General features: G+C 37.4%; 1 protein-coding gene and 1 pseudogene across 1 annotated transcript; both read right to left on the bottom strand.

The window, feature by feature from the left end:
* Window positions 1-33344: 33344 nt before the first annotated feature.
* On the bottom strand, window positions 33345-142403 carry Arsj (arylsulfatase family member J). Its single transcript, XM_046459228.2, has 3 exons — window positions 142165-142403; window positions 140347-141973; window positions 33345-35784 (listed from the first exon to the last, which is right to left on the bottom strand). Exons 2-3 carry the CDS (start codon window positions 140757-140759, stop codon window positions 34386-34388), a joined length of 1812 nt encoding a protein of 603 aa, XP_046315184.1. The 5' UTR covers window positions 140760-141973; window positions 142165-142403; the 3' UTR covers window positions 33345-34385.
* On the bottom strand, window positions 62767-64676 carry LOC124102762 (ATP synthase subunit beta, mitochondrial-like; annotated as a pseudogene).
* Window positions 142404-144179: the final 1776 nt, after the last annotated feature.

The following is a 144179-nucleotide window of genomic DNA, read 5'->3' as shown; positions in this document are numbered from 1 at the left end:
ACAAGACATAGCAATCATAAATATTTATGCCCCAAACAATGGTGCAGCTATGTTCCTCAAACAAACTCTTCTCAAGTTCAAGAGTCTAATAGACCATCATACCATAATCATGGGAGACTTCAACACACCTCTCTCGCCACTGGACAGATCTTCCAAACAAAAGTTGAATAAGGAAACTATAGAACTCAATAACACAATTAATAACCTAGACCTAATTGACATATATAGAGTATACCACCCAACATCAAGCAGTTACACTTTTTTCTCAGCAGCACATGGATCCTTCTCAAAAATAGATCATATATTATGTCACAGGGCAACTCTTAGACAATATAAAGGAGTAGAGATAATACCATGCATCTTATCTGATCTTAATGGAATGAAACTAAAAATCAAGGATAAAAGAAGGAAGGAAAAATCATGCATCACTTGGAGAATGAACAATAGGTTACTGAATGATCAATGGGTTATAGAAGACATCAAGGAGGAAATTAAAAAATTCTTAGAGATAAATGAAAACACAGACACAACATATGGGAATCTATGGGACACATTGAAAGCAGTTCTAAGAGGAAAATTCATTGCTTGGAGTTCATTCCTTAAAAAAAGAAAAAACCAACAAATAAATGATCTCATACTTCATCTCAAAATCCTAGAAATAGAAGAGCAAAACAACAGCAAAAGAAGTAGAAGGCAAGAAATAATTAAAATCAGAGCTGAAATTAATGAAATCGAAACAAAAGAAACAATTGAAAAAATTGACAAAACTAAAAGTTGGTTCTTTGAAAAAATAAACAAAATCAACAGACCCTTAGCCATGCTAGCGAAGAGAAGAAGAGAGAGAACTCAAATTACTAGCATACGGGATGAAAAAGGCAATATCACAACAGACACTTCAGAAATACAGAAGATAATCAAAAACTATTTTGAATCCTTATACTCCAATAAATTAGAAGATAGTGAAGGCATAGATAAATTTCTTAAGTCATATGATCTGCCCAGATTGAGTCAGGAGGATATAGAAAACCTAAACAGACCAATATCATTTGAGGAAATAGAAGAAACCATCAAAAGACTACCAACTAAGAAAAGCCCAGGACCGGATGGGTATACAGCAGAATTTTACAAAACCTTTAAAGAAGAACTAATACCAATACTTTTCAAGCTACTTCAGGAAATAGAAAAAGAGGGAGAACTTCCAAATTCATTCTACGAGGCCAACATCACCCTGATTCCTAAACCAGACAAAGACACTTCAAAGAAAGAAAACTACAGACCAATATCTCTAATGAACCTAGATGCAAAAATCCTCAATAAAATTCTGGCGAATCGGATACAAAAACATATCAAAAAAATTGTGCACCATGATCAAGTAGGATTCATCCCTGGGATGCAAGGCTGGTTCAATATACGGAAATCAATAAATGTTATTCACCACATCAATAGACTTAAAAATAAGAACCATATGATCATCTCAATAGATGCAGAAAAAGCATTCGACAAAGTACAGCATCCCTTTATGTTCAAAACTCTAGAAAAACTAGGGATAACAGGAACATACCTCAATATTGTAAAAGCAATCTATGCTAAGCCTCAGGCTAGCATCATTCTGAGTGGAGAAAAATTGAAGGCATTCCCTCTAAAATCTGGAACAAGACAGGGATGCCCTCTCTCACCACTTCTGTTCAACATAGTTCTTGAACACTGGCCAGAGCAATTAGACAGACGAAAGAAATTAAAGGCAAAAAATAGGAAAAGAAGAACTTAAATTATCACTATTTGCAGGAGACATGATTCTATACCTAGCAGACCCAAAAGGCTCTACAAAGAAACTATTAGAGCTAATAAATGAATTCAGCAAAGTGGCAGGATATAAAATCAACACGCATAAATCAAAGGCATTCCTGTATATCAGCGACAAATCCTCTGAAATGGAAATGAGGACAACCACTCCATTCACAATATCCTCAAAAAAAAATAAAATACTTGGGAATCAACCTAACAAAAGAGGTGAAAGACTTATACAATGAAAACTACAGAACCCTAAAGAGAGAAATAGAAGAAGATCTTAGAAGATGGAAAAATATACCCTGTTCATGGATAGGCAGAACTAACATCATCAAAATGGCGATATTACCAAAAGTTCTCTATAGGTTTAATGCAATGCCAATCAAAGTCCCAATGGCATTTCTTGTAGAAATAGAGAAAGCAATCATGAAATTCATATGGAAAAATAAAAGACCCAGAATAGCAAAAACAATGCTAAGCAGGAAGTGTGCATCAGGCGGTATAGCGATACCAGACTTCAAACTATACTACAGAGCAATAGTAACAAAAACAGCATGGTACTGGTACCAAAACAGGTGGGTGGACCAATGGTACAGAATAGAGGACACAGAAACCAATCCACAAAACTACAACTATCTTATATTTGATAAAGGGGCTAAAAGCATGCAATGGAGGAAGGATAGCATCTTCAACAAATGGTGCTGGGAAAACTGGAAATCCATATGCAACAAAATGAAACTGAATCCCTTTCTCTTGCCATGTACAAAAGTTAACTCAAAATGGATCAAGGAGCTTGATATCAAATCAGAGACACGGCGTCTGATAGAAGAAAAAGTTGGCTACTGCTGGGAGCCATTAGCCAAGTAGGTATGACAATTTCCTTGCCAGCGTACCCCATGTTGCTGACATGTTGCAGTGACATTGAATGTAAGTGACCTTGCTCAAGGACCAAGGCAGATTAGGGTGTTCCCGGTTTTAAGATAATCTTGTTTAGGGCGTTCCCAGTTTAGGTTCCAGGTTTAAGGTTTAAGATTATTCCTGCTGGGAATAGGGCGTATCCTGCTGCCTGAGTTCCCCTTGAGTTCTCACGGGATTCAGACAGTATATTTTGGAGATAGAAGCCCAGTGGAAGTGGATTTGGGCAGAGAACGTGGATTTGGGCAGAGAACGTGGATTTCCCCAGAACGTGATTGTAGACGGCTGGTGTGAGTTCGGGAATAAAGAGTTGCTGTTTGAATCTACAAGCTGTGTGGTGGCTCGTGATTGTGTGCCCAGCCAGACTGCGGCATTTGTGCCCAGCCAGACTGTGGCATTTGGTGGCCCCTGCGGGGAACTTCTGAAGCTTGGAGGTAAGTGAAATTGCTTGCCCCTGAGGAAGAGCGAAAGAATGGGTGACCAATTCAAAAAACAATGTGTTATTGTTTTGATTTATCTTGTTTTTGTTTCAAGCTGCCTATCCCTAGAAATTTCTCAGGCAAACTGGAAAAAATGGTTGACTAAAGGTTTGAAGTTTGTCGGCCCTGAGGAAGAGAAAATTGATACAACGATTTTTTATTCCGTTTTTGTTTCATTCAGTTTCGGTTTTGTTTTGTGCTATCTTATTGGGTTGCGTTATCTTTATAGTAGATTAGAAATTAGTAAAAAACAAACCGAAAAGATGTTAAGTAAATTGTTAGAGGTTCAGACCATGGAGAAAGACATTTTAGATCAAACAAAAGAGAAGGTCTCTCGAGCTAGTCAGACAGAGGAAGAAAATTTAAAGGAAAAGGGGTTGTTAGGAAAAAGGCCACAACAGGAGGCTGTTACTAACTCCATTTTATCACAAGAGGGCGTAATTCAACCAACAGCCCCACCGATGGAGACAGCTGAGTGGCCCTCAAACCCCGTAGTTGATAAATGGGATCCTGAGACAGGACCTCAAAGATTAGCATGCCCTGTACTTGAACAGGCAGGAGGGCAGCGAATTCACCGTGCTTTAGATTTTAAAACAGTGAAGCAGTTAAAGGAGGCTGTAACAACCTACGGGCCACAAGCTCCCTTCACGGTAAGCATGGTCGAGTCCATTACTAACTTGGACATGACGCCAGCAGATTGGGCTAGCATGTGTAAATCTGTACTAAATGGAGGACAATATTTGTTATGGAAGGTTGCCAATGAGGAATTTTGCACGGAGACAGCTAGGCGAAATGCAGCAGCCGGTTATCCTCAAAGAAATCTAGATATGTTGTTAGGAAAAGGACCTTATGAGGGTCAACGGCAACAAATTGAATATGATCCTGCTATATATGCACAAATTGCTGCAGACGCAGTTAGGGCATGGAAGACTTTACAAGGACATGGAGATTTACAAGGTCAGCTATCTAAGGTAATACAGAGAGCTAATGAACCTTACGCTGACTTTGTAGATAGGCTAATTCAAACGGCTGCCAAAATTTTTGGGGATACAGAACAAGCAATGCCATTAATAAAACAACTGGCTTATGACCAAGCAAATCGTTGCTGCAGAGAGGTTATTAGACCATGGAGACATGAAGATTTAAACACATATATTAAATTATGTAGAGATATTAATGAACAAGGGCAAGTCTTGGCAGCTGCAGTACAACAGGCTTTAGATGCCAGGCCAAAAACATGCTATGATTGTGAACAAACAGGACATTTTAAAAGGAATTGCCCCATAGGAGGAGGGTTTAACAAAATTAGGTATCAAAGGAATAGAATACCAGGTATTTGCCCACGATGCCGTAGAGGGAGACATTGGGCTAATGAATGCCGTTCTCAAACCACCATAGAAGGTACTCCCTTATCAAAAAACGGACAAAGACCAGGTATTTATCCAAGATATCGTGGAGAAAGGCATCAGGCTCCATTGCCAAAAAACGGACAGGGGGGCCCAATGCTCCGGGGCCCACAACCACAAATATACGGGGCAGTGGAGGATCCCAGCAACACCATCAGGGTAGTGCCCAGGACACATTGTCCATTAAATCCCTCATCAGACAAACCCGAGGGAGCGCAGGGTTGGACATCTGTGCCTCTGCCAGAGCAGTATTAACTCCAGAGATGGGAGTTCAAATCATTCCCACAGGAGTAAAAGGACCTCTTCCCCAAGGAACAGTAGGCTTATTATTGGGACGTAGTTCATCTACATTAAAAGGACTTATGATAAGTCCTGGGGTAATTGATCCTGATTATGTAGGTGAAATAAAAATTATAGCTAGTTCTCCAAGAGGTATATCAGTAATTTCACCTGGAGATAGAATAGCACAGTTGTTAATAATACCCAGCCTACATAATAAATTTCCTAGTCATAGTGTAGAAAGAGGTTCCAGGGGATTAGGCTCCACAGGTGTAGATTGGGCTATGTTGTCTTTAAATTTAGATTCTCGCCCAATGCTAAAACTAAATATTCAAGGTCATGAGTTCAATGGGCTACTGGACACAGGAGCTGACCTTAGCATCATATCTCGTCAAGAATGGCCAAAACATTGGCCATTACAACAAGCCACTCAAACGCTTCGAGGCCTAGGAGTGGCGACTAATCCCCATAGAAGTGCAATGGTATTAGATTGGAAGGATCCTGAAGGATGTGAAGGAACTATACAGCCATATGTATTGGATCATCTTCCTATAAATTTGTGGGGACGAGATGTCCTAGATCAATTAGGTTTGACGTTAACAAATAATATCAATCCTAATGTGCCCACTACTAGAGCTAGACAAGGCTTTAGGAAAGAAAAAAGATTAGGAAAACAAGGGCAAGGTATAACAGCACCAGTACAAATAGATCAAGGAACAGACAGACATGGGTTGGATTTTCAGAAAGGGCCACTGAGACAATCAAAATTACTTGGAAATCAGAAAGACCAGTGTGGGTTCCTCAGTGGCCCCTGACTAAAGAAAAGATACAAGTAGCCCATGATCTGGTCAAACAACAATTAACGGAAGGACATATACAACCTTCCATATCTCCCCATAATACTCCCATTTTTGTCATCAAAAAGAAATCTGGTAAATGGAGATTATTGCAAGATTTAAGAGCCATTAATAATGAGATGGTTGTTATGGGACCTGCTCAATCAGGGATTCCTCAATTGTCTGCTTTGCCAAAAACCTGGCATGTTTTAGCTATAGATATTAAAGATTGTTTTTTTTCAATTCCAATTCATCCCGAGGATAGTCCACGTTTTGCATTTACTATCCCTGCATTAAATCATGAAGGTCCTGATCAGAGATATGAATGGAAAGTACTCCCTCAAGGGATGGCTAACAGTCCAACTATGTGTCAAATATATGTTAACAAAGCAATCCAGCCACTTAGAAATCAAAATCCTGAACTACAAATATTTCACTATATGGATGATGTATTATTGGCACATAAAGATAAAAACATATTGCTGGAATGTTATGCCACACTTACAAACTTATTAAAAAATTATAATCTAGAGATAGCAATAGATAAAGTACAATTAAATTTTCCAATTAATTATTTAGGAGTTCTACTATCCTCAACCATGGTCCGTCCACCAAAAATTCAAATACGAGTAGATCAACTCAAATCACTTAACGACTTTCAAAAGTTATTGGGAGACATAAATTGGATAAGGCCTTATCTAGGTATACCAACAGGAGAATTGGGACCTTTATTTGATATTCTAAAAGGTCCATCAGATCCAAATTCACCCCGCATGTTAACTCCTAAAGCAAGAAAGGCATTAAAAATTATTGAAACATATATGGAAAACATACATTTGGATAGAATTGATATAAGTTTGCCTTTATTATTTATTGTACTACCAACAAAAAATATTCCTACAGGAGTATTTTGGCAAGAAGGTCCATTATTGTGGATACATTTATCTTATTCTCCTAACACTATTCTTACTAGGTATCCTGAGGCTGTAGGACAATTAATACTCAAAGGAATAAAAGCAGCGAAGGGAGTGTTTGGAATTTCTCCCAATAAAATTATTACTCCATATACTATGGATCAAATTGATGAGTTAGCTAATGAGTTAAATACTTGGGCAATAATCATGTGTAAATCTAATGTTTCATTTGATAATCATTTACCATCTAATCCTTTGTTGTCTTTTTGGTCTAAGCATCCTGTAGTTTTTCCTAAAATGACAAGAAAAACACCTATCATGAATGCTCCAAATATATTCACTGATGGGTCAAATAATGGTACAGCAGCAGTAGTTACCCCTGATCAAACTTTTACATTTTTAGTACCCAAACAATCAGCTCAAAAGGTAGAGCTTAATGCAGTTTTACAAGCTTTTGTGATGTTTAAAGATTCTGTATTTAATTTATTTTCTGATAGTCAGTATGTAGTTAATGCTATAGTATCTCTTGAAGATGCTGGTAGGATTTCCCCTTCTTCTACTGTTTTCTCTTTGTTTTCCACTATACAAAGTCTAATCTGGGACAGAAAAGATCCATTCTTTATAGGACATATTAGGGCACATACAGGATTGCCTGGAGCCCTTAGTTTAGGCAATGATTTAGCAGATAAAACTACACATGACATACATATTTTCTCTACATTTGAAGAAGCTACAAATTTTCATAAAAGGTTTCATGTTAATGCTAATACTTTACAAAAGCGTTTTAAAATAACTAAGGAACAAGCCAGACATATAATAAAACAATGTCAAAATTGTGTGACATTTTTACCACAAGTTAATCTTGGAGTCAATCCTAGAGGACTGATACCTAACCATATTTGGCAGATGGACGTCACACACTTGCCAGAATTTGGAAAATTAAAATATTTACATGTTACAGTCGATACTTCTTCTGGATTTTTGATGGGCTCCCTTCATGCCGGAGAAAAAACTAAAGATGTTATAGCTCATTGCTTACAAAATTTTGCCACTGTGGGCGTTCCTAAACAGTTAAAAACCGATAATGGTCCTGGCTATACCTCTACCTCTTTTAAACAATTTTGCTCATCATTTGGTATTACTCATATAACAGGAATCCCATACAATCCACAGGGACAAGGCATAGTTGAAAGAGCTCATCAAACTATTAAAACATACTTATTAAAGCAAAAAGAGGGAATTGGAAAGGGGTATATATTCCCCAAAGATAAACTTAAAATAACGCTTTTTACTCTAAACTTTTTAAATTTGGATTCATCAGGACTTAGTGCTGCGGAAAGACATATGTATCCAAAAAATATACATAAGCCTAAGGTACTTTGGAAAGATATTCTAACAGGACAATGGAAAGGTCCTGACCCAGTGATTGTCTGGAGTCGGGGTTTTGTTTGTGTGTTTCCACAGGGAGAACAGCAGCCGATTTGGATTCCAGAGAGATTAACTAAACAATTTCTACAGATCGAAAAGAAGATGATTTGACTCAAATCCATAACAGTTGATATCCAGAACTCCAGCTTGGCCATTCTTACATCTGCGACAGTGATTAACCAGGATGCTTTTTTCAATAGCTATTTTATTATTGCATTTTTCCACAGCATAAGGTTCTATTTTTATTTTTTGAGCTCATACAAACCTAGGTTAATGTTTTTCTGATCAGTTTTATTTTTTGACTGTGGAGTTTTTAAACATTGCAATGGAGATTTCACCTAGGTAAAGCTACAAGGCCTTTACTATTTTCTTATGTGTTGTACGTTTGTGTACACTCTTGTGTTTTGTGTTGTATGTCTGTATGTGTGTATGTCCATATTTCTTATATGAGGAGCGCTCATGAAAAAATGGATCCGAATTATTATTATTTTTTTTATTCACGTGATTTAAATGGTTTAATTTAAATTATGTAAACAGCTGTTAAGGATTGTTTTTAAAGGTGGTTAACAGATCTGTTTGTTTACTAATTTAAATTAGGTAAAAAGCTGTTAAGGATTGTTTTTAAAGTAGGTTAACAGATCTGTTTGTTTACTTTCACCTTTCCTTTTCATTATATTTAATAATTATTTTCAGGATAATGTCTCTTTAGCATCATTGCCAGAATTCCTATCTCCATCCCAGTGCCGGTGAAGAACTCAACAAGTAATGCTCAATCAAAGAGTCAACTTACTTTGGGAGGAAACGGATTTTGGGAGGAAATGGACATATTGATAGATTCCTCTGCTTTGAACTGCTTGCAGAACTTGCCTGGACTATGTAACTATCGTTTGGTGCAGCGAATTGTGGTAATGCTGGCATATCTTTGCTGATGGTGTCACTAGTGATGCAATTTTTATTTCCTTGCCAGCGCACCCCATGTTAATTGTGGTAGTGCTGACATATCTTTGCTGATGGTGTCACCAGTGATGCAATTTTTCCCAAGGAGCCGTCAATTGGCTTGGTGTCGTGGCATTTCTGTATCCTCCTCCCTTCTGCTAGTGATGGTCTAAAATTTGGGGGCCAATGGCTTATGCTGGACCGGTAGTCAGTGACGGGTATGATCCAATTGCAGTGGTATCAACCTAAGACAGGAGGCTGACGCCTAAAGGTCAGTTTTCCGATGACGGGTAAGAACCATATGTTGAATTGGACAACCTACCAGGCACGGTCCATAAGCCACATTAACCTCACTCCCCCACTGGCACCAAGGCCAAATTTGGGGGCCAACAGAGGTGAGGCAAAGAACCTCACCCCCCCACTGGTGCATAGACCTATCCACAAGTATGGCTGTATGCTGGACCGGTAGTCAGTGACGGGTATGATTCAATTGCAGTGGTATCAACCTAAGACAGGAGGCTGACGCCTAAAGGTCAGTTTTCCGATGACGGGTAAGAACCATATGTTGAATTGGACAACCTACCAGGCACGGTCCTTAAGCCACATTGCTTGTTGTTTAATTAATCAGAAGGGGGGAGATGCTGGGAGCCATTAGCCAAGTAGGTATGACAATTTCCTTGCCAGCGTACCCCATGTTGCTGACATGTTGCAGTGACATTGAATGTAAGTGACCTTGCTCAAGGACCAAGGCAGATTAGGGTGTTCCCGGTTTTAAGATAATCTTGTTTAGGGCGTTCCCAGTTTAGGTTCCAGGTTTAAGGTTTAAGATTATTCCTGCTGGGAATAGGGCGTATCCTGCTGCCTGAGTTCCCCTTGAGTTCTCACGGGATTCAGACAGTATATTTTGGAGATAGAAGCCCAGTGGAAGTGGATTTGGGCAGAGAACGTGGATTTGGGCAGAGAACGTGGATTTCCCCAGAACGTGATTGTAGACGGCTGGTGTGAGTTCGGGAATAAAGAGTTGCTGTTTGAATCTACAAGCTGTGTGGTGGCTCGTGATTGTGTGCCCAGCCAGACTGCGGCATTTGTGCCCAGCCAGACTTCGGCAGGCTACGATCTACATACTGTGGGGTCGGGCTCCAAATTCCTCAATAGGACACCCATAGCACAAGAGTTAATAACTAGAATCAACAAATGGGACTTACTCAAACTAAAAAGTTTTTTCTCAGCAAAAGAAACAATAAGAGAGGTAAATAGGGAGCCTACATCCTGGGAACAAATCTTTACTCCTCACACTTCAGATAGAGCCCTAATATCCAGAGTATACAAAGAACTCCAAAAATTAGACAATAAGATAACAAATAACCCAATCAACAAATGGGCCAAGGACATGAACAGACACTTCTCAGAGGAGGACATACAATCAATCAACAAGTACATGAAAAAATTCTCACCATCTCTAGCAGTCAGAGAAATGCAAATCAAAACCACCCTAAGATACCATCTCACTCCAGTAAGATTGGCAGCCATTATGAAGTCAAACAACAACAAGTGCTGGCGAGGATGTGGGAAAAAGGGTACACTTGTACATTGCTGGTGGGACTGCAGATTGGTGCAGCCAATTTGGAAAGCAGTATGGAGATTTCTTGGAAAGCTGGGAATGGAGCCACCATTTGACCCAGCTATTCCCCTTCTCGGTCTATTCCCTAAAGACCTAAAAAGAGCATGCTACAGGGACACTGCTACATCCATGTTCACAGCAGTACAATTCACAATAGCAAGACTGTGGAACCAACCTAGATGCCCTTCAATAGACGAATGGATTAAAAAAATGTGGCATTTATACACAATGTAGTATTACTCTGCATTAAAAAATGATAAAATCATAGAATTTGTAGGGAAATGGATGGCATTGGAGCAGATTATGCTAAATGAAGCTAGCCAAGCCCTAAAAAACAAATGCCAAATATCCTCTTTGATATAAGGAGAGTAACTAAGAACAGAGTAGGGATGAAGAGCATGAGAAGAAGATTAACATTAAAATGGGATGAGAGGTGGGAGGGAAAGGGAGAGAGAAGGGAAATTGCATGGAAATGGAAGGAGACCCTCAGGATTATACAAATTACATACAAGAGGAAGTGAGGGGAAAGGGAAAAATAATACAAGGGGGAGAAATGAATGACAGTAGAGGGGGTAGAGAGAGAAGAGGGGAGGGGAGGGGAGGGGAGGGGGGATAGTAGAGGATAGGAAAGGCAGCAGAATACAACAGACACCAGTATGGCAATATGTAAATCAATGGATGTTTAACTGTGTGATTCTGCAATCTGTATATGGGGTAAAAATGGGAGTTCATAACCCACTTGAATCAAAGTGTGTAATATCAAGAACTATGTAATGTTTTGAACAACCAACAATAAAAATTAAAAAAAAAAAGAATACTCATATAGGGTCTGGGGTTGTGGCTCAATGGTGGAGCGCTTGCCAAGCATGTGTTCAAGTCTCAGCACCACATAAAAATAAATAAAATAAAGGCCCATTGACAACTAAAAAATATTTAAAAAAAAGGAAAGAATTCTCTAATAGACTTAAATTATTTTTATTAAAATGTAAGAATAAATATTTTAGTTAAAGGAAAGTAAGAAAGAGGTAGAAAACTTAAAATATAAAAAATAAGATAATGAAATTAGAGTGTAACTATGAGTAGCATCTTACAAATTAATAATCAATGTTAATAATCAATGTTGAGGTGAGAAAACCTAGAAAAGGTAAAACACCCAACCACACTGTAGGCACGCAAGCAGAAGGACAGGTTTTGCTGGGAGGTGACTTGAAGGCATGTATTTCTTCTTTAAAGAGCAGAGCCATGCAAATTCCTTAGCTCATGTTTAGAGTGAAAGGCCTCACTTGTGTTAAAATGTTTCACCATTAAAAACAAAATTGTGATAAACACTTATATACCTACATATTTTCATACACTTTTTAGAAAAAAAAATTTCTGAAAGTTTAGTTGGTTAAAGTGAATACATTTTTTGAAAATGTATAATGTCAATGTGGCTGGTAGCAGCGTACTTTTCAACCAACAGAGCAAGAATGTGTCGCTTTTTCTTCCCCCTTGTCCAACCTGAGTATTATATTATTTTCATTGCTACTGAGGGTTAAAAATATCTTGTTTTGGCCTGCCACAGTGGCACATGTCTGTATTCTCAGTGGCTTGAGAGGCTGAGGCAAAAAGATTGAAAGTTTGAGGCCAGCCTCAGCAACTTGGTGAGGCCTTAAGTAATTTGGAGAGAACTTACTTCAAAACAAAAAATTAAAAAAAGAGATGAGTTGAGGATGTGGCTCAGTGGTTAAATGCTCCTGCTCCTGGGTTCAATCCCTAGTACAAAAACAAAAACAAAAAAATCTTGTTTTAAATTGTGTTTGATTGCTATTGCTAATTAGAACCAATTGGTAGTAAAGGAAGGCTTGCTTCTTCAAAACACTTCCTTTGTTCTTCCCTGTGTCTGCTGCTCTTGATATAAACAGTCTAGAATACTTCAATTCTCAGGGGCAGATAGCTTAATTGGCAAATGACTTTGGTGTCGTCATTGCATACAAAACATGTTTATTCAGATCGCTTTTGCTAAGCAGGCTTTTCCCAAGCTTCCTGCTTACTAGTTAGATCTCAAACCTGGCTTCAGTCCTAAGAAAATGGAACTCATGATCAATTAAGGACAAAAGTTGTTTAAATTCCCAACATTATTTGGTGACACACAATATTCTAAAATGACTTTATGAACTTCCAGTTTGTTTAAAGTTAAAAATGAAACAATAAATTAGACCAAAACTTCTCTATTACACAATTCAGAATAGTTATCTGCATCTCAATGGCTGTTTTATGATAACAAAAGCATATTATCAAAATGTTTGTATATTTTTTGTGCTATCAGATCTCAAAAATGAAAGCAAAGTGAGTTAAAATTAATATGCCCTTTAAATTGCATGTAATATCCAATGCAATTAAAATTGTATTCCCTGATACAATTTTTGAACTCTGCATCTGTATTCTTGTCTAATGTGCCTAGGTCTTCTTTAGTTGGTTTTAAAATGTTTTCTTATTCCCATTTAAAGGATATTGCATATTCAGAATGAGATGGGGTAAAGAACAGGTAGCTGATTATAAGAGAAAAGGAAATGGGTAGATAGCACTTCCCCTTCAACCAGTTGCTACCACCTCCAGGGGAGGGGAAGTGAAGGCAGAATTAGGCAGGCAGATAGGCAAGGGTCCAGAGAGTGGAGGAATTGAAATGTTAATTCCTTCAGAGCCCTTCCTCCACCCTTATCAAGATAACCTGCTTCTGCTCCAACTAGTTGCTAAAGTAATCTGTCCCAAGGATTGTCCCTTCCTATAGGGAGTTGTTCATTATGCCCTCTTCCTGCTTAGATTACTCCTTCCCGCCCCTCCAGGCCACCTGGTTCCCAGCTTTTGGCCATTGCACTGGGCATTTCCTGGACCCAGTCACGTACACAGGAAAGAGAGAGATAAGGGGAAGAGAGCAGAGGAAGCCTAGGACATATCAAAAAGGAAGAGCGCCCTCACTTCTGGGGATACCAGGATACCAGCTATGAACCCCTTCTCCCTCCCAGGAGAAGTCTATGTTACCCCTTTTAAAAATAAATCCTGCTTTATATGCTTGTCCTGGTGTGCTTCTCTAATGTTATACTTCAACATGTGATACCAGCAGTATCAGAAGGACAGCGCTTCCAACACAGGCAATTAACCCCTGTGGCTCTCTTCCTGCCTTTTGGTCACCTTTTGGTCAAATAGGCAAGATAAAAGGGGGAGGGTACATGAGAAAAATATAAAAGGGGCAAGACACCCCCACTCCCTGGAGCACCAGTTCTGAACTCCTTCTTATTTTGGAGGAGTCTCTTTCTCCTGTTTCTTAAAAAAATTTACTTTTTGTTCTTGCCTCAGTGTTTCTTTCTTTTTTTTTAAATTAATATTTAATTAATATTAATATATTTTTTATTTGTTCTAATTAGTGCTTCAGTGTTTCTTGGGTGTTATCTTTAACACTGGTGGAATGAAGACCCGACCCTGAGTTTCAAGAAGATGGGGTCAACAACTTCTATATTACAAAGTTAGCAAATCAGAAAATAGAAAACATGAAGAAATATTTGCATCCTCACAAAAATAGTTTCCATATTGAAAAGGTAACATAGATGTTCTCACATTTTATAGCTAGATTTCAGATTGCAGCATAGAAAGGTTTAAAATTTCACAGAGAAAATTAAAGTTACAGAATATTTAGCTAAAAATCTTAATAACTTACACTTTTATGACAATTATTCTCAATGGGTGTAACTGTTTGAAAGATCTGGAAAACCCAAGATAGATTGTATTAAGTACTCTTTTTTATATTTTCCCCCCTTATTTTTAATTGAGTTAAGTGAGAAAATTTTTCAACAGGAGAAGAGTCATTAAAAATGTAAATCTAAGACTTTTAGCTAGACAGTTCACTAGCTGAGCAGAGAAATTACTCCCAGGATCTGTCTGAAGGAATGGATTAATTATAAAAACTTTTTTAAAAATCATGGCTACTGTGGCAGTAAATTAGGAAAAACCACAACCAAGTTTTCAAAGGACAAACTGACAAGAAAATACAAGTGCAGATGAATGAGTGAGGTTGGAGTCTGTGTTTGCCTGGGCAGCAACAGGCAGGCTTTGTTAGGCTTGAGCTTCCCTTTTTTAGGTTCTATGCACCCCTGCAGGCTGGAGGCAAAGCAGGGCCTTTGCATTCCATAGCAGACTGGACCAGAGATGTCAAGAATCTGACACTCCTGCTTCCAGAAGACATCTTAAGCCCCAAAAGAGACTTGAAGGGAATTCCCTTGTTGAGAACACTTGCCTGTCTGTTTTACATATTAATTAATCTTTTAAAATATTTTATAAGGCTTTGACATCTTGAATTGTCAAGAATCTGCTCCAAGAGAAGCAGATTCCTACAGAGAGCAAACATCTTGTCTATGAGTATACCCCTCTTATGCAAGACAAAGGATCCTGAGTCTTTGCCCACAATAACTTCTAACTAATGCAAGGTTCCAATACTGCCCCTATAACCTGGAGGTTGCCAAAAGTTTTAAAACTTTTTAATCCTAAACCTGCTCAGTTTACCATCTTACCTCTTTCATCTCTTCCTTCCAACACACACAAAAAAAGACTCTGGGTCCCGCCTTCCTCTTTCTCTTCTCCTGTTTCCTGACTGACCCTGGTTCTTCCCTGTTTGACTCTGCCTGCTCTGTCTTCAACAAACTCTTCTTTCAAGGCAGGTGTCTCCATTTCTGTCATCTGACCACATTTTTTTTGCAACAATCTTGGGTACATATTAAAACATCTTGGTGTTAATGGAACAGAATGTAAAATTAAAAACAAACAAATAACAAACAAAAATTACAAAAACAGCTACAAAAATAATCCAAAATTCTTTGCATTCTTAACCAGAAGATGTTACACACATTGATTTAAGGCAAGGATTACATTACTTCATGACTTCAAATACCCAAACCAACAATTAGGTTGAAGTGATTTAGGATTGGTGGTGACCCCAAGAGCCTGGCAAAAGGAAACTCAAATGTCCTATGGGGAATGAACAATTTCCAGAGTTCCAATGAATGTTATCAAAAGTAGAACGTAATTAAAAGAATGACAAAATAAGCCATAAACAAGGTTAGCAGAAACAACACTTTATGGGCCAAATGCACAAAGACTATAGATATTGTAATAGAAAAAAAAATGAGTGGTTGTGAAATCTCTCAGGAAAGAAAAGAGGGAATCAAAAACATAAACTAAAACCAAGGTACTATTGATAAAGAGCCAAACAATAGTTCTAAAAATTAAAGTATAAAATTAAGTTTAAAAACTTGATTGATGAATAAAATAGTATATTACACAGCTACAGTTATTTTATAGAAGATGGATGTAAAGAAACTGCCCAGGATTCAGTGAAGAGAGAAGGAACTGAAAATGTTAAAGTCAGAACAGAGGGAAGAGTTCCCATACACATCTAATGAGAGCTCCAAAATAACAAAGTAGAAGACATGGTGATGGTGGTTGAGCATGTGTCCCTGATAACTTCCTTTTTTTTTTTTTTTACGTTGGCCCTGTTATTAAAAAAAAAAAATGAAAAGGAAATGCTTCAGAAGGAAATTGCCATTTCAGATTTTATGAAAGTATAAATGCCAAATTTGGAAACTCAGTGAATTCCAAGGAGTTAAAGGAAGACAAATATACACCTAAACAAGGAAAGGAGAGAATTAAGATTTTTAAAAGAAGGAGAGAGAGATGTTTAAAGCATAAGAGAATAAAAATAGATTAATCTCTAAGGAAGGAAAATTAGATTAACAGTTGATTTTTCAACAGCACCAACTGAAGGCAGAAAACAGTAGCAAAATATATTTCAAGCACTGACAGGAAATAATTATACCCTAGAATTACAAATTGAATAGAACTTTCTTTCAAAAATGAAGTATGAATAAGCATTTGACATAAAGAGAAACCATACAAGTTACTGGTTATTAGTATTTAGTCCTGTCTATTTCAGAACCTAAATCCTGAAATCACACAAAGATCTCCTTTCGCCTATGTCTAGTGGCTTGGAATGTGTGCTTACGGTGAGGATGGAAAAAAATCACAACCAAGTGTCTTTTAAGCACTTCATCCTCTGGTATTGGGGTAGGAGTAAAGCAATTCAAAAAGTCATTTCTATAAGCAACTGTCCATGGTTCACTGGTTAATGTTTATTTTGTTAGTTGAAACAGCTCTTTCATTACTTAAATAAACCCAACATGAGGTGGGGTTACTCTTCCTATTACTTCCAGCTATTTCTCTATGATAGACATCCAAATACTAGTTTTCTAGTGAGTAGATGGTTCTTTGAAGGGAAGGGCGGTAAGTGATTCTTTCCCTTTATAATTTCATGGTTTGGGAGAGTCAGATGAGGCTTAACCACTTAATATTCCCCATTTCTGCCATGGAAGGTAAATTATATTACCTCTGCGGTCAGAGATTTATTGTCTTAGTAGCTGTCTTTGGAAGTATTAGCAACTAACATCATTTAATTAGTTAGTTAATAACTAACATCATTGAATCTCTGAACTATATTAAAAACCAGTGTTTACAATGAAACAATCCAAGTTTTTAAATATAGAAAACTGGTTGTTGGAGGTAATATTAAAATATAAGAAACATTAGAAATAAGCCATGAAGAGAAAGTGGATACAGTTTAATATGGATGGCAGAGTGTTCTGGTTTGCAGAATTATTCTAAATGAATAAAAAAATAGAGCCACTCAATCTGAGAAATTCTAGGGTGCTATTTCCTTTACAAATTCTGTTTTATGCTTTCTAGACTTAACTTTTCCTGAACTACAATGAACTTGGAAGAAAAAAATTTATTCTTCTAGTCTCCTTTCCATTGTTCCTATTTCTTAGTGAGATTGGTACAGTAATAATATAAATTTTGGATGACTGTGCAAAATATATTCTTTCTACATATAAGTACAAGAAAATGATAAGTTCTTTCCACACAGAATATTGAGTCCAAAGTATAATTAAGTGAAAAATAAATTCAATACTTTGCTCTCTCTTCTGATGCCTTTGTTATGCTCGAATTCGGGACCCCCAAAGACCACCAGAGACCCAAGATCAATGTAAGCAGCAAAGAGGTGTTTATTGCGAGCTAGCTCGGTCCTCCGCGTGCACACACAGCAACTGGTGACACTGAGAGGCCCCGAGCCCAGGGTTTGCAGCAGTTTTATACATTCTTTGGAGAAGGCAGGGACTTCACGTACATCATAGCAAATCATCACACACCGCGGGGAAATCAAATAACAACTCTAAAACATGATTAGCATATCCACTGGTGGGAACAAGTTGGGTAGGGGTGATTGGTCAGTACAAAAGGGGTATTCGTTTGAACTGATTGGTTTGAGCCAAGAGGGGTGTACGTGCTGAACTACATGGTTTCCCAACTTGTTATCAACCACCATAAACCACTGGCATCCCAGGTATTTCCCTGTCTCATGCTGATTGGTGGCTGCTAGGGGGCTGCTATGGATCCCCACCTAGCCTGACTGAGTCAGGGACACCTGGCACAGCAGATCTCTCCTGTTATTTGTAGATAAACAACTCAGCAGGGTGGGAATGTGCTTAGGAGTGCTCTGTGGGTCTTTCCAAGGACTAAGGTCATGTCCCTTCCTTGGACAGGCTTTGTTCTGAGATAGAGGCTGGTTTTTCACCTTAAGTTTGTAAAGTTTGTTTTGATTATTTATTAATGAATAAATAAATAAATAAAATTACTGGTTTCATACTGATAGTTAATTTCAAGTTTGTGTGCCTCAAGATTGATATATTAGCTGAGTTCAGTGGCACACATGGAATACCAGAGGCTCAGGAGTCTGAGGCAGGAGAAACACAAGTTCAAAGCCAGGCTCAGCAACTTAGTAAAGTCCTAAGCAACTTCGTGAGACCCTGTCTTCAAACAAAATACAAAAAAGGGCTGGGGATGTGGCTCAGTGGTTGAGTGCCTCTGAGTTCAATCCCCAGTACCCTCTGCCCACCCCCCCCCAAAAAAAAATTGATATATTGGTGAACTATTCAAATATATCTATGAATGAATTTAGCAAATTGTAGTTGGTGTAACTAGGAGGAACAACAGCTCTTGTAAACACAACTAAGATTTATGAATGTCTCTGGTCTGATGCAACACCTTAACAAGCTCTCTGGGGAGGGTGTATCATAAGCATTTGTGTCATATGAATGGTTGCTAGTGAGACTAACAATAATTGACCTGTCTCTAAAAAAATCTTTAAAGTTTTATTTTGTTGAAAGAATGTATCTCCAAAATACATTTCCAGAATTTCATTTTGAAGTTCTTCTTCAAAAGATCACATATATGTAAATATATCCAAACTACTTTGACCCTTTACTTTTTCACTGCATATTTGGCTACAAAATTGAGTTGATGGAAGCTTAGATTTAACCCTTAGGGTTTGATCAAAACACAAGTGTTAATTTATCCTTCTTGTGGGGTATGAAATTTGTTGGAATGCTCATATAGGCTTTCAATGTTTATGTACAAATGCATTGTATTGAGCAACCTAAATTATTTAAGACACAGTGAAGTTTTGATCAATTCATTTTTTAAAAGAGGATAAACATTTTAAGGCAGATATATGTAAAAGATATGAAAAGTATCTTGCTTTCAAGGTGGAGAGATGTATTTGAATTGGTTAATAAAAACAAAATGCCAGAAAATCAAAAGCAAAAACACCTTGTTAAGGTGGGAGGGGGGCAGGCAAAATAAGAAAAGAGAAACTGTAAAATTCGAACATTTAAAAACATAAAAGTGAAGCCAACTAAGAATACAAAACACATTTGATGAGGTAGGGTTAGGATTTAAGGAAACAAATTGTAATTTGGGTTGCCCTGGCAACAGGGTTATCTTCTTCTGCTAACATATTATAATTAGTGAAAGCACATGAAAGTAATCATAATTAGAGGTGGCCCTATCTCTCTTGACAACAGGGTTGAAAAGACTATAGGAGAGGCTTATGCTATCCACTAAAATTAGGTCATCAGAGGGAAAATTTTAGTTGTATTTGGAAGATTTACGTGGACCTTATTCTCACATGCTTCTGAGTATGGCACAAATCTATTGTTTTTTCTACTGATTTCAGTCGAAGTTGGGGGAAAATAAGCAGAGCGTATATTAGATGTACATTTGCATTATAATATAATAAGTTAGAATCTCTTCTGGATAGGAAACTTAGACTGATAAACTGAGAACCCACTTTCTTGTGAAAGCTATTTAGTGTAGCTCAGATCTTAAATGTGTCTTAGAAGTTCATGTGCTGAGGGCTTAGCCCCATCTGATGGGACTGTTGGGAGATGTTAGACAATTTAGGAAGTAGGGCCTAATTGAAGGAATTTGGGTCCTTGAGGGTTTACCCCTGAAGGGGACATTGGGACCCTGAACCATTCTCTGTCTCTGCTTCCCAGTCATCATGGGTCATTGCTCTGTTCTACCAGGCACTCCCTGCCACAGGCCCAAAAGACAGGGCCAAGTGTCATGGGTTGAAACCTCTTGAAACTGTGAGCCAAAGCAAATTTTTCTCCTTTTAAATTGTTTATCTTGTATTTTGTGACATCGACGCAAAGCTGACTAACATCATTACAGCAGCTTGAGCTAAGCTTGATTCTTCTGCCCTTGTTAACACAGATTCTAGATGTTTTGTGCATACAGTGATTCCCCTTCTGGATTTCATTCAGTAATAGGACATATGATGTTTTAGAGTCTACCATGTTCTGCTGAAAGCAAAATTACTATGTATATTGAGCTGAAATTTGTCTTTTAGTAATTTCAATTGATTAGTTCTAAGTTGACTTTAGAGAGTCACCTCTGGCAGTTTTTAAAAACATTTGAATCTATTCTTGAGCTCTAATTACTTTAAGCTAATGCCTTTTATAATGAGTTTGCCAATGATAAATGTTTAAATATGCCTCTTAGTAGTTGTACTTTTATTATTAACCATGATAGATAATAATAATATATACTCTAGTGCCACATAATGAAGTTTTGATCAATGATGGCACACATATACAATGGTGGTCCAACAAATTGTATGTCTAGTGACATCGTAGCCATTGTAGTTTGTGTAAATATACTCTATGATATTCTCATGATGACAAAATTGTCTAACCATTTCCCAGAATTTATCCCTGCTATTAAGGGACACGTGGTGGTACTTCTACTATTATTTGTAGTAGTTATGTACATATCACTTTATATATTTTTAAAATTTAATTTTATTTATTTATATTCTGTGCTGAGAACCGTACTCAGTGCTCACATATGCCAGGCAAATGCACTACCGCTGAGCCACAGCCCCAACTCACTTTATGTTTTTAACCACAAAGAGGTACAGCGACTCTCTTTTTGAGTCTCTGTCGGCTGGAGAACAAGTGAGAGGTCCTGACAGAGAAGAGGAAAGGTTGAGCTCCTCATTTGACTGATTTTAGAATTTTGCTTGGTTGTTGCTCTACTAACCACCAGGATAAAAGATAAGGTGAGATTCAGGTGAGACTCACGAGACATGTTTCCGGCTCAAGGGGATTAGTGACATGTGTTTTTAAACATTATGACTTGTGAAAAATCAATTTTATCTTTTGTTCTCTGACTTAATTAAATCCAACCTCTTCTTTTTCTAGAAAACTGATCCCCTGAACAAAGGGCTTGCTAAGACCATGCAGTTTCCCTACAAAGTTCTCATTTTTCTCATCTTTAAAAAACCAAAACACTACAAAAATCTGACCCAACCAATAAACCTTTTGTGTGCTTTGTTTTTCTTTGTAGAAGACACACACTAGCAACATAAAACCTCTAGCTACCTATTTTTCTCTTTCGGTGTTATCAACAATTGTTGTCTGACCTAGAGAAAGGGAGCAAAATAAATGAAATAAAGTTATTGACATCTTTATGTAATTGGCATTCCCCCTTTTTGCACACAATTATATGAAGTCCATTCAATGATACTGGTTTAATTTTTGACTACTGTAGGATTTAAAAGATAACATGTGAGGTGAGAACTGGCTGAATGATTTTGGATGGCAAATTTGAACCTGTGGCTCATTATTTATAAAGCTACAGTAGACTCGTTACCTTGAAGGATCTTTTAGGTTCTCAAAATAAATATTAAATAATAACAGTGACTCTTTATTATATATTTTATGAAATAAAGGATGTTAGACCCTTGGAGCAATAATTGAAATTTATGTGTTAAAATCTCTCACTTTATAAAATTGAGATGGACTTTACGAGTCAGATTTTAGAAGTGTATATTTTGCATGAAAATGCATACAATACTTTTTTAGTGTAAGAGAAAGCCAGGCAACTATAGTGAATTTTTCTTTTTTAGTTGTCAATGGACCTTTATCTTATTTATTGATATGTGGTACTGAGAATTGAACCCAGTACCTCACACATGCTAGGCAAGTGCTCTGTCACAGAGCCACAACCCCAGTCCAATATAGTGAAAATTTTCAAGGATTTACTTGAGTAAGTTCAGCATCCAAAACAGTTAATGAAATGCTTCAGTTCAATAACCAGCTGCTTAAAGGGGATAAGTGTCAAAAGAGAAAGATGTTTCAAAGGGCAAATAAATTATGGAGTAAATTAGCACTGATAACAAGTTATAAGGAGATAGAAAATTTTCATATTGAGAAAAAAAGATTTATTTACGATCTATAGAGAAAGCAGAATATGGTGGGAAAATAGTTGAAAGGTGCTTAGAGAGAAAAGGAGGTTTATGTACATCAATAACCAGAAGTTTATAAAAATTATAACTTTGTTTTTAATTAAAATCATTAGGTGAAATTTGGAGGTAAAATCAGATAACTCATAAAATAGCTATTGTTTTTCAATTTAATCAGTCCATTTAGTTACAATGAATAATTTAAGCTATATAGCACAAATATTCTTCCACAACACAACACAAATGATGTTCTATGACAAATGTACCAATGTATTAAGGTGGGTAGAATATAATTTAATTAACAACTTCTTGCTTTAAAGTATTAATATAGTTTAATTGAAAAAAAGATTTATCTTTTTATTCACAAGTATTAAAATGAAATCTTATGCCATAATTTTACTTACAAAATGATTATATCTCAATAAAATAAAATATCAATTGCATGGAGTGAGGGAATTTGAAAACACAGATTTCAACTATTCCTTAAAGGATCTAACCTACCTTTATTTTGATATAATCAAAATAGGGATAATTCATGAAACAAAATAATATTTGTAAATGTTAAAAATTCACAATCCATAATGTAGAGTCTTGTTTTTTTTATTGTGCATGGCAATAACATGAATTCACTTAAAATTAATTAACATTCTGTTGGTATATACTTTCTTCTAGGAAATATAACAAGACAAATTTTGAGTTGTAAACAAACTTCTTATTTAATAGCCACTAATATTTATAATTAGTTCTGAAAGCCATAATTTATACAAGTATATTTATAATTAAACATGCAAATATATGCACAAAGATAATTATTTATTTTTTGGTAATGGTAAATGAAGTTTTCTTTTATAGAAATATGATCAATATTTTGACTATAAGTGAAAATATTAATCTCTGAAGAGTCCTATTCACTCATAAATTAAGTTAGAACATAAGTGGCTAGTAGGAAAACTATCTTAGTATGAAAGTTTGCTTGAGGACTAAAATTTATTTTTTTTAATTAGCATATAAAATAAGTATTAGGGTTCTCTAAAGGAGTAGAGCCCATTGAATGTATACTATAATTATGAGAGGGGATTTATTAGGTTAGTTTACATGGTCAGAGGCCGGATAGACCCACAATGGCCATCTGTAGGCTGGAAAGCTGAAGAAACCAGTAATTGCTCTGTTCAAGAAGCTGGAAGCTTCAGCAAGAGGGACTGGTGATGTAACCCCTGTTCAAGGCTGAAGGCCTGGAGAATCATTGGTGTATTTTTGTTCAAAGGCTGAAGAATCTGGAGTCTCAAGTCTGTAATGGCGGAAGCAAAAATGTACTGGCTCAGAACAGTTGAGCACTTTGTCTCCTGCTTTTTGTTCCATCTGGGCCCTCAGGCTATTGGATGGTGCCACCTAAGTTCATGTTGGGCCTTTCCTCCTCATTTGGGAACCCATATTCCAATCATCTCTGGAATTACCCTCACAAGTATGTCTGGCTATTTGTTTGCTAGGCACCTCTTAATCTATTCAAGTTGACAAACAATATTAACCATCACAGTATGTTAATTGTACATATTGATGGGGTTTATCATATTTCCAAACATGCAAGTACAAATCAATTCCAACCTCCCGTTTTTCACTCCCACCCACTGCTCAAAGAATTTTTTTTAAACATAGGTGCACAGATGCTAATGTGTTGGATTTGAACAAACTAGTTAGCTTCTAGTGATATTAAACACATTATAGTTACTGAAAAAGTGGGAAGACAAAATAAGGATCAAAAAGAGAAAAGAGCCAGAATGAGCTAGAGATGAAGAGGCAGAAGAGATAGTGATGAGGTAGAATAAGGTAATGCAAAGAAATATAATGATAGTCACTGAAAAAAATAAGAGCAACAGAGAGGAATAGAGGGGGAGTTTTATTTTCTCAGCAGATTTTTATATATTCAGAATATCATATATATAGGGACCATCATTTTTTATTTTAAATTATATTGTCAGGACAAGACTCAATTATGAATTAAATGCACATGCAGATTTTATTTCACTTATTAATATAATTATTCATGTAACTTTACTTTCATGATTTAATTGTAAATGAATTGATTTGAACTATTAGAAATTACAAAATTAATTATATTCAGCTTTAACTAGTTGAAACAAATTGGCAGTCATCTATAATATGTGTTGAAGGCAGATGTTTAGGCCCCACTAATTTCTGTATGCTGGCTACATGGTAAAAAAAAAAAAAAGAGAGAGAGAGAGAGATTGAAATATTATCTTAGGCCTTTTGTTGTTGTTCTTCTATGTTCCATCTTAATTGAATATTACTGTGTGCAAGACACTCTGCTAGGTACATAATAATTTTCTCCCTATATTTGGGTAAATATTTGAAAGTGAAATTGCTATGTCATAAGCACAGAATAGACACGCTTTACAACATGTATAGTGGACTCTGGTATTGGTGGGGTGGGTGAGAAGTATAACACAAATGCAGAAAAGTAGCCCAACCACAGTTATACAGCTCAATGAGTTTTTAAAAGTGAATATACTTAATCTCATAGAGGCACACATAAAATTATTAACAGAACCCCAGAAATCTCTATATATAATATGTTTATATGTAAAATATATATATATATATATACATACACACACACACATATATGTATATATATATATGTTTCTCTTGGATATATACCTAGGAGTAAAATTTCTGGGTCATAGTTATACATATACATGTTTGTATGTATACATTGTACACATACACATGTACATATGCATACATATATATGTATATACATACATACATACATATACATATGTTTAATTTTCACCGATAAAACCAAAATTTTTTCTAATGCAGTTATATCAATACATATTAATACATACATACATATATATGTTTAACTTTCACTGATATAACCAAATTTTTTTTCAAATGCAGTTATATCAATGTACACTCTCATTAACCATCTCTCTCAGTGGCTTCACATAGTCATCAATACTTAGTGTCTTTTTTTAAAATTTTAAACTTTCTAATAGTTATATAGTGGTATATATACCACTATGATTTTAATTTATATTTCTCTAATGCCTAATGATTTCTAAGCAAAATTTTATATATTTATTGTCCATTATGTAACATCTTTTGTGAAGGACTTTTAGGATCATTTTCTTTTATTGATTTGAAAGAGTTTATTATGTATTCTAGAAACTGATCTTTTGTTAAGTTATATTTATTATAAGTAATTCTCCTTAAACAGTGGTTTGCATTTGATAGCTTTATTGAATAATAATTGACATAACATATAATTTGCCCTTTGTAAGTGTACAATTCAGTGTTTTTTAGTACATTATATGGATGTGAATTATTCCTATGTTTCAGTTATAAAATACTTCCTTTAAAAGGTTCCCTCATACTTGTTTGCAGTCAATTTTAGCTCCAACCTCCATTTGCAAACAACCACTAACCTGTTAGGAAGTGAGTATAATGAATATTTTCATGTTTCTGTGCAGCTAGGATTTTCTGGGCAAATTTCACTGGCACCTGGGCTAAAGGACAAATCTTGAGAGTTCAAGGGTGTTAGATGGATCTGGAATCTTGTGCTTTCATTCAAAGGGTAAAAAATTACTTTCCCCAGAGCCAAATTCTTATATTCTGGGGACTTCCTCCATTTACCTTCTAGAGAGATTTCATTTATATTCCAAAGGATTGCAAAAGAATAGGGAGCAAAAATTTTTTTCTATCAAGAATGGAAGAGGAGAACATAGCTGTCCTGTTCCTAAATAGAATTCCAGCTACATAATTTCAGATTTTTATCTCCTGCGGAACAAGCCCTGCCCTGGAAATCCTACACATGTGGCTCTCATAGCGTCACCTGTGGTAAGGCACTGTGCTTATTGCTATAAAGACTCTAATCTGTGCTCTAGGAATTCCATTGCTTCAGGATAACGATGAATAAATAACAGATAGTAAAAACTTATCCATTTTGCTGACAAGGATGATATCCTGTTTTAACATGGTTTTCTGGAAGAGATATAGGAAAGTCCCACATGTCGACTAACAGGATTTGAGGGATGTCAACAGGAACCCAGAGCAGACACACTGAAAGGATTGGGAGCCAATTGTTGACTGATGGCAGGGATACAGAGCTGGAACAAGAGTCTCTGGATGGTGCTTTTGGTTTTTGCTTTCTCTTCCAGGAAAAAGGAAGGAAGGATCCAGGAATTTCCCAAACTTGAGCTTTTAGTGGCCAAAGAATCTTAGAAATCTCTGTTTTTCTGTTATTGTTGTACAGGAGGAAAAAGAGCAGGAATTCCTAAAGATGTGATTTGGGTATGTCCCAAAGAGGAAAAATTATATTATTCACTGCATTCTTTTCTGGGCAGGAAAAGAAAGCATTCATTAGTTCCCCAAACTGAAGCAGGCTCTGGGCATTCCAGTGGCTACACCCACTGGCACCTTTAAGGAGATGAATTTCACTGCAGTGGGGGACACCCCCGCCCCCCAGCGCTACTCCTCACTCTTCTTTCTCCTAATCTCTGCTCTTTTAAAGTTTAGGGGCTGGGCCTCAGATCTTCTTGTCACCAGAGAATAGAAATAATGCTACACACCTCTCCTATACACCTCTCCTTTTATGTTGGATAGCTCCAGGAGGGGACAGATTTGAATGCTGATACTTTTGTTGGACACAGGCATCTATGTCCCTAGTTCTGTGGCAGAAAGGCATGAGCCATGGTTGCATGCGACAGGAGAGAGAGAAACAGTCTGAGCACAGCACCACGTGGATGCTGGCAAGTGTAGAGTGTGTGTCTAAGTCAAAATAAGGGGAAAACCTTTACCTGTTGTCCCCTCACCTGCCTGCCCCCCTGCCCTGAAGTCACTGCTTCCACTGGGAGAGAAGGGGTACCCTGCACCTGTGACCTTAATCTCCGAAATACTAAGTTAACTGTTGCTTTGAGCAAAACCTGAAAAAAAAAAAAACAGTTTAATGAAAACACTTTTTTGTTTCTATTAATTCTGTACAGTATAAATAATTATAGGGTTTTTTTTTATGCTTATCATTCCCAGCCTCTTAGGTGGTCAAGGGGATTATTGCAATCAGGAAATGCCAACAACAGAGAAGTATTAGTGGAATCTGCATTGGAGAGAATGAGTCTCCATGACTGAGGAGTTATGTTTTAGGTTTTATAGGAAGGAAGGCTATGGAAGTCTGGTGCTAGTGAAATAAAAACATAGCAGTTTCAGACAATAAGTGAAATTAAGGTTGTTTTTGTGTGTAGTTTAATGTTGTGAAGAATTCCAGGGATTGTTGTTTCCAAATATGGTGCTCTGATATTATATTCAGATGAAAGAAATTTAGACAGCAGAAGATGCTGGAAGAGGTTTTACTCTGACACCTCCTTGTCTGCTAAAGTCTGGACCCACTGATGAAGAAAACAATCACTCAGTCCCTTCCCTGAGTTTTCATTAACTGAACTCATATTGCAAGAAGAAAGACTTAAGTCAGCCCACATTCCTGGACAGTCTCTTGTCTATTATGGTCCATCCAATCCAGTCATTTAAAATCCATTTTCTGCTCCTTCTGGGGCCCAGTGGACTTTGTCCCTGGCCATTACATGTTTCTCCAAGTTAACTGCCTTCTCTTCTGACTCCTCAGAATTGTCTACATTCTAGATTCTCTTCCTCTCCTACAGAAAAGCGGTATGTAACCTTCTGAGTCATGTCAGGCTAGTGGGTAATTACACTCTGTGGTCCCCTCCCTACAGATAACAAATTTGTGTATCCTTTCTCCTATTCCAGCAAAACTTCAGAGGGCAAAGGGAAGACTTTCCTTTTGACCATATACTTGGTTATATATATATATTTTTTTCTTTTTTACAGTTGCTCAGGATTTAGAAGGTCAGTTGAAAGCCTTCCTCATTCACTATTCTCAAGGCTGAAATAACTTTACTTCTTAAAGCATTGTTTCTGGAGGATCTGATATTATGTAAATAACACTGAGAATTAATTTTTTATTCCAAAAGAAAATTTAATTTTACTTGCTTTATGAGAAATGGTGCTCCCCAGTTAATAATTATCTGCTGAAGGAAAATTCTGAATTAGAAACATGAAATAAAAACTTAGGTATCTTCAAGTCTGTCTGATTCTCTAAGGCAATATTTTGTTATGCTTTAAATAACAGCATATCCAACCAACAGTCCATCAATTTCATATCAAGGCTACAACCAATAAAATGTTCAAGAAAATAAACCTTTTAAAAAAGAAAATTTCCCGATCTACCAAATTGTATAGAGCTTTGTAATAAAACATAAAGGATGTGAGGCATAGTTCATTTGGCTTCATAATTCTATGAAGACTTTGATGTTCATTTGATAATATAATTATATTTTTCCTTTCTCAACTTAGTTTTGAAGACATTAATAACCATTTCAGCCCCTATCTTTCTTTCTTGGAAATTTTCATTTAAGTCCATGTATTCTGTAATACTCACAGTAGTGTTAGGATAAACACGTTCTACCCTGCTAGGTAATAAAGATGATATAGATACAATTTAGTCTCAATTTTGTGTAATTTTTACTTGGCTTTTGCTGTAACACTCTGTTCCTACAATAACTATGTTATTAGAGTTAGTTTTAAAGTGCTAGAAATTTCTGCCTTTTATATTATTGTTGTTATTATGAGGAATGGCATTAAAGATGACTCATTCTATTTTCAACAGTGAAATTCCTATATAAGAAATAATAAGGGAAAATCTAAGCTAATGTAGTGGATATGTGATTTTCTTTATTCAGTCAAACATGCATATATTAATATACGTTGAGTGCTATCAGCAGTCATTGGTTTATATATATTAGAAATACAGATGTAAATGTAACAGATGTTAATCACTTTTCTTAAGAAGCTTGTACTATAGTAGGATGAGGCAGACAAAGAAAAGATTAAAATATGAAATACAGTAAACAGTGGGAAGGGCTACGAATAAAGACAAAGCAGGGAAGGGGCGAGTGGCCATGGAAGGATATGGAGAGGGCGTGTTTGGTTTTTTGATTGATGGTCTTATCTTTTAGGAAAATGTACACTACCTGAAGAAAGAGATCCTGCCTGATGCAGCTTGTCCTCACACCCTTGTATATATCATCACATCAGTACTTACAAATACTAAACCAATGGATGAACTTGGTGTGCAGTGAACCCTCCTTTTACCTGATATATTCTTTTTTTTCCCCATCATACTTTCTAGTATATAATTTAACTCATTTCTTGTTTATTAGTGGTCATCTTCCCCGCTTAGCTACAAAGTAACCTGCACAAGCTTAAGAAATTTTTATCTATTTGGTTCACTGAGGTATCCCAAGTACCTATAACATTGATTGCCAGACAGATAGTAAAGATTTAGTAGTTTTTGAATGAATAAATGAATGAATTTTATGACATACTTTTCCTTGAGGGGGAACAATGTAGCTATTAGCTTATGACATATGAATTTTGCTTTCTGATTTGGGCAAGTCATTTTTTTTTTCTGCCAACAACATACATTCTGACTGCTAACGACAAATTCACAATTTGTGTGCTTAATAATGCTATGAATAAAATGCTTAATAAGCAAATTTTGATGCCACATTCTGGTATACTGGGAAATCAACTGTTAAAATATATTAATATATTGATATTCAACTATCAATGACACAGTTTCCCCTAAATTTTTATTTTTATTTTTTTTTTAATTTTTTATTTTTATTTATTTATTTATTTATTTTATTTTTCATTATGTCTATGGGTTCTTTTTTTTATTGTTGGTTGTTCAAAACATTACATCGTTCTTGATATATCATCTTTCACACTTTGCTTCAAGTGGGTTATGAACTCCCATTTTTAGCCCATATACAGATTGCAGAATCACATCAATTACACATCCATTGATTTACATATTGCCATACGAGTGACTGTCGTGTTCTGCTACCTTTCCTATCCTCCCTCCCCTCCCCTCCCCTCCCCTCTTCTCTCTCTACCCCCTCTACTGACCTTCATTTCTCCCCCTTGTATTATTTTTCCCTTTCCCCTCATTTCCTCTTGTATGTTCTTTTGTATAACCCTGAGGGTCTCCTTCCATTTCCACGCAATTTCCCTTCTCTCTCCCTTTCCCTCCCACCTCTCATCTCTGTTTAATGTTAATCTTCTTCTCATGCTCTTCGTCCCTACTCTGTTCTTAGTTACTCTCCTTATATCAAAGAAGACATTTGGCATTTGTTTTTTAGGGATTTGCTAGCTTCACTTAGCATAATCTGCTCTAGTGCCATCCATTTCCCTGCAAATTCTATGATTTTGTCATTTTTTAATGCAGAGTAATACTCCATTGTGTATAAATGCCACATTTTTTTAATCCATTCGTCTGTATAGTTGATCCTTTTTTCCTGGATTTGTTTGTGTAATTCCTTGTCGAAGTGATCTTTCATTGTCTGATTTTGCTGTCTAATGTCTTCCTTGATACTCCAGATCATCTGAAGCGTATATATCCTGAATTCTTTATCTGACATTCCATCTGCTGCAGCTGTTACCTCTTCTAAAGTTGAGTCGACCTGCATTGCTTGTAGTCCTTTCTTTCCTTGTCTTTTCATACTGCTTGCGTTTCTTTCTTCTTGGTGAAACTGTTGTGTTTTTGAAAATTTCCCCCCCCTATATATTTATATTGCTCTTGTATAGTTGAAAAGTCTCCCTTGCAGGTGCGGTCGGGGGTTCTGCTCTGCCCCTCCTCCAATTGGTGTGAGGTGTCTACCACGCCCGCGGACCCCTGGGCCTGATCCGCCGTTTTGTCGCAGGTCTGCCTACCTTGCAGGTGGGGGCGAAGGCTCTGCCCTGCCCCTCCTACCACGCCCAGGGACCGCTAGGCCTGATCTGCAGGTTGGTCGCCGGTCTGCCCACCTTGCGGGCACAGGTGGCAGTTCCGCTCTGCCCCCACTCCAATTGGGGTCACTTGACCACCACACAGGCGGGCCGCTGGGCCTGATCTGCAGGTTGGTCGCAGGTCTGCCTACCTTGCGGGCGCGGGCGGCAGCCCCGCTCCTCCCCTCTGGCTCGACGACAAAGCGAGAGAGACTCTCCCCTAAATTTTTAAATTTAAAAATTTTTAATTTTAAAACAGTCCTGATTAACACAACTATGATAGTCATCAATTTTTGAATAAGAAGAAAAGAGTAAGTAAAGATAAATGAAACACATCTGTAGGTAGACTTGACAGTAAATGTTTTCACTGGGTGAAAGGCACCTCCTTGTTTGTTTTTTTGTTAATTTTTAAAAATTCGTTATTTTTAGTTATACATGACAGTATTATGTATTTTGACATATCATACGTACATGGAGTATAACTTCCCATTTTTGTGGTTGTACATGATGTGGAGTTGCACTGGTGGTGTATGCATATGTAAACACAGGAAAGTTATGTCTGATTCACTCTACTTTCCTTGTTTGTTTTTATTTGAGTTGTACCTACAAGGAATTTTCTGGGAAAAACAGTGGGATTATCTTTGTTATCCTAAGAAAAGGATTCAAGGTGTAAAATAGGTACAGACAGCCTAGAAATGCCTCTTGAAGATCCATTTCAGAAGGACATAAGACAATGAAGACCCAATAGTAACATGGCATTTGGTGATTACGGCGTAAAAGTCAAATGCATGGTGCTTTCCTTCCTGGCCTTCTTGAAATAACTAGCAACTTGTTGACAGCAATTTGGAAACATTTTTGTTCATGATTTATATATGATTATTATATTAGATTTTGTTTTCTTAGGGACAAGACACAGACTTTTAAATCACAGTCCATGTGCAGGGGGCAGGTACTCTCTTTAAAACAGTGATCAATATCCCTAAAGCCATTTCAGTGTAGGTTAACTTAGTTTCATTTAGAAAATTATGGTCATTTATAAAGAACTTAAAATCACATCATAATAGGTAAAGCCTATGGGGACACCAAATTAAATTAATTTTCATATTTCTAATTTACTTCTTTGCTCCTTTTCCTTGTTTTGCTAGGCACATTGGAAATTTTCACAGTTTGTTCCTTAGAACCCTAGTTCAATGTTACTAATGCATCATAGAGAAGATTTTTAAGATGAAATAAATTAGAAAATATTGTATATAATTTTTCTTCTGTTAGAGAGTTCCAGTGCCAACTACGATTTAAAAAAACTCTAAGAAAGTCTGCAGTAAATTAATATCTTTAACTTTCTTTCAGATATTTTAATAGAAAATATCTGAAAGTTATTTCTCTTCAGTAGTTTTTTTAATGTAATAACTATTTTTTAAAAATGTATATCATCTATTATAAGTCATAGCATCAACAAAGGAAAACATTGACAATATTCTTTTAGACTAAACTTTGGGAAATACTGCTTAATATTATACAATAAAATGAAGCTAAATAGTATAAAAATATAAAAATTTTTAAAAATTTAATTAATTTGCCCATGAAGATAGTAATTTCAGTACTTGTTTACAGATTTGTTTTATAGATTCCCAGAAACTATAGTGGTCAATCACTTAAGTTCTAACATACAGGTACTTACTAGCACACTGCTATTCTACCACATATGTCCTCTTACCATAGTCATAACTCACAAATCACAGTTCTTCCTGTGATTCATGAGGTGTGGCTCAGAGGCCTATGCATTAAGAAAGGACACTTCAAAGAAAACTCCAGGCTCCTCAGGAACCACACACACATCTAAGCTTATCCATGGTCCATGATAAACATCATTATGGATAATTCTCTTGATCTTCCTCATAGTGTTTACTTGTATGAGTTCCAAACTAGATTTTTAACTACTACCAAGGTCCATATCTTTCATATTTCCATTTCTCTCCTGTCTACTTCGCATAAAGCTAGTGTCATTTTGAATGTTACTTATAAATAAGTGAACATCTTTCTCAATGCAATAGCCAGGTGGAAACATCTCTTATTTGCAAAATCTTTATATTATTATGTTACCAAATCATACCTTCAGTTGCCTATTTGTAAAGAATTTTACTTGTTGAGATGAATAATATTACCTAGAATTCTAGAGGTTAGATCAGAGAAGCCACACTAAATATGCCAATGTCATAAAATAAATCATTTTAATAATTAATATACATAAATAGTTTATGGTAGAAACAATAAAGATGTATCAGCTCTGTACATTGACTTTCCAAATAATTTGTAAGACTATACTCATCTTATTACATTCAAAATAATGATTGAACATAATGATTATAATTTTTTTCTGAAAATTTTCTTTTTATATTCTATGTATTTACACAAGTACTACAGTAATTTGTTGTATTAACAGTGCTTGGTAATCTTGAAGAAATGAAATAAAATTATTCTAATGGTATGCAGAAAATAAAAATAAAATAATTAAAACCATTTGCATATCTTTTATGAAAACAAAATATTTTTACTTTAAAAATAAATTATGCACTTTATATTGAAGTGTTATTCTATTAAAGTGTTTATAAAATAGTTACATTCATTTTTGGCAGTGTGCTCAAACATTCTTATTTGCCATTTCCTCATGCATGATAAAATGAGGTGCAAGCTGTTCACATGTAAGAAAAACAGCTTATTTTCACAGGCAAGGAAATGATAGATGAAATAGAATTAATTTCAAAACTCAAGTGTCATATGATAGAGATACAAAAATTCACTATGAAAATATCTTTTCGAGGCCTTTGAGGTGACACAATCTTTGACTATATCAAAAGTAGTTTTAAAATCATGCTACCCTGTCATTTCCATCAAATCAGCATGCTCCTCAATTGTTGATCATTGTCCCCACTTATAATGTAAAGCATTGTGTTTGGTCAACTGAAGGAAGCACAGCAGTTAAACTCACGACTGACCACCTTTTATAAAGGATCCAGAGAAATAAACATCTCCATGGCCTCCAAGTGTGACTTGCAGAAGCAGTACCTTTGGTATGGAGCTGGACAATTTTCCATGTGGCAGCCAGGTGGCAGAAGTCTCTGGACTGGTACAACATGAAAATGAGCCCTGTGTTTATGGCAGTGATATTTCTGAGCCAAATTTGCTGGTTTACCTAGCAAACAGGTGAAAGACTAAGAATTTTTAAGTTTAACCAAACTGGAACTATTTGTAGTTATTCAGGAATAACACCTGAATAGCAATTTGGAGATGAACGTGTTTTGGGCCGTTTCTTCTTTGTCTTACTTTTCTTTTTCTTTTTCTCAGCTTTATTTTTGCTTGTCTTCTTTTTCTTGCTGTCCTCTTTATACCATGGTCCCCAGACTCCTCCATTGAGCCGTGGGTTACTCCTGGGATCTTTGGGGGGGTATCTGACAGGAACTGCAGTCTTGTTGAACTGTGACAGCCTCCGTAGGAGCTTCTTCACAATCCCTGGATACCTGCTGGATAGGTCCACCCTTTCATATGGGTCAGCTGTGATGTTGAAAAGCCATATACTTTTGCCAGTTGACAAGGTAATCCGTTCATTGTGCCACCGGTTTGGCCCCAGGTTGCTGAAAGACTGAGGGGGAACCCAGTCACTGTAGCCAGGATTTCCTGTGAGCAGTTTCCAGTGCTGCACCCTGATGGCTGATTGGATGGCTGTATTCCAGATCCCATAACCTGCTGCCAAGGAGCCATTTTTTGCTTTTGTGTAAATAGGGTCAATGTTGTGTAAAATATCAACTCGGGGTGAGCGAAGGCCTTCACTTATGGTCTCCCAGACATCATAACCATCTAGTTGGATGTCTTCATCAATCTGTCCCTCAGCCAGGGAAATCAGAGTGGGATACCAGTCAGTGATGTGCACAAGTTCTTTACATACTGTTCCCTTGTTTTTCAGAAGTGGGCTATGCACAAATCCAACAGCCCGGATTCCCCCTTCCCAGTATGTTCCTTTGCTACCTCTGAGAGGCCAGTTACTTCCTCCCGCCATTGGCTGGCCGCCATTATCTGAAGAGTAAATGATAATGCTGTTGTTATAGAAACCATATGTCTTTAGGGCCAGAGTCACATTGTTGATTGCTTCATCTAAGCAAGAAAGCATGGCAGCATACCTCCGTCTGTTTATGTTGATAATGGATCGGTAGTGCTCAAAATACCTGCCAGGGGCTTGCAGTGGTGAGTGAACAGCTTGGTAGGCAATATATAAAAATATAGGCTTTGCAGGGTTATGGGAAGCTAAGATGTGTTGCACTCTCTGTGTGTACATCTGTGTGGAGTATATGCCGTTGTCATAGTCCCAGGCAGCATTGTCATTTTCATACAAGTCATAGCCACACATCCCAGGGCTGTCACATTTGTAGTGTGTATAGTAATCACCACTTCCCAAAAGAGAACCAAAAAAGGTATCAAATCCTCTCTTGGTGGGCATGCATTCTTTTTTGTAAAAACCCAAGTGCCATTTTCCAACCATATGTGTTGAATATCCAACCTCCTTCAACTTTTGAGGTAAGGTTGCATTGTCCAGAGGTAAACAGTTGGGTTGGGTAGGTCTTATGATAGAATGTTGAAGTCCTGTGTGTATCTGATACCTTGAGAAGAAAAAAAAAAAGAGTAAAAATTTTGTTAGGGCAGAATAAAAGAGATAGTCTACATAAATCAAATAATGATTCCTAAATTAAATAATGTTTCTATGAAGATATAAGCTTTAATACAAACTATATATGACCAATTCCACATTTCTACTCTTGACTCCAAAGTTTTATTCTGATTAGCTTCAGATTTAACATTTGAAATGCATAAGTCTAAATAAATGTTTTCAAAGCAATGATTTCACCACTTATTTCACAGTCTTATTATAAAAGTCTTTACAACATAATTAATTCAAATAAACTTCATTCTACTAATTACAGAGTTAATTAAAGTAAAATTTAGTCATAATTATATGAAAATTAACAAGAGAAAGGATACACAGAATTGGAGTATTATTATCATTGTTTTCAATTTAGGGACCTCACATTAGCTTCTAAGTGATTTCCTGAGATTATTTATTTCAAACTAGATTTTAAGTACTAAAGACATAGGCAAAAATCAGACAAAAATCTCTGAGTGATAGTCGAACAATAATTCATACTTAGATCTCTGAAAAGAGAGGTTTCTGACTACACAGGACTTTATTTTTGCAAAGCCATTTTAGAGTAGATGTTTTAGCTAGTGCTAGGAGTTATGTTTCTCCACTAGTAGTTGGAAATGAGTAAGTTTGTTTATCAGTGGCAATACTTATAATATAGTTTAAGAAAATATGGAACAGTCCTATATGGTAAAATTAAATGAATTTTAATTTCTATCATTTTTTTCCTTACAGACATTTTTCTGAGGGCTTTTGGGTAGAAGTGGACCATAAGTGGGTTCAGATGTGTTTGTTAGTTCATGACATTTTCAAAGCGACTTATTTAGTAGGTTCAAAAAAGCACTTTTGTATTTGTCAATATAGAAATTATAAAAGAATAATGATTGTGGAAAATTACTAGGGTAAATATTAAAGTATTCTTAGAATCAGATTACTAAGCGTAACATTGAGGTAAAAATATAAAACTTTTTTCACAGTGGTTATCCTGAATTATCAGCATGTTATATATACAATGGGTAAATGATTCAATTTATTTTTAAGTTGCTCCAATGACTGTGTAATGCAATCATGAGTTATTTTGGTGTGTTATTTATAGACATACTAAAATGTTTTGTGAGAGCTAAAGTGATAGCTGGTCACTACTGCTGAGGCACATTCATGTTCTCTTTGTCCACTCCACAGATCATTATCCATAAAAGTTTCACAATAACCGTAGTTGTAGTAATTTAAAATGTAATAAACTCCCAAAGATACAGACATTTCATAAGCATTATTAGAAGGCATTCAGAAGCCATTGTTACTATCACTTGTGAAACCACTGATTTTGCACATGACAAATTGGTATCACCTATTAAGGGAAACTTGGAGAAAATTAAAAAGGGAGGTAAAAATTATGGAAAGGATTTATGGGGATGGGTTATATAATTAAATAACTATCATATGCAGAAAGTATACTTGGACATAATGGCTATTCAATTCCTTGAAAAGATAATTGGTTCAGGTTTTTCTAGGTTTTGTTTTTTCCCCCCTCACCTAGTGGTAAAGGCAAAAGGAATTTAGGCTTATGAAAACACTTGAAATAAAGAATGTTTGCAGGAGAAAAGTTTGCTGTTTTCGAAAGATGGTATAGTGTTAGGTGATAAATGAGAGTTCAGAGCTATTAATCAACTACATGGTTTCTGTCTCCTCCAGAAAGTGGAATAGTTTTCATATTGGAAAATTTAGGACCAACAACATAAAAGTTTGGCAGGAGCTCTTAAAAGGTATAAAATTTTCAGGGCAGCTTCTGTTTAAATGCTGAACTCCTAGGCCTCACAAGGGGGAGTTAGGAGTGCCATTCGGGGTGTAGATAAGTATATAGCTTTTGGAAGCAGTCAGAGTTGGGTTTGAATTTCCTCCACAGCTTTTTATGTGTGTGACTTCGAGCATTACTTAATCCTTCTGATCCTCAGTTTCCTTGGGTTACTGTGGGTCCTGGAAGGGACTACTGACCTCAGTGAGGAGAGTACATGTAATAAATTGTAGCTTTTATTATAATTAGCCTGGAGTATAGAATTGTTTGTTACATAAAGTTTTATAATTTACAGACTTTCCTTCACATGCATGATTGTATTTGATCTGCAGTGTGAACATAATAAGAGTCTAATTTATTCTTTATGTTCATTTTATTAGGTGGGAAAATAGAGAGGTAGAGAAATTGTGGTATATTTTCCTTATGTCCCTCAACCTGATCCACCAACCTATAACACTGATTCTCGAACAGCAGAGCTAAGTGTAACACTTATTTTTTTAAAGAGTTAATATTAGAACTTTCTAAAAAATCAAGGAGCAGAGGAAAGATGCCAGAAAACTTGAAAAGCAAATCTGTTCTAATTTTCCAATAAAAAAGGAGGAAGAATTTGCAAACTGGACTGTGAGGCTTGTGTTGATCACAGAAAAATGTGAGAATGATTTTTTAAGTAGATGATTTATGAGCATTTCAAAAAGAACAAATTAGACAAGAGTCAAGAGAAAAGTCCTGCAGGGAGAGCTTCATTTCCTTCTTTTCCTTTTTTTCTTTTCTTTTCTTTTAAAGGATCAACATTAGGTAAATGGCTTAGGAGTGATGTAGCATTTGGAAAATGTTCACAGGAAACTTGTCTTATAAAATGATGTAAAATCATCTAGATTGGAGGCAAGAATGATAATTTTACACTTTAATACCAGTTAATGAAGCACAGAAAATTTTATTTTACATGATCTTCTTTAGGCTGCACAATTCTATGAAGTAGGTAGTGATGTTCCATTGAACCAAAAACAAGACAAACAAACAAACAAAAATCTCCCAAAATACTCATAATAATAATTTAGTGGATTGCCCGAGTTCCACAGCTTGAATCCTTAGGGTTCACATTGGACTCAAGTTTTTGACTTTGTAGATTCTTCCACAGTACACAAATAGCTAGTTAAACAGCGAGATCCATTTAAAGTTTGAATTAATTTATTTGCATTAATCTGAAGTATTTGCTAATTTGCTCAGTTGAGCAACATTACTGAATGCATAATGTGTGGCAGGGACTAATTTGGTTATTCCTCCCTCTACAAAGCTTCATTATTACCATGTGGGCTGAAAGTAAAGGCCTATTAAGTACAAATTATCTGGGCCCTGAGATCAGGTGGGGATGGACACAGTGCTGTCAATCATGTGGAAAACAAACTACTGGTTCTGTTTCTCTCTTTTTTCCATTAAGAATGCTAACAAGTCATTTTATTTCCAAAAAGAGACAGTTAAAATCTAGAGAAGACCTGGCTGGAGTGATGAGCTTGTTAGGGCCTGTCACTTAGCAGTAACAATTATTGAGGACCCTCTCTTAGGCCCATACTCATTGATACTTATTATCTATGACTTAAATATCTCAATGAGAAATGCTTAATTTCTGGGAGGAATAGTTTATATTGGAAGTGACAGAATCATGATTCAAGTAATCTAAATGACCTAAAATGTTGCTGAAGCAAAGGAAATTAAATATAGATGGAAAATAAGGAGAAGTTCAAGAATTGATGAGAGTATGTTAAAAGGATGCAGAAACCTGATTGAAGGGGCTCTCAGTGGTCAAATTTGGGTCAATTTGAGCACCAAAATAAATAGTGGTAATTAAAAAAAATGTATTCTCTAAGTAAAATAGGATCCCCTGAGTCCATACTGATATAAATAAGTAATAAAAATTTGATATGAAAGGGGATATTGACATAGTCTCAAAGTACCTCCTCAAACTCCTCAAACATTACATAGGGAAAAGAGAAAGTTTACAGGGAGATGCTAATAGACACCATCTTAATCAAGTGATTAAAGTTTCCATCGTCAGTTATGGGACAAACCAAAATTTTGTAGGATGTTATTGTAACAAATATGATGCACAGAGAAAGCACAACATTATTTCTGTGATGTCAAAACCAAAGATGTGTAACCTGAATTCAATCCCAAGCTTATGTAGTTCAAAGGACAAGGAGTTCTTCCAGTTTGAAAGAGACTAGGAGACATTATAATTAAATGCAATAGGTGATTCTGAGTTCAAATGGATGTTCTTAAAGAACTGATAACACTTAGATGAAGTCTCAGGTTGAAAAGGGAATAACAATGTTAATTTCCTGACTTTGATGGTTGTTTTGTGGCTACCTTTAGGAGACTATCCTTACTTGTAGGAAATACGGAGTAAAGTATTGGGGATACGAGTGTCCCTGTTGGTAATTAACTTTCAAAATCATTCAGGGAAAAAAAAATGTCATTTGTGTTTTACTTGCAATTTTTCTATAAAGATGATATTGTTTTAAAATATAAAAATGTATAAGACAAATATAACTAAGACAAATGGAAGGCCTTTCAATTGAAAAACATAAATTATTTACCTGTTATAAAAGACTGTGCAAACAGATCTGAGAAGCTGGATACCTCAAACCATGAATTTAATAAAGGCAAAAGACAAAAATGAGAGGTAAAATGCTAATAAGAGAATACATTATACAAAGTACTGTGTGCAAACTCTTAAATATAATAATACTACTGTATACTAATAAGAGCATATCTGGGAAATAGTCAATAACTTAGCCTGTGCCCCAATATATACACATTTTTTATTTATAAATCACACATACATACTGTGGTACTTATTTGTGAACATTATAAAATATATAAAAATAGAAACCTAAAAGAATGAGATAAAAATAAATAAGTAGAATTTCTAGCATTTCTTCTTGAATCTCAATGAATTATCTTGCTTTGCCTTAGGGTGCATGTACTCCAAATCTGACATCACAGGTATTGAAAGGGAATTGTAGATCTGAGAACCGAGACACAGAAATTGTTTAGCAGGCTATTACAGTTGATTAGGTCAAAGATGATGGTGGCTTGGACTACCATCTAGTGGTAGTAAAAATGGAAAGTGGGTGGGTCAAATGTATTCTTTTAATTTAGAACTGATAGAACTAAACCAGTAAGGGAGTGAGGGGTAGAGGGAGTAAGAGACAAAGGAACTGATAAAGAATGATTTCTAGATTTGTAGCTTTTATAACTTAGTGAATAGCCCAAATCATCTCTTATTCCAGAGTATAGAATTAGGACTAATGTAATATTACAAAGAGGATGATTACAACGTAATGCAAAAAAAGGAATTTGCAAAAAAGAAAATGAACAAACATTAAAGCAGGTTAGAGGGTCAGCTACCAAGGATTCTGTAAAAAAAGATTCCAGAATTGGAAAAGAAGTTCTAGATGACCTTTACGTTTCCTTCTGGCTGTAAGAATCCATGAGTCAAAGACTATAGTTCAATGTTAAAATAAAAATCTTCATATAATCTCTGAACAGTTGTGTGTGTGTATTTTTTTTTTCTGTAGATGGACACAAAATCTTTATTTTATTTATTTTTATGTAGTGCTGAGGATTGAACCCAGTGCCTCACACATGCTAGGCAAGTGCTCTACCACTGAGTTACAACCCCAGGCCCTATGAACAGCTTTTTAAAACCAAATTTATAATATCATTTACAGGTCTTTGATAAGGAAGTTTCCAAAAATACATCAGTATATATGTAACTCCTATTCTTACATAATATAAAATTTGTTTTAAAATAAGATTTTTTTCAAGTAACATATTTTGAGTGTTCACATCACCTAGGCTAAAATATAAAGAAAATAGTTTTGAAATTTAGTGGACTTTTTGTCACCATCTGGATACCATGTGAAGAAAACTGCATATAAATGATAGTGATGATGCCAAATCTGTTAAGAGTAACAGCCATCATTCTCAATTTCCTGCCAATTAAAAAGAAAAATGCTAAGTGGGTCTTTCAACTTGGCAAAAGAATATATAAAAAGTTTCTAATCAGTTTTTTATTAATTTATATCACTGGGAGCTAGATATTAGAATTCATGATTTTCCTTTATCTAAGAATGTTTAGTACAAATCTATTGTTTTAAACTAATTACATATTTAATGCACAATTATAAGTGGAATGAAATATGAATCCTCATATTTCCATGCAGATTCTGAATTGCAAGATGGTTAGAGAGTACAAAATAAGCCAATAGTGGAGTGTAAATTAATTTTTTGAAGGATGCAAAGGCATAAGATTGCAGCTTACAAATTAAATGTCAATCAGATATTCATAAGTTAGAAAACTTTGATTTGCAAATAAAGTATCAGGTATTCATAAGTGAGAAAATATAGCTATTATTACATATTCTAAAAGATTAATTTATCACTTCCTTTCTCTTGTCTCAAAGACAAATTCTATTTACAGGGATTAATTTCATCTTTCAGTTAATTGTATCTTCTGAATATGGGTGCTGCTGGGGGAGGGGTGTTACAACCAGACTATACCTAGTTTTTGATCTCATGAATGAGTGGATTGAATGAATTACTCATTTAACATTGATTTGCCTACTATGTGCCATAGAGTATACTTTGGGGGTCACAGAGATGATTAAGATGGTCTCTGCTCTCAAGGAACTTAGTCCCTCTAGGGACAGACAGATAAACAATTAGAGGATTGTCATGACAGCTGAAAGTGCTATCAGTAGACAACTGCAGACTTTTATAAGAGCTCATACCAGGGTTGAGAACTCTCTCCTAATGGGTAGAGTTTTAGTGCATTCATAGGAGTGTCTGGGTGAATGCAGAACAAAGGTAACCAACTGAAAGAACACGGACAAGAAACACAAAACACATCTAAGGTTCCAAACTTGCAGGAGGGAGAGCAATCCTCATGAAGGGCTGAAAGGAGGACAAAAATTGTGTTTCAGTAAGAGGAGCACAATGCTCAAATCTAAAATGCACAAGGTTGCAGCTTACAAATTAAATGTCAAGAGTTTAGAATATGACAGCAGAGATTCAGATTCTGCCTGTTGGGAGATTAGTCTATGGAAAGAGGTATAAGCTAAATGACAGAGCTGCATGACAGTATAGAGCTGTATTTAATGTCAAGGTCATAGGAAGGAACAGAAGTACTTTTGTAAACAGAATGATATTCCCACCAGCTTGGGAGGCTGAGGCAAGAGGATCACAAGTTCAAAGCCAGCCTCAGCGATGGCGAAGTGCTAAGCAACTCAGTGAGATCCTGTCTCTAAATAAAATACAAAATAGGGCTGGGGATGTAGCTCAGTGGTCAAGTGCCCCTGATTTCAATCCCTGGTAGCCCCCCTGCCAAAAAAAAAAAAAAAAGGGATATGAGCAGGAAAAAATCTGTGGAAGAAAAAATCTGGAGGATAGGAAACATCATCATGTTACATAATGCAGTGTCTCTAAGGATTGTAGATGCATCTACTGAAGGTTTTCCTTGAAGGGGAAATTCTAGTTAAACTTCTGAGAACCACATAGACCATGGTGAAATGAAGAAGAGATGTGAATGCCCTGGCCAGACCATAGCTGAGGTGATTGATGCATCATGAAGTCTAGAACGGATGGGGATGATATTAAAAGTAGGGGAACCTAAAAACTAAAGGTTTTGGTGAATTTAAAGAGTAGAAATTGTATCATCAAGGTAATCAGGACATTGAAAGACTGAGGTAAAGGTGAAACGCATGTTACTGACTTGAGATTTCAGATATATGAGGCACCTCTGAGCAATTGTACTATTTAGGCATCTGGCCTTGGCCTGCATGGCCGAGATGGGAAATGAAGGTCATTAGAGAAGCTGGAAAATTTTAATAGGTGGCCATGCAAATGTCTGAAGTACCTGAGGTAGCTGACAACAGCTGGAGTGGAAAGGGAGACTGAGGCAAGAGCCAATTCACAAAATATATAATATAGGTTTGGGGAGCAGAGTGAGGAGAGAGACCATTCAGGTGGCATGAGCATTATGTGAGGATGGTTTTCCCAAGAAAGGGGACAAATATCAATTAGGCAGTAGAAATGGGGAATTAAAGGTGGTCAGCAATGCAGGATGTAGAAAATAGAGGTGTCTTCCCTAAGGAAAGCAGGGGGAATGAAATGAATTTCCTCCTATGAGCTCCCAACTTGAGCTTCAGGCTCCCTTTTAGCAACGTGAACTTTTTCCTGCATAGCAGTCTCTGTAGTATGATCACAACAGTGTATTTGCCTTTATCATGTTTAACTTGTATGGGAGTTACCAGATTATATTTATTGCTTCATTTCTCATTATGTTCATCCTTGTACCGACCACAGAATTCAGCGCGTAGATATATACATGATAACTGTTTAATAAGTTCTATGGTGATTGGAGTAGCTATGTGCCCATCAAAAAACAAAAGATAGAGAAAAGAATGATATAATAGAAACCTTGCATTCGAAAATTCACTGTGGTTGTGTGAAGAATCGATTGGAAGAAATAAGACATGGGCAAGGAGATTTACCTGAATCCAAGAGATAGAGGATAATAGTCAAGATTAGTGACAGTGAAGATGAGATAAGGAGATCAGATATTTTAAAGAGGGACATTTATTAGGGCTGCAAACTATGTGGGGAACATGGGAGAAGAAATGTTAACACTAGGCCATCATGTCTGGTCTGAATGGCTGGGCAAGAGCAGTTTCCTTGAAACCCAGAAGGAGGGACAGGAATAAGGGGAAGATAATGAGTTTTGCTCTGCTTAGCTAAAAGTACCTGGAAGATAGTCACCTTAAAATATATTGGACCAAGTAAAATAAAAGTTTGAGACTCATCAGCTTATAGGTATGTATGCTGGGGGTAAATTCATGAGATCTTATAAAGAACTTAGAGAGAAAAAAGGAGTTAAAAGAGGGAGGAGGTAGATCTCTGAAAATAGAAAGGAAAACAATAGAACAGAGTAAGGGGACTGAGGAGGGGATGGAAGGGTAGGTACTGGGGAATTAAATGGACCAAATTATGCTATCTGCATGTATGAATATATTACAGCATATCCCACTTTGTGTATAAATATAATGCATTAATTTAAAAAGTAAATAGAAGGGAGGAAGGGTAAGGAAGGAGGGGTAAGGAGGGGAGGGAAAGGGAAATACTGAGAAATGAAATGGAGCAAATTATATTATATACATGTATGAATATGTCATATTCATATGTCATATGTAATTCTACTATTACTAATATGTCGTATGTAATTCTACTATTACGTAAAGATACAATGCACCAATAAAAACACAATTAGAAAAAAGATAGAATGGAGACTAAGGGCTAAAGTTAGAGCCCAGAAGATACCATCATTTAGCAAGAAGTGCTAAGAAAAGTTTGAGATAGAACAACTATCGTGTGAGCTAAAGTAGTGGAAGAGAGTTTTAGAGACCTGACAGCATCACACACCTTAGAGAAGCAGGGAAAGGTGAGCACTGAAAAGCATTGACTGCATTTGGCAATAAGCATGCATAACTTTACAGACACACGTCAGTTAAAAAAAAAGTGTGAAGAAACTCAGAAGCTAATGAGTTGAGAAATGAATGAAAAGTGAAGCAGTACAGATGGGGAACATTTTAAGAGGTGGGACTATTAAGTGCTGATGTGGAAAAGTGTTCATGCTGCATCGTGGAGTTCTTTCCACTTGGCCATGGTGGAATGTCCATTGCATTACTGTGCTTTTACAATAAAAAATTCCTAAATTTCATGAGGACAGGACTTTCCTCACTGTTATATTCATATCACCTAGAACAATACCTGGGTCATAATAGGACATCTATAAATACTGAATGAATGATTGAGAGTCTGTGTGTTGCTAGAGAAAGAAAAATATGTAAGGAGGTATATCAGGCTGTTAAATGTGATTGTTTCCAGGGAGATATTAATTCTAGGAGAGAAATTTTTACTTTGTTTTATGAATTTATACATAAATTAAACTTAGATGATGATTGAGTTCCAAAAAAATTAGCTTATAGTCTACTCAGATTAATATGAGACTAATTTTATCAAGGCAATGAATTAAAGTAAAAAAGACTAAATCTAAATGCCAATTGAATGGGAACACTCATTCATCTCCTCAAGGAATGTTATTCCTGGTATTGACATCTTCTCAGGAGACTCCCTTTAGACCACAAGAAAGGGATGACATGAGCTGAATAAATTATTTAATTATTCCCTCAAAGCCAGAGAAAATGTTCCTTATTCTGAACAAGAAAATGAATATAACTTGTCAACTTCAAAATTCTGTCTTTGGATAAGTTTTCCTCCTCATCAGAACCTGTTGTTTATTCTTCCAAATATCCTTCTCATCCACAATATGTTAACATTTATGATATCAAAGCCTTATCTACACTGATTACAGTTTTCCTGGTCTCCATGGAAACTTGGCTGCAAATCACATGTTAAGTGGTTCCTTTATGGAAGTAGTTTCCATCCCAAATTAAGTTTCTTTCTTTTTTTTTTTAATTTTTATTGTTGGTTGTTCAAAACATTACATAGTTCTTGACATATCATATTTCACACTTTGATTCAAGTGGGTTATGAGCTCCCATTTTTACCCCATATACAGATTGCAGAATCACATCAGTTACACATCCATTGATTTACATATTGCTATACTAGTGTCTGTTGTATTCTGCTGCCTTTCCTATCCTCTACTATCCCCCCTCCCCTCCCCTCCCCTCCCCTCTTCTCTCTCTGCCCCCTCTACTGTCATTCATTTCTCCCCCTTGTATTATTTTTCCCTTTCCCCTCACTTCCTCTTGTATGTACTTTTGTATAACCCTGAGGGTCTCCTTCCATTTCCATGCAATTTCCCTTCTCTCTCCCTTTCCCTCCCACCTCTCATCCCTGTTTAATGTTAATCTTCTTCTCATGTGCTTCGTCCCAAATTAAGTTTCTTTCCCACTAGAGGGTCTTCTCTCTGATTCTTTTCTTCCATATTCTTTTCTTTTTTCCCTCCCTCCCTCCCTTTCTTCCTTTTTTCCCTTCATACTTTCCTTCTCCTCCTCCTTTTCTCTCTCCCCCTTCCTCCCTTCCTTACTTCCAGAATTGTTTTTCAAAGACCCATTATTCAAAAAATAAGATATAATATATAATTTACAAACTACCAGACTACCTACCATCTGTCAAAATGAATATTTGCTTATGTAATTAATGGATTCTTCATTTGTAAAATTACTTACAGAATAAAATTTAAGAAGCAACTTTGCAGATGCTTATAAAATCATTTCATTTATGGAGATTATTTCAAGAATACACGTATTCCATAAAACAAAGTGTATCCATATTGACAATATAAAGTTCATATTCTTTTGCCATTGTCAATATAATTGCAGAATACTTATAAGTTTTAATATCTTTTATTCTAATTAGAAAATTCACTTAAAGGTGTAAACCAGGGAGATACTTAAATATTAAACCATGCATGATGCTACCAACTTTGACCTAGAAACAGGCTGTGTTAAGGAAAATATTCTTAACTGACATTCTACTTGTAAGTTGCTTAGGAACTAGCTACATTGTCGAGGCTAGCTTTGAACTTGTGATCCTCCTGCCTCAGTCTCCTGAGCCACTGGAATTAGAGGCATGTACCAGTGTGCTCGACTTGGAATTTTCAAAGTAAGATCTAGATGTCCTAACAAAAATTTAAAATCCTTTCTCCCACTTTCTTTTATATATATTGGTTCATCAAGATTTAGTTATTCCTCTAGAGATGGGACTGCTATATACAAGAAATTCAACACTTTCTTTGTATTTCTGACTTTGAAAAAGAAAAATTATGAGGAGTTTGACACTTATCATCACCAGGTGTCTTCTTTAGAAATTAGCTCAAAAAAAGTTCTATTTTTTAAGCAAAATTATTTCCTCTTAGACATGACTAGGAAGTATCTGTCAAGCAATTGAGTATCTTTGCACCTGAAATTATGCACACAGTGAGAAAGTATTTCACTTCAGACTCATGTGGAACTTATCAGTGTCTCAGCTATAAGCCATGTGAAAACAAACTGAAATTCAAGACGACTTACTTAATACAGAAAATGAAGCAATCCCCAGACAAAAAACACAAATTCAATTTGATAAAAACCACATTTATTAAGTACCCACATATGCCAGTTCTGTACTGTGGGTGGGGAAAGGCCTAAAGGACAGTGAGATAATATGAAAAATAATTCTGTGGGAAATGTTGTGATTTATTAAGTATCACAAGTAGAGAATAATTTTTATGACTTAGAGAAAGCTGATAATGTATTTTTTATTTTTTATGACAGTTGGGCTTATTATACTATCATTTATTATTTTTAAAGGATGTTTATAATTGTATGCTACAAAGAAGTTTCAGCTAAAGAGAAAGAATTATTGAATGAATAAAACTGCATAATTGGTATGATCAGATTCTTAAGGCTAGTGAAATTCATATAGGTATCCTTTTAGAAATGTGATATAGACACTGATTAACAGGTATTAAGTATTTAAAAAAAATAAATTCATTAACTTTAATCTATCTGTGACTTTGCCCTTACATTATTGTATTTTCTAAATTCTAACAGTGATGACTACTGACTCTGTCTTGAATGCCAATATTGAGCTATTTTGAATAGCTTAGGATTTATTAATAAAATGGCAGTATTATTATGTGATTAGTGCTGGCAGATAAGGATATAAAATTGACATTTTATATTCTGAAGTGTTGAACTTTGTGAATAGCTTTATTTAATAGAAAATTACCAAGTTAAGTATATTTATTGCCCTAATATTTATTATAAGTCATATTTCCTCCCTTATCACAGGTACAGTAGCATGCATAAATTTCATATAGTAATTCTTTTCATTTAACATTCTCTATTATGTAGAAAAGTACTCAGAGTATTTGCTATATTGTTCTCTGGACTGGATATATTTATAGTGATGATAGTAATTTTCAAAACCAAAAAGAAAAATAGGAAAACAAACACATTCTGAATATTTCTAATAGATGAAACCTACTGCCTGGAAACACACCCCTGGGGTGAACTGCTCCCACTTGCTCACTATCTGAACATCTTTATCACAATTTCCTGTACCTCTGTTGCTGAAGTTAAAGAGCATCCTTTTCTTAGTCATCGATGAGCATGAAGAGCCCATGGTCAGTATTTTCTCTCTAACAGTGATCATATATTTTTTCCTCTGGGAATGATATTCCCAAAGGACTAGAAGTGAAAAGGAATCACTGCACAGGTAGATCATTTCCCTTTGTGCAGGGTGGAAAGGGCACTAACTGGAAAGATCCATGTTGGTTATCTCACAGGTTCTCTGGCAGCTCTGTTTTGTCTTTTGAAATAAGTTTGTTCTTGAACTATGGGTTGGGTCCACAGCCCAGCATGTCTTTGGAGGTAACCATTCATTTTCTGGGTGCATGTGGGAAAGGAAATATATCTATTAAAATCAGGTCAGTGGAAGGATTGGTAGAGGCTGTACTCTAGATACTGTGCCTTGACATATAGTAACTTTTTTCAGTACGTATTGTGTTAAGAAAAGCCCCCTAACATTAAGGATCAAAATTCCTGGATTTTGAATTCTGTTCCTATGTAACCTTGAGCAAGTCAACCTGAAGCTCAGTCTCTTCATTTGTAAAGATTATATTCATAAAGAAAAGAAGATATTAATAATAGTGTTATATCAACTCCACAGTATTATTTTGAGGGAGAGTTGTAGGATTAAATAAAATAAAACATAAATTGTATTGTAAACTGTAAAACTTTTTGTAAATGCTAGTTATAATTAATTGTTCCCACATATTCTTTTGCCCTTCTTTTTCATCATCCTTCAATTCCGTGTCCTCTTCCTCCTCCTGCTCTACTGGGTGCAAGTGAAGAAACCAAAACCAAACCAAACCAAAACATAATACCATTTTTCGGGTGAGGTGAAACAGCATTTCTTTCTGTCTCCTAGTAGTCAGACTGGAATTACCAAATGTCAAACCAAACTAAGGTTTAGTCCACGGAGTTGCTCTTTATTTTTCTTTGACCAATGTGGCAGTTTCTTTAAATATTTATGAAGGACTGTGAAGAAATACTTCACATTCCTCTATAGGGAAACCCAAGTTACTTGCCAATTATTCAGGTTTATTTTTTTCAAAACAACAAATATTCGGAATGGGGATGGTTTGTAAAAAGGAGTATAGGTACAGAACCTTTAGGAATATTTATGGCATGCTGACTGACTTACAATTACTTATAGACAAAACCCAACTGTTCTATTAGTTGCTTGAGTTAGACTTTCCATTATTAATTTAATATGTACATCTTGATATATTCTGAAAGTAAAGAATTTTTTTTTCCAAAATTCTCTTTGGAGTACTTTAACATTATTAAGTAATGTTTATTTCTCTTTCCAGAAGAAAAATTTGATGGATAAAACTCAGGCGGGATATTCTACCCATTTTTTTGCTTGTTCTTTTCTCATATTATAAATATGAAAATATTGCAAAAGCACTGCATCTCTGACCTGGGAAACCATACCCATGATTGACCATACATTTCGTATCATGGGATGCTCCTAAAAGGTACCTTTAAGATTCCTTGCAGTAAATATTTCCTTTACAGTGCTGCTTCTAGTGCCTGTTGCCCCTTTGCTTGTACCAAGAGGAAACGTGTACCCTTCTGCTATGCCTTGCCTGCCACCTGCTCTTAAGATTTGTATTATAACATTAAAAACTGTCGCCCCCCCCCCCCCCCCCCCCCGCCAAGAACTTTTACAATCCTGAAAGGTAAAATGCTATCTTAGCTGTCTTGCCACTAGGATACAAGACAAAGAGTCTGAAAATCAGTTAGTAATATTTTATAATAGTAATAAAAATGCTCATAAAAGCACAATTAAGTAAAAACTATATTCAGAAACTGTATTAATAAATTTCTTAAATTGTCATATTTAGAAGATTTAGAAACACACAAATAGATCATTCATGACAATATAGTTGAAAGGATACTAAGGGAAAAATAAGTGTTTGGACCTGCTAAAGATGAATGTTATTCCCTTTATAACTTACCAGTGTATTATTAGGGTGTCTAATGTGATTGATATATGGTTACCAATAACTCTGCAATTCTATTTCACATCCATTTCATTGGGTTTATTTTACTTTGAAATTACTGCCCTGGGAAAAGCTTTGGATTAAAGTGACAAATTTATTAAAAAGAATTTCTATGCCTCTGTTTCCTTATTTGCATAAAATGGGGTTTATAATAGCAACTTTCCCATTGAGTCACTGTGAGGACAGAAAGGGTTAATATATGTGAAGTGCTTAGGATAGTGCCTAGCATGTAAAAACACAGCAATTTCAGAGTTGAGTATTATCACTGGCAGATCTAATACACTTTCTGGCCCATAGGTTGTTGTCTGGTCTTACTTAACAATAGTAAATAAGATTCTGCAAAACACCACCACTTGTCAACTGTTGGTGCAGTACCAAAAAAGCAAAAACAAAAACAAAAACAAAACAAAACAAAATAAAACAAACCCATCATTACCTGAAAAAACAACTCAACTAAATCTCCCTTTCCCAACTATATACCTCTATGAGGCTGATTTTTATTCATATGCTTCAATAGAAACAACAAATAACAATGAGAAATCCAGTTACTTTCAATTAAGATAAATGTTAAAGAGACTAGCAAAAAAAAAAAAAAAAAAAAGACAAGTAATGCTACTCTTTACTCATTTTTTGTTTTTAAGAATATATATATATATATATATATATATATATATATATATAAATTCTAATATATCAGGTAAATAGTTATGATTTTTAAATGAATACATATTTTTAAAAAATCGTTTTAGTTTCTATTTGGTTGAAAAAATTATTTTTAAAGACAAAATAACATGCAGATTTTAATACAATTCATATTAATGGGGAAGACTTCTATGTTTCTTTTTTCAACTTCTAGAGGAGTTTGCTTTCATTTTCTACAAAGAGTTAAAAACAAATAAGCAAAAAAAAAAAAAAAAAGACCAGTTCTCAGGTCTGGGTTGCACTGGATCTGAGAGATATGTTGTCCTGGACTAGAGGATAAGATTTAGCTGAGACCAAGGACTCAGCTATAGAAAGAGTTGACTGTGAGGCTGTGAACCCCTAGTAATTAACAGAAATCCTCAAAAGACTACCAGACCACTAGGAATTGAAATCAATTTTATATAATCTGATCTCAAATGAAAACGTAAATCCAGGTGACAGCAAAGCATTGGAGAAGTCGCTTCTTGATGTTTCTGCATAAGCTTCTGCAAAGTGGGCAAATTAATACTTACATCACAGGGTTATTCAACAACCATATGTAAAGAAATGTAAAGAAAATGTATGTATAAACAATAATGCACAAATGGTTATTGTTGATTTTGTTAAAGTAGCCAATGGAGCCCTGGATCTTCAACCAGAGCACAGGATTTTCAGGCCATGCTTCATCATCTGGCTTCTTCTCTTGTCCCTTCAAAACCTAACTTTCCCCATCTGTTTGTGGTAGGACAGACATGCATGATGGTTGTGGGATTTGGGACATGAAAGTGTGTAAGTTGGGGAGCCAGAGAAATGACAGAAACCCACTGCTATGTCGCATAAATCCACATCTTTGGAAAACTAGTAATGTCTCAAAAATGAAAGGGGAATTTTGTGGAGGAGCTGAGGTTCATGACTGGCCTGGGTATGACAAGGGGAGGGAACTAAATGATGGATAGATGCAGAAGTGCAACTGAGAAAGGCAAAGAAATGATGAGAGTCAAAATAGTTCTGTATGTAACAAAAATCATGCTCTGTAGGATGAGTGTGGCCAAATTTTATTGAAGATTTCTAGAAGGAACTAGAATCCAACTAAGTTTGTAAAGGAAAGCATTTCCTTCTGTGTATCGTATGTATTGTATTGTTCCATCCCCCTTCAAATTTTAATAGGAGAAGGGGCAGTTTGAGATTCCTTTGCATATTTGTTGGAGTAGAACCTTATAGCTAACATCTAGTTTAGGAGAGAACAAAAACCACCATTCTGCCAAAGATATAGTTTTTCTCCAGGTCAAGATAGTTTCAGTGAGGATGAAAAGGTTTCCATGGAAATTCATGTCTTCATGAATGTTCAAATATCATAAAATATTCTCTAGGAAAGCACTCAGTTTCTATTAGGTTCAAGTGAACATGCTTAAAACACAACCATAAACATAAATTTTATCAAGAATACTTTCCAATATCCCTGCACATTGAGGGTTCTTCATATATTTGCAGAAATGAATCTGAAAAACTATTAGTGATACACTTAAAAAAACACACTAGTTCAACATCAGGAAACCTCTTCAAAAATTAACAAACTTTCTTTTGGAAAATAAGGATTCTGGAATTAGAGAACTCCCGTGGTTGTTTGATTCTAACTTAATATAAAATGGTAGCTTTTATTATCAATTAAAAGATGAAAGTTGTCTCTCCTAAAATGAGAACTTTGTCTAAGAAGAGAAATCATAATTTAGAATATAAAGGAAGATTTTAGAATATAAAGGAAGATTTGGAACTTCTAAATAGCAATGTGGCCCAGGAAACCACAAATGTCATATTCATATTCTTGAACAATTTGATCTGGGCCACCGACAAACCTTAAAAATCATGAAATAAAGAGCAGAGGCACTTGTAATGTTACACTGCAACATTAAAGCTAGGCCTACTACATGGGATGGCTGCACTGCACAGATACAGTATGGAGCTGGTTAAGTTCACCGGAGAGAGCAAGATGTTGTTCGAAATTCTCTGAAACACACACACACACACACACACACATTTAAAAATAACTGTAAATGTGATACTCACTGGGAAACTGGAGAATAGAAATAAAATTTAGAAGCTTCAGACTTTGGGTCATCTTTGGTTAAAACAAACTGTAGAACACAAAGTTATTTTGTGACAAGCCTAGAGAGAAAGGAGGTCTGGGTGACATTAGTGGTCTGCAGCTTTCTCAAAATGTGTGGAACATTGCTCATTTCAGTAATAGGAGGAAGGGTACAAAGAACAGGACTGTTAGGAGACTGGGAGTGGGGTGTGTGTTGGTAAAGTAAAAATTCTTTTAATTTGTGCATGTTCTTTTTGTTATTATCTTGGATGATTGCTCCTTTGTTTGTTTACTGAGAAGGGGCAAGAGGCTTTCTGAGTTACTCACCTGAATCTACAAAATTTGTTTAATCTACCAGGGATATAACTTTTAACCAAGAGATTCAGGGCTCTAGACACTACAAAGCTGATTAAACACAATTGTTATGGGGAATTTTGTTCATTTAGACTGTAATGAAGCCAGCAGCTTAGTGCATATTAACCCATCATTCTAGGAATAATCTCCTCAGCCTTGTGTTAATTAAACTAGCACATAGCCTAGCTTTTCTTCTTTTTTTTAAATTTTTTATTGTGGGTTGTTCAAAACATTACAAATTTCTTGACATATCATATTCCACACTTTGATTCAAGTGGGTTATGAACTCCCACCTTCACCCCATACACAGATTGCAGAATCACATCAGTTACACATCCATTGATTTACATATTGCCATACTAGTGTCTGTTGTGCTCCGCTGCCTTTCCCATCCTCCAACCTCCCTCCTCCCCACCTCTCCCCTCCCCTCCCCTCCTCTCTCTCTACCCGCTCCACTGTATAACCCTGAGGGTCTCCTTCCATTTCCATGCAATTTCCCTTCTCTCTCCCTTTCCCTCCCACCTCTCATCCCTGTTAAATGTTAATCTTCTTCTCCTGCTCTTCGTCCCCACTCTGATCTTAGTTGCTGAGAGCCACGGCCAAGTCTGTATGGCCCCTGGCATTTTGCCAACAGTATTGATTGACAGGCGAGGCATTACTATCCGCCTCTGCCGCAACTTTTGAGTTCTCGCACTATTTTGGAGTTCTCGTGGGGATTTCCGGGGATTCCCCGAGAGTTCCCATTGGTTGGGGAAGTGCAGGAGGAGGGATTTCCGGGAGAGATATTTCCGGCTGGGGGTTCCTGGACAAGCCTCCTGGCGCGTTCGGGAGGATTCCCCGGGAGCTGTGTGAAGTGTTTTCCTGCAGTTTAAAAATAAAGTTTGTTCCTGCTTCAGTGGCTCGTGATTTGTGCCCAGCCAGACTGCGGCATTTGGTGGCCCGTACGGGGAACGTCTGAAGCTTCGGGGTAAGTGAAATTGCTTGCCCCTAAGGGAAGGCGAGAGAATGGGCGACCATTTTAAAAAACAATGTGTTCTTGTTTTGATTTGTTTTGTGTTTGTTTCAAGCTGCCTATCCCTAGAATTTTCTCAGGCAGATTGGGAAAAATGGTTGGCTCAAGGTTTGAAGTTGTTCGCCCCTGAGGAAGAGATAGAAATAGACCACAAATGCACATGTCAAGAAAATAGGAAAATTGATACAACGATTTTTTGTTCCATTTTTGTTTCATTCTGTTTCGGTTTTGTTTTGTGTTATCTTACTGGGTTGCGTTATCTTTATAACAGATTAGAAATTAGTAAAAAACAAACTGAAAGAGTGTTAAGTAAATTGTTAGAGGTTCAGACCATGGAGAAAGACATTTTAGATCAAGCAAAAGAGAAGGTCTCTCAAGCTAGTCAGACAGAGGAAGAAAATTTAAAGGAAGAAAGCTTAGAGGAGAAACAGCTATTAGGGAAAAAGCTACAACAGGAGCCTGCTACTAACACCGTTCTATCACCAGAGGGCGTAATTCAACCAACAGCTCCCCCTATGGAGATAGCTGAGTGGCCCTCAAACCCCGTAGTTGATAGATGGGATCCTGAGATAGGACCTCAAAGATTAGCATGCCCTGTACTTGAGCAGGCAGGAGGGCAGCGAATTCACCGTGCTTTAGATTTCAAAGCAGTGAAGCAGTTAAAGGAGGCTGTAACAACCTATGGTCCTCAAGCACCGTTCACTGTAAGCATGGTCGAATCCATTACCAACTTGGACATGACGCCAGCAGATTGGGCTAGTATGTGTAAATCTGTGCTAAATGGAGGACAATATTTGTTATGGAAGGTTGCCAATGAGGAATTTTGCAGGGAGACAGCTAGACGAAATGCAGCAGCCGGTTACCCTCAAAGAAATCTAGATATGTTGTTAGGAAAAGGACCTTATGAGGGTCAACGGCAACAAATTGAATATGATCCTGGCATATACGCACAAATTGCTGTAGATGCGGTTAGGGCATGGAAAACTTTACAGGGGCATGGAGGTTTACAAGGTCAATTATCTAAGGTAATACAAGGAACTAATGAACCTTACGCTGAATTTGTAGATAGGCTTATTCAAGCAGCTTCCAGAATTTTTGGGGATACAGAACAGGCAATGCCATTTATAAAACAACTGGCTTATGACCAAGCAAATCGTTGTTGCAGAGAGGTCATTAGACCATGGAGACATGAAGATTTAAACACATATATTAAATTATGTAGAGACATTAATGAACAAGGGCAAGTCTTAGCAGCAGTACAACAGGCTTTAGATGCCAGGCCAAAAACATGCTATAATTGTGATCAAACAGGACATTTTAAAAGGAGTTGCCCCATAGGAGGAGGGTTTAACAAAGCTAGATATCAAACGAATAGAATACCGGGTATTTGCCCACGATGCCGTAGAGGGAAACATTGGGCTAATGAATGCCGTTCTCAAACCACCATAGAGGGTATTCCGTTATCAAAAAACAGACAAGGACCAAGTGTTTACCCACGATATCGTGGAGAAAGGCATCGAGCTCCATTGCCAAAAAACGGACAGGGGGGCCCAATGCTCCGGGGCCCACGACCACAAATGTACGGGGCACTGGAGGAACCCAGAAACACCATGGAGGAACCCAGCAACACCATCAGGGTAGTGCCCAGGACACATTATCCATCAGATCTCTCATCAGACGAACCAGAGGAAGCGCAGGGTTGGACATCTGCGCCTCCGCCAGAGCAGTACTAACTCCAGAGATGGGAGTTCAAATCATTCCCACAGGAGTAAAAGGACCTCTTCCCCAAGGAACAGTAGGCTTATTGTTAGGACGCAGTTCTTCTACGCTAAAAGGACTTATGATAAGTCCTGGGGTAATTGATCCCGATTATGAAGGTGAAATAAAAATTATAGCTAGCTCTCCAAAGGGTATATCAGTAATTTCACCAGGAGATAGAATAGCACAGTTATTAATAATACCCAGCCTACATGATAAATTTTCCAGTAGTACTATAGAAAGAGGTTCCAGGGGATTAGGCTCCACAGGTGTAGATTGGGCTATGCTGTCTTTAAATGTAGATTCTCGTCCCATGCTAAAACTAAATATTCAAGGACATGAATTTAATGGACTACTGGATACAGGTGCAGACCTTAGCATCATATCTCGTCAAGAATGGCCAAAACATTGGCCGTTACAACAAGCCACTCAAACGCTTCGAGGCCTAGGAGTGGCGACTAATCCCCATAGAAGTGCAATGGTATTAGATTGGAAGGATCCTGAAGGATGTGAAGGAACTATACAGCCATATGTATTGGATCATCTTCCTATAAATTTATGGGGACGAGATGTCCTAGATCAATTAGGTTTGACATTAACAAATAACATCAATCCAAATTCGCCCACTATTAGGGCTAGACAAGGTTTCAGGAAAGAAAAAAGATTAGGAGAACAAGGCATAGCAGCACCAATTCAAATAGATCAGGGAATAAATAGACATGGACTGGGTTTTCAGAAGTGGTCACTGAGGCAATAAAAATTACTTGGAAATCAGATAGACCAGTATGGGTTCCTCAGTGGCCCCTGACTAAAGAAAAGATACAAGCAGCCCATGACCTGGTCAAACAACAATTAGCGGAGGGACATATACAACCTTCCGTATCTCCTTACAATACTCCCATTTTTGTCATTAAAAAGAAATCTGGTAAATGGAGATTATTGCAAGATTTAAGAGCCATTAATAATGAGATGGTTATTATGGGACCTGCTCAATCAGGGATTCCTCAATTGTCTGCTTTGCCAAAAACCTGGTACGTTTTAGCTATAGATATTAAAGATTGTTTTTTTTCAATTCCAATTCATCCTGAGGATAGTCCACATTTTGCATTTACTATCCCTGCACTGAATCATGAAGGTCCTGATCAGAGATATGAATGGAAAGTACTCCCTCAAGGGATGGCTAACAGCCCAACTATGTGTCAAATTTATGTTAACAAAGCAATCCAGCCACTTAGAAATCAAAATCCTAAACTACAAATATTTCACTATATGGATGATGTATTGTTAGCACACAAAGATAAAAACACATTGCTACAATGTTATGCCACACTTACAAATTTATTAAAAAATTATATTCTAGAGATAGCAATAGATAAAGTACAATTAAATTTTCCAATTAATTATTTAGGAGTTCTATTATCCTCAACCATGGTCCGTCCACCAAAAATTCAAATACGAGTAGATCAACTCAAATCACTTAACGACTTTCAAAAGTTATTAGGAGACATAAATTGGATAAGGCCTTATCTAGGCATACCAACAGGAGAGTTGGGACCTTTATTTGATATCCTAAAAGGTCCATCAGATCCAAATTCACCCCGAATGTTAACGCCTGAAGCAAGAAAGGCATTAAAAATTATTGAAACATATATGGAAAATATGCATTTGGATAGAATTGATATAACTTTGCCTTTATTATTTATTGTAATACCAACAAAAAATATTCCTACAGGAGTATTTTGGCAAGAAGGTCCATTATTGTGGATACATTTATCTTATTCTCCTAACACTATTCTTACTAGGTATCCTGAGGCTGTAGGACAATTAATACTCAAAGGAATAAAAGCAGCAAAGGGAGTGTTTGGAATTTCTCCCAATAAAATTATTACTCCATATACTATGGATCAAATTGATGAGTTAGCTAATGAGTTAAATACTTGGGCAATAATCATGTGTAAATCTAATGTTTCATTTGATAATCACTTACCATCTAATCCTTTGTTGTCTTTTTGGTCTTCGCATCCTGTAGTTTTTCCAAAAATGACAAGAAAAACCCCTATCATGAATGCTCCAAATGTATTCACTGATGGGTCAAATAATGGTACAGCAGCAGTAGTTACCCCTGATCAAACTTTTACATTTTTAGTACCCAAACAATCAGCTCAAAAGGTAGAGCTTAATGCAGTTTTACAAGCTTTTGTGATGTTTAAAGATTCTGTATTTAATTTATTCTCTGATAGTCAGTATGTAGTTAATGCTATAGTATCCCTTGAAGATGCTGGCAGGATTTCCCCTTCCTCTACTGTTTTCTCTTTGTTTTCTGCTATACAAAGTCTAATCTGGGACAGAAAAGATCCATTCTTTATAGGACATATCAGAGCACATACAGGATTGCCTGGAGCCCTTAGTTTGGGCAACGATTTAGCAGATAAAACTACACATGACATACATATTTTCTCTACACTATAAGAAGCTACACATTTTCATAAAAGGTTCCATGTCAATGCTAATACTTTACAAAAGCGTTTTAAAATAACTAAGGAACAAGCTAGACAAATAATAAAACAATGTCAAAATTGTGTGACCTTTTTACCACAAGTTAATCTTGGAGTCAATCCTAGAGGACTGATACCTAACCATATTTGGCAGATGGATGTCACACACTTGCCACAATTTGGAAAATTAAAATATTTGCATGTTACAGTTGATACTTCTTCCGGATTTTTGATGGGCTCCCTTCATTCCGGAGAAAAAACTAAAGATGTTATAGCTCATTGCTTACAAAATTTTGCCACTGTGGGCGTTCCAAAACAGTTAAAAACAGATAATGGTCCTGGTTATATTTCTACCTCTTTTAAACAATTTTGCTCATCATTTGGCATTACTCATATAACAGGAATTCCATACAATCCACAGGGACAAGGCATAGTTGAAAGAGCTCATCAAACTATTAAAATGTACTTACTAAAGCAAAAAGAGGGAATTGGAAAGGGGTATATGTCACCCAAAGATAAACTTAAAATAACCCTTTTTACTCTAAACTTTTTAAATTTGGATTCCTCAGGGCTTAGTGCTGCGGAAAGGCATATGTGTCCAAAAAATGTACATAAGCCTAAGGTACTTTGGAAGGATATTCTAACAGGACAATGGAAAGGTCCTGACCCAGTGATTGTCTGGAGTCCGGGTTCTGTTTGTGTTTTTCCACAGGGAGAACAGCAGCCGATTTGGATTCCAGAGAGATTAACTAAAACAATTTCTACAGGCCAAAAGGAAGATGATTTGACTCAAATCCATAACAGCTGATATCCAGAACTCCAGTTTGGCTATTCTTACATCTGCGACAGTGATTAACCAGGATGCTTTTTTCAATATTTATTTTATTATTTGCCTTTTCCCACATCATAAAGTTCTATTTTATTTTTGAGCTCATACAGACCTAGGTTAATGTTTTTCTGATCAGTTTTATTTTTTGACTGTGGAGTTTTTAAGCATTGCAATGGAGATTTCACCTAGGTAAAGCTACAAGGCCTTTACTATTGTCTTATGTGTTGTATGTTATGTGTGCACACTTCTGTTTTGTGTTGTATGTCTGTATGTGCGTATGTCCATATATCATATATGAGGAGCGCTCATGAATAAATGGATCCGAATTTTTTTATTCACGTGATTTTAATGGTTTAATTTAGATTGGGTAAACAGCTGTTGAAAATTGTTTTAATATGTGAACAAATAAGGAGGTTAACAGATCTGTTTGTTTACTTTCACCTTTCCTTCTCATTATATTTAATAATTCTGTTCAGGATAATGTAAATTGTTCAAAAAATTGTTTTCTTAGTGCCTGTTGGAATGTTACATAATTTTTTTTCTTAGCATCATTGCCAGAATTCCTATCTTCATCCCAGTGCCGGTGAAGACAAAGATAAAACCAAACTACAGCTTCTTCGATAGTTATCACAACAAACTGTAAAAACTGATGCATCAATGAATAATAACTCAACAAGTAATGCTCAATTAAGGAGTTGATTTACTTTGGGAGGAAATGGACATATTGACAGATTCCTCTGCTTTGAATTGCTTGCAGACCTTGCCTGGACTATGTATCACTTGTATGCATTGTGAACTATCTGTTGGTACAGCGAATTGTGGTAGTGCTGGAGTATTTTTGCTGATGGTGTCACCGGTGGTACAATTTTTCAAAGGAGCCCTCAATTGGCTTAGTGTCATGGCATTTTGCATCCTCCTCCCTTCTACTAGTGATGGTCTAAAATTTGGGGGCCAACAGAGGTGAGGCAAAGAACCTCACCCCCCCACTGGTGCAAAGGCCTATCCACAAGTATGGCTGTATGCTGGACCGGTAGTCAGTGACGGGTATGATCCAATTGCAGTGGTACCAACCTAAAACAGGAGGCTGACGCCTAGAGGTCAGTTCATCCGATGACGGGTAAGGACCATATGTTGAATTGGACTGCCTAACAGGCACGGTCCCTAAGCCACATTGCTTGTTGTTTAATTAACCAAAAAGGGGGAGATGCTGAGAGCCACGGCCGAGTCTGTATGGCCCCTGGCATTTTGCCAACAGTATTGATTGACAGGCGAGGCATTACTATCCGCCTCTGCCGCAACTTTTGAGTTCTCGCACTATTTTGGAGTTCTCGTGGGGATTTCCGGGGATTCCCCGAGAGTTCCCATTGGTTGGGGAAGTGCAGGAGGAGGGATTTCCGGGAGAGATATTTCCGGCTGGGGGTTCCTGGACAAGCCTCCTGGCGCGTTCGGGAGGATTCCCCGGGAGCTGTGTGAAGTGTTTTCCTGCAGTTTAAAAATAAAGTTTGTTCCTGCTTCAGTGGCTCGTGATTTGTGCCCAGCCAGACTGCGGCACTTAGTTACTCTCCTTATATCAAAGAAGACATTTGGCATTTGTTTTTTAGGGATTGGCTAGCTTCACTTAGCATAATCTGCTCTAATGCCATCCATTTAGCTTTTCTTCTTAATCGTGAAGCTGCAAGCACGGTGTATCCAGCTTTCTCTTTTGCAAACTACTGAAATAAAGGCGGCACCTGGCAATTTCTAATCCAAATGTATGATAAAATTTCATCTTTTAATGTAGGCATATGCCAACAACCTGGTGCACAACCACCACGGAGTGGGATACTTTGATGAAAATTTTAGCAAAAATGGACAAAAACAAGGAATTCTCAAGTAGTTATAAGAATAATTTAAATAACAGCCAATGTGTTTGATGACATGGATAGGGTAGGTATTTCCCCTTTGTGGTCCATCTCCAATTCATTGACACGGAGGTTTGTCCTACATGAAAGGATATTGAAAAATCCCAGGAAATATTTACATTTACATTTCCTAAGGGCCACTGTCAGATTAAGTAAAACCTTATACTTTTGTCAAAGAGGTTATGTTGGAAGAATACTGAGCTGAAATTCTTGGTGTGAAATTATAAACCAGCCCAATCTGATATCATTATTTAATTTTAAATAGTTTTAATTGGTAAGAATTTGTAATCAATGAGGAAATGTATTTGAACACTTAATTTTTATACTTGAAATGTAAATAGGAGGATGACAAATATTTGAATTGTTCCTTCATGATTAGCTATTGTTCCATGTTTAATTATGTTGTGGGTAACATCATATTATCACATCCAGTCTATTGGTATGCTTTTATTTTTTCCAAACATACTAGACATGTTCAGTAGTTATTCATTAGAAGAATGATAGATTCAACTCTGATCAGTCATTGTTATATTCTCACAATTGGGAAATACTAATATTTAGAGTTGTCTTTATAATTTTACTCACATATTGAAAAAGACAAGAAAATACTATTTGGTCATAACTGGCATCAAGGAGTTACAGAATATCATGAATCAATGTGACATTATTTTAGAAGGTTCTGGCTGGTGAATTTTCAAACACATCAGTTTTATTTGATTACATGAAAGCAATTTGCTGTAGTAATTATTCATATTCCTTTCCAGTGCCCTACATGGAACAGTGCAACATGTTTTATATATAAAAAGGTCAAATGACCCATGTGATGGATAATTTTATGTCTGTTTGGCTAAATAAAATTCTATTGGCCCATACTGCTCTAGTATAAGACTGTATAGGTTCAAATTTTAGTTCCAGACTTATTAGTAGTGTGAATTTGACCTCTCTATGCTTTAGATTTCTCATATGTAAATGATAATGAAGAATTTACTACCTTGAGTTGTTTTGAGAATTAAAAGTTGTAGTATATGTAAAGCACTTGGCATTTTTTTTTGAGTGGTGTATATTTTATTGGAAACTTTAAATAATCTTCAAACAGAACATAATGTCTTCAATCAGGTTCTTGTGTGGCCTACACAGAAAACTGTGGTTTTTAGGATTAAAGGCAAGGAGAGGGCAAATACACTGGATGAGTGCTTAAGTTTGGCAAGAGAATCTCTCACGATGAATGCTCTTCAGCCAGATTATCAGCTTTTGCCGCACATTCTTCAATGGGTCCCTCCATATAGAAGGCTTGTTCTGGGAGATGGTCATATTCACCTGTCAAAATCTTTTGGAATCCTTTGATGGTCTCCTTCAGGGGTACCAGCTTCTCCCTATGACCCATGAAGACCCCAGCAACCTGGAATGACTGAGACAAGAAATGCTGTATTTTCCATGCACAGGACACAGTCAACTTGTCTTCCTTGGAAAAATTTGTGCATACCCAGGATGGCAATGATATCCTGGAGGGATCTGTAGTCCTGCAGGAACTTTTGACTCCAGAGGCACCATCATAATGCTCACTGCCAACAATGTTGGGACCCATGATGTGAGAGGTGGAGTCTAGAGGATCCACAACTGGGTAGATGCCCAACTCAGCAATCTCATAGGACAGCATGGTGGTAGCATCCAAATGGGCAAAGGTAGTGGCGGGGCAGGGTCAGTCAGGTCATCAGCAGGAACATATGTAGCCTGTACAGAGGTGATAGATCCCTTCTTGGTAGTGGTGATTCTTTCCTGCATAGTATCCATGTCAGTGGCCAGAGTGGGCTGATAGCCTACAGCAGAAGGGATTCTGGCCAATAAGGCAGATACCTCTGAACCAGCCTGGGTGAAGTCAAAGATGTTATCAATAAACAGCAGTACATCTTGACCTTCTTGGTCTCTGAAGTATTCGGCCACAGTCAGTCCAGTAGCTCTGACCAGGCATGAACACCAGGTGGTTCATTCATTTGACATACACTAGCACTACCTTGGAGGTAGCATCTTTTAAATTGATAACACCAGATTCAGTCATTTCATGGTATAAGTCATTGCCTTCACGGGTCCTCTAAACAACACCAGAAAATACAGAGTAACTACCATGGGATTTGGCAAAATTGTTAATTAACTCCATGATCAGCACTGTCTTGCCAACTCCAGCACCACCAAAGAGCCCAATTTTTCCACCCTTGGCATAGGAGCTAGCAGATCCATAACCTAAATACCAGTCTCCAGAATTTCTTGCTCAACACTCATCTCAATGAACTCAGAAGTCTCACCATGAATAGGAGAAAACTGTTTGTTTTTGATTGGAACTCTCTCATCAATTAGTTCTCCAATGACATTCATGATTCTGCCCAAGGTCTCAGTACCAACAAGAATTTTGATTGGTGCACAAGAATCTAAGATTTTCTGACCTCTAACCAAGCCTTCTGTCCCATCCATAGCAATGGTTCTTATTGTGCTCTCACCCAAATGCTGGGCCACTTCCAAAACCAGCCTGGTCTCTGTGCCTTGCACTTCCAGGGCATTTAGGATAAGTGGTAATCCCTCATCAAACTGGACATCCACTACTGCACCAATGATTGCCATGATGTGCCAGGTGGCTGGGCCTGCCTTTGGCAACAGAGATGTTTGTGCTGCATAGTCTCTGGCAGGCTGGACCGCTGCTGGGGTGGCCTGTAGTAAAAGCTGGGCTTGGGATAACAATGCCGAAGGGCTGAGTCCCTGCAAGGCTCCAGAGGCCAATGCACGACCTACAAGACTCAACATGGCAGAGTCCAGGTAGAGACTCAAGCACTTGGCATTTTGTAAGCATTTAATAATTGTTAGCCCTCACCATTAGTAAATATTACCATAGTCTTCAATTCTAAAATAGACATTTTTCATAACTTAATTCAAAATTATTAAGTATTTCATAATCAACTTACATATTCAGGGTGGTTTTATTTAATATGTTGGATTCTGTACTATTAATTGCATTTTATAATCACTAAAATATGAAATGTTCTAGAAGTGATGCATTTATCAAATTTACATATCAAACAATTAAAAGCATCACAAGAAGGAAATAAGTGTGAACAGCCATGAGAGTCCCTGTAAGAGAAGCAGCCTCATAAACACAGAACAGAGAAAAGGGTGTAGCCTGTGAGAACTAAACCTCAAAAGTAATTATGTGAGGGAAGAATTTGGGTAAATGTCAAAGTCACTGGGTAGAGAGATCTAGTATCTACCTCAGTAGGCAGAAGGCAAGACAAACAAACAAAAACAAAAACCAGAAAAAAAAAAAAAAACAGATTAGAAGCACCATTTTTAATTTATCATCCTTTAAAATTTCTATCTTGGAATTTTCTCTCTCTCTTTTCTTTCCTTTCCCCCCTTCTTTCCTCCCTCCCTCTCCCCTACCCCAGGGGTTCTTAACCACTGAGCAGCATCCCAGCCCTATTTATTTTTCACTTTGAGACAGGGTCTTGCTAAGTTGCTCAGGGCCTCACTAAGTTGCTGAGGCTGGCTTTGAATTTTTGAGCCTTCTGCCTCAGCCTCCTGAGCCACTGGGATTGCAGGTGTGTCCCATCCTGCCTAGCTGAGAATATTATATTTTATATTCTATATTATTTGTATATTTAATGCATGATTAAAAAATACACATTTGTTAGGGATAATTGCTAATATTTTCATTCAAAGATGTGATTAAAAATTAGAATTAATTTGAATCAAAACATTTGAACCATAAATATTTCTACCAGTTCTAAACTCATTCACCTGTTTTTGCTTATAATTCAATTTCCATTCATGGAGAGAATGAACACAATATTTATGCCACCATAATAGCATTTTAAACAACATGACAATTTGTAACCTGGTATGTATGTATTTACCTTGATCCTGGCTACTAAGAATTTCTTTCTAAAGAAAAGACCCATTTTCACTGCAGTGCCTGAAAATTCAAATATTGGACTCTGAACCATGGAAACTTAAAAGTAAAATATCACCCAATTAAGTATAACAATTAAGTCATGCTTTTTAATCTTATTTTTCAATATGGTCTACACATGTTTCTGATTTTATTAAGTGTAGGAAAATATCCAGTCAATAAAAGTAAAAATAAATATGCATAACAATAAAGACAGTCAATGACTCAGCCTCCTTTTACTTTAGTCCAAATTCAGCATTTTAAGCAAGAAGGAAAGGAACAGAATGGATTTTCCCTCTTTATTAACAACCTTACTCTTCTCTTAAATCTATCATGATCCAATATTAAGTGAAACAAAAAAGGAGGGGAAAGAATTTATGAGATAACTAAAGCAAAAAAGGGTAGAGTTTAGGAGGCCAATTGAATAAAAGGAGTTTAAAAGAATAGCTGTTGTTTTCACTTGCTTAGAAGAGATCAAAGCTTAGAAGAGATTCAAGAAAGAACAGATGTACTCTCCCATGCTCCATGCCTCATTTCATGATGTTACCAAGATTTGTTGAAACTAAATGTCTCTAAGAAAGTATTTTTACCTAGTTATGATTAAAAATAATTTTGGGGTGATTTTGGAATGAGGAGAGGTTAAATATTTTTTTTTTCCTGTGAGGAATCTTTACACACAAGCAAGAACTCATGTCAAGAATATTTATAAGAAAAAAAATAATAAATAGAATTGAAACACAGGAAATATCTTAATCCAGGAGACATTAAAATGTAATTTTAATTTCTGAATCAAAACAAACTGAAAAGTGAATGAAGGTAAATGAAATTGTTAATACCCATCAGGAAAGAATGATGAGAATTCATATATAAATTGACAATAGACTAGCGCTCAGCATCACAGTCTCAAAAATGGCTCTGTACATTCAGCTTAACATGACTGTAGCCATTTTGATCACTGATTGCCTCAGAGAAACCCTAGTAAGTTTTTCTTCCATGGTTTCCCAGCATACTAAAAACAGATAAAACCATTAGAGTAGTCTGTGGAGTGTTAATGCCAGATAGTGGTGCCAGAAGTGTACTTGACTCTGGTGTTAGCTTAAGATAAACCAGTTACATTTTGAGATGGATGAAGTCATTTTTATCTCAACCAATATATTAGCCCCTCCTTCAGACTCAAATTTCAGGGCTTCAACTGGTCTTTGTGTTGCCTAGCACCATGCTTCCATCAATAAGTCCCCAAAAAACTGTACTCTGCAATCCTGGATCTGTCTGCCTCTCATAGCAACTTGGAATCTATTCTTATACACTGGAACTGAATTGTTTTGAAAAAGTAGAATTGAGGAGGAACCATTAGAAGACCAGAAGAAAGGGAAAAGATGCAAGAAATTGGAGAGGGGAAGTAGTTTAGAGATTTAAATAATTTGATATTAGACAATTGGCAATTATCTAATTTTTATTCAAAAAGATTGTTGCTAAACAGTCAATTTGGCTAAAAACGTATTTTTAAATAATTAAAGCTCATTCATAGACCAGAAATTTGGTTTACTAGAGTACTAAGCCCTGCCATAACCATGATAAAGCAAAATATTTTTAGTGAAGGTTAGACTCCAGGGAACAGAAGGGGAACATGGGAGATAGGAAGTTATGTGAAGCTACAGATTTACTCAAGAAGTAGATGACAAAACATTATGAATATCTGGAACTATAGCCTAGATCTGACAAAACTCATAAAAACCATTCCCTAAACAAGTTTTTTTTTCTTTCATAAGCTGAGTTAAGTTAGGCTAAATTTACACAGACTATTAATTTTTAAGTGGTTCAAAATGGAATTCTCTAGCAAGAGTTAAAGACCCTATTTTTATTCATATTCTACCTTTCAACTCAGGAACCTCAAAACACTCTCATTTAAGAACATTTTTTTTTTTTTACTGTCTTCTGGCAAGACCCGCCCTTATGAGACTGAGGTCTCCATTTCTCTGTGGCTCAGCTTCAATTCCATTTTATCCTTTATTACTATTTAAGTCATGCATCAGATGAAATCTGGGTCTCCTCTTGTTTCAGACTCTAATACTTCTCTGGCTCTGAACATTCCTTTCTGCTCCCATCCCTGACTCCTCCCCAGCAGAATGTGCCCTCTGGAACCCTCAGGTAGTCAGAAACAGTTTCTTTTGCCTCAATCTCTTGGTGAAAATAACCTGCATCTTCTTGGTGCCACAGAAAACTGGCACTCTGAAGACACTCCAATCCCTGTGGCTCTCTTTTAGGGGTGGTCCTATTCCATACCTTTCACATTACTGGGCCTGGAAATGGGTAGATACCCCATTTGCATTTCATTACTACTTCTAAACAATCTCTCTTCTCTATAAACCCTAATCCTTAAACCTGTGTTATCAGAATATAGACTCTCCTGCTCTTGTTTAGTGTTTGACCTACTGTCAGACACTATTCAGTTCTACTTCAGTATCCACATGGAAGATTCTTTCATCGCCTTGGACTCTTGGTTTATTGAGCTCTTCTTTTCCTATAATCTTGTATTCCCAGTGACATGAATGATCATGACCTAGAAGATCTAACCATTACCATTAACAGAAAGGCATAAATCACAGTTTTAAGCACGTAATTTCTAATAACTCTTATTGAGACAACAGTTTCATTTATTCTATTACCTTTTTGCTGTCCCTTACTCCATGGCTTTTTGTCTAAATTCCATGTTCCATCATGGTCATTACTCCTTGCACATTTGTGCAATTCTATTTTCTTCCCTCTCACTTTATCATAGTCTCTTGGTAAAACTCTAATTCTGCCTAATCTACCCTGTGGCCTCAACCATTCCAGAGAAAAATCTAAACTGATGCATACTGTTTGCTATGTTCTGAATGTATCCCCTCAAAATATTGAAACTCAATCACCAATATGATAGTATTAGAGATAGGGCCTTAGGAGGTGGTGAGCTCATGAGAGTCGATCCTCTTATTAAAAGCAATCAGATGGAGTGTCCTTGCCCCTTCTTCCATGTGAGGATTTAGCAAGACGGTGACATGTTTTCAGCAGAGAGCAAGTTCTCATCAGACACGAGTCTCCTGAATGGATCTTGGAAGTCCCAGCTTCTAGAACTGTAAGAAGTAAATTTCTGTCATTTATAAATTATAAGGTATTTTGTTAGGAGCCCAAATGGACTGGTATACTGGTCTCACTTTGAAGTCACAGCCACTAACCTGAAGTAGACCCTTAATGCTGGCCACGAGTCCTGCTTGATTTCACTCATTTATTGCCTCACTCGTTTTCCTAAATAAATATTTCATAACACACTCTTCCTCTCAGATCTCTAACAATTTGTTATACTTTAGATGTGGGGTGTCCTCTAAAAGCTCACATATGAGATAGTGCAAGGTTTGGGGAGAAATGATTAGTTATAGCTTTAGTCAGTGAATTAATTTCTGATTGGATTAATTGAGTGGTGACTGGAGGCAAGTGCAGAGTGGCTGGAGGAAGTAGTTCATTAGGAAGAGGGGCTATGGAGTATATATTTTGTATCTGAACAGTGGAGAGCCTTTCTCTGATTCCTGATCATAATATGAGCTGCTTCCCCCTGTCAGACTCTTCTGCCATGATGTTCTGCCTCACCTTGACCCCAAGGAATGGAGCCAGCCTTCTATGCATTAAGACCTCTGACACCATGAGACCTCAAATAAACTTTTCCTCTTCTACAGTGTTTGGTTCCGGTCTTTAAGTCACAGCAATGAAAAAGGTGACTAAAACGCAATTCCTGATGATCTCAATAGACACAGAAAAAGCATTTGACAAAAACAGCAACCCTTCATGTTCAAAACACTAGAAAAACTAAAGATAACAGGAACATATCTCAACATCGTAAAGACTATCTATGTTAAACCCCAGGCCAACATCATTCTCAATGGAGAAAAATTGAAAGCATTCCCTCTAAAAATTGGAACAAGACAGGGATGCCCTCTTTCACCACTTCTATTTAACATAGTTCTTGAAACACTGGCCAGAACGATTAGATGAAAGAAATTAAATGGATACAGACAGGAAAAGAAGAACTTAAATTAGCACTATTTGCTAGTGATATGATTCTATACCCAGAAGACCCAAAAAGCTCCACCAGAAAACTTCTAGAACTAGTACATGAATTCAGCAAAGTAACAGGATATAAAATCAACACCCATAAATCAAAGGCATTTCTGTATGTCAGTGACAACTTCTCAGAAAGGGAAACGAGGAAAACTACGCCTTTTACAATAGCCTAAATAAAATAAAATACTTGGGATCAATTTAATAAAATAGGTAAAAGATCTATACAATTAAAACTAAAAAACCCTAAAGAAAGAAATCAAAGAAGACCTTAGAAGATGGAAAGATCTACCTTGTTCTTGGATAGGCAGAATTAATATTATCAAAATGACCATACTACCAAACTGTACAGATTTAATGCAATTCTTATCAAAATCCCAATGGCATTCCTCACAGAAATAGCAAAAGCAATCATGAAATTCATCTGGAAAAATAAGAGTCCCAGAATAGCTAAAGCAATCCTTAGCAGGAAGAATGAAGCAGGTGGCATCACTATTCCAGAACTTAAACTATACTACAGAACAATAGTAACAAAAACAGCATGGTATTGGCACCAAAACAGACTGGTAGACCAATGGTACAGAATAGAGGACACAGAGACAAACCCACAGAATTACAATTATCTTATATTAGACAAAGATGCCAAAAACATACATTGGAGAAAAGATAGCCTCTTCAACAAATGGTACTGGGAAAACTGGAAATCCATATGCAACAAAATGAAATTAAGCCCCTATCTCTCACCATGCACAAAAGTCAACTCAAAATGGATCAAGGGCTTAGGAATTAAACCAGAGATTCTGTGTCTAATAGAAGAAAAAGTAGGCCCTAATCTTCATTATGTTGGATTAGGTCCCAACTTCCTTAATAAGACTCTTATAGTGCAAGAATTAAAGTCAATAATCAATAAATGGGATGGACTCAAATTAAAAAGTTTCTTCTCATCAAAAGAAACAATCTATGAGGTTGATAGATAGCTGATATCTTGGGAGCAAATCTTTACTCCTCACACATTAGATACAGCACTAATCTCTAGGTACATAAAGAACTCAAAAAGCTAAACACCAAAAAAACAAATAACCCAATCAATAAATGGGCCAAGGACCTGAGCAGACACTTCTCAGAAGAGGATATGTAATCAATCAAAAAATATACGGAAAGACGTTCATCATCTCTAGCAATTAGAGACATGTAAATCAAAACTACTCTAAGATTTCATTTCACTCCTGTCAGAATGGCAGCTATTATGAAGACAAATAACAATAAGTGTTGGCAAGGATGTGGGGGAAAATGTACACTCATATGCTGCTGGTGGGACTGCAAATTGGTGCAGCCAATATGGAAAGCAGTATGGAGATCCCTTGGAAAACTGGGAATGGAACTGCCATTTGACTCAGCTATCCCTCTCCTCGGTCTATACCCAAAGGACTTAAAAACAGCATACTACAGGGACACAGCTGTGGTGAGCCGCTTCTGCCGTTTCTGCAGATTATGGTCGCCATTACAAGATGGCGCTGGCTCCGCTGTGGTCTGTGACAAACAATTTCTTATCTGGGAAAGTTGGCACATGATTTTTCACCACCCTGTGAGAAAGTTCCACGCGGCAGCTTTGCATTGGGGCTTGGGATGCTTTATTAAGGCTGGGAGGGGCACCCGAGAGGAAGAAGAAGAAATATCCAGGAACCTGAATAAACTGTTGAAAGAAGATTCTCGAGTTGCGTATTCCTTGCGGGCAAGGGGTCGCGACACACAGCCACATCAATGTTTACAGCAGCACAATTCACAATAGCTAAATTGTGGAACCAACCTAGATGCCTTTCAGTAGATGAATGGATAAAAAAAAATGTGGCCTATATACACAATGGAATATTACTCGGCAATAAAAGAATAAAACTATGGCATCTGCAGGTAAATGGATTGAGTTGGAGAAGATAAGTGAAGTTAGCCAATCTCAAAAGAACAAATGATGAGTATTTTCTCTTATATAAGGTGACTGACTCATAGGTGGGTAGGGAAGGGGAGCATGGGAGGAAAAGACGAACTCTAGATGGGGCAGGGGGTTAGCAATGATGGTGAAATATGATGGGTATCATTATCCAAAGTACATGTATGAAGACACGAATTGTTGTGAACATACTTTGTATACAACCAGAGATATGAAAAATCGTGCTCTATATGTGTAATAAGAATGGTAATGCATTTCACTGTCATTTATTGAAAAAAAAAATCCACAGTTCCTGTCTCATCTTTACTTTCAGTAGTAAATTTGCTCCTTGTTTTGCAAAGGAAACAGAATTACTCAGATTCTATTCTAATTTCTGTAAGTAGCCCCCCCCCCAATCTATTGTTTCTCTGCATCAACTCCTGCATTCTTCCTTTCTTCCCATGTTCTTGGCTAAGGCAGCCCTGGGCTGTGCATGAGATCCCATCCTTTCTTACCTATTTAAGAACATTTCTCTAGTGATTCTGGCATCAGCAAATTTTGTCTCTCTACTGAACCATTCTGAAAAACTTACACATATGTTGTTATCACAATTTGCAAAATACCTTCTTTTATCTCTATAATCCTTTCCATGTGCTATGTATCTCTTCAGTTTTCTAACAAAATGCCTTGAAGTATTTGTATGCACCTAATTTTCCCCATTGTCTTTTGATCATATTCTAATAGATTTTTATATCTATAATTCCATTAAAAGATCACCAGTTGCCTCCATGCTATTAAATCCATTGGTCAATTTGCAGTCTTTGTCTTCCTTGATCCTCGAGTAGCTTTTGGTAAAGTTGATCATTTGCTCCTCCTTTGCACACTTTCTTCCCTTGGCTTTGGAACACTTTCTTGACTAACCTCAATGGCTGCTTCTGTTCATCATCCTTTTGATCCTCTTTTACCCACTAGACACTTAACTCTGGGGGGGTTAGGGTTCATCTTTGCATACCAGACCATCTTGTGGCTTCTAATTCTTTCATCTGTATCTTCTAATTTCTTTTATTATATTTTAAAATCTCTCTTCTAAATATCAGTTTCTTGTATTGAATTGGTTACCTGACAACTCAACTTTAATATCTAATATGGTTTATAAGGCTAAAACCAAACTATTTACTTCCCTTCTTCAAAGACATAAATAATTTAAAACAATAAATAATTTAAAATTGTGTATTCTAAATTTGGAGTTTATCTTTTACCCTGCTAGAACATGAACTGGTCTGAGTTAAGAGCAAACAGAACAAATTTTCCAGTGCAAACCTGAATTAAGAATCTTATACTTCCTTTTTGGTTATTTATTTCCCTTACCTTATTATAAGGTCATATGTTTTTATCTTATACAATATGATATTATGAATTACATATATGCTGTGGAATGTTTAAACCTGAGAAATTAACATGTATTACTTTACACAGTTATAATTTTGTGGTGATAATACATAATAGCCACGGAATGAAATTGTTGAGAATAGGTTATATTTTCATTGACTATAATCATCTTGCTGTACAATAGATTTCTTGAAAAATATCCCTTCTATATAAATGGAATTATGTGTCCTTTGACCAATATCTCCCCCAATCCACAACAATCCTAATTTCTGTTAAGTATTTTACACTCTATTTGTAGGAGATAAACTTTTTTTTTTTAAAAGAGAGAGAGAGAGAGAGAGAGAGAGAGAGAGAATTTTTAAATATTTATTTATTTATTTTTTAGTTCTTGGCGGACACAACATCTTTGTTTGTATGTGGTGCTGAGGATTGAACCTGGGCCGCACGCATGCCAGGCGAGCGCACTACCGCTTGAGCCACATCCCCAGCCCGGAGATAAACTTTTAAAAATATTTTATTTTTGATTAGCATGTATTAATTGTACCTATTAATGGAGTTCAGTGTGATAGTTCAACATAGACATACAGCATGCACTGATTAAATCCATCTTCCCTCTTTTCCATCATCTTCTCCCAAACCTCATCTTCCCCAACATTTATTAATCATTATTTTATATTCAGGTTGACTTTTTTTTTACTTTCTACTTATGAAAAAGAACATGTAATACTTGTCTGAGTCAGTCAACGTTTTAAAATTCAGCACGAGTGAGATAATATGGATTTGTCTATCTGTGTTTGGTTCATTCACTTAACATAATGTGGTCCAGCTTCATCAAGTTGTCACAAATGGCAGGGACTCATTTTTTATGGATAAATAGTATTATTTTATGGACAAAATATTTTATGGATATAGGTTATGGATAAAAATATACCACTGGAAAAAAAATAAATATATATTGGTATATATTTTTATTTATATATATATAAATAAAATATATATATGTGTATATATATATGTGTGTGTGTGTGTGTGTATGAGTATATATTTGTGTGTGTACATATATATATATATGTGAAGTGTTTCACACATTATTAGCCAACAAATTTTGGATCAGAACCAAGAACACACATTGAGGAAATAACAAGTCTTTTCAATAAACTGTTTTGGGGAAACTGGATATCCATATGCAGAAGAGATACAGACTTTATATCAACTCAAATGGATAAAAGGTGCAACTGTAAGACCAGAAACCATGAAACTACTAGAAGAAAACAGGGGAAATGCTTCATGACACCAATCTGAGCAATATTTATATATATATATATATATATATATATATATGACCTCAAAATATAGGCAACAAAACCAAAAACAGACAAATGCAATTACATCAAACTACAAAAGGATTAATATTTTTTTTTTGCTATTTCGATTGCTTGGTTATCTATTCCTCTACTTTCCTATTTATCCTAAGTATATATCATGATTCTCAAACTTTCCCTAAAATAGAAATTAACAGTATGTATATTTCATATTATTTTCTGTGTGAAAGTTGGTCTTTATGAAAATTTAACATGTATTTTAAATGTTTTCCTAAACTTAACTAATAATTAAGTATATTCACTGAGGGAAAAAATGTCAAATAAAATCATATCATTACATTAAAGGATGTAATTCCATTATATCCTTTCCATAATATTCAGTGAAAAATACAATATTAAAACCTATAAGAAATGATATCAAATGAACAATGTTTCTTTTTTAGTTTGGTCTTTTCCTCATTCATGCAATAAAAATGTACTGAGCAACTTCTGTGGGTTTTTTACAGTTTGGGAGGTTATGAGGAATGGGACAATATATAAAAGAAATACATAAAGAGCTAAGTGAGGAGGGTAAGACATAGAAATGAATGTAAGACAGAAAATTCTTCAGTGTTCCAAGGAGGAGAAAATTACTTCTGGCTGTGTGGACAGAAAGGTGCCAAGGGTGAGGGGGTTATCATCAGTGGAAAGTAGAGTCTGCATCTTAGCATTTTGGTTTTCTACTTCATGCAAGCTCTGAAGGATGACTGTCACTTTTGAGATTATTGAATGAATGAGTGAATAAATGAATGCATTTTTTAGGTATATGTATTTTCTAGAATTAGACTGGCATTCAAAAGAAAAATAATGAATGTGTCAACTGAAAATAGGACATCTGCATGTAGTGGTAGCCAGTGGTAGGCCAAAATATAGGGAAAAACATTTGAAAAAACGTCTATACCTTGCATTAGTTAGCTATTTCATGCATTGCACATACAAGCACTTGGGTTTATAATTTCTGGTATACCAGAAATTTTACTTTAAAAATAAACAAGTTGGATATCCATATGCATAAGTCAATGTTGAATGCTTAATAGTAGCCTCTATCAAATCAACGTATTTTCTCATCCTAAACTGAATTAATCTTACTGATAGGGTTGTTCTTTGTTCCTCGTTGGCTGCTCACTAGAATATAAGTTCCATGCAGCCAAGGCCTTTTCTGACTTCTTCAGCACAGAATTGCTGGTGTATAGCACAGTGCTTGCAGCCTGAAATAGTGCAGCAGGAGTATATTAATGCACAGACCAGCCTGAGGGGAGAAGGTAATAAAGGTAACCAGTATAAATGAGAAAAGTTGCATGGACTCATTTATTGAATATTCACTATGTATATGGCATTGCGCAGGATGCTACCTAGGATCTATACACTAAAAGCCAATTTAGGTATATTGAAAAATTATAGATTTTTTTTTTTAATTTTTTATTGTGGGTTGTTCAAAACATTACAAATTTCTTGACATATCATATTCCACACTTTGATTCAAGTGGGTTATGAACTCCCACCTTCACCCCATACACAGATTGCAGAATCACATCAGTTACACATCCATTGATTTACATATTGCCATACTAGTGTCTGTTGTGCTCCGCTGCCTTTCCCATCCTCCACCCTCCCCCCTCCCCACCTCTCCCCTCCCCTCCCCTCCTCTCTCTCTACCCCCTCCACTGTATAACCCTGAGGGTCTCCTTCCATTACCATGCAATTTCCCTTCTCTCTCCCTTTCCCTCCCACCTCTCATCCCTGTTAAATGTTAATCTTCTTCTCCTGCTCTTCATCCCTACTCTGATCTTAGTTACTCTCCTTATATCAAAGAAGACATTTGGCATTTGTTTTTTAGGGATTGGCTAGCTTCACTTAGCATAATCTGCTCTAATGCCATCCATTTCCCTGTAAATTCTATGATTTTGTCATTTTTTAATGCAGAGTAATACTCCATTGTGTATAAATGCCACATTTTTTTTATCCATTCGTCTATTGAAGGGCATCTAGGTTGGTTCCACAGTCTTGCTATTGTGAACTGTGCTGCTATGAACATCGATGTAGCAGTGTCCCTGTAGCATGCTCTTTTTAGGTCTTCAGGGAATAGACCAAGAAGGGGAATAGCTGGGTCAAATGGTGGCTCCATTCCCAGCTTTCCAAGAAATCTCCATACTGCTTTCCAAATTGGCTGCACCAATCTGCAGTCCCACCAGCAATGTACAAGTGTACACTTTTCCCCACATCCTCGCCAGCACTTGTTGTTGTTTGACTTCATAATGGCTGCCAATCTTACTGGAGTGAGATGGTATCTTAGGGTGGTTTTGATTTGCATTTCTCTGACAGCTAGAGATGGTGAGCATTTTTTCATGTACTTGTTGATTGACTGTATGTCCTCCTCTGAGAAGTGTCTGTTCAGGTCCTTGGCCCATTTGTTGATTGGGTTGTTTGTTCTCTTATTGTCTAATTTTTGGAGTTCTTTGTATACTCTGGATATTAGGGCTCTATCTGAAGTGTGAGGAGTAAAGATTTGTTCCCAGGGTGTAGGCTCCCTATTTACCTCTCTTATTGTTTCTTTTGCTGAGAAAAAACTTTTTAGTTTGAGTAAGTCCCATTTCTTGATTCTAGTTATTAACTCTTGTGCTATGGGTGTCCTATTGAGGAATTTGGAGCCCGACACCACCAACTGTAGATCGTAGCCAACTTTTTCTTCTATCAGACGGCGCGTCTCTGATTTGATATCAAGCTCCTTGATACATTTTGAATTAACTTTTGTGCATGGCGAGAGAAAGGGATTCAGTTTCATTTTGTTGCATATGGATTTCCAGTTTTCCCAGCACCATTTGTTGAAGATGCTATCCTTCCTCCATTGCATGCTTTTAGCCCCTTTATCAAATATAAGATAGTTGTAGTTTTGTGGATTGGTTTCTGTGTCCTCTATTCTGTACCATTGGTCCACCCGCCTGTTTTGGTACCAGTACCATGCTGTTTTTGTTACTATTGCTCTGTAGTATAGTTTGAAGTCTGGTATCGCTATACCGCCTGATTCACACTTCCTGCTTAGCATTGTTTTTGCTATTCTGGGTCTTTTGTTTTTCCATATGAATTTCATGATTGCTTTCTCTATTTCTACAAGAAATGCCGTTGGGATTTTGATTGGCATTGCATTAAACCTATAGAGAACTTTTGGTAATATCGCCATTTTGATGATGTTAGTTCTGCCTATCCATGAACAGGGTATATTTTTCCATCTTCTAAGATCTTCTTCTATTTCTCTCTTTAGGGTTCTGTAGTTTTCATTGTATAAGTCTTTCACCTCTTTTGTTAGGTTGATTCCCAAGTATTTTATTTTTTTTTGAAGATATTTTGAATGGAGTGGTTGTCCTCATTTCCATTTCAGAGGATTTGTCCCTGATATACAGGAATGCCTTTGATTTATGCGTGTTGATTTTATATCCTGCCACTTTGCTGAATTCATTTATTAGCTCTAATAGTTTCTTTGTAGAGCCTTTTGGGTCTGCTAGGTATAGAATCATATCATCTGCAAATAGTGATAATTTAAGTTCTTCTTTTCCTATTTTTATGCCTTTAATTTCTTTCGTCTGTCTAATTGCTCGGGCCAGTGTTTCGAGAACTATGTTGAAGAGAAGTGGAGAGAGAGGGCATCCCTGTCTTGTTCCAGATTTTAGAGGGAATGCCTTCAGTTTTTCTCCATTCAGAATGATGCTAGCCTGAGGCTTAGCATAGATTGCTTTTACAATATTGAGGTATGTTCCTGTTATCCCTAGTTTTTCTAGAGTTTTGAACATAAAGGGATGCTGTACTTTGTCGAATGCTTTTTCCGCATCTATCGAGATGATCATATGGTTCTTATTTTTAAGTCTATTGATGTGGTGAATAACATTTATTGATTTCCATATATTGAACCAGCCTTGCATCCCAGGGATGAATCCTACTTGATCATGGTGTACAATTTTTTTGATATGTTTTTGTATCCGATTCGCCAGAATTTTATTGAGGATTTTTGCATCTAGGTTCATTAGAGATATTGGTCTGTAGTTTTCTTTCTTTGAAGTGTCTTTGTCTGGTTTAGGTATCAGGGTGATGTTGGCCTCATAGAATGAATTTGGAAGTTCTCCCTCCTTTTCTATTTCCTGAAGTAGCTTGAAAAGTATTGGTATTAGTTCTTCTTTAAAGGTTTTGTAAAATTCTGCTGTATACCCATCCGGTCCTGGGCTTTTCTTAGTTGGTAGTCTTTTTATGGTTTCTTCTATTTCCTCAATTGATATTGGTCTGTTTAGGTTTTCTATATCCTCCTGACTCAATCTGGGAAGATCATATGACTTCAGAAATTTATCGATGCCTTCACTATCTTCTAATTTATTGGAGCATAAGGATTCAAAATAGTTTTTGATTATCTTCTGTATTTCTGAAGTGTCTCTTGTGATATTGCCTTTTTCATCCCGTATGCTAGTAATTTGAGTTCTCTCTCTTCTTCTCTTCGCTAGCATGGCTAAGGGTCTGTCGATTTTGTTTATTTTTTCAAAGAACCAACTTTTAGTTTTGTCAATTTTTTCAATTGTTTCTTTTGTTTCGATTTCATTAATTTCAGCTCTGATTTTAATTATTTCTTGCCTTCTACTTCTTTTGCTGTTGTTTTGCTCTTCTTTTTCAAGGATTTTGAGATGAAGTATGAGATCATTTATTTGTTGGTTTTTTCTTTTTTTAAGGAATGAACTCCAAGCAATGAATTTTCCTCTTAGAACTGCTTTCAATGTGTCCCATAGATTCCTATATGTTGTGTCTGTGTTTTCATTTATCTCTAAGAATTTTTTAATTTCCTCCTTGATGTCTTCTATAACCCATTGATCATTCAGTAACCTATTGTTCATTCTCCAAGTGATGTATGCTTTTTCCTTCCTTCTTTTATCGTTGATTTTCAGTTTCATTCCATTATGATCAGATAAGATGCATGGTATTATCTCTACTCCTTTATATTGTCTAAGAGTTGCCCTGTGACATAATATATGATCTATTTTTGAGAAGGATCCATGTGCTGCTGAGAAAAAAGTGTAACTGCTTGATGTTGGGTGGTATACTCTATATATGTCAATTAAGTCTAGGTTATTAATAGTGTTATTGAGTTCTATAGTTTCCTTATTCAACTTTTGTTTGGAAGATCTGTCCAGTGGCAAGAGAGGTGTGTTGAAGTCTCCCATGATTATGGTATGGTGGTCTATTAGACTCTTGAACTTGAGAAGAGTTTGTTTGATGAACATAGCTGCACCATTGTTTGGGGCATAAATATTTATGATTGTTATGTCTTGTTGGTGTATGGTTCCCTTAAGCAGTATGTAGTGTCCCTCTTTATCCCTTTTGATTAACTTTGGCTTGAAATCTATTTTATTTGATATGAGTATGGACACTCCTGCTTGTTTCCGAAGTCCATATGAGTGATATGATTTTTCCCAACCTTTCACCTTCAGCCTATGTATGTCTTTTCCTATCAAATGCGTCTCCTGTAGGCAGCATATTGTTGGGTCTTGTTTTGTGATCCATTCTACTAGCCTGTGTCTCTTAATTGGTGAGTTTAGGCCATTAACATTTAGGGTTATTATTGAGATATGGGTTGTTCTTCCAGCCATATTTGTTTATTTCTGTTACTAAACATGGTTTGTTTTCCTCTTTGATTATTTTCCCCCCTCTTACTGTCCTACCTCCCACTGTTGGTTTTCATTGTTATTTTCCATTTCCTCTTCCTGTAATGCTTTTCCGAGGATGTTTTGAAGAGATGGTTTACTAGCTGCGAATTCTTTAAACTTTTGTTTATCGTGGAAGGTTTTAATTTCATCTTCCATCCTGAAGCTTAATTTCGCTGGATACACAATTCTTGGTTGGAACCCATTTTCTTTCAGTGTTTGAAATATGTTATTCCAGGATCTTCTAGCTTTCAGAGTCTGTGTTGAAAGATCAGCTGTTATCCTGATTGGCTTACCCCTAAATGTAATCTGCTTCCTTTCTCTTGTAGCTTTTAAAATTCTCTCCTTATTCTGTATGTTGGGCATCTTCATTATAATGTGTCTAGGTGTGGATCTCTTATGATTTTGCACATTCGGCGTCCTGTAGGCTTCTAGGATTTGGGATTCTGTCTCATTCTTCAAGTCTGGGAAGTTTTCTCGTATTATTTCATTGAATAGACTGCTCATTCCTTTGGTTTGGAGCTCTGTACCTTCCTGTATCCCAATGACTCTTAAGTTTGGTCTCTTAATGTTATCCCATATTTCTTGGATGTTCTGCTCATGGTTTCTTAACAGTCTTGCTGAGCTGTCTATGTTCTTTTCCAGTTGAAATACTTTGTCTTCATTGTCTGATGTTGTATCTTCTAAGTGTTCTACTCTGCTGGTAGTATTCTCCATTGAGTTTTTAAGTTGGTTTATTGCTTCCTGCATTTCTAGGATTTCTGTTTGTTTGTTTTTTATAACCTCTATCTCCCTGTATAGTTGATCCTTTGCTTCCTGGATTTGTTTGCGTAATTCATTGTCGAAGTGATCTTTCATTGTCTGATTTTGCTGTTTAATGTCTTCCTTGATACACCAGATCATCTGAAGCATGTATATCCTGAATTCTTTATCTGACATTCCATCTGCTGCAGCTGTTACCTCTTCTAAAGTTGCGTTGACCTGCATTGCTTGTGGTCCTTTCTTTCCTTGTCTTTTCATACTGCTTGCGTATCTTTCCTGCAGGCGCGGGCGGCGGCTCTGCTCTCTCCTTATTCCAATTGGGGTCTCGTGGCTACCACGCCGGCAGGTCACTGGGCCTGTTCTGGGCGCTGGCGGCGGCTCTGTTCTGCCCCTACTCCAATTGGGGTGACGAGTGTACCACGCTGGCAGGCCACCGGGCCTGATCCGCTGGTCGGTTGCAGGTTTGCCTACCCTGCAGGCGCGGGTGGCGGCTCTACTCTGCCCCTACTCCAAATGGGGTGACGTGTCTGTCGTACCGGCAGGCCACTGGGCCTGTCCCGCTGGTCGGTCGCAGATCTGCCCACCTTTCGGGCACGGGTGGAGGCTCTGCTCTGCCTCTACTCCAATTGGGGTGTTGTGACTACCCCGCCTGCAGGACGCTGGGCCTGTTCCTGGCACGGGCGGCGACTCTGCTCTGCCCCTACTCCAATTAGGGTGGTGTGTGTACCACGCCGGCAGGCTCCTGGGCCTGATCCGCCAGTCTGTTGCAGGTCTGCCTACCTTGGAGGCGCGGGCGGCGGATCTGCCCTGCCCCTCCTACCACGCCTGCGGACCCCTGGGCCTGATCTGCAGGTTGGTCACAGGTCTGCTCACCCTGCGGGCACGGGTGGCGGTTCTGCTCTGCCCCCACTCCAATTGGGGTCACGTGACCACCACACCGGCAGGGCCTGATCCGGGCGTGGGAGAAGGATCTGCTCTGCCCCTACTCCAGTTGGGGTGACGTGTGTACCACACTGGCAGGCCACTGGGCCTGACCCGCCAGGCTGTCACAGGTCTGTTTACCTTGCAAGCGTGAACGGCGGCTCTTCCCTGCCCCTCCTACCACGCCCATGTACCACTGGGTCGCGGGTCTGCCCACCTTGCGGGTGCGGGTGGCGGCTCCGCTCCGCCCCCTCTCCAATTGGGATCACGCAGTCACCATGCTGGCGAGCCGCTGGGCCTGCTCCGGGCGCTGGCGGCGGCCCGGCTCCTCCCCCCTGGCTCGACGACAAATTGAGGAGACTTGGGTGTCTGTGCCTCACACCCCTACCAGGAGACCAACTGTTTATGTCGCCGCTGGTATTGATGAAGTTCTCTCCTCCACCGCTTTCTGATGACATCAGATCTCTGCCACGTTGGTATCCTATGCGAATGGCAGCATTTCGTTCCCCTTGCCGGGCAACCAAAGCAACGGGTGAGTCCTGACCGGCCCTCAGCAGGACCCGGACCGAGAAGCAGTTTCCGCGGGCTCCTAGCCCTGGGCCAGGGAAGTTCTGGGAGCTGGAACTCTGCCGCTCCGTGCTCGGTGTAAGCTCCTATAAGTGTAGGCTCCAAGAAGCAGTCCCCGCGGGCTCAGTTCCGGGAGCAGGAATTCGGCCGCTTAGTGCTTGGTGTATGCTCTGATAGGAGCAGGGTCCAAGAAGCAGCCTCCGCAGGCTCCGCAGCCCTGGGCCAGGGCGGTTCCGGGACGGTTCCGAGAGCCGGAACTCGGCCGCCCCGCGCTCGGTGTTCGCTCCGATAAGATCAGGTTCTAAGAAGCACCCAGGCACTGAACCCTAGCAATCTGTCTGCAAGCCGCAGGCGAATTGCAGCCTGAAATTACCTGTTCTATGGCTGAATGAGCTGCGGTCAGTCGAAAACAGGGATGGTGACGTCAGCTTTCCAACATGGTGGCTGCTGGCCTCCTCTGTGGTCTGACCGGTGTGGAGAACCGAGATGGACCGCTTCCTTCCCCCGTCTCGAACCCAGAATTCAGCCCTGAGTACGGTGCTTGCACGGCTGGCAGAAACTGCAGTGCTGTATCCCTGCGTCGCTATCTCCTCGTTTCCCAGCGCGCGCTGCAGACTCTAGCCGCGGGGCGATTTGCTGAATAAGCAGTGTTACCCTCCGTGCGACAAACCTCTCGCGTTTGAGTCCCCGTAGCCGATCCTCGTGCGATGGAAATCCTTCCTCCAGGTTCCGGAGCACCCCACTATTGCTGGAAATTCCTAACAAGATAACCTTTAGCCGTCCTGACTTGTCATACTCCCACACAGTGAAGCAGCACACGGGGGCAATGCACTCCCCTCGCCGCCATCTTCCTTTTCTCTACCTCAATCTAGATTTTTGTTTTTAATTCATCTTTATGAAATGATCACAGTTAATGTGGTCTTCTCCATTATAACCCACTAATGCAGAAAAAGACATTTTTATTAAACATTTTGAATTGATTAGATGATGCTGCAGTTGGTCTTGTTGAAGAAAAAGATTTAATTTTTTAAAATAGTGGACTCATTTTACAGAAAAATAAGTTGCTTTCTACTTTTTATACTGCACTGAAATAATATAATCACAAAATAAGTTCTCAAAAATTTAGAAACCTAGCATGTATTCTTTTTGAATCAGAATCAGATTCGCTGTACGCTTTCCTTAATCTAACAATAATTGGAAACACACTGTCATTAATCATAAAGGTGAAGATATTTTATTATGGTGTGAATACCAAGCCATTTTTATATTGCAGGTATCAGAAGTAGAATAATGAAGCAAAAAATTTTCAAAATGCCTCTCAATAAAATAATCATTTTGTTATTTTTAGATAAAATATTAATGTCTTTTCCATCTTCTGTTCATATGTTTAAATCTTCACTTTCGGTTATGTTACATTGAGTTCTGTGAGGATAAGAACACTACTACATCTAAACACATTATCTTGAAAATTCAACAGACACACAAAAATGATTTTTGAAGAAAATTAACCAAAATAAAAATGTGTATGCCATTATTAACAAACAAATAACTATGTACAGTTAATAAGTAATATTAACTGATTATCAGCACATTCTAGTTGTGATTTGGTGGCACCAGAAGATCCATTTCTTCTAATATCTGCTCTATGAAAAGGTGAGAGATTTTGAATATTCACACAGGCATTCTTACTGTTATATCTTGTCTATCTGTCTGTAATCATTCAAATCATGACAATAATCTTCTAGTGACACAAAAGGACATGAAAACCTTAGCTAGAATATAGTCTTGCCAGACAAAACCAAGCATCAGGAAAGCTCTCAATACCTAGAAAAGACCCAATCAAAAAGGTGAAATGACCACAGACAGATTTCTTCCACTTTAAAACTGCCTAGAGCTGGCTTCAAGAGTTAAAGAGTAAATTTAAAATAAATTAAAATTTTAAATGAGAAAAAAAATCACATTAGATCCAAATATTTTGACAGGCAGCAGGCATATTTCTTGAATTTGGGTGCATATTTTAAGGCAGGTGACTCTGGGGTGAAGGTCTCATGGACCTTTCACAAAACTGATTTACTTGTCCTCTTCTTGTTTGTACAATATCTGTGTAAGCCAAATTGTAGGCCTTTGGCACCCCAGAGAATTTTAAAGGACATAGCATTTGCTTTCTCTTATGCATGCTTTGGTTTAGCAAATGTTTATTTGGTTCCTACCATATGGAAGAAAATCTACCAGGAGTTTAATGAGATAGTACAAAGATGAGAGGGCCTAAATGCCTTTAAATAACTTGCATCTGGTACTGGTGTTTTGCCAAAAAGCCCCCAAATGATCATAATTCAAGACAGATGTGCTGTGAAAAAAATATGTCATTTAATTAAATTTAAAAATATTAATTAAATGTCTAGTGTGTAAAGCATCACACCAAACTCTATGGTGGAAATAAATATAAGTAGACCATTCTAACATTCAATTATCTAGATGAAGCAATAATCTGTGTATTTAAATTACCAACAGTAATATAAAATGCTAAATTTATATTGTCAAGTTAAACTGAAACAATTAAAAATAAGAATGCTCAAAATTCTTTTCATTCATTATCTACTTTTATACATTTTTTGAGGAAGATACTATTGTTCTTACAGATTCAAAACGAGGGGTTTAGGGAGGTAAGAACTGTACTGAAAAATATTTTCTGGAAGCAGAGCTGCAGGAATAGTGGTGAGAGCAGATTAAATAAAGGATCAAGGTCTTGAGCTCCTTGAAGTTTGATGAGACCGTTGAGACACTGAGAAAGGAGGATGAGATTCCAGTTGCAAGGGACCTCATTAGGTCAATGTGTTGGACTTAATGAACACGGGAGTGCAAGAAGCCCAGTTTGATGAATGTAACATGGAAATGTTAGAAAGGTAAGCAAAGGTCAGATCAAGGGAGGACATGAAAACATAAACTATGATAACAGCCTCTGAATTTGTTTCCACTACTTGTTTCCTATGTCTTTCTGCTCAGATTAATTTATCAGTTTCCAGATCAATATTGTATAAGTGAAGCCTCATGATATAATCCTGTGGCTAAACACACAGTTACCTATAAAATATACTAAGTATAGATGTTTCAGAGTACTAGACCCCTGAAATTATGGCCACAACCTTTCACATAACCTTTCAGGAACCCAAATCATAAGGGACCCATTCTTCACTGTCCTAAAAATCCCTCAAACAACACCACTCCTATAACTTGAAATAAATCCTTGTTATGAAACCATGTCCAGATAAAAGGCCCATTTCAAAGGCCACCCCTGTCATGGACTTTCCCTGCTCCCTTAAGCACAGGACAGAATGCAATCAGCAACCACTAGGAAGTGTTAGATTTTAGCAAGCAGTGGAGACAGTGACCTTTTCAGATTTTTATTTTATTTTGGCATATACATAAAAGGCAATGCTGATAGAATTTTAGAGCTTCTTAAAATGAAAAAGTCATAAAAATCTGAAAATGTACCACGTTTCTTTTAAATTACTAAACGGCACTCCAAAAATGTATGTTCCATCATAGCATAGAAATAGTGATTTATCTCTTTGGTGTGGTTAATAGATGAATGTGGGGAAAAAAATCTTTTGAGTCAGAAATTTATCTAGATATTAAAACAGTAAGTTAAGAGTATAGAGCATCTTTCTATTAGGAATCACAAGATATTCATTCATAAATGTGGATTTTGAAACTCTTGTAGATTCCAATACATCTCAAACCCAAGCAGAATCAGGGTTAAACTGGAGACTACTAACCTTGTGGTCAAAATTCATCACTGTGGACTCAAAAGCTGTTCCGACATCTTTTAAAAGTTGACAGAGAAGGGTCACCATCTGCCATAGGCTCCACTTTCAAACATAAGGATGTGATTTTTGAGCTGACATCAATTAATGAGATGGAGCAAGTCAAGGGAAGATATGGGGGAAGTCATCCCAGCAAGAAGCATGATTAATGCATGGGCCCTGAACTGGGAATCAGATAGGTATACTTAAAGACAGAGAATGAAATAGACACTGTTGGAGAAGAAGATAGGAAACAAGGCCAGGGCGGTAGGTGGGGGTCAGAATATGTTATACCTTGTAGGCCAATGCCATGGAATTAGGCTTTTATTCTAATTAAAATGACAAAACCGTTGGAAAGTTTTAAGCAGGGTAGTAATATGATCTAAGCTTTTCAAAATCTCTCTGGCTGACATGTGAGAATGGATTTTGGGTGGTGAACAGAAAATAATGAGTGCTGCTTTATTCATCCAGGAACTGTTATTTGTGGCTTGAACCCAGGAGATGCTAAGAAGTGATATTTAAGAAGTGATTTGCAGGTCATTTTGAAAAGTCTAGACAAGGAACATATGTGTATATATGTATCTGTGTTTTTAAGTTTTTTCAAGTGTTTTCAAGGGAAATGGATAAATAGAAGCCAGGATGATTCCTAGGGAATGCTTTTAAGCAACTCTGATAATGATGTGGATAAAAGGTCATCAAAAACTCTTGTCTTAAAAGTTTGAGATGACTAGTAGTAGGCAGATGTCTAAGATTTTCACACACAAAAAAATGGTTGCATAATTTTAGTGTCATCTAGCCACCAAAAGGGATCCATTAACTTAGAAAAAAAATTGAAACTAACATGTCCAATAAAATTATATAGAGTGTCAAAGAGATACTGTCCATGACCTGTAAACAGGCAAAAGAAGACTGAATGTTATGGTTTGGATATGAGGTATTCCCCTAAAGCTTCTGTGTTAATGCAGGAATATTCAGAGGTGAAATTATTAGATTACTAGACCTGTAACTTAATAAGTTCATTCTAGTTTGAATGGATTTATTGGGTAGTAACTATAAGAAGGTGCGGGTGTACCCTTTAAGGGTTCATCTTCCTTGTGATCCCTTCCCCCGCCACCCTCTCTTTCTCTCTCTCTCTTCTGCTTCTGGCTGCCATGAGTGGAATGAATTTGTTTCCACCACGTTCTGCAGTTATGAGGCCCCACTTCACCTCAGGCCTAGAGCAAAAGAGTGGACTATCTATGGACTAAACCTCTGAATCCATGATCCCAGATAAACTTTTCATCCTGTAAGTCATTTTTGTCAGGTATTTGGATCATAGTGACAAAAATCTAATTAACACAGAAATCGCTTTCAAGAAGTAGGGTTGTTGCTGTGACTAACCTGACCATGTGTTTGTGCAGCCTTTGGAACTGGTTTTCAGGAGTTTGGAAAAGTTTGGCAATGAGAAATCCTAAAATGTTGTAAGTGAAGCTTAATGGGCGATTCTGGTGGGAGTTCAGAAGACCATAAAGCCAATAGGACCACAGAGAGTCAAGATTATGCTCACGAGCTTTTAGAGAGGAATGGGGAACTCTACGGGAAATTGAACTAGAGGCCATTTGTGTTATATTATGCCAAAGGAGTTGTCTACATTTTGCTTATGTTCTGATACTTTCTGTGAGGCTTGATTTAAAGGTTATGGAATAATTAATCTGAAAGAGAAAATTTCAAAGTAGCACAGCTTTCAGGGGTATGGATATTGCTTGCAGATTTTAGCTAGGTTTACTGTGAGAATTAGGACCAGAAAACAAAGAAGGGTTTTTAAAACTTGCAATTTGGCCAGAAAAGTACATGTAAAAGAAGATGTGATTGTTGAAGCAATTATAACAAAGCGATGCTAAACACTTTGTACACAGACAATAGGAGAGATGTTCTGAGGGCATCCCAGGTATTGGGAAGATGAGACCCATCAAGGGTCTCAAAGTAAAAATTCCTTTGAGAGAGACTGTGGGGGCACCTGCTTGCATAGCAAATTCTAGAAAATTGTTTCACCATTCTCAGTCACCCAAGCACTCATAAGCCACTGTAGCCATGGAATCAGGGTGGTAAACCACTTTTCAAATTTGTGGCAGAACTGTGCTTCTGGTTCTTCAAGAATGCTGAATTCCAGTTAGGATGTCATAGGAGGATTCCACTGAGATTTCAAAGGAAGGCCCAGGAGGACAGACAAAATGTAGCAGGGGCAGCTCCTGAAGAGGGCAGTGCATGAAACTGTAATAGTGAAGCGAAAGCTGGAATGGAACCCCCAAATTAAGAGATGCCAATTATGTGGAACTGCTTACCTGTGAAGAGAATCAGGATAAGAGCACCACCAAGAGAACTGCAGTTGGCAAAGGCAAAGGGGCAGAATGGCCCAAATCTTTTGGGTAGACCCTCTTTCTCATCCCCACGTGCCCCACATACTGGAGGTGGAACTACAGGAAATGTTTGCCAGGCTGGGTTTCAGTCTTCTTTTAGTTTACATTATTTCTTTGTATGCTCCTATTCCTCCCTTTTGATATGGGGATGTTCACTCTGTGCCATCGCATTTTGGATATAATGTAACTTGCTTTTGATTTTTACATGGGCTCACAGCCAAGAATCTCAGACGAGACTTTAGACTTGCACTTTGGGGAAGTGCTGGAACTGTTAAGACTATGGGAATCCTTGGAAATGGACTAAATGCATTTTGCATTGAGTGAACATGAGCTTTTGGGGGCCAGAGGTGAAATGTTATGGTTTGGATAGGAAGTGCCCTCCAAAAACTCCTCTGCCAATATAACGATATTCAGAGGTGAAAAGATTAGATTATGAGAACTGTAACCTAATTAGTCTATCCTAGTTTAAACGGATTAGTTGGGTGCTAACTGTAGGCAGGTGAAGCATGGCTGGAAGAGGGGTGTGTGCCCTGGAAGGGTTCATCTTCTCAGTGACCTCTTCCCTTTCTGCTCTCTGCTTCCTGGCCATCATAAACAGAGCAGAACTCCTCTATCAAGTCCTTTGGCCACGATTTTCTGCCTCACCTTGCTTTCAGATGAGGTGCAATGGAGTTGGCCCATCATTAACTGAACCCCTAAAACTGTGAGCTAAAAATAAAATTTTCCTCCTCTAGATTGTTTTTGTAAGGTATTTTGTCACAGTGATGAAAATCTGACTAACATACTAGGAGTCCTTTCTGAGAAATGCTGGTAGGTTGGTGTCTAGCAGATCCTGTGGGGACATCCACTCTAGAGGAGCATGTCTTGTGACTGACAACTCATAAGGGGTAAAAAACTGAGAGTAATACAAATTATTTTTGCTCATAGCAATGTAAATGAATTTTGGTTATTAGCAATACAATTGATTTCTGCCCTATAGGAAAGATGACTTCAAACATTATATTTATAGTCTATGAATATTAGCCAGTTTTATGGTTATTAACAAATTCATCACAACATTCCTGATTGAATATATATCTACTTCAAATTCTCATTTGAAATAGTAATGGCATTTCAATTATACTCTCATTAATTAATGACCAATAAAAATCTTGGACATGTTTTTATTCTAAATTGAATGAGAATAATATTTTTTAGCTCTTGAAAATATATGTTAACAAAAACAACAATAGTACATTAAAAATCAAGAATCAGTTTTGGAGTCTAAATAGCAACTTATATGTTGTAATTAGTTCTTTGCTGGTTTCTCTTTAAATGCTCATTTCAACAATGAGACAAGAGAAGACAGAAGTAAATGAAATTTTAAGAGTTGGGACCATAACTGACCAGTAAAATTTCAGTAATATTATTCCTATGATTGAGTACATGTGAATTAGATCCTAAGATACCCACAATCATAAGAAAAAATATTTAGGGGAAAGTGAGTCAGTTTTGCAAAAAGGCATAATAAATAACCATGAGAAAACTAGTTTAATTGCTATAAATTCTATTACTCAATTTACACTCTAAGACCCTTAATGCAGTTTCCTTTTGTGTATACACACACACACACACACACGTATTTATAGAACCAGTTATAAATACCATTGTTCAGAATTACTCCATATAATTGTATTTGTCTGTTCTTTGATTTCTTCTTACTTTCTTCCTCATGAAAAGAATCTCTCCCATACAGGATCTTCTCCAAATTGAACCAACAATCTTGGTAGTCAACGGGATCCCCAGGAGCTTAAAAAATATCAATCTGTTCATAGTTTCTAGAAGAGTGATGTAGGAAACCAATTTCTCATAAAACACATTTCTTCTACTCTTTAAATTTTTGTGTGTGCTTCCAACTTACTTTTCCCCCTTGGCACCAAAATAATTTGCTTTGTGGTTTGAAATGATTAACTTAAAGGAAGTGTAGGTCATTTTCATCTGGTTGAGCAGCAGAAAGTAAAAAGCAAGCCAGAATTTACTTCTTTACTCTTTCCTAAGTGTCTTTTGCTCTACTTTATAATCTTTCTCCTTTATGCTTTCCTTGAACTGGAAACCATAGGGATTGTGTTTGCTTTCCAAACTTTCAGTGAATAAAAAATCCTAAATGTAACATGCATCTTTGAATCACTTGCAAATCACTATGTATAAATAAAATGATGAGGTCCTACAGAGAAGTTTCACACCAAAAAGAGTCTTATATTATCAAGTGAAAATTTTAAGAGCATAAACAGTTGCTCTTGAAAGAGGAGAAGGTTAAGATATCAAGATAATTTAAATATGTCACATTTCACAGTGAACTAGCATCCCAAATTTGCACATGGTTTCCACAAAACAATTTAGAGTAAATACACACACACACACCAAGAGAAGATGGTGCTCTATGTTAATATAGGAATGTTCAGAGGTGAAATAATGACATTGTGAGAGTTGTAACCTAACCGATCCATTCCAGTTTGAGTGAACTGACTGGATGGTAACTGTGGGTAGGTAGTTAATTGCTGGAGTAGATGGGTCAATGAAGGGGAACCATAGAAGGGTTCTTCAGCTTTGTGGCCTCTTTCCTACCCTCTCTCTCTCTCTCCCTGATTCTGACTCCATGAGTGAAGCAGTGCTCCTCTATTATGCCCTTCTACCATGAAGTTCTGCCTCATCTAGGGCCAGAGCAATGAAGTTGGCCATCTATAGACTGAAACCTGAAACTAGGAGCCCCCAATAAACTTCTCCCTCTCTAAGTTGCTCTGGTCAGGTCTTTTGGTCACAGCAATTCAAAAGCTGACTAAAACAGTGACATTCTGGAAAAGGCAAAACTATAGGAACAGGAAACAGATTAGTGGTTGCCAGAAAGTAGAAAATGGGGAAGGGTTGACATCAAAGGAATACAAGGAATTTTGTAGATAATGGAATTATTCTATATTTTGATTGTGGTGATAGTCATATGACTATATAAATTATCAAAACAGCACTGTGAACTAAAATGGGTGAATTTTCTCTGTGTAGATTACACCTCATTTTTTAAAGTGTACCTATGGCTTTCATACTCTAATATTAACATTTTAAAATACTTGGTTAAAAGATTTCTTGAGTATTCTATTTGCAAGTACAAATATACTACAATGAAATTTATTATTCTATGTAATTAAAATGCACTAATAAAAAACATTTCTACATAGTAAAAAAAAAGTAGTATTCTACATATACAGTATATATATATATATATATATATACACACACGACAGTAAATATGATTTATATATTTAATATGCAAAATTCTAATTGCATAATTGCATTCTAATTTACATAAATCTACATTTCTCCTTGACCTCAATAATAATAATGCATCCATTATGCTTTACATTTGCATGAATCACACATTTTCACACACAGTATTATAGTTGAGCTCAGTAGGTATCCCATGAGGAAACAAATGCAGTATTAAAATTATTTTGATTATCTGAATTATAGTTCTTCTGTTTTCTGATACAGTGTTTTCTGGTTCTCTTTTTCTAGATGTATTTACTTTTTCAATTATACAAAGGTCAAGGATATTTTAATAACACTTAAAAGACAATATATTAAAACCTTCATCTATTAGGGGGTGAAGAAGCAGCAAAATGAAGTGGTATCTAATAACTGATGATTCATTTTTTAAAAATTATGAATATCACCTCCCATTAATTCCATGAACTATTTGGGAAACATAAGATTTAAAATTTGTCCATAAAGTATTTTAAACAATATTAACATATATATTTGAATATTTCAAGTTATAATATTTAGTACTGTAATAGTGATTTAAAATAGAAAAAAAATACCTTTTTCTTTATTCAGTAGGGAATAAATTGACTGAACAATTAAATAAAGGATATGGACTATATGAGTTACTTAATAAATTTTACCTTTTCCTTTTCCTTACTTAGTTTGCACTTATTTACATTCTTTAGTAAGTGCAATATGGCAAAACATTAACAAATTTATCTGAATGTAGAGTATGTTTTTAATTATGGAATTTTTGGAAAGTAAATCTCTAAATTTTCTATTTAATAAAATATATTAATGCATAGGGGTTTATTTATTGTATTATGAAGTAATGGGCTTATGAGTAATTTAGAGCTTCGCTGTACTATCTTGTTTACATAAACTTGAAGAGGGAATTACTTGTTGAAATATACATTTTATTGTAACTATGGACCAATGAATCTAAGGGATGGACATTACCAAGAATTTGGAGTCAGTAATATCTATTTTATTCTCTTCTTCAAAAACTTTCTTATAATTAACAAAGATTTGACCATTCCCTGAAACTCTAAAGGTATTACTAAATGACACATTTTATAGTATCTGGGCAGACTTATTTATTATAAAACCAAATACTTGTACTTTATTGTACTTTATTATGCTTTGATAATAGCTGCAAGAATGCAGTATTCTAGATTTTTTTTCCCCAACTACATTTTAATGTTATCCTTAGAGGCGTAACTTATCTATTATGCTTCACCAATATGTTCAGGCAATCATACTTTAGAATCAAATTCCAAAGCAGGTATTAGAAAACCTAACATATTGCTGCAGGAGTTCAAAGAAAAATGTATCTCTGTGCCACAGTGCAGCTGTCTGTAGAAATTTCTAAGCTCTTTTAGGCTTTTTGGGGGTTATATCTGGCTTTGTTCTTAGGATTTTCTGTATGTCTTCATTGCAACAAATACTCGAAGAGCTTCTTAAGGTCCAAATGCAAGATATGTGCCACCTCTCTGGTAACATTTTCTTCAGGCTAGACTTGAAGATATGGCGAATATCAGAGGCCCTCTCTTTTATTTATGTTTGATAACAATCAAAGAAGGGGGAAAAGGGCATAAGGATAAAATGGGGTAGCACATAGCAGGCTGTGCCATTTCTGAAAGAAGCTCAAGAACTGTACACACTGAACTAAGATTGGTATTCAGGGCCTTCCATCCTTCCATAGGTATTTACTGATGGCTCCCTCAATGTCCACCTTAAAAACAAAAAGGAATCATGTTAATAGCTGAATGTGATTGAGATTTATTCCATGCGGGTCCCTGCGTTGAGGGGTTTACTTTCCGTTCCTTATTTTCTTCCCACAATTCTTTGTGGGCTAGATAAATTAGCATCATCTTAAGTATAAAGAAACAAAGGCAAAAAGAGGTGAAACTAATGATCTCATCACTGATAAAGCACTTTTGAAATCTGTGTTCTACCCCAAGTGTGTTTTATGAACTTCTATGCCATCTAAAACCTCCGTGAAGTGGAAGATCATTGTTAGGGCTTCCAGCCTCTCCTCCATTTGATTATAAAAGAAGCTCTTTAGAGGAAATAAAAAAGGTGTAGGGGATTTTCTGTCTTCTAGATTTTCCCTACTTTTAATCTGAGAAGGGAATCAGAAGCCAAGCTCTAGGGGTCCACAGACATGCATGCTACACAGATGCAAACTATATGGTTTCTCAGGAAATAGAAGGAAGTTCTAATAAAATGTACTGAAAAGCGATTACACAGGGATAATACTATGCTGTATGAAAGGAGAAACCTGTTTCTAGAAGAACAGCATCTCCATTTCCCTTCCTTTGAAGTGATGTCAGCTGTCTGGGACTGCCCTGAAGGAAATCCATCAGAGAGAAGAAAGGAAACTTCTGTTCTCTCCTAACCCTATTCCCTTTGATGCTCCCCCAATATGTGTCTCCCCATGCACCCTCGTCACTGCTCCATGTCCAGTTGGTGAAGGGAAAAGCTATTCCAAGCCCAGCAGATGTAGGAAGCGCCAGCCAGATGTGACCTGGAACTGGCTATTGGTCTGATTTGGTAATAAGGAAACAGATCCAGGTAAACATAGGAAAGAACACTGAACATTTCATTGAGAAACACTATCCAACAGCTGGGAGATAAATCTTGAAAGAGAGAGAAAAGGGAATAATGGAAGAAGGGCATATGAGAGAGGGAGGAGGGGGAAGAAAGGAGGGAGTGAAAGTAGGGAGAGGAGAGGGAAGGATGATGGAAAGGAGAGGATTAAACACTGATTTTGCACTGAAAAGCTGCAAATTGTTGAAGTATATAAATTCTATTTGTGTCTTTAATGTGAATATCAAAATATTGAACATAAATTCCTTAGATTTATGCTATAATGACTGTGTTCTCTTTGATTTTATAGCCACCAATTATGAAGGTTTTCACATGAAGAGGCTATGGTTTCCCGATCATAACTGGGCAGGAGAATGGGGATTATTTTCTCTGGAGTCTGTTCCAAGATAGAAATATGGTTGAAGCACTGGCATACTGATGTGGCCATGATATCCTATAATTCTGTTAATGGCACTGAACAGTGCCAACTCTGTACAAGACTATAAAATTGGGAGTAAAAGAAAGTAATTGAAGATTTTTTTTAATGTTTGAAAAAACAAATGTAAAGAGGGAAATGAAGCAGAATCATAAAAGTTACAGATTTATGAGAAAGGCATTAGAAACCCAGAACAGTAAAGCTATAAAAAGCCATACTTGTCACCTAGTCGTACAGCTTGTTCTAGAATGCTTCCCGTGGTGGGAAATACAATGTCGCACCAAGACTCATTTTATTTATCAGTGGTTCATTTTATTTCTGAGTCACTTACTAATAGAAGGTTCTTACTTGGATACATTCAGGCTCTACTTGTCTGGAATCCTAATAAATGCAGAATCTCTTTTACATTATAGTTCTTCAAATATGGGAAAACAGTAACCATGTTTCTGAATCGTCTCAGTTATTCCAGCCAATCCTTACACCCTGTGGTTGCCAGATCTCCCTCTCAGCATAGACTTCAGTCTGTTGGTATCTTCTAAAAATCTGGCACTTTGAACTGAACATAATACTCCAGATGTGGTCTCGACTGTGCAAAGTTCAATGGGACTATTACCTGCCTTGACCTGAAGTTCACACTTTATTAGGTCCCATATTAGCTCATTGGCAGCTCACTGTATGGTGAGCTTGCAGGAGGCTGAAAACCCAAGATATTTTCTTCCCACCTAAGCTGTTCTTAAGCCAGATTTCTTGTGTCTTATAGAAAAGCAGCTGATTTTGTGAATCTACACAGAGAATTTCCCATTTCTTGATGTTTCCTCTCATCTTTCTTGGTATGTAAAGGTGGAGAAGATACATACAGTATCCTAGCTATTCATACTCTGTTAATTTGGGTAAATAGATGTATTCTGAATCATGTATTAAAGAGTTTGAGGGGACAGAACTTACCCAGAACAAGGCCTTATAAATTGTTACCAGCTACCTAACCTTAGGTTCATCTTGAATTACTACTCAGATCACTTTGAATGGCACAGTAAACAACTTTTTACTTATTAGTCTATTTTCTTTTAACTTAAAAGGATTGTCTATTCTAAAACTTTCTGTTTTATGAGATATCATGTGCATTTAACATCCCTGATGTAGGCATGCTTGAACAAATTTAAACTATATTTTTTGGCTTGATGTTTTCTCAACCCAAAGCAGCTTCTAATGATCACTAATTCCTATAGTAATTTGCTCAGCAACAACCAACTGACTACTCAAGTAAAGTTTTTTGTTAAACAAAATCAACTGATTTTTCCCTAAAACTCAGACTTTTTCTGACATTGAGATGTGACACATCCTCAGTATTCTGATATCCTTGATTTTCACAAGTCTTCAATTACTCCTTTTAAATATTCTTACACACATATTAATGTTCAAAGTATGACATGTAATTTAATTCACTCTGATTCTCATTTCAGCTAACTGTTCTTACTACCTATTAACCTAGGTAACCAAGGGTTTCTTTGCAAGAACAAACCCTGGGTGAGGCAGTGCTGAAAGCAGTCACTAGAGGGCAATAGAGGGCTGAGAAATAGGTGTTGAAGTGCATGACTTGGTTAGAAGGACCAATAGGACCATTCTCTATGGGCTAGCAAATACCAGCTCTCCATTAGAGAAGCAAATCTGTTAGGCTTATCAGAAAATTTTAGTTCAGATACAGTCACAGTAGAACTGGGGATAAAATGGGGACGTGGTGAAGAAGGATCAGCCAGTTAGCCCTTGGTTGAATTACACAGCAACAACAGAACATTTTTAGGAAATTTGATATGAATGCCAGACAATAACCTTGACACCAGAAGTCTTGGTTCCATAGTTGAAATCTGTATTCAAAAGCCAAGATCAAAAAAAGCATAGAACTAGCAGTAATAGCTACAGTTTATTGAGTGTCTACCTTTTGTCTAGCAACAGACCAACGATATCTCCCATTGTTGAAGAAATTGTTAGAAGTAATATCATCCTTACTTCACAAACAGGAAACTGAAAAACAGGGCTTAAGGACTTTGAGTGGCAGAAGCAGGATGTGAACAGAGTAAGCTAAGTGCAAAGCCTTTATTCTCTGTGCTGAAGAACAGAAGCAAAGAGAATTCTGGAAAGAGAACATGGTAAAAAGCTTGTGGCAATCTGCTTCAAAGATTTGGCTTTTTCTCTTAGAACTTGTATAGAAACATTTTACCTATCTTGGCCTTATTTTATGCTACTAACACATCTCATTAGTCCTTCATAGTTTGAAGTTCAAGATGAAACAAATAAAACATTCTATTAATATAGTCTATTTTCTTTCAAGTCTTGAAGCAAACATATTTTGTAAATGTAACAAGGGTCTTTTTCTTTATTCTGTGTATTTAACAAACTTAGTGCAATGAAAATGCTCAGTGACAGTTTGAATTTAAAATAGAATCTGTACCTTTTGACTCAAATAGAGCCCACAAAAATGTGGTACCAGATTGATCTAGTAAAAATGCATAATAAGTAATTAAAGAAGGAAATAAATGTTTGAAGGGGATAAAATAGATTTCAAGTTTAGCCACTGTAAAATGATTATTAGGTAGATGGAGAAATGAGTTTGAGGATAAAATGTAAATGTAACAAGGGTCTTTTTCAGTGGCAGCCTAATAAAAAGATTTTAAAAGTGGGCTAGAAAATACCAGCCCACTTTAAATTTAAGATTTAAAGTAATTTAAAATTATAAATTATTACAACTAAGGTTACTGATGTCAAAGATGCATATGTTTGAATAAAATTATTTAAGAAATCTGAGATTTAAAAAGACAATATTTCTAAATACAGTGGAAGCATTCTAGAATAAGCTATAGGACTATGTGATGAGTTTGGTTCTTGATAGTTCTAACTGTTCTGGGTTCCTAATACATTTCTCAGCCTAGAAGTAATTAAAATAATATAGTACCATCAAAATCTACTTTAGATCTTCTGAAAGGATGTCCTTTGGTTTTCCAGAGTCACTGATATCTCATTAAATATCTGAATACTTTCATTACAGTTCTAGTGTATGAAGACCATTAACAATGTCCTCTCTCCTCTTTGCTTCCCTCTTTCCTAACATACATAAATAAAAGAATACTTGCAATTAATACAATTTTTTTTCCTTGAATTAGTGGATAATGTTCCAAGCAATTTTCTCTCATCCCAAACAATATCATTTATAAGGAACTCAAAATAGAAAATAATACAGATTTATGGAATATAAGCCTCCATTAATATTATTGTCTTAAGTTTTTATTTTATTATGAGAATATAAGTTTTAAATGCACATAAAATAACAAAATACCTAGGAAGCTGTTTTTCAAAAAACTAAACTTTTCTTCATTTAGGGTTAAACACAGAAATGTACTTTAGAAGCCTGTATCTATCTGCATTAACTCTTATTGTACAAACTGTCCCAAGGATAAATATTTCCATAGTTGTTATCAGCATTTTCTGATGTTCAAGAATTATCAGTATGTGGGACTTTATCTCATAGAAGCAAGACAGATGAATCCAGCTCTTACTTGTCCCACTTGATTAAAATAGAGTCATTACTTTTGCAAATGGGGCTGTTTCTGAAATATCCATGGATATTCAACACCTGTACTTGAGCCAGATGTCTGGAACCTCTCAGAAAGGATTTTAAGCCTGTTCTAATACAGTAATGCCTTTCTTTTTGCTGTTCTTCGTGCACTTTATCTGTTGTGTGTTATTTTAGTCCCTCTTCCCTTCTGTAAACAGAGCTATGTTCTTTTTTCCCATTTTCAATTTCTTGACTATTTTCTTTAGCATATGTGAGCACACAGCATCTGTTTGAGAACCCATGCCAGATGGATAAAATTAATTATTGGAAAAAATCTGAGGAAAAAGAGATCAAGGTACTTTTAGCATAGACAAAAGATAACAGAAGGACAGAACTCCAAAACAGACACTCATTGTCAAGATAAGCTAAAGCCACTTTTCAGAGTTTTGCCAGATCCAGTGGCACCACATAAATCTTATTTGAGTCACCTCAGATATACCATGCTTACCCACCCCCAAGTAAAATCTATCAAAATAAATGGGCAGGCTGGATATTATTTAAATATTTAATATGTGCTATGATCTAATATTTTATGAAGGTAATATTTTAACCTAACCCAATAAAATTCAATGTAACGCAATTAACAGACATCTTTTAGTTCTTAAATATACATGGATTCATGATCAATTTAATGACTATGTTATTAAATAGAAAGTAGTGAGGAAAAAGCTTCAACATACTTGGAAGCCCAGGTTTCATGCCATCCTGCAGGGACTGTGCTATACTTTTTATTATAAAAGTAACTACCAAAATGCTGTCAGCCTGGTATTTCCAAGCACCAAATTCATGTGGGTAGAGCTCAATAAATACCATGCAAATTATAATGACTAACATCTGTAGAGTGCTTTCCGGTCTACATGTTGCTTTGTTTAACATTCATAACTGTTATAATCCTCATTTATAGCTCAGGAAACCAAGGCTTAGGGAAGTAAAAGGATTTAGTGAAGATCACCTAGTAAAAAACTATGTTTTAAACTATACCTTTCAACTCCAACTGAGGTTTTCTGATTCCAAATCTAGTGTTATTTCTACCATTTTGCATTGCTTCTTCAAAAATACTTCAACACGGTCTACATAGTAGGAACAATAATGTTGTGATTTATGTCTTTTAACGCAATTTTAAGAAAATGTTGCTCTTTTTTATCTTCCAGCCATAGGAGCTGTGAGCTAATATTTTATGAATATTTCTGAGTCATTCATAATATGGAAACTGCACATTTGAAAACATTATTGAAATACATTTAAACATTTTTATTTGTTTCTACTTGTGAATAAAAATATTTTTCCATGTGCTGAAGCTTGCAGCTTGGGTGCACTGTAGCCATTAAAAAAAAAAAAAAAAAAAAAAAAAAGACCCTCCTCCTTCCAGAGACCTCATGGTTACTGACTCTTGCCCTGCACAAATGGGCTCTAAGTCACAGTGAAATGCCTCAGAGCAAAGAGTACTGATTGAAAATGAAGTGTGTTATGGAAAAGTTTTAAAGCACACTCATCTTGAGCACCTTTGCCTCAGGTGCTGTGCCAGTGATCAATGTTTTTGAACTAAAGATAAGGATGTATATTAATATAAAGGAAAACCAGATAACCGTGTCTTTAGAGAATGCAATAACTGATCTCGTGTTAAGCACACTTAAGCTTATGTTGTTGTTGTTCCCATTTTTCTTAAGGCACAAAATCTTTCTGTAGTGTCAATTTTTCAAGAAAAGTTAAAGGAAAATCTCTCAGATTTTCAAGAAAGTATGTTCACTCTTGCTTGGGGGCAAAACATAAAAGTATTCATTTGTAATAGGAAAGAGTTTATAAAGTTCTGCATAGCCAAATTAAGAAGAAAGTTAGTTTTTAAGCATTGCAAAGTGATAGTTTCATGATTTTAATAGAAACTAAGAATACAATTATCAAGTTCCTTTTTATTGATTCTGATTTTGCCCAGCAGGCAAAATAAAATGAACTCTTTGGTCCTGGTAATTAGGTGGCTATGAACAGAGAGAGAGAGAATAATCTAGTTCATCCTGGGACCCAGGCTTTCTTTTGCTCTGTGAGACAGTAGCCCTCTCTCATGCAGTTTGTCTGTGATACCAAGATTGAGAAAAATCACTTGGAATAAGAACACATCACACCTGTGGTGAAAACCTACCAATGATATTACATGTGGGCTAAGTTTCTAAGTCCTTACCATGGGCTGTCAGTCAGTATTGAAGTCTGACTCTGACTTTGTTGAATTCTTATTTTCTACCACACTTTGCCCTCTCATTCCACACCAGTCTACTGACCAGTTTTCAAATATGCCACATCAGCTCCCTTACCATGCTCTTTGCCACTTTTGCTCTCCCAGCCAGGATCAATTTTGGTGTAGTTTTGTTCTTCATTTCATTTCAGTCTCAAATGCCTCCTCCTCACAGTTACCTTCCCTAAGTGCACTTTTAAGATAGCAATCCCTGTGCTAAGAGTGGGCCCAGGCCTGTAATCCCAGGGGCTTGGGAAGCTGAGGCAGGAATATCGTAAGTTTGAGCCCAACCTGGACAGTTAAAGAAATCCTATCTAAAATAAAAAAATAAAATGGGATGGGGATGTAACTCAGTGGTAAAGCACCCCTGGGTTTAATCCCCAGAACAAAAAAAATAAATACATAAAAAAGAAACCCCAAACAATCCAATTCTTTTCGCTTAAATTGCTTTATTTTTTCCCATTGTATTTACCACCTCTTGGCATTGTATCATATTTTTATTAACATAAGTCTCAGGTACAAAAGTATCATTTTTATAATTAACAAAATTCCAAATATCAGGAATTTAAATAATAACCTATGATTTACATGCATCTTCATTGACATATTTTCTTTAAATGAGAATTTTCTTGTAAACCCACTTCTGTTAGGATGACTGCAACATGGGTTGGCTTATTCTACCTATTTTTTTTTTAATTTTTTATTGTTGGTTGTTCAAAACATTACATAGTTCTTGATATATCATATTTCACAATTTGATTCAAGTGGGTTATGAGCTCCCATTTTTACCCCATATACAGATTGCAGAATCACATCAGTTACACATCCATTGATTTACATATTGCCATACTAGTGTCTGTTGTATTCTGCTGCCTTTCCTATCCTCTACTATCCCCCCTCCCCTCCCCTCCCCTCCCCTCCCCTCTTCTCTCTCTACCCCCTCTACTGACATTTGTTTGTCCCCCTTATATTATTTTTCCCCTTGCCCTCACTTCCTCTTGTATGTACTTTTGTATAACTCTGAGGGTCTCCTTCCATTTCCATGCAATTTACCTTCTCTCTCCCTTTCCCTCCCACCTCTCATCCCTGTTTAATGTTAATCTTCTTCTCATGCTCTTCGACCCTACTCTGTTCTTAGTTACTCTCCTTATATCAAAGAAGACATTTGGCATTTGTTTTTTAGGGATTGGCTAGCTTCACTTAGCATAATCTGCTCTAATGCCATCCATTTCCCTGTAAATTCTATGATTTTGTCATTTTTTAATGCAGAGTAATACTCCATTGTGTACAAATGCCACATTTTTTTTATCCATTCATCCATTGAAGGGCATCTAGGTTGGTTCCACAGTCTAGCTATTGTGAATTGTGCTGCTATGAACATAGATATAGCAGTGTCCCTGTAGCATGCTCTTTTTAGGTCTTTAGGGAATAGACCGAGAAGGGGAATAGCTGGGTCAAATGGTGGCTCCATTCCCAGCTTTCCAAGAAATCTCCATACTGCTTTCCAAATTGGCTGCACCAATTTGCAGTCCCACCAGCAATGTACAAGTGTACCCTTTTCCCCACATCCTCGCCAGCACTTGTTGTTGTTTGACTTCATAATGGCTGCCAATCTAACTGGAGTGAGATGGTATCTTAGGGTGGTTTTGATTTGCATTTCTCTGACTGCTAGAGATGGTGAGCATTTTTTCATGTACTTGTTGATTGATTGTATGTCCTCCTCTGAGAAGTGTCTGTTCAGGTCCTTGGCCCATTTGTTGATTGGGTTGTTTGTTCTCTTATTGTCTAATTTTTGGAGTTCTTTGTATACTCTGGATATTAGGGCTCTATCTGAAGTGTGAGGAGTAAAGATTTGTTCCCAGGATGTAGGCTCTCTATTTACCTCTCTTATTGTTTCTTTTGCTGAGAAAAAACTTTTTAGTTTGAGTAAGTCCCATTTGTCGATTCTAGTTATTAACTCTTGTGCTATGGGTGTCCTATTGAGGAATTTGGAGCCCGACCCCACAGTATGTAGATCGTAGCCAACTTTTTCTTCTATCAGACGGCGTGTCTCTGATTTGATATCAAGCTCCTTGATCCATTTTGAATTAACTTTTGTGCGTGGCGAGAGAAAGGGATTCAGTTTCATTTTGTTGCATATGGATTTCCAGTTTTCCCAGCACCATTTGTTGAAGATGCTATCCTTCCTCCATTGCATGCTTTTAGCCCCTTTATCAAATATAAGATAGTTGTAGTTTTGTGGATTGGTTTCTGTGTCCTCTATTCTGTACCATTGGTCCACCCGCCTGTTTTGGTACCAGTACCATGCTGTTTTTGTTACTATTGCTCTGTAGTATAGTTTGAAGTCTGGTATCGCTATACCGCCTGATTCACACTTCCTGCTTAGCATTGTTTTTGCTATTCTGGGTCTTTTGTTTTTCCATATGAATTTCATGATTGCTTTCTCTATTTCTACAAGAAATGCCGTTGGGATTTTGATTGGCATTGCATTAAACCTATAGAGAACTTTTGGTAATATCGCCATTTTGATGATGTTAGTTCTGCCTATCCATGAACAGGGTATATTTTTCCATCTTCTAAGATCTTCTTCTATTTCTCTCTTTAGGGTTCTGTAGTTTTCATTGTATAAGTCTTTCACCTCTTTTGTTAGGTTGATTCCCAAGTATTTTATTTTTTTTGAAGATATTGTGAATGGAGTGGTTGTCCTCATTTCCATTTCAGAGGATTTGTCGCTGATATACAGGAATGCCTTTGATTTATGCGTGTTGATTTTATATCCTGCCACTTTGCTGAATTCATTTATTAGCTCTAATAGTTTCTTTGTAGACCCTTTTGGGTCTGCTAGGTATAGAATCATATCATCTGCAAATAGTGATAAATTAAGTTCTTCTTTTCCTATTTTTATGCCTTTAATTTCTTTCGTCTGTCTAATTGCTCTGGCCAGTGTTTCGAGAACTATGTTGAACAGAAGTGGTGAGAGAGGGCATCCCTGTCTTGTTCCAGATTTTAGAGGGAATGCCTTCAGTTTTTCTCCATTCAGAATGATGCTAGCCTGAGGCTTAGCATAGATTGCTTTTACAATATTGAGGTATGTTCCTGTTATCCTTAGTTTTTCTAGAGTTTTGAACATAAAGGGCTGCTGTACTTTGTCAAATGCTTTTTCCGCATCTATCGAGATGATCATATGATTCTTATTTTTAAGTCTATTGATGTGGTGAATAACATTTATTGATTTCCGTATATTGAACCAGCCTTGCATCCCAGGGATGAATCCTACTTGATCATGGTGCACAATTTTTTTTATAAGTTTTTGTATCCGAGTGGCCAGAATTTTATTGAGGATTTTTGCATCTAGGTTCATTAGAGATATTGGTCTGTAGTTTTCTTTCTTTGAAGTGTCTTTGTCTGGTTTAGGTATCAGGGTGATGTTGGCCTCGTAGAATGAATTTGGAAGTTCTCCCTCTTTTTCTATTTCCCGAAGTAGCTTGAAAAGTATTGGTATTAATTCCTCTTTAAAGGTTTTGTAAAACTCTGCTGTATACCAATCCGGTCCTGGGCTTTTCTTAGTTGGTAGTCTTTTGATGGTTTCTTCTATTTCCTCGATTGATATTGGTCTGTTTAGGTTGTCTATATCCTCCTGACTCAATCTGGGCAGATCATATGACTTAAGAAATTTATCGATGCCTTCACTATCTTCTAATTTATTGGAGTATAAGGATTCAAAATAATTTTTGATTATCTTCTGTATTTCTGAAGTGTCTGTTGTGATATTGCCTCTTTCATCCCGTATGATAGTAATTTGAGTTCTCTCTCTTCTTCTCTTCGCTAGCATGGCTAAGGGTCTGTCGATTTTGTTTATTTTTTCAAAGAACCAAGTTTTAGTTTTGTCAATTTTTTCAATTGTTTCTTTTGTTTCGATTTCATTAATTTCAGCTCTGATTTTAATTATTTCTTGCCTTCTACTTCTTTTGCTGTTGTTTTGCTCTTCTTTTTCTAGGATTTTGAGATGAAGTATGAGATCATTTATTTGTTGGTTTTTTCTTTTTTTAAGGAATGAACTCCAAGCAATGAATTTTCCTCTTAGAACTGCTTTCAATGTGTCCCATAGATTCCGATATGTTGTGTCTGTGTTTTCATTAATCTCTAAGAATTTTTTAATTTCTTCCTTGATGTCTTCTATAACCCATTGATCATTTAGTAACCTATTGTTCATTCTCCAAGTGATGTATTCTTTTCCCTTCCTTCTTTTATCGTTGATTTTCAGTTCCATTCCATTATGATCAGATAGGATGCATGGTATTATCTCTACTCCTTTATAATGTCTAAGACTTGCCCTGTGACATAATATATGATCTATTTTTGAGAAGGATCCATGTGCTGCTGAGAAAAAAGTGTAACTGCTTGATGTTGGGTGGTATATTCTATATATGTCAATTAGGTCTAGGTTATTAATTGTGTTATTGAGTTCTATAGTTTCCTTATTCAACTTTTGTTTGGAAGATCTGTCCAGTGGTGATAGAGGTGTGTTGAAGTCTCCCATGATTATTGTATGGTGGTCTATTAGACTCTTGAACTTGAGAAGAGTTTGTTTGATGAACATAGCTGCACCATTGTTTGGGGCATATATATTTATGATTGTTATGTCTTGTTGGTGTATGGTTCCCTTGAGCAGTATGTAGTGTCCCTCTTTATCCCTTTTGATTAACTTTGGCTTGAAATCTATTTTATTTGATATGAGTATGGATACTCCTGCTTGTTTCCGAAGTCAATATGAGTGATATGATTTTTCCCAACCTTTCACCTTCAGCCTATGTATGTCTTTTCCTATCAAATGCGTCTCCTGTAGGCAGCATATTGTTGGGTCTTGTTTTGTGATCCATTCTACTAGCCTGTGTCTCTTGATTGGTGAGTTTAAGCCATTAACATTTAGGGTTATTATTGAGATATGGGTTGTTCTTCCAGCCATATTTGTTTATTTATGTTACTAAACATGGTTTGTTTTCCTCTTTGATTATTTTCCCCCCTTTACTGTCCTACCTCCCAGTGTTGGTTTTCATTGTTATTTTCCATTTCCTCTTCCTGTAATGTTTTGCCAAGGATGTTTTGAAGAGATGGTTTTCTAGCTGCAAATTCTTTTAACTTTTGTTTATCGTGGAAGGTTTTAATTTCATCTTCCATCCTGAAGCTTAATTTCGCTGGAAACACAATTCTTGGTTGGAACCCATTTTCTTTCAGTGTTTGAAATATGTTATTCCAGGATCTTCTAGCTTTTAGCGTCTGTGTTGAAAGATCAGCTGTTATCCTGATTGGCCTACCCCTAAATGTGATCTGCTTCCTTTCTCTTGTAGCTTTTAAAATTCTCTCCTTATTCTGTATGTTGGGCATCTTCATTATAATGTGTCTAGGTGTGGGTCTCTTATGATTTTGCACATTCGGTGTCCTGTAGGCTTCTAGGATTTGGGGTTCTGTCTCATTCTTCAAGTCTGGGAAGTTTTCTCGTATTATTTCATTGAATAGATTTCTCATTCCTTTGGTTTGAAACTCTGTCCCTTCCTGTATCCCAATGACTCTTAAATTTGGTCTCTTGATGTTATCCCATATTTCTTGGATGTTCTGCTCATGGTTTCTTAACAGTCTTGCTGAGCTGTCTATGTTCTTTTCAAGTTGAAATACTTTATCTTCATTATCTGATGTTCTATCTTCTAAGTGTTCTACTCTGCTGGTAATATTCTCAATTGAGTTTTTAAGTTGGCTTATTGCTTCCTGCATTTCTAGGATTTCTGTTTGTTTGTTTTTTATAACCTCTATTTCTCTGTATAGTTGATCTTTTGCTTCTTGGATTTGTTTATGTAATTCATTGTTGAAGTGATCTTTCATTGTCTGATTTTGCTGTCTGATGTCTTCCTTGAGACTCCAGATCATCTGAAGCATGTATATCCTGAATTCTTTATCTGACATTCCATCTGCTGCAGCTATTACCTCTTCTAACGTTGAGTTGACCTGCAATGTCTCTTCATACTGTTCGCGTTCCTTTCTACTTGGTGAAACTGTTGTGCTATTGAATTTTCCCCCTATATATTTATATTGGTCTTGTATAGTTGCAAAGTCTCCCTCGCAGGCGCGGGCGGCGGCTCTGTCCCTCTGCGGGCCGCTAGGCTTGTTCTGTCAGTGGTCACAGTTCTGTCTACTTTGCAGGCGCAGGCAGCGGCACTGCCCCTCTGCAGGCCTCTGGGGCTGTACTGCCAGTGGGTCGCAGGTCCGCCTACCTTGCAGGCGCGGGGGAGGCGGCTCTACCCTTCCTCAGGCCACTGGGCCTGTTCTGTCTCTCGGTTGCAGGTCTGGCCTGTTCTGATGGTGGTCACTGTTCCGTCTACCTTGCAGGCGCGGGGGGGAGGGGGCGGCTCTGCCTCTCAGCAGGCCGCTGCTCCTCTTCTGCCGGTGGGTTGCAGGCCCGCCTACCTTGCAGGAGTGATTGGAAGCTCTGCCACTCGCGGGCCACTGGGCCTTTTCTGTCAGTGGTCACAGTTCCGCCTACCTGACAGGCGCGGGGGGTGGGGGGCAGCTCTGCCCCCCAGCAGGCCGCTGGGCCTGCTCTGTGCGTGGTCACAGTTCCCTCTACCTTGCCGGTGCAGGGGGAGGGGGAGGCTCTGCCTCTCAGCAGGCCGCTGCTCCTCTTCTGCCGGTGGGTCGCAGGCCCGCCTACCTTGCAGGAGTGATTGGAAGCTCTGTCCCGCCACGGGCCACTGGGCCTTTTCTGTTGGTGGTCACAGTTCCCCTACCTGGCAGGCGCGGGGGGTGTGGGGCGGCTCTGCCCCTCAGCAGGCCGCTGGGCCTGCTCTGTGCATGGTCACAGTTCCCTCTACTTTGCCAGCACAGGGGGAGGGGGCGGCTCAGCCTCTCAGCAGGCCGCTGCTCCTCTTCTGCCGGTGGGTCGCAGGCCCGCCTACCTAGCAGGAGTGATTGGAAGCTCTGTCCCGCCGCGGGCCACTGGGCCTTTTCTGTCCGTGGTCACAGTTCCCCTACCTGGCAGGTGCGGGGGGTGGGGGGCGGCTCTGCCCCCCAGCAGGCCGCTGGGCCTGCTCTGTGCGTGGTCACAGTTCCCTCTACCTTGCCGGTGCAGGGGGAGGGGGAGGCTCTGCCTCTCAGCAGGCCGCTGCTCCTCTTCTGCCGGTGGGTCGCAGGCCCGCCTACCTTGCAGGAGTGATTGGAAGCTCTGTCCCGCCGCGGGCCACTGGGCCCTTTCTATCCGTGGTCACAGTTCCACCTACCTGGCAGGCGCGGGGGGTGGGGGCGGCTCTGCCCCCCAGCAGGCCGCTGGGCCTGCTCTGTGCGTGGTCACAGTTCCCTCTACCTTGCCGGTGCAGGGGGAGGGGGCGGCTCAGCCTCTCAGCAGGCCGCTGCTCCTCTTCTGCCGGTGGGTCGCAGGCCCACCTACCTTGCAGGAGTGATTGGAAGCTCTGTCCCGCCGCGGGCCACTGGGCCTTTTCTGTCGGTGGTCCCCTGGCAGGCGCGGGGGGTGGGGGGTGGCTCTGCCCCTCAGCAGGCCGCTGGGCCTGCTCTGTGCGTGGTCACAGTTCCCTCTACCTTGCCGGTGCAGGGGGAGGGGGCGGCCTTATTCTACCTATTTTATCTATTCTGTTTTTATCCTGTTTATTTTAAAAGGAGAGTAGCTATTGCCACAAAATGCTCTTTTTTTGTGTCACAAAAATGTATTTGTTATATGTAAACTTTAATATATCTACATAACCTGTAATATAGTTCTAAAAACTACAGTGCTTTACTAGCATTTATTTCCATTGAGCTCTTAGTATATGTGTAATCCAATCATGATAAAAAAGAAAAATCTCCATGAAAACAAAAGTTCAAGGAACTAGAGACTGAGGAATGAATTAAAGTATTTATAAGGTATGAAAATGATAGCTTCTGGTGAGTATATAATCCCACTGAGTACGGGGAGGGCAGAAGCAGCCTAACTGGAATCTAAAATTGGTTATGAAGGGGCACTTTCCTGATTATGTGGTTGAAAAAAATTTCACATCAGAGAAGCCTTTGGAATTTTCTTCTCCAGATTATTTTTTTCTTTAATGAAAATTATCTTTTGTGGATTGTTTAACTTTCATGTAACTCCAATTGAACATAAAGAAACAGACCATGTCCAAAACGGCTGCAGAAGGAAAGATAACTCATTTCCTAATTGTTCCAGGACAACAATGTACCATGTCACTCATGAGAAGACAAAGTACATAATTCAACTCCTGTGTATAGACCCTGATTTTAATCAGAATACTAATGTGTTAATGAAATGTGGCAAATGCAAATTCTTTTCATTTATCATAAGTAATATTAATGGGTTTTAGCCAAATGGGTTCTGTGAGAAAACAATTTTTATGACTTCAAAAGATTTGATTTGAAATTTATGAAAGAGAGATATAACTGTTTTCCTACAGGATAATAATAAAGCCCAAATGGATGTAAAATATGTGGTATAAACAGTTTATCTTTATGTTTCTATGTCAACTATGTACAAACCGTAGCTGTTTGACTTATAGTCTGGAGATAATTTCTCTTTTTCCCTTTCTCTTTTTCTTATTTTCATATTTCCAACTGGTTTGATTCTCGAATAATCAAGTATTCACTGAGGCCCATCTATTAACTGACTCTAGGTGAGTAGTATGTGGGACAAAGTAATATAAATGTATTGAAACACAGCAATTTTAAAAACCAGCATTGGAGAAGTTGAACATCTGTTGAGCTATAGTCCCAAGCTAAAAAAAAAATAACAATCTCATGTAATTTCTTTGTCTAAAATATAATATTGAGGAGAACAGTTTGTGGTGAGTCTGAAAGCAAGTAAGACAAAACCACTGTATAAAAAAATGCACTTAAGATAGAACAGATTTGGATTCAGATTATTTATAATAATAAAGGAGCCTCCCCTTCTCAAAGGGTGTATTTAAAATATTATTATCCCAGGATACAAAGAGTACATTATTAATCATTTAGAAAGAATAAGAGATGGAGATCTAAGATATTAAAGTAGAAAAATACAGAAATATTTTAAAAATACTAGAAATCACTGGGACCACACAGTCATCTAATATTTATTGGCAGTTTATGTCCTGCAATGTCAGATACTGGGGCAAACTTAAATTTATAAGGGCCATCGAAGATCTCAAAGTACAAGGGAGAATACAAGAATGAGTGCTGTGTACTGGCAAATGTAAATAAAATGAATTGAAAATTTCTTGTCTGCAGGAATACATGAAGAAATAATATTTGATTTGAATTTTGAGGGATAAATCAGATACACACAGGACAAAAAAACGGGTCAGAGACACTTCAAAAGCAATAGCCTGTGCCAAGACATAGAAGTATGAGAAAAAGATGAATTTGTGAAATGATGGCAGGACCACCACAAGTGGAAGATGGGCTGTTGAAGGAAGTGAAAAAGAAGCAAGGTGGTGATATATGAAGGGGATCTTCTGCAAAAATGGTGTGTTGTGAATCTGCAGGATCCAACAAACTTATCCTTTTCAGGCCCACACTAGCAACACGTGACATGCAATTTAGAAAGGCAATTCCAATGGTTTAACAGAGGAAAAATGAAGAGCTAGCAGACCCAAAAGGGTCTACAAAGAAACTATTAGAGCTAATAAATGAATTCAGCAAAGTGGCAGGATATAAAATCAACACGCATAAATCAAAGGCATTCCTGTATATCAGCGACAAATCCTCTGAAATGGAAATGAGGACAACCACTCCATTCACAATATCTTCAAAAAAAATAAAATACTTGGGAATCAACCTAACAAAAGAGGTGAAAGACTTATACAATGAAAACTACAGAACCCTAAAGAGAGAAATAGAAGAAGATCTTAGAAGATGGAAAAATATACCCTGTTCATGGATAGGCAGAACTAACATCATCAAAATGGCGATATTACCAAAAGTTCTCTATAGGTTTAATGCAATGCCAATCAAAATCCCAACAGCATTTCTTGTAGAAATAGAGAAAGCAATCATGAAATTCATATGGAAAAATAAATGACCCAGAATAGCAAAAACAATGCTAAGCAGGAAGTGTGAATCAGGCGGTATAGCGATACCAGACTTCAAACTATACTACAGAGCAATAGTAACAAAAACAGCATGGTACTGGTACCAAAACAGGCGGGTGGACCAATGGTACAGAATAGAGGACACAGAAACCAATCCACAAAACTACAACTATCTTATATTTGATAAAGGGGCTAAAAGCATGCAATGGAGGAAGGATAGCATCTTCAACAAATGGTGCTGGGAAAACTGGAAATCCATATGCAACAAAATGAAACTGAATCCCTTTCTCTCGCCATGCACAAAAGTTAATTCAAAATGGATCAAGGAGCTTGATATCAAATCAGAGACACGCCGTCTGATAGAAGAAAAAGTTGGCTACGATCTACATACTGTGGGGTCGGGCTCCAAATTCCTCAATAGGACACCCATAGCACAAAAGTTAATAACTAGAATCAACAAATGGGACTTACTCAAACTAAAAAGTTTTTTCTCAGCAAAAGAAACAATAAGAGAGGTAAATAGAGAGCCTACATCCTGGGAACAAATCTTTACTCCTCACACTTCAGATAGAGCCCTAATATCCAGAGTATACAAAGAACTCCAAAAATTAGACAATAAGAGAACAAACAACCCAATCAACAAATGGGCCAAGGACCTGAACAGACACTTCTCAGAGGAGGACATACAATCAATCAACAAGTACATGAAAAAATGCTCACCATCTCTAGCAGTCAGAGAAATGCAAATCAAAACCACCCTAAGATACCATCTCACTCCAGTAAGATTGGCAGCCATTAGGAAGTCAAACAACAACAAGTGCTGGCGAGGATGTGGGGAAAAGGGTACACTTGTACATTGCTGGTGGGACTTCAAATTGGTGCAGCCAATTTGGAAAGCAGTATGGAGATTTCTTGGAAAGCTGGGAATGGAGCCACCATTTGACCCAGCTATTCCCCTTCTCGGTCTATTCCCTAAAGACCTAAAAAGAGCATGCTACAGGGACACTGCTACATCGATGTTCATAGCAGCACAATTCACAATAGCAAGACTATGGAACCAACCTAGATGCCCTTCAATAGACGAATGGATAAAAAAAAATGTGGCATTTATACACAATGGAGTATTACTCTGCATTAAAAAATGACAAAATCATAGAATTTACAGGGAAATGGATGGCATTAGAGCAGATTATGCTAAGTGAAGCTAGCCAATCCCTAAAAAACAAATGCCAAATGTCTTCTTTGATATAAGGAGAGTAACTAAGAACAGAGTAGGGACGAAGAGCATGAGAAGAAGATTAACATTAAACAGGGATGAGAGGTGGGAGGGAAAGGGAGAGAGAAGGGAAATTGCATGGAAATGGAAGGAGACCCTCAGGGTTATACAAAAGTACATACAAGAGGAAGTGAGGGGAAAGGGAAAAATAATACAAGGGGGAGAAATGAATGACAGTAGAGGGGGTAGAGAGAGAAGAGGGGAGGGGAGGGGAGGGGAGGGGAGGGGAGGGGGGATAGTAGAGGATAGGAAAGGCAGCAGAATACAACAGACACTAGTATGGCAATATGTAAATCAATGGATGTGTAACTGACGTGATTCTGCAATCTGCATATGGGGTAAAAATGGGAGCTCGTAACCCACTTGAATCAAAGTGTGAAATATAATATATCAAGAACTATGTAATGTTTTGAACAGCCAACAATAAAAAATTAAAAAAAAAAAGGCAAAGGCTGATGGCAGTGGACCATTTCCAGGCTGCTGCAATTTAGTGACAACATGAACCTATAGAGTTATGTATGTGGTCATAAACTGGAAGATGCATTTTACTTTTGAATAGCTGATGTCTTTAATAACTGTGGATAGCTCAGAACCTAAAATGTTTTTGGACAAGGCTAGGTTTGGAGAGGAGGACCTTCAGGAAGACTCATAATGAGCTAAAAGCAATGAAGTCTTCAACACTATGTCTGATGCCTTAGGAATAGTGACAGTTCCTTTATTCTCAGCTTTCCAAAAGGTGTTGAGCATTTTATTTAAATATTTTTTAGCATCCTTCAACCTAAGGGTTTCTTTTTAAAAAGTTAATTTTAGAAACGTTTGCTGAGAAACGTGAACAGAAAAAAGTCCTTTATGTTTGCAATAAATAAACAATACAATAATAAACAATACAATTTATTGAAAGATAAAATGTAAAAATAAGTAGAATAACCCTATAGTTGAGAGTGGCAATGGGTCTTTAAAGTCGTTCTTCTGCAACAAATGTGGTCTTTAGTTCCATTGAGTAGGAAAATCTTAAATCAACCTTTTCAAGATAGAATACTGAAGAACACAAACCAACAACTTTAAGCCCTGTCTCTAGTGTGGAGACCAAAAGCACCATTACAAGTGCCCCACACGTGCTTTCACATTTCATGGGACTGATTTGTTTGCATATTGAAGGCAATGATTTGCTTCTTTTCTGCTTCTAAAACTACAAATTGCTTATGTGAGGGAAAAAAAAAAACAACAAAAAAAAACCAAAACATAAAAACCCAACCTAAAAGCGAGATAGAATTTCATCTACAAGGCTTAAATACCTCTCTTAATTTTATGATTTAATGGCAATCTTAAAAATTTTATGAATATATAACAAATGGGGCAACACACAGATCTAAGACATCCTGTCTGGAGAACATCTTCTAAGTTAAGACTTATTACCACTCAATATTCCATGCTAAGGTACTCAAGAAAAACAACTTAATATTGAGTGACATATGTAAGTGCAGCAAATCTTTTAAATTTGCATATTATGCTGGGAAACTTTAAAAAAGAAACTGGTAAGCCTGCATACGGAAAATTATAAATGCAGTCCAAGTTATCCTGGAATATAATTAGAGATGCCTTCCAGCTGTTGCCATTGCGGGGGAACCTCTATTTCCTCCAAGTCCCTCCTTCCAGACTTACATGGAAAAGGAAGCTGAACAACAGTTTTCCTGATACATCTTGAATCCAGTGAAACATTCTGGTAAAATCAGCCACCCCGTTGAATGTTTCTGTACATAAAGGTTTATCTTATAAAAATCTAATCTAATTGGCAAGAGAGGTACAGAAGGAAAATTAGTGTTAAAAATTATGTGCACTACCAAAAGTACAAATGGTATTATCAGTTTCATAACTAATGACAGGATGTGGACAAATGTTTACCTATATGTAGGTAAATTAAGGAATCCATTATTTTTCTATTTGTACCCTGTTCCTCACACTAGACACCTATGATAATCAAAGAAGCTCTTTAAACCTTTAGCTTTGATAAATACTAGTTCCCTACATCATGGATTGGTTATTTTTTTTTCTTTGTGGATATTAGCTTCCATATTTTATCTTTAGTTGTTATATATATACAAGTATGTACACACATAGCTTAGGGAACGGAGGATTTGGAGAGGACATGGCATTGGCCTGAATCTTCAAGGTCAAGTAAAATTTCAAATAGGCAAAGAAGAGGACAACTGTGGAACAAATTTACTTCTCCTATCTTTTAACTTTTATTTTGTTCTAATTCCCCTACAAATTCTACTCTGCCTTCCCTCATACCTTCAAACATGGGTCTATCTTGAAAATATCCTTCTTTTTTAATGACCACAGTATTTCTCTCTTCCCTTTTCTTCAAGTCCAAACCCAACCCTCAGGTTACACTCTCTCCCTTTCTCCTCTACCATGCTTTCAAGAACTCTAGAATCAAAGCCATTTGTGTTCCTGGAGTAGGGGGGGAAATGAACTTTCTTCTTGAAATATCAATTTAAACTCAAGAAAAAAATTTCATGAGAACTATAAGGGAACATTTCTTTTCAGACTAATGTTGTGAAATCAAGTACTCTGCCTCACATTGCTGTCCACACTGCTGAACGGCTCACACAGAACATAAACCTCAAAATCCAACAGCACACTGTTGTGTGTGTGTGGTGGGGGGATAATTTGTTTACTCTCAGTCCAGTGTTCTGTCTCATTAGCAGCTCTGCTTTTAAATATGCCTGACATTTCCTTTCAAAAATCTTCTGTTTAATGTTCCAAATGCACAGACTTCGGTCTGACTTGGTGACTCAATTCCCTAATATTGAATCATCCGGCCAAAAATGAGTCAGTGTAATAAAGCTCTCTGAGACACTTAGCTATTTGAACTTTAGGGACAAATGTAAACCTGTGAACAATTTCATGGTCTCAAGGGATACAGAATTTTTAGCTGTTATGAGGCACCAGGGAAGAAAGAAATAGCACTTTATGGTTTTCATGTATCTTTCATGAATTTACAACATTTATTAAGAGAACCACTGTTCTATCATTTTTTATTTAAAGAGATTATAATGATCAAGTGTAGTATTTAAATTAAATGTTTATAGACATTCTGTTTTATTTTATGTTAATTTAACATGATTTTTAAAGACCATTTGGCGCCTACTGCTAACATGGGATTAACTGCTTCAACAGAATGTGCTCATACGGTGGCATATTATCAAAGGGCATTTGGTTGGAATGAAAATATGAAGCCAAATGGCACCGTTTAAAGTCAGAGTATCCCCTGCCTTTCATCCTGGTGAATGTCTACTTTGGTTCATATTGCTGATTTACCAGCTACCAAAACAGAACATTTTCTGAAGTCTTCTAGTTTCTTCCATTTCAAGCCTATGTTCACTAGGGCTTTAAGTAATGTTCTTTCTATCACTGACTATCTTTAACTTTTGGTTGCTTTTCAATCTTTACTATTATTATTATGTGTGTTTTTTTTCAGTTTCTTATTTCTCATCAGTTCCCTACTGATTTCCCTTTTGTAGAGTTCCCTTTGTGGATAACAATGATGATGAAATGCCAAAAAAATGAGGCATTGATAATGAGTTGTAGTAGTATCTCAAAAAATATACATCAATGGAGAACAAATTTCATGTGGTTGTTCCCTGTATCTGTTTTGTAATAAGCTTACCTACAACTTAGTTTTTGAATAATAGTTTACGTGTATTCTCTCTCTCTCTCTCTCTCTACTGGGCTATTGAAAAGACATTTGATGACAAGAAGAAAAACCTGAAAGTCTGACATTATCTGAGAAACTGTCTCTACTTTAGGGACACTTCGATTTCATTATTATTTTCCACATCCCTCCCTGTGCCCTGTTTTGGATGTCTACCTCCACTGTAGCATTGTGATGCCATAAGATTATTATTGAACTGCTTCATAGCTATATTTGATTCTGGGCATATGCATCAAAATGGAAGCTATACTTTGTAAAACATATAATCAAAGCACTTTCATAAAAGATACACTTAAGAGCCAGGTGCAGTGGCGCATGCCTGTAATCCCAGCGGCTCAGGAGGCTGAGGCAGGAGGATTGCGAGTTCAAACCCAGCCTCAGAAAAAAGCAAGGCGCTAAGCAACTCAGTGAGACCCTATTGCTAAATAAAATACAAATTAAGGCTGGGGATGTGGCTCAGTGGTCGAGTGTTCCTGAGTTCAATCCCTGGTAACCCCGCCCCGCCCCAAAGACGCATTTAAGAGATCAGTGGCTTTTATTGCAGAGTCATTCTTTTGAGCATGATCATGTTATCAACATGTTACTCATTTGCAGCATTAAGTCAGCAACTTATCTTTCTTGATATGTTGGAAAAACATCCCTGGAGTACATGAAATAAACCAGAGTGTTTCAATCATGACCTGAGAGCCCTGGAGATTGTACAGCAGAAGTGCCCTGAGACTGCCTTGGAAGGAGGGGGTTAGGGGTAGAAACTTCTGCCAGCAGTTCTGCTTTCATCTGTTTTTTTTGTTCCATGTTTTTCTGTCAAAGAAGTTATTTGAATGAAACATTCCACAGCGTCAAAGAGTTTACAAATCATAGAACAAGTTTCAAGTCCAACAAGGAAATAAGCCAATTTACCTATGGCAGACAAACATGTGTGAACCGGCCAGCTCCTCTAGGTCAAACATAAGTAATGGGAGAAAAGCACAGTATAGTTCCTGCCTAGACAGCAGGGCGACCTGACACTCAAGGGCTGCTCAGTCCTGCATGCTTCTAGCACTAGGGAAGTGAAAGAACACTTACTCATGTGACAAGATGACATGCTCGCTGAACGTTTCACACTGAGATTTAAAATCAAGGGACTTGGAAGAGGGATTTGAAATTGTAACAGATTTCTTAGACTGATCTTCTTTAAGAAACAAAGAACTGAAAATTTTCTCTTGCAATTAGAATGAAATTTCTTACAGTTGTTGTCCTTAAAATTCAAGAAAGGAAATGTTTGGGCCGACATGTGATATCAGATGGAGGTTGGATGTTCTGATTTCAAAACAGGGTGTGGTTACTTAGGAGAATGCATTAAAGCAAATATTCATCTCAATAAAAATTTTCTCAGTGTCTCAGCAGCTGTTAACTCTCTGGCCCAGATGACAACAGCAGGGGATGGTAATAATACAATTGACTCAGGGTACTTCACAAGCTGTACAACAAGTGCTTTGCTCTTGGAGAACAAAGAGATGACCATGTGCAACAGTTTAAAATAAAAATTGTTTTCTAAAAATAAAAGCAAAGGATATATTGTTAGCCATTTTCAAACATAAAGGGTGTGCCTAATTTTAAAAAATATCTTGCTAGAAGTAAATCCCCTAAAATAATATCTCTAAAAATTAAGAGTCTACCAATAACTATCATTCAAACTCTTGTTATGACATGAATCCAAGACAAAGAATAAATGTGTGTGTGTGCACATTGGTGTGTGTGTGCGTGCATGTGTGTGTGTGCATGCATTGGATATTTAACACAACCAATAGTTTGAAGTTAGTATAATTTTTGTTTTGATGGACATACAAATGTAGGACCTCCATGTTGGTTTCCTTTTCTCACCAATCATCTGTGCAACTGGATGTGCTAACATTACACAGGGTTTGTGTCTGTGAACCTGAGGCAGGACAGAGATTGAGAATGGTAAATTCACCCAGTGAATGCCACCCTGGGACAGGCATGGGGCTTGCAAGCACTCTTGCCCCGAGAGCATCCCTCCTCCACATTCATCTGCACTGCTTCATCTTCTTTTGAAATATAGTGAGTATCTAAGCCAGAATTCAACTGCAGACCTTCTGACTTACTATAAGGTAAATGAAAAAAAAAAAAATATCTATGATGGTAATTGTTCAAACTATAAAACCTAAGGGAGTCGGATAAAGGAGAAGCAGAAATTAAGTCTATTATTATTCATAAGTGGACTTTGAAGTGACAGATGTAATTGACAAACGGATTCCTACAGCTTCTGACCAGTTGGAACTATCTGCCTGGGCAAGTACTGCCTTTTTTCTTTTTGCTAATATTTGAATGAGTGACCTTGAAGTTGTCTTCAACTCCTCCTTTTTTTTTTTAAATCATCCCATTTGGAGTCCATCAAAAACTTTTGTCTCCTCTAAGTGTGGAATACACTCATTATCTACCCCTTCTCATCATCCCTTTCTACACCCTACTGTCTCTCACACAGGTCAATGTCAGGAACTCTTTAACAGGTCTTCCTGGGGCAAACTTTACCTCTATAATACAATCCACAACACAGCCACGAAAGCAACTGTGTTAAAATCCCAGTTAGATCATGTCACCCTTCTGGTCCAAGCCTTCCAATGGCTCCCATTTCACTCAGAGGGAAAATACTTGTCCTGGTGTTATAGTTTGTATATAAAGTGTTCACTCAAGACTCATGGGTTGAAGGCTTGATCCCCAATGCTGCAATGCTCAGGGGTGGGCCTCTGGGGAAGTGATTCTATCATGAGGTATTAATCTCATCAACGAATTGATCCATTTATGATTTCAAAGCTGGCAGCATTATAGAAAGGGGGTAGAAATTTTAGGAGTGCAGCTTATTTGGAGAAAGGAGATCACTGGTGGTGTGTTCTGGAAGAGTGTATCTTGTCTTCTGCCTCCCATCTCTCTTTTTCTGCTTCTGGATTGCCATGAGGGAGCAGCTTTACCCCACTACACCCTTCTATCATGGTATTTCTGCCTTGGAGCCAGTTAACCATGGGTTGGAATCTCTCAAACGTGAGCTAAAATAAATATTTCTTCCATTAAGTTAATTTTCTCAGGTATTTGTTACAGTGACAAAAAGCTAATACACAGCCTGCATCACACTGAAGGATTTGACTTCTTTAACTTCTTTGATACCACTTCCTCTCACCCTCTCCTGTCTTCTCTCTGGTCCACTCTTACTAGGCTAGTCTCTTCATGGTACCTGAACACACCAGAGGTGCTCCCATCACAGGGCCTATGCATTTCTGCTCAGAGAAGCTACATACAAGGCTTCCTCTCTCACTTCATCTCTTTGGGCTGCCTTCCCTGAGCAGTGCATAATATTGCCTTCCCAACCTCTGTAACTCCATATTCCTTTTACTGCTTTATTATCTATCATAGAGTACATTAACCTCTTGGATACTATCTATTTTACTTATGTGTGTCCCCTTGCTTTGAAGTTCAATATCATAAGAACAAACACTTACATGATGTTTTCCAATGTGTTGGAATAGTAGCTGAAAAGGACTAGGTGCTCCATATTGAACGAATGAATAAACGATGAAGGAATTTCAAGAAATAAACACAAGACCAATTAAATTAAGGGTAGCAACTTCAGGAAACATTAACTGGCGATGGAAAGTCAAAAAGGCTTACATAATTTGTAATGCATAGTTTACTCGATTCTAGAATTTCTAAGGATGTGAATTTAACCTTTGGAGTGTCTTTATAAAACTGAGAAATAATAACACCAACCTATGGTTCAAGGTGAGAAAAAATGCATAATATTAATATTAGTCTCAAAAAACTCTATTTTTAATTACTGATGTTTTTTGTTTTATTCTTTTGATACCTGAAATCATTCAGAAGCACATCAGAAAAGGGACCTGAATAATTCTGTTAGAAACAAATCATTGGATTATTTTAGCAAATTTCAGATCTTTGATCCAGTTGACCAGATTTTCTTTTAAAGGTAAATGATTGCAACAAAATCAAATGGTATAGCTCCATAGTATATTATGCTGTGTATGAATACACCTGGAAACTGATGAAACTGGATCAAAGTCATAGCTTAATTATTTATAAGAACTCAGGTGAATTATCCATTTATTTTCAAGCCAGCATTGTGGCAGAAAGTTTTAAGAACAGCAATATTCCAAATGTTTACATCTCCTAGTACCTTTAATTTCATGATTTAATTTTCAGAAATTTAGTTGTGCTTTGTTATTGAGCCAATGGCTTTGCCTAAAATAGGAATGTTTTTATCACTCATTTTATGGGAAAGCAGAAGCACTTTAATAGGGATCATGTCTCTTTCAAGAGACGAATCTGTGAGACCTGAAACAAGCTTTCAGTTGTAAAGCATTTGAGGAAAAAAAACCCAAGTCAACTAACATGCACATTAAATGGCTATATGTATACACTAGGTATTAAATGAATGGCAGTGGGAAATTGAGAGAGGAAGATAGTAACAAATGGCCATGGATCATGAAAGACCAGGACTCCATTGCAGTGTTAGGAGGCATGATCCCTGAACAACAACTTCACCATCACCAGAGAGTTTCCTGGAAATGCAGAATCTAGACTTCTGAAATAAAATTTCGAAGGATGAGAAGAATAATGTTTAACAAGTTCTCCAGGTAATTTTCATGTACTGTTTGCAGTTCTAAATGTCTAATTTTTAATAACTTAAGAGGTTATTAGAATCAACATATATGGAAAAACTATAAAAAGTATTCAAAGTCAAATTTAAACAAAGTATTTTATAGGAACTATATAATGGTTGCTTCAAAACACAGTAACTAGAACTGGAATTATACTTTAAATATCTTATGGGACCTGTGCTTGTTGAATATTTAAGAAATTATGATAATAAAATGTTAAGATATTTCATCTCAATTATGAGAAAGTATAGTTTGACTAATGGTTTCAATATTCTTAGAAATTGTGGCACATTAACTACTCTTGTCATTTTAATTTTTTTTTTATGAAATAAAGAAAGAAGAAAAACTTACTCCTATTTCCCAAAATTTTATGAGAAAGTCAGTTTGAAAATAAATTTCTGGTTTTAGAATAATTATATAGTTTTTTAGCCTGCTGTTGCTTTTCTTGAATATTTATTGACTTCCATGCTAAAGATAAGTTGTACAGTTTATCAAACCCATCCTATGGATCATCTAGGTAATGTAGTTGAAAAATCACCATGTTGGATTTCGAATCCTACCTTCATTACTTACCATGGGACCTTGGCCAAGAGCAACTTACTTCTCTGAGCTTTAATTCTCTTATGTAAAATGTAGATAATAATTATTACTCCAGAGTTATGAGGCTTAGAGAATATTATGAAGAGAAATCTAGATGTAGATATATACATTTATTTAGAGATAGCTATATTGGAGGATGTACATTAGACATTAGAAATTTATATATATGTATATAAATTTCTTATCACTTACAAGCCGTCTTTAACTAAAACCTGTAGTTAGGAAAATGATCAGAGCAAAACACTGATATTGAGTGTTTGAGTTTATATTTTCAAATGTGTTTTAAAAATCTAAATCTAATTGAAATTTAATTTGATAAGTCTGAGTGCTCAGTTCAGGTAGATTTATAACAGTCTTACCTAATGCAAGAATTTGCAGCTCAAAGACTATAATGCAAAATGTTCAACCCCAAAGATAATTTTTACAATCTGATAAAATTACTTAAAAATTTTTCAGTTCTTCAGGTTCAAGATTATAGCACTAACTCTCCATAATATCTAGTAAATTATAGATTCATTAAAAACCTTGGAACATAGATTGCCTATAGTAGAAATTAATTAATATTATAATACAGAAATACCATCAAATTTATAGTCTAAGACTTACATAAAATAGGCTAATAATTGGAATTGAGTTAGCAAGTACAGATAGCTCTTTTGTGAATTTTTACAAGGTAGGAGAGCTGAGAATTTGGATCAAGTGTGTTCACTTTGTTTGGGTTTTTAGATAGAAGAAATTTAAAATAATTTACATGCTGATAGAAATTATTTTGTAAAGAGATAAATCAATAAGGAAGGAGGGAAAGGGTGAAATTGTAGGAATCAGGTCCTAGAGGATAGAAGAAGGGGCTCAGAGCTTCAGAGGTTTGTGTTTTCGATGGATGGATGTACTTCAATGCCTATGAGGAGGAAGGTAGAAAACATGGTGGTCAATGCAGGTAGGTTCATAAATTTGGTGTTGATAATATAAAAGAGATAATCTATTATTGTTTTTGTTCTTCCTGTGGAATTTCAAAATAAGGAAAGAACTGACATTTGCAGTTAGAAGAGACAAGAAATTTGGAAATAGTAATTCTGAGGAAGGGGACCCAATAGAAGGAGGTAATAAAAAAATCATTGAAAAATCATTGAGAGAGAATTTTTTTTTAATATTTATTTTTTTTTTAGTTTTCGGCAGACACAACATCTTTGTTTGTATGTGGTGCTGAGGATCAAACCCCAGCCGCATGCATGCCAGGCGAGCGCGCTACCGCTTGAGCCACATCCCCAGCCCCAAAATCATTGAATATTTCTGAGTGCCTATTTTACATTTGTGGCTATAAATTTAATTTCACCAAGTATCAGTTGCCACAGAAGTCCTTGCTGCTGTATCTACCTGCTGGTTGGACCTTCTTAGGCACTGAATATTGCCAAACATGCTTACCAAGCCTACTTGGGCACTGTGTAATCTTGTACCTACAAAGGGTTTAGTCAGTTTCTCAGCCTCTCTGTTTTTTTTTTACTCTCTCCACCAGGCCTGAGGACAAGGATTTACGGAGAAGACTTATCAGTGTACTGCTTTAGCAAGGAGACAATGACCTAGTGGTTATTTTTTTAATTGTCTCCCCATTAGGCCCAGCTGTTCGATAGATTTGATGTTAGTGATATGGGAGAGACATTTTATTATTGATTCTATTCAGTTAGTGGAGAGACATTCCAAGTCATTGTTATAAAATGAAGGAATTGAGAAAAAACAATAAGCAACATTCTTTGAGCTCTAAGAATTGTCTTACTTTATATTAGCTGCCACTTCTTATTACAGTAATAAAAAGATGTGGAAAACTTATCTATATAAGATAAACTTATAATTTCTGATTAGGATTCTACATATACTTATTGTGGGAAAAAATGATAAGAGTAGTTGAGATTTTGGAATGATTTGTGTTTTTCTATTCAAAACATATCCCCTGAGGAATTCAGTTAAACCTAAAACTAAAGTGTATTCAGCACCTATAACATGCCAGGCTTTTACCACTCTGATCTTATTTACTAAGATAACTACACCAGAAAGTAATGATGTGGGAAGTTCCTCTTCTGTCATTGGGTGAGGAGACTCACAAGCTATAAGGAACTTAAGTTTTACTGTGAGTGGGGAGATAGTGCTTTGACCCAGGTATTTAATCCCATGCCCCTTCTTCTCGAATAACTTTCACCTAATATGCTTTCCCTGAATATGAGAAAGTTGAAAGTTATATCTGAGCAATTATTAAAAATTGTTACCAACCTCAATATCCATGTCTGTCAAAAATATTATCATATCTTGGTTGATGAGCAAAGGTGATATAAATGTTGACAATTTTTAAATCAAAACATTTCTTTACACTTTGAAGCAATTGCTAGTAGATAAAACTAAGAAAACTCCTGAAATTAAGAATTAACTCAAATATATTTGTCACTAAAACAGTTATTTCAAGATTTTCTCAGAGATTTTCACTTGATTCAGTGTGATTATTGACTATTTTTTTGAGAGTCCATTTATCAATAAATATTCATAGACTAATTATGGGGTAATTTTAAATTTCTCTGCCTGGAGGTAACCAAGATTATTAAGGTTATGTGGGTTCTACAAAGCTGGCCCTGTTCTTAGTTCTTGATGTACACAAACTTAATCCTCTCAATAAATTCCACAAGTTAGGTACAAGAATTATCATCTTCATTTGTTTTTCAGGAATTTGAATCATAAAGTTATGTGACTCAAGTCACATAAGTTACTTGCTTTTAACCATAGTTCCTTCTGTATGTTTTTAAAAATTAGACTCTACAGAGTTTATATCATTTAGTTTATTATACTAAATTGTGGGGGATTGGGAGGAAAGAGATAAGCAAATGATTATAACATATTTCAATTATAAAAACTGAAACAGAAATATGAAAAAGAGGCTAAAAAATGTACTCAACTTTGCCAGTGTGAGGTGAGAAGATGGTCAGAAAAGGACTGCAGAGATGAGGGTGGTGGAGGGTCTGAAAGGTTGCAGCAGTGTTTTCCCAGAGGACAATGAAGACCATTCTACCAAAGGAATCTATTCAGAAGGAAACAGGAAATAAAGGATGTAGCCCCATGGTAAAGCACAAGTACCTTGGCAGTGATAATCCAAAGAGTGTAAACGAGGAAGCACCGAGAGATTGCACCATAACTTTATCAGAGGCTGGATTTTGCAGGTCCTTATGTGGGATGCTCAGCAATTGGGCAGTCACCTACAGGAAGCAGGAGCTGTTAAAAATTTTAAGCAGGGGAGTGGCAGGAGTTGGACTGTATTATAGAAATTTCACTCACGTCCTGTTGTGGAGTAAGGATCAGAAGCTTCAGGCACTGTAATAATGTAGGAGGCTATTGAAATAATTAATGATCTCAGAACACACAAGGTCCTGAAGCCTAGAACACAATGTATTCATTCAAAATTATTTTCTGTGTACCTGTGGGGTGGTAGTTCCTGGGTGAGCTGACATTCAAAACTGAATAAAATATATCAACACTCTTCAGTAAAATGCTTTAGAAGTATTGTTGAGGGATGTTAAGTAATTACTGTTTTTTCCATTACCCTGTTTGCAAATCTTTTCATTTAGTGTTAGACTTTTAACATCACTGTTGAAATACACAGCTGCTCTCGCCTGTCACAGGCTTAGCGGGGTTCCAGCAGGTTCTGCCAAGCATGACAAGTAACAACTACAATGATCTGAAAGTGCAGAAACTTAAGAAAATCCACTCCTCAGCACCTTCCTGAACATTTTAATGAGTGAAATCATGAAGTTCATATAGTTCATAAAATATACGAAAATTAAAATAGATCGTTTAATTTTAATAAACTTACAGTGAAATTGGAAAAGACAGAAAGCTGAATATGCTTACAGAAATATTTTAAAAAGAATAAATAACCAGTTCTTCTATGGTTTACATTGATTAAAATTCATGGAGACATAGATTTAAGTTTAAAATAATTTTTACTTAAAAATTACCTAATATGTAAGTTCTCAAATTCTTTTCACATTACCTCATTTGATTAGTGGAATAACTTCTGAGGTTGGAAAGGTAAATGACATCCATTTTCGTATTCTACAGATGAAAACAATGGAGCTCAGAAAAATTAAATAACTTATTCAAGGTCCCAGTCAGGAGCTTGTTAGTCGAATCAGCCCTCTGACTCAATTTTCTCACTATGCTATTTCTGTTCAATCATATTACCTGTCAGAGGGAAATAAATACTTGTTACTCATCTATTCATTCGTTCAGTCTTCACACATTTGCTTAGTGCCTATTAGCACAAATCACTGGATTGGGTGCTGTGAGATTTATGGAGATTATAAATCAGCTACTCTTCTCAGGGGACCAGGAAAGGAGCTAAAAGTTTCAGTAATAGCTGTGAAAGAGTGGAAAATCATGGCTAATAAGACAGTTCTAGAAAGAATTATAAAAGGTCATCGCTGAGATAAATTATTTCTGGCTAAGGAAACGTGGAAAGCTGTATGGGGAATGTGGGTTTTTAGCTGAGTCTTAATGAGTGGTTAGCATTTGGGCAAAGAGAAGGGTATGAATCCCATGGAGCAGAGACGGCAAAAGAAGAGGGTATCAGATTTGCCGGAGAAACTAAACCATCCAATTCTTTGGATCAGAGAGTTTGAAGGTATAGAGACTAATATTTTTGTTTGAAGACTGGACTAGGGAGCTTGCAATTTTGTAGAAGGCGGAATGGGGTGACAGAAACAATGAGGGTTTTGTTGAAGTCACACAAGTTTAGGTTCAAACATTTGCTCTGTGGCTTAGAAGCTCTGTGATGTGACCTATTTATACAATCCTCTAAATTTTTTATATGCCATCCATAAAACGAGGACATTTGTTAAATATTTTATTAATATTTCTCAAAATAATAAAATCATTTTGCCTTCAGGGCAGGTGTGAAGATCAAATGACAGGATGTCTGAAAAGCAAGTGGCACAGGAAGGCCCTCAGTAAAAGTTCATTTCTTTTCTTATTCTTTGGTAGTTAGTGGGGAACCAGAGGAATATTTGCTGAGGGTAGTAATGTAATGAGAATCATGTCTTAGCAATGCAAATGAGTTGGGTTAATTAGAAGAGAGGGAGTAAAAGATGGGAGGCAGAAAGTCTTTTTCAAAATAGAGCACATAAGAGAAATAGTTGCTTCCATGAGTAGGTAACACTACTGGGAATATTTAATATTTAGGATGATAAAAAGAACATGTCAACAAAGTCTAATTAGATCAGAATGAAGTACAGAAAAAGACTAACTCAAAATTAATTCTAGAGTATTACTACAGAAAAAAAAATGGAATGAAACCGAACTTTAAAATAAAAGCAGCTTTCATACTGAGCCCACATTAAAAACGGGAGCTCCGAGTCCTTCAGACCTCCCATCTTTGATCTCTGAGAAAGGTCAATGGATGAAACTAGATGTTCTGAGCCCTCTGCACCTGGATAAATCTCCACCTTTCAGAATATCTAATCAGGAAACTCAACAGTATTACCTGAATAGGGATTCACTTCAAAGGGTGTCTTTTTAGAAAAGACTCTCTTAAAACTGGGGGCTTTGATCATCAGGGTGAGCCAATACCTTACTTGACCATGATTCTATCATGAGAACAACTGCAAGGTCAGATAGGAATTGGCAGCTCCTGTAGTATGGCCCTGATTGTTGAGCTACTCTTTATGAAATGCATGAGAGCCACCCTCTCCACCTGCTATATTCATTTTCAAAAGTCAAAGTAAGACTTGAAGGAAATCTGTATTTCTTCTGAAGTCCTAACCATAAGTATTTAATTTTTTAAAAAGTTTCAGTAGTAGCTGTTTATAAAGGTAATGAGTGATTTCTTAGTAGGTATTTATTGATTACTCTCCACTTTAGAATACTACTTAAAACAAGATCTTCAGTAAACTGTACAATACAGTAAACTGTATGGATAAATGACCTTGACATTTACAATTCAAGCTGAGGGGAAACCCATAAAATGAACTCCTGAACCCTATTCCCCTAAGCTTCCTCTAGAGTCTCTCCTGTAAGAATGACTAAAAGAATTCAGTTACTTTTTCAGAGTTTCTAACACCAGCACAATTGTAAACTGAAAATTTAGCATCTTAAGGCAGTCCTTGGTAAACCCCTGGAAAACTCATTCTTCTGTCTTCGCAGCCCCCTGCAGTCCACACAGGTCTACATCAGTTCTTATCGCCCAGGGCCAAAGTAGGCCTCTGGCTCTTCTGGTTACATGCCTGACTGTACTTTTGTGGCGGCAATAGTTGGTGATGGACAGTTAGAAGGCCCAGCTCAAGCTCCAGAGAAAAGCTATAATTAAAACCAGACCCTTACTATTTCTTAAGAGAGCTAGAAAAACATCTCACTGTACCTTTCAGCCCCATTTATTTAAGTCTTCACCATAACTCTAATCTTCCCAACATATCAGCTTTCACTCAGAGCCTGAACTCTATATGTCTCTGGGTCCTTTACTCTGATTCAACCCCTCTCTATATGAACTCCTAGCCCTCTCCAACAAGCCCTGTTATTGAAAGTATGTTATTTAGAAAGTCTCCTTTGCTCTTATCTCTTTTGTGGACATTTTCTACCTTTTTGCTCTGATCAATTGCTGCCTATACCCTCAACTTGAGATTGGGCTTTTACATACATCCAACTATCACAGAACCTGGAGAAGGGGTAGGAGTTCTTTTAATTCTCTCACTGATGCTTCTAGACAATTTTGGCTTCTGATTCCCTTTATAAGCTCAACTCCTTTGAAAAACAAGGTAAGGGACTATAGATAAACTCACTATTGTTCCTGTTAGAGTTCTTTAACCAATCTCAGGTCTCTTTCCTGATCCCCCAAATGGGCTTACTGTACTTTGCACCATGATTTTACCACTATCAATGACTTAGACACTCATGGAATTATCCATCCAATTTATAATATTTTTCCTTTTTCACTTCCAAAAATGTTTTCCTCCATCTCACTTTAGCACTCATTCCCACATCATTAAAAAATAAAACAAACTGCACTGCTTACAAAATTTTGGTCCAGAGTATACAGTTCCTCAAACACTATAACCTATCTTTTCAGCTTTCAAAATTTACTGCAGTGTCTGACTTCACCTGCTTCAGGACAGGCAATCCATTTACCCCAGCACTTTTTTAGAGAACATAAATTCCCCAGAGATTTCCTCTCCTCCTTGCTACATTCAGAGTCCATGATCCACCCCTCTATTCATTTGGGAAATCCCCAAATAGAGTTCAATCCTCCCCTTCACCTTCACTGCCTCTGCACTAAAGCAACTAAGCATGATGGGAGAAAAGCAAACAAATGATGGCTGAGCTCTGCAAAAATTTATGACCCCAGATCTCAAGTGGTCTTTCATCAGTGCCCAGCATTTTTCATACATTGCCCTACTCAATTTGCTTACTCTCCTAGAAGAATACTTTGTATTTCTCTATGTAAGTCTCTAGATTTTCTCAGCTGATGATATCACTTGTTATTACTGGATGATATTACTTAGCAGAATAATCCACAAAGACTACATATTTCCAAAACTGAATTTTTCTGATCTATTTGTGTCTATACATCATCCATTCTCCTTCTTTCCTATTAAAATAAATGAACTGGTAAAGAATAACAAGGGCAATTTTGAAGAATGAACAGGAAAACACAGGAAGACATAGATTATATCTATATCTCTATCTATCTATCTATCTATCTATCTATATATATGTATGATATATTATGAATATTACTGCCATAAACATACTTCTGAATGTTTTTTTGGTAAATATAAGTATGCATTTCTCTTGGATACCTATCAAGAAGTGGAATTGCTGTACATCACTGAATGTACATGTTCAGTTTTTGTAGATATTACATATAGATATAATAAAGCTATAGTAGTTAAGAGAATGGCATATGGGCACAAAGACAGACCATGGACAAAATAAGTCCAAAAACAGACTAAATGTGCACATCTGTTTTATGAAGAAGGTGGCACTGCAGTATAGAGTAGATTTTAATTAACTGCGGGCTAGAATATACATGTGGAAAAAAATCATCTTGAACTCTGATTTACACTATACTGAAATTAATTACAAATGAATTGTAGATGTAGATATAAAAATAAAGCAATAAGGCTTTTCAGAGAAAAAACCCATTGTGATCATGAGTTAGGCAAGAATATCTTAAGTAGGATGTAAAAAGAGAAAGAATGTAAATGTGTTATGATAAAATTTAAACTTATTCACAAAAGCAAACAAAAAACATTGAGAGTTAATAAGCAGGCCAGAGTGCCAATCTCCTATTCTGTACTCTCAAAGTCCAGTCACCAGAACCTCTACATCACTACCCCTCTTGGATCTGTTGTCACATCTATATAAAATGGGAGTGATAATCAAAATCACCACCACAGAGTTATCATAAGATTAAATGAGATAATGTACTTAAAATACATTATCCCAATATATTTGCAATATAAATATCTAACAAAGGAATAGGATAGAATAGAATTACCACAAATCTGTAAGGAGAAAACAATCACATAAAGGGAAAATAGGCTAAAGACTTAAATGAATACTTCTTAAAAGGGATATCCAAATGGCCCATAAAAATATATGAAGACACACAATTTCTTTAGTTATCAGAAAAATCGAAATTTAAACCAGTATGGACTACCAATACAAAATGATCCAGAAAGACTAAAATGAAAAAAGACAATACCAAGTAATGGCAAGGATGCAAAGCAAATGGAACTCCCCATACAATTGCTAGTGACAGTGTAAACTGAGAGCATCACTTTGGAAACTGTTAGGTAATATCTACAAAAACTGAACATGTACATTCAGTGATGTACAGCAATTCCACTTCTTGATAGGTATCCAAGAGAAATGCATACATATATTTACAAAAAAAAAACATACAGAAGTATGTTTATGGCAGTACTATTCATAATAGCCTAACACTGGAAAATACTCAAATATCTATAAACAGTACAATGGATAAACTGTAGTATACTTATACAAAGGAACACAATCTAATGCTGAAAATGAACATATTGTATCCATAGACAACAACCGTGGAAAACTTTTATAAATATAATATTAAAAGAAGCCAGACACTTATCACTGTAATTCCATTCATATGAAGTTCAAAAATAGACAAAATTAATCTAAGGCATTAGAAGTCAGGAGAGCAATTAACCTTGGCAAAGGGCAGCAGTTGGATAGGAATGGGTATATTTTAAGTGAAATGAATTTATCAGGTATCCTGTTACAAAGGCATACTGTTTGAGTTACCTTCGAATTTGTTAAAATAATCATCAGGGAGAGCCGCCCCCTCCCCCTGCGCCGGCAAAGTAGAGGGAACTGTGACCATGCACAGAGCAGGCCCAGAGGCCTGCTGAGGGGCAGAGCCGCCCCCCACCCCCCGCGCCTGCCAGGTAGGGGAACTGTGACCACGGACAGAAAAGGCCCAGCGGCCCTTGGCGGGACAGAGCTTCCAATCACTCCTGCAAGGTAGGCGGACCTGCGACCCACCAGCAGAGGAGGAGCAGCGACCTGCTGAGAGGCAGAGCCGCCCCCTCCCCCTGCACCGGCAAGGTAGAGGGAACTGTGACCATGCACAGAGCAGGCCCAGCGGCCTGCTGAGGGGCAGAGCCGCCCCCCACCCCTCGCGCCTGCCAGGTAGGGGAACTGTGACCACGGACAGAAAAGGCCCAGTGGCCCGCGGCGGGACAGAGCTTCCAATCACTCCTGCAAGGTAGGCGGGCCTGCGACCCACCTGCAGAAGAGGAGCAGCGACCTGCTGAGAGGCAGAGCCGCCCCCTCCCCCTGCACCTGCAAGGTAGAAGGAACTGTGACCACGCACAGAGCAGGCCCAGCGGCCTGCTGAGGGGCAGAGCCACCCACCACCCCCCGCCCCTGCCAGGTGACCACCGACAGAAAAGGCCCAGTGGCCCGCGGCGGGACAGAGCTTCCAATCACTCCTGCAAGGTAGGCGGGCCTGCGACCCACTGGCAGAAGAGGAGCAGCGGCCTGCTGAGAGGCAGAGCCGCCCCCTCCCCCTGCACCGGCAAGGTAGAGGGAACTGTGACCACGCACAGAGCAGGCCCAGCGGCCTGCTGAGGGGCAGAGCCACCCCCCACCCCACGCGCCTGCCAGGTAGGTGGAACTGTGACCACCGACAGAAAAGGCCGAGTGGCCCGCGGCAGGACAGAGCTTCCAATCACTCCTGCAAGGTAGGCGGGCCTGCGACCCACTGGCAGAAGAGGAGCAGCGGCCTGCTGGGAGGCAGAGCCGCCCCCTCCCCCTGCACCGGCAAGGTAGAGGGAACTGTGACCACGCACAGAGCAGGCCCAGGGGCCTGCTGGGGGGCAGAGCCGCCCCCCACCCCCCGCGCCTGCCAGGTAGGTGGAACTGTGACCACCATCAGAACAGGCCAGACCTGCAACCGAGAGACAGAACAGGCCCAGTGGCCTGAGGAAGGGTAGAGCCGCCCCCCCCCCCGCACCTGCAAGGTAGGCGGACCTGCGACCCACTGGCAGTACAGCCCCAGAGGCCTGCAGAGGGGCAGTGCCGCTGCCTGCACCTGCAAAGTAGACAGAACTGTGACCACCCACAGAACAAGCCTAGCGGCCCACAGAGGGACAGAGCCGCCGCCCGCGCCTGCGAGGGAGACTTTGCAACTATACAAGACCAATATAAATATATAGGGGGAAAATTCAATAACACAACAGTTTCACTAAGTAGAAAGGAACGCAAACAGTATGAAGAGACAAGGAAAGAAAGGACCACAAGCAATGCAGGTCAACTCAACATTAGAAGAGGTAATAGCTGCAGCAGATGGAATGTCAGATAAAGAATTCAGGATATACATGCTTCAGATGATCTGGAGTCTCAAGGAAGACATCAGACAGCAAAATCAGACAATGAAAGATCACTTCAACAATGAATTACATAAACAAATCCAAGAAGCAAAAGATCAACTACACAGGGAAATAGAGGTTATAAAAAACAAACAAACAGAAATCCTAGAAATGCAGGAAGCAATAAGCCAACTTAAAAACTCAATTGAGAATACTACCAGCAGAGTAGAACACTTAGAAGACAGAACATCAGACAATGAAGATAAAGTATTTCAACTTGAAAAGAACATAGACAGCTCAGCAAGACTGTTAAGAAACCATGAGCAGAACATCCAAGAAATATGGGATAACATCAAGAGACCAAATTTAAGAGTCATTGGGATACAGGAAGGGACAGAGTTTCAAACCAAAGGATTGAGCAATCTATTCAATGAAATAATACGAGAAAACTTCCCAGACTTGAAGAATGAGACAGAACCCCAAATCCTAGAAGCCTACAGGACGCCGAATGTGCAAAATCATAAGAGACCCACACCTAGACACATTATAATGAAGATGCCCAACATACAGAATAAGGAGAGAATTTTAAAAGCTACAAGAGAAAGGAAGCAGATCACATTTAGGGGTAAGCCAATCAGGATAACAGCTGATCTTTCAACACAGACTCTGAAAGCTAGAAGATCCTGGAATAACATATTTCAAACACTGAAAGAAAATGGGTTCCAACCAAGAATTGTGTTTCCAGCGAAATTAAGCTTCAGGATGGAAGATGAAATTAAAACCTTCCACGATAAACAAAAGTTAAAAGAATTTGCAGCTAGAAAACCATCTCTTCAAAACATCCTTGGCAAAACATTACAGGAAGAGGAAATGGAAAATAACAATGAAAACCAACAGTGGGAGGTAGGACACTAAAGGGGGGAAAATAATCAAAGAGGAAAACAAACCATGTTTAGTAACATAAATAAACAAATATGGCTGGAAGAACAACCCATATCTCAATAATAACCCTAAATGTTAATGGCTTAAACTCACCAATCAAGAGACACAGGCTAGTAGAATGGGTCACAAAACAAGACCCAACAATATGCTGCCTACAGGAGACGCATTTGATAGGAAAAGACATACATAGGCTGAAGGTGAAAGGTTGGGAAAAATCATATCACTCATATGGACTTCGGAAACAAGCAGGAGTATCCATACTCATATCAAATAAAATAGATTTCAAGCCAAAGTTAATCAAAAGGGATAAAGAGGGATACTACATACTGCTCAAGGGAACCATACACCAACAAGACATAACAATCATAAATATATATGCCCCAAACAATGGTGCAGCTATGTTCATCAAACAAACTCTTCTCAAGTTCAAGAGTCTAATAGACCACCATACAATAATCATGGGAGACTTCAACACACCTCTATCACCACTGGACAGATCTTCCAAACAAAAGTTGAATAAGGAAACTATAGAACTCAATAACACAATTAATAACCTAGACTTAATTGACATATATAGAGTATACCACCCAACATCAAGCAGTTACACTTTTTTCTCAGCAGCACATGGATCCTTCTCAAAAATAGATCATATATTATGTCACAGGGAAACTCTTAGACAATATAAAGGAGTAGAGATAATACCATGCATCCTATCTGATCATAATGGAATGGAACTGAAAATCAACGATAAAAGAAGGAAGGGAAAAGAATACATCACTTGGAGAATGAACAATAGGTTACTGAATGATCAATGGGTTATAGAAGACATCAAGGAAGAAATTAAAAAATTCTTAGAGATTAATGAAAACACAGACACAACATATCGGAATCTATGGGACACATTGAAAGCAGTTCTAAGAGGAAAATTCATTGCTTGGAGTTCATTCCTTAAAAAAAGAAAAAACCAACAAATAAATGATCTCATACTTCATCTCAAAATCCTAGAAAAAGAAGAGCAAAACAACAGCAAAAGAAGTAGAAGGCAAGAAATAATTAAAATCAGAGCTGAAATTAATGAAATCGAAACAAAAGAAACAATTGAAAAAATTGACAAAACTAAAAGTTGGTTCTTTGAAAAAATAAACAAAATCGACAGACCCTTAGCCATGCTAGCGAAGAGAAGAAGAGAGAGAACTCAAATTACTAACATACGGGATGATAGAGGCAATATCACAACAGACACTTCAGAAATACAGAAGATAATCAAAAATTATTTTGAATCCTTATACTCCAATAAATTAGAAGATAGTGAAGGCATAGATAAATTTCTTAAGTCATATGATCTGCCCAGATTGAGTCAGGAGGATATAGACAACCTAAACAGACCAATATCAATTGAGGAAATAGAAGAAACCATCAAAAGACTACCAACTAAGAAAAGCCCAGGACCAGATGGGTATACAGCAGAGTTTTACAAAACCTTTAAAGAGGAACTAATACCAATACTTTTCAAGCTACTTCGGGAAATAGAAAAAGAGGGAGAACTTCCAAATTCATTCTACGAGGCCAACATCACCCTGATACCTAAACCAGACAAAGACACTTCAAAGAAAGAAAACTACAGACCAATATCTCTAATGAACCTAGATGCAAAAATCCTCAATAAAATTCTGGCGACTCGGATACAAAAACTTATCAAAAAAATTGTGCACCATGATCAAGTAGGATTCATCCCTGGGATGCAAGGCTGGTTCAATATACGGAAATCAATAAATGTTATTCATCACATCAATAGACTTAAAAATAAGAATCATATGATCATCTCGATAGATGCGGAAAAAGCATTTGACAAAGTACAGCATCCCTTTATGTTCAAAACTCTAGAAAAACTAGGGATAACAGGAACATACCTCAATATTGTAAAAGCAATCTATGCTAAGCCTCAGGCTAGCATCATTCTGAATGGAGAAAAATTGAAGGCATTCCCTCTAAAATCTGGAACAAGACAGGGATGCCCTCTCTCTCCACTTCTGTTCAACATAGTTCTCGAAACACTGGCCAGAGCAATTAGACAGACGAAAGAAATTAAAGGCATCAAAATAGGAAAAGAAGAACTTAAATTATCACTATTTGCAGATGACATGATTCTATACCTAGCAGACCCAAAAGGGTCTACAAAGAAACTATTAGAGCTAATAAATGAATTCAGCAAAGTGGCAGGATATAAAATCAACACGCATAAATCAAAGGCATTCCTGTATATCAGCGACAAATCCTCTGAAATGGAAATGAGGACAACCACTCCATTCACAATATCTTCAAAAAAAATAAAATACTTGGGAATCAACCTAACAAAAGAGGTGAAAGACTTATACAATGAAAACTACAGAACCCTAAAGAGAGAAATAGAAGAAGATCTTAGAAGATGGAAAAATATACCCTGTTCATGGATAGGCAGAACTAACATCATCAAAATGGCGATATTACCAAAAGTTCTCTACAGGTTTAATGCAATGCCAATCAAAATCCCAACGGCATTTCTTGTAGAAATAGAGAAAGCAATCATGAAATTCATATGGAAAAACAAAAGACCCAGAATAGCAAAAACAATGCTAAGCAGGAAGGGTGAATCAGGCGGTATAGCGATACCAGACTTCAAACTATACTACAGAGCAATAGTAACAAAAACAGCATGGTACTGGTACCAAAACAGGCGGGTGGACCAATGGTACAGAATAGAGGACACAGAAACCAATCCACAAAACTACAACTACCTTATATTTGATAAAGGGGCTAAAAGCATGCAATGGAGGAAGGATAGCATCTTCAACAAATGGTGCTGGGAAAACTGGAAATCCATATGCAACAAAATGAAACTGAATCCCTTTCTCTCGCCATGCACAAAAGTAAATTCAAAATGGATCAAGGAGCTTGATATCAAATCAGAGACACGCCGTCTGATAGAAGAAAAAGTTGGCTACGATCTACATACTGTGGGGTCGGGCTCCAAATTCCTCAATAGGACACCCATAGCACAAAAGTTAATAACTAGAATCAACAAATGGGACTTACTCAAACTAAAAAGTTTTTTCTCAGCAAAAGAAACAATAAGAGAGGTAAATAGAGAGCCTACATCCTGGGAACAAATCTTTACTCCTCACACTTCAGATAGAGCCCTAATATCCAGAGTATACAAAGAACTCAAAAAATTAGACAATAAGAGAACAAACAACCCAATCAACAAATGGGCCAAGGACCTGAACAGACACTTCTCAGAGGAGGACATACAATCAATCAACAAGTACATGAAAAAATGCTCACCATCTCTAGCTGTCAGAGAAATGCAAATCAAAACCACCCTAAGATACCATCTCACTCCAGTTAGATTGGCAGCCATTATGAAGTCAAACAACAACAAGTGCTGGCGAGGATGTGGGGAAAAGGGTACACTTGTACATTGCTGGTGGGACTGTAAATTGGTGCAGCCAATTTGGAAAGCAGTATGGAGATTTCTTGGAAAGCTGGGAATGGAGCCACCATTTGACCCAGCTATTCCCCTTCTCGGTCTATTCCCTAAAGACCTAAAAAGAGCATGCTACAGGGACACTGCTACATCTATGTTCATAGCAGCACAATTCACAATAGCTAGACTGTGGAACCAACCTAGATGCCCTTCAATGGATGAATGGATAAAAAAAATGTGGCATTTATACACAATGGAGTATTACTCTGCATTAAAAAATGACAAAATCATAGAATTTACAGGGAAATGGATGGCATTAGAGCAGATTATGCTAAGTGAAGCTAGCCAATCCCTAAAAAACAAATGCCAAATGTCTTCTTTGATATAAGGAGAGTAACTAAGAACAGAGTAGGGTCGAAGAGCAGGAGAAGAAGATTAACATTAAACAGGGATGAGAGGTGGGAGGGAAAGGGAGAGAGAAGGGAAAATGCATGGAAATGGAAGGAGACCCTCAGAGTTATACAAAAGTACATACAAGAGGAAGTGAGGGGAAGGGGAAAAATAATATAAGGGGGACAAACGAATGTCAGTAGAGGGAGCAGAGAGAGAAGAGGGGAGGGGAGGGGAGGGGAGGGGAGGGGGGATAGTAGAGGATAGGAAAGGCAGCAGAATACAACAGACACTAGTATGGCAATATGTAAATCAATGGATGTATAACTGATGTGATTCTGCAATCTGTATATGGGGTAAAAATGGGAGCTCATAACCCACTTGAATCAAATTGTGAAATATGATATATCAAGAACTATGTAATGTTTTGAACAGCCAACAATAAAAAATTAAAAAAAAAAAAAAAAAAAAAAAAAAAAAAATCATCAGGGCATTTCAATTGCAATAAATAAAGAACAGAATAGAAAAGCCACAAAATTGTTGTTAAAGATATGAATGTAGTTCATATTGCCAATCTCCAATTCTGTACTCTTTATTTAATAAACACATGTCTAAATTTTGCAAAATTTTTAACTCTGAAGCTTTAATTATGTTCTCTTTTAAGAAGAAATGCTGCCATTTTTCCATGTTGTTATTTGTAACACTTTAAAATAAGAAAATTACTTTGAAATAAACCCAACACACACAGCCAATTTCCCATTCAACCTTTTTTCTCACCAGGCCAACTTTCAATACCTAGAGTTCTGTTTCTCAAAGTCCAGTCACCAGAACCTCTACATCACTACCCCTCTTGGATCTGTTGTCGCATCTATATAAAATGGGAGTAATAGTCAAAACCACCACCACAGAGTTATCATAAGATTAAATGAGATAATGTACTTAAAATACATTATCCCAGAACACAGTGAGTGATCAGTAGATGCTACCATGTAATACCAAGACTCTTAAATTCATTATCAGAGTATTATCATCAAGATAACTTGACGTGCTCATTAAATTACTGCTGATTTCTGGATTCAGTCCTAGACCTACTGAAGCTGAATCACTGATTAAGTGCAGAGATCTATATTTTAACTAGCATTTTGATGATTTTTTTATTCACTCAAATTTGAGGATTACTATCTAGAGATTAGGGCTTGCTCCTTATTTGCTCCTCACAGCTCTAATACAGGGGTCTGAACACAGTTGATGCTTACTGATAGTCAATACTGCCAGACTGCTATGGCAAATTTTTAAAAGAATCTGGAATTTATTATGGATTAGTACAGCAGAAAAAAAAGTTTTTTACATTTTGACCCTAGCAAAATATTAAGGGAGGGCTGTTTTGTTAAATTGTGTTAAAAATAAATTCAGCTTCCATCATCTCAACTCTTCTTTTATTATGTGAAGATATCTGAATACTCTCACATTTCACATAACCTATTTTTCCCTTTAAAATAATTCAATCCATTTGGGATTTTATTGCTTCCTTTTTTAATTTAGAGGATCCAGAAAGGCTAGACATGTGCTCATAGAGAGGTTAAATGACCGTATTCTCTGGGCCCTGTAGTATTAATATTAATATTAATACCTAGCCTGGAGCTAGGTTTCTATAACCACTTTCTTTTTTACATCTGTGTTCATTTAAAGGAAAGTTCCAGCAATTTGTTTAAAAGGAAAACTACAAGTGAAATGTCTTCAACTGTTAATTCAAATAGAAATTTAAATCAAGTAACTCAAGATATTTGAACTTTCTGTCTAGAGAACAGTAATACAACTTGTTGCACTCAATAGACAGTTTTAATATGAAAAGAAATCTTCTCATTAAATGTTTGATTGCATCAAAAGTATAGAGAGTCAACCTCTGACCAAAGAGAAAAATTAGGAATTATTTCCAGCTTAATTTGTTTCATCTTAAGTAAACATGAAGATCAAAAGATAAAACCTCAATGTTATCAGTGCAAGATATTTAAGAACTAAATTTTCTTGTTTGGTGAAAAGCTCTGAACATGTACTTTATTGTGAAAAATATACTCATATAATTCGATTACATATTTTTCAAGTACTATTGGCTATCTGCACAAATTTTGGTTTTACAAATTAGAAAAGCTCTAGTGAGGCTATATGACACAATTATTTCATGAGCCATATGTAAGTGTGGTTGATATTAAATGTGAAGAACTTGACCTCCAGGCCACCGGATGGACTTGTTGTTTTCTAGCCAACAATCTTTTCCATTGTAAATATCAAATGCCCTTGACTTTATGCTGTGTAATTAACCTTTAAGTTGATTCTGAAGTACATACAAGACTCCTAAGGATGTCTTTTTTGTTGTTTTTCTGGCAGTCATGCTAAGTTTTGACAGTTTGCTAAGTAGTGGAAATTATGCTGTAAGCAAAAGTCTTTGCAAGACAGAGATTCCTACAAAATACTGTAGTCTTTATTTTTCCAATGGATACTGGCTACTCCTATAGGATCCAATTCCAAGAACAACTTCACTGAAGCAAGGGTTCCCTGTCTTGCAACGGAAATCACAAGGCCCATAGAGTGAACTCTTAAGGCTTCTTTTCTACCTCTATCCAGGAGTAGTTTGATTCCTAGCTCTCCTGCTTTCTTTTCATTCCAGGCTGAATTGGTGCAATGAAATAGGTTACAGTAACCTATGTTCTGACAGGATAGAGTAAAAAAATAAAAATGTGTGAAAACCATAAGTGGAAGATTTGACTAGGAAAAATGATGGCAATATTAAAAACACTTAAACATCCAAATTATCTAAGTGCCATTACTCAGAAAATTTTCAGTCCTGTGAGGAGCACCAGAAAACTTCAGAAGTTCCACTCCTGTTGAGCAGACCACAGAACTTCCTTGCATTTTGAAAACTGCCTTGGCATTAAATATGGCCTCATAATGACGCCACAAAAGAAAAATATTAGCCATCAAAGACCCAACCAGCGTCCTACGCACAATGATCAGATTTTACATTACCTTCATCTATTTTTGTGACCCCTTTTCTCTTTGAGATGACCTGCGGCTTTCATCATTCAATTCTAGATTTAAGAACAAAGCAAGAATTACAGAAAAATTTTGGTCGGTCCTTCTTATCACTGAAAACCAGTGTGAATTCTGTTGTGACGCCTGAAAGCAAAACTGAGCATGCTTTAAAGTCAGAATAGATACGGAATTGGTAATGCTTCTGGAGTTCTCTGGTTGGTGGAGGAGTGTTACAGTCCTGACCTCATTCAAAAGCTCACAGCTGGCTCTGTCCTAAGGAAAACGAGATGACTACTGACTAGATGACCAAGATTCATTAACAGGGCATCAATTTTAATGCCATAGCCCAACACAATACATCATTCATTCATTCATCCATTCAGTTGTTCCCCATACTCTGTTACTTTCTTAAATTAAGAGCTGGATCTTCATTAAATGCTTAAGATTTCTCCAAGGAATACATATAAGAATAATACTTACTTTCCTGTAATGAACTGACTCCTGGATGGCGTGCAAATGGGCTGGACGTAGTAATTCTCCAGTTTAACTCCTTCAGCTGCGAGCTTGTCAAGAGTGGGTGTCTTTATCTCAGATCCATGGTAACCCACATCTCTAAATCCCTGATCATCCGCCAGGATGAAAATGAGATGGGGCTGAGAGGCGGCCGTTGTGCTGGGCTCGGGTCTTTCTCCAGCTTGAACTCGCAGGGACCCTTCTTCCTCATCCTCTAAACCCTGGCCCCAGGACAGGTAACCATAGGTGAGGAGGCTGAGGACCCAGAAGCCTGCCAGAGCGCCCATAGCTAGCATCTTTCCAGGCCAGAGCCAGACCTGTTGAGGCGCAGGCGGTGGAGGCGGCGGAGGCGGCAGCTCCGCGCGGCCCCTGGGGGCCATTCACTCGGCTCCAAGCTGAGACTCCACGCGCAAAACCCCGCACCGCGCGCCGCCGCTGGCACACACATGCACGCAGAAGGGGAGACCCAATAGACCGCGAAGGGTCTCCACCTGGCAAGTAATCCTCTGCTCCTCTCGGCTGTCACTACTTCCCACAACTTTAATCTTCTATTAGGGCTGGTTTATCAGGACGTCCAGACTCTTTGGAAAAAAACACTCTTCTCCATCAGATTTCACTTTTTCCTTTTCCTCTCTCTCTAGAGTAGCTTCCACAAAAAAAGTTAATATTTCCGCTCAAAAGTTCTCAGAAGCCAAAAGTAAACAAATAAGGAACTGATAATCACACTGAGCAGGGCCATTTAGTAACCAGAGCGTCCTCCACGTTGGGGGACCAGGCTGTCCTAGGCTGCACACGCACAGAGGGTGATGAAGTTGGCAGTACGTCCAGGGGTCCCAACACCTGGAAAGCACTGCAGAGTGGAGCAGCTGCTTCTTGCTCTTATCCCGGCCAACGAGGAACTGCCCGGAGCGAACCGGCTCCTTTCCCAGGGCTCTGTATCTTTCCCGATTCTCCTAGGCGTTTGCCAATCTTCCCAACACTCACCAGGCGGCCAAGTGAGAGAAAAGCCGTTTCCTGATTACCCTCTGCAGCTAACCGCCCACTTCTTTGCAGGAACTTGGGGGCCGATTCCGTCTCCCCGGTGCAGGAGCGCGTGCGGAGCGAGGCAGGGTCCAGCCCCGCCGCCCCTCTCCACGGGGCCCACCAGTTCTCCGCGGGCTGGTGCATCCAGCGGAGGCGCTACACCCTGCTGGCGTTTTCTGGGCTAACTTACTTAGTTTGGGCTCTCGGAAGTTCTTTTGCCTCCTCCCTCTTTTCTCGCCAGTGAATCGCAGAATAGTACTTTCTGCCTTAGGTCCCTCAGGAAGAGGGGGAAGGGGAAGGGCCGGTTTAGAGGCTCAATCTTTCCTTTATCTTTTCCGGGAGAATGGACGAAAGAAGGAAGGCTTTACTAGCGGGAGACCTGCGTGCTGCCCGAGTCTTAAGGGACTCCGAGGGTAGCCAGGGCTGCTGCTTCTCAAGAGGGTCGCCTGCTGCGCTCCATCTCCCGGAAAAGGGGAAGGACTCGGAGGGAGTCGGGAAGGATGAAGCAGGCGCTTCTCTTCGGGAGTCTGTTGAATGAAGAGCTTTCTCGCCTCCAAAACTTTTCTGTCTTCTGGAGGGAGTGAGAGAGGAAGAACAGGAGAATCAACAAATTGCAAAGCATATTCTTTTCCTATTTCACTTCAGGTTTTCTTTGACCAGTCCCTTTCTCCCCTGTCACCCCTGCCACCTCTCCCCCCGCCCCCAGCCATTATTTCTTTTCCTGTTCTCCCCACCTCCCCCCGCCCCCTTTTTAACACTCACAAACTGCAACTTTTGAAGTTCAATTTCTTCTCCAATAGCTGGTCTTTACAGCCTGACTTATTATTAGTTTCTTCTTAAGTGAAATATTAAAACTGCCCGCTCTTTTCCTTGCTCCAAACTTAACCGGCAGGGTATCTCCAGCCAAGAACCCTGGAGAGGAAGAGGAGTTAACGTTTCACCCTCAAGAACCACGAGGCCAGTCTGCATTCCTGCAGTCAAGAAGTCAGAGCTTTCTATGCAGAAATTTGGGGATCTTCAATTTTTTTCTTTTTTCCTTTCTTACTTTCTTCTCTCTCTCTCTCTCTCTCTCTCTCTCTCTCTCTCTCTCTCTCTCTCTCTAAGCTTGTCTTCCTTGAGAAGATAGTCCTGCTTTTACTAGAGTCATAGAGTTTTTAAGATCAAAGACAAGAAACTGATTTATGGTATCTCTTTTATAGAAGAGGTAATCAATGCTGACAGTCACCAAGATATGTCCCCCCACCCACACAATTTTTCCAATGGTTATTTATTGAACACCTACAGAGGGCCTGCCTCATGTTAGATTCTTTCAATTGACTAAAGCATAAATCTAGGTTTCATTTAGCCATTTAGTTTTAATTCTTTTCTATTAAAGTTCTTCCTGAGACCTTTATAATAGCAAAACTTTATAAAATAGAAACTTAACTTTGGAAGACACAATGATGCTCCATGAAGTTAATTTTGCTAACATTCTCTAGGCCTTCTGCTAGTCTTGGCTTTTTCTCTGAAGCCATTCCAAGGTCTGGGAAGAGATGGTAGTTTTAGAAGACATGTTTGGAAATGTTTAGTAATTCTGAGTTTAAATTCCCAAATATGTAATGAGAGTGATAAGTATTAGGGGATTGAAAAGTACTGAGAAGTAGGACTCAAGTGTTTGCAGATGATTGGTACCCAAAGCAACAATGTTCAAAGGATTAATCTGATGATGAATTTATAATCTGAATGGACAATTAAGAGGTGGTAGACATGGTAGGAGGTAGAACCTAACTGGAGGGAGTGGGTCCTTGGGGACTGTATGGTGTCCTAGGACCCTATGTCTGTCTTTCTCTCTCTCCCCTATTGCCAAGAGATAAAGTATCTTTCCCCTGTCATACTCTTCCACCATGATGTTCTGCCTTGCCTGAAGTCCAGTGCAATGGAGCCAGCATGGATTGAAACCACTAGCCAAAATAAATCTTTACCTCTTTGTTTATGTTAGGTATTTTGGTCATAGCAATGAAGAGTTCACTAACACATTAGCAAGTGACATAGTGCAAGAAATGTCCATTTCTTCTGTGCAAGAAAGATATTTCCAGTTTAGATTTCCAGCAAGAGCAAAAAATAAAGTTACTATTTACTGAATATTTACCAGGTGCTAACCATAGCACTCTATATACAGATATATATGTGTGTGTGTGTGTGTGTGTGTGTGTATATATATATATATATATATATATATATATATATATATATATGCTTTATAGTGTTTACATAGTGTTGTATATACTTTAACTCTTTTTCTTCTCCATCAACCTTAGGGACTATTCTTCCATTCAACAGTATTTGAGGAGCTGGGCCAATGCTAGAGACTGGGAACAACAGTGAACTAAACCAGACACAATCTCAGCTCCTGATGGAAACTATATCATGGTGGGGAAGAAATATACTGATCAACTTATCACCCCCAAACCTCCAATAGTTACGCATGAGATAAGTGTTCTAGAGAAACAGAACAAAATTCAGAGAAATTTTAAAACAAAGATAGGCTGGGTGTGGTTAGTGGGTGAGGTAGTTCAGGGAAGTGACCTTTCCACAGAGGGAATGTTACTTTGTTATCTACTTTTTGCAGAAAATTTGGACAGAAATCTTTCTGACTTTGAAGCCCCTACTTTTAAAAAGATACTCTTCCTACTAAAGGGCTTTAAAATCTTTCATAGCCACAAAGCACAGAGTGAACACAGCTGGCAGTTAGGACTCTATCCTCACATGAGGCATGCAGACCCTCCACACTCACTCAG

This window comes from Marmota monax, unplaced genomic scaffold (genome assembly GCF_021218885.2).
Source record: "Marmota monax isolate L192 unplaced genomic scaffold, Marmota_monax_Labrador192_F-V1.1 WCK01_AAM20220418_F8-fsc00002, whole genome shotgun sequence".
Taxonomy (NCBI): Eukaryota; Metazoa; Chordata; class Mammalia; order Rodentia; family Sciuridae; genus Marmota; species Marmota monax.
This window is presented reverse-complemented; position numbering and strand designations above follow the sequence as displayed.

Bases quoted from the DNA above. Each gene is read 5' to 3' on its own strand.
- Arsj (XM_046459228.2), bottom strand. From the start codon at position 140,759: ATGGCCCCCAGGGGCCGCGCGGAGCTGCCGCCTCCGCCGCCTCCACCG. The intron at 35,785-140,346 runs GTAAGTATTATT...TTTCTTCTCAAG, and splicing joins AGTCAGTTCATTACAGGAAA to GTATCAGATACACACAGGAC.